General features: G+C 47.4%; 2 protein-coding genes, 1 long non-coding RNA gene and 1 other non-coding gene across 11 annotated transcripts; 2 read left to right on the plus strand and 2 right to left on the minus strand.

The window, feature by feature from the left end:
• Nucleotides 1-3,929: 3,929 nt before the first annotated feature.
• Nucleotides 3,930-4,002, minus strand: TRNAG-UCC (transfer RNA glycine (anticodon UCC)). Its single transcript has one exon. It is a non-coding gene; the product is annotated as a tRNA-Gly (tRNA).
• A 1,452-nt stretch (nucleotides 4,003-5,454) lies between these two features.
• On the plus strand, nucleotides 5,455-27,017 carry NPC1L1 (NPC1 like intracellular cholesterol transporter 1). Of its 2 annotated transcripts, XM_081535253.1 has the most exons (19): nucleotides 5,455-5,508; nucleotides 6,481-8,012; nucleotides 10,543-10,643; nucleotides 11,053-11,225; nucleotides 11,468-11,596; nucleotides 12,009-12,191; nucleotides 13,296-13,410; nucleotides 13,541-13,668; nucleotides 14,129-14,266; nucleotides 14,549-14,638; nucleotides 20,823-21,013; nucleotides 21,180-21,304; nucleotides 21,899-22,025; nucleotides 22,196-22,251; nucleotides 23,183-23,333; nucleotides 23,514-23,745; nucleotides 23,881-23,994; nucleotides 24,072-24,234; nucleotides 26,478-27,017. In XM_081535253.1, the coding sequence occupies exons 1-19, from the start codon at nucleotides 5,455-5,457 to the stop codon at nucleotides 26,675-26,677; spliced, it is 4,002 nt and encodes a 1,333-aa protein (XP_081391379.1). In that variant the 3' UTR covers nucleotides 26,678-27,017. The 2 variants fall into 2 exon arrangements, with proteins under 2 accessions (XP_081391379.1, XP_081391380.1); XM_081535254.1 differs by lacking the exon at nucleotides 14,549-14,638 and having other exon boundaries at nucleotides 20,871-21,013.
• Nucleotides 19,059-31,944, minus strand: LOC145523975 (uncharacterized). 2 transcript variants are annotated; one of them, XR_014067002.1, is made up of 4 exons: nucleotides 31,785-31,944; nucleotides 24,099-24,252; nucleotides 23,595-23,750; nucleotides 19,059-21,738 (listed from the first exon to the last, which is right to left on the minus strand). It is a non-coding gene; the product is annotated as an uncharacterized LOC145523975 (long non-coding RNA). The 2 variants fall into 2 exon arrangements; XR_014067001.1 differs by having other exon boundaries at nucleotides 24,099-24,260.
• Nucleotides 31,945-32,287: 343 nt separating this feature from the next.
• On the plus strand, nucleotides 32,288-104,345 carry NUDCD3 (NudC domain containing 3). Of its 6 annotated transcripts, XM_081535259.1 has the most exons (9): nucleotides 33,064-33,603; nucleotides 34,051-34,080; nucleotides 35,247-35,308; nucleotides 35,441-35,565; nucleotides 37,805-38,115; nucleotides 80,064-80,196; nucleotides 89,792-89,935; nucleotides 99,414-99,602; nucleotides 102,567-104,345. In XM_081535259.1, exons 5-9 carry the CDS (start codon nucleotides 37,826-37,828, stop codon nucleotides 102,675-102,677), a joined length of 867 nt encoding a protein of 288 aa, XP_081391385.1. In that variant the 5' UTR covers nucleotides 33,064-33,603; nucleotides 34,051-34,080; nucleotides 35,247-35,308; nucleotides 35,441-35,565; nucleotides 37,805-37,825; the 3' UTR covers nucleotides 102,678-104,345. The 6 variants fall into 6 exon arrangements, with proteins under 6 accessions (XP_081391381.1, XP_081391382.1, XP_081391385.1 ...); XM_081535261.1 differs by lacking the exon at nucleotides 34,051-34,080 and having other exon boundaries at nucleotides 33,064-33,632; XM_081535255.1 differs by lacking the exons at nucleotides 33,064-33,603; nucleotides 34,051-34,080; nucleotides 35,247-35,308; nucleotides 35,441-35,565 and adding an exon at nucleotides 32,288-32,517.
• The last annotated feature ends 36,157 nt before the right edge of the window (nucleotides 104,346-140,502 follow it).

Below are 140,502 nucleotides of genomic sequence, written 5' to 3' on the forward strand. Positions count from 1 at the left end.
TTGGGTATGACACTAGCAGCACACTTAGCAAAAGGAAAAGTAAACAAATTTGACTTCATGAAAATTAACTTTTTGCATCAAAAGTCACTGTCTTTGAATCAGTTCTATTGAGATGGATGAAACTGGAGCCCATTATACAGAGTGAAGTAAGCCAGAAAGAAAAACACCAATACAGTATACTAATGCATATATATGGAATTTGAAAGATGGTAACGATAACCCTATATGTGAGACAGAAAAAGAGACACAGATACATCGAACAGTCTTATGGACTCTGTGGGAGAAGGTGAGGGTGGGACGATCTGAGAGAATAGCATTGAAACATGTATATTATCATATGTGAAACAAACCGCCAGTCCAGGTTCGATGCATGAGACAAGGTGCTCAGGGCTGGTGCAATGGAATGACCCAGAAGTGTGGGATGGGGAGGGAGGTGGGAGGGGGGTTCAGGATGGGGAACACATGTAAACCCATGGCTGATTCATGTCAATGTATGGCAAAAACCACTACAATATTGTAAAGTAATTAGCCCCCAACTAAAATAAATAAATTAAAAAAAAAAGTCACTGTCAACTAGTAAAAATACAACCCACAGAATGGGAGAAAACATTTGCAAGTGATATATCTGACAAAAGATTAATATGCAGACTATAGAAAGAACTCTTAAAACTCAACATCAAAAAACAAAACAAAAAAACAACCTATTTAAAAAATTGGTGAAGGACTTGAATAGACGTTTCTCCAAAGAAAATATATGAATGATTAATTAGCATATGAAAAGACGCTCGTTAGCGAATTGAAAATCAAAACTACAATGGGATACCACCTCACACCTATTAGGATGAGTACTATCAAAAAACCAGAAAATCACAGGTGTTGGCAAAGAAATGGAGAAATTAGAACACTTGTGCACTGTTGGTGGTAACATAAAATGGTATAGCTGCTGTGGAAAAAGGTAAGGTGGTTCCTCAAAAAATTAAAAACAGAACTGCCATATGGTCCCATAATTCCACGCCTAGGTATATTCTCCAAAGAATTGAAGCAGAGTCTGGAAGAGATATTGTACATCTGTGTTCATAGTAGCATTATTCACAATAGTCCGAAAGTGGAAGCAAGCGTCCTTTGACGAATGGATGGATAAGCAAAATATGGGTGTATACGTACAATGACTGTTATTCAGTCTTAATAAAGAAGGAAATTTTGCAATATGTTACAAGATATATGAATCTTGAGGACATTATGTTAAGTAAAATGGATCAGTAACAAAAAGACAAACACTGTATGATTCTACTTATATAAGGTAGGTAGAGTAGTCAAATTTATAGAGGCAGAAAGAATGGTGGTTGCCAGAGGCTGGGAGGAGGGGAAGGTTGGGTGCCAATGTTTCATGTTATCGAAGTTCAGTTTTACAGGGTGAAATGAGTTAAGAGGATAAATGATGTTGATGGTAGCACTTATTTATATTTAATGTATTTAATACCTCTGAACTGCACACTTAAAAATGGTTAGATGGTAAATTTTGTTACGTGTATTTTATGAACATAAGAAAGGTATACGCACTACTTGGCCATGAAAAAGAAGGAAATCATGCCATTAGCAGCAACATGGATGCAACTAGAGATTATCATACAAAGTGAAGAAAAATATCATATGATATCACTTAAATGTGGAATCTAAAATAATGGCACACACAAACGTATGTACAAAATAGAAATAGATTCACAGACATAGAGAACAGACTTGTGATTGTCAAGTGTGAGAGGGCAGGGAGAGGGATGGACTGGGAGTTTGGGGTTAGTAGATGCAGACTATGACATTTAGAATGGATAAACAACAAGATTCTAATGTATAGCACAGGGAACTATATCTAATCTCCTGTGATAAACCATAATGGAAAAGAATATATATATGTGTGTTTAACTGAGTCACTTTGCTATACAGCAGAGATTGTCAACAACATTGCAAATCAACTATACTTCAGTAAGAAAAATGTATGAGCAAAGAGCTGTGGTTTTCAGCAGTTTGGATTTGGGGAGAGGGAAGGATGAATAGGTGGAGCACACCAAGGGGATTTTTAGGCCAAGACACTATTCTGTATAATATTATGATGGTGGATACATGTCATTATACATTTGTCAAATCCCATAGAATGTGCAACACCAAGAAGGAAATCGAATGTGAACTATGGACTTCAGTGAATAATAATGTCAATATTAGCTCATTGATCGCAACAAATGTGCCATATATTAATGCCAGATGTTGATAATAGATGAAACTTTTGAAGGGATAAAGGGGCATCTGGGAACTGTATACCTTCTGCTCAGTTAAAAACTTTTTTTTTTAAAATGACCAGTTGATTTACAAGGCTCTGTTTGCTCGGTTTTTCTGTAAACATAAGACTGCTCAAAAATTAATTTTTTTTTTTAAAGAAGTCTTCACATTGGGCAGAACAGGATCATGGGACCACTGCTGGTTGTAAAGGAGGCTGGGAGAGCAGGGAAGAGCATCTTTCACCTGGACTATAAACACAGTCCTTCACCAAATAGAATCAGGATCTGATGGCAAAGATAAAGCTCCACCAGCTGACCAGGCTTGAAATCTTAACCTGCAGGCTGGTTACCCCCCAGGAGCCAGAAATTACCAGAGGCTGTTCACATCCCTGCTAGTCAGAGCATAGCACACGTACCTAGCCAGGTGCCACGGCCTGGACCAGTGACCAGCAGAGCATCGCAGTCATACCCTGACCTCTCAGCCCAGACTGAAGAGCCTCTGTAGGCTCCTGGGGTGCAGAGAGGCCAGTCAGGGGGGGGAGCTGAGTCTGTCAGGCATCCCTGACCATGGGAGGGCCCTCCTCGCCACCTCCTGAGCTTAGGGATGGTGTTCAGTTCCAATTCTCTCTCTGCTACTGCTCAGACATATTCAATCACATTAGTAATAAAGGAAAATTGAAAATGAGGCATCTTTTTACAGTTATTAAGTTTGTAAATCTTGATAACAGATCGAACACACCGTGAAGATGAGGCTAATGATTTGGCATTTTTGATTTTTGCTGGTGTCAGTGAGAAGAGTCACAGCCCTTGGAAAATTCATGGATGTCTACCATCACCAGACACCAATCAGCACCAATCAGCACTGATCAGTAATTATCAAGATAATTACTCAATATATCCTAGATTAGATTAGCCCAAGGAGAGAGCTGATGGACTGTGTGCACTTAGGGTTGTAAACCTGATACTCTTTAACACTCCAATCTCATCTCTAGAATCCTGGATTAAGGAAAGTAAACATGAAATAGAGGAAACAGAGTTAGGCAAGAAGATAGTAACCAAAAACTTGTTTATTGGAAGCAGCCTGACCTTTGGCACTAGGGAAGCAGACGATCCATCACTTTGTGGGACACAGCCCAGTGACACATGTGCTAGTCAGAGAGTAAAGGAAGCGTTGAGTCTGTGTTAGAAGTCAGGAGATAAAGTGGGATACAGGAGTGTACAGAAACTGTGCTCACAACTGAAGTCTATGCCCCGGGGCGTGAGCTCAGAGACCCCACGTGCACAGGGTGCCAGGTGGTGAGTCTGTGGCTGAGCGTTTTCCTCTGTAACACAGAATTGGGTGGTACTGCCATCACGCTGTGTGTGTCTCAGAGAAGACCCCAGACACCATCCATCTGGGCTCCGTCTCTATGGGCTTCCCCTGGGAACAAACTAGATCAAGGTGGTGTGCCTAGGGGCTCCACACATGGCAGGGGTGCCTGAGACTGAATCTGCAGGGAGCGTCCTCAACCAGCAACCAAAGAAAATGATGGACAAGCCCACACCCTCTGGGGCAGGCTCCCCACTATTTCCTGGCGGATCTCTGTGGGCATACAGATGCCCACATGGGAGCCAACTCTTTTTTGTTTTTTTATTGTGCAGCACAGCGTGTGAGCTTAGTTCCCTGACTAGGGATTGAACCTATGCCCCCTGCAATGGATGTGCAGAGTCTTAACCACTGGACCACCAGGGAAGTCCTAAGAGCCCACTCTTCATTGCACTCTGGTCGATTCTTTCCATGTCCTGGCTCATCCCTGCTGTCTGGTACTGCCCTCTGGGATCACATTCCAAATCAACTATTCACACTGGAATCCCTGTCTCAGCATCTGCTTCTAGGGGAAGACATCTAGGAAAGAGAACAGAGCCCATAGCTGTGGGCTAGAGTCCTCAGCATCTGCCAGTCAGGGTGTGTGGGGACAGGGCCAGGAAGATGCTGGAAGGAGGTCATTGAACACAGGCAGGCCCTGGGCCATTGACTGTCCTCTCCACTGTGGCTGATTCCAGGTTTAGAGATCTGTCTGTCCCTGCCCCGGCATTCCCCTTTTGCGTCTGGTTCCCTTCCTCTTGACTTCTGTCTTCCCCTGTATGTGTTGAGTCAGCCCGGGGTCCATGAAACAAACACAAGACAAGGGAGATAGGAGGTTCCTTCCTGCAACTGCCTCTGGCAGGTGGCCACAGGGGAGATAGTCCCCATAGGCTGACCTTATCAGCTCAGCCTTGGCATGCGGGCCAAGGTCTGGCCCATTCTGGTGATAGGGAGCCCAAGGAAGCCTTCAGAGATCCCTATCTGGAGGGAGCAAGGGGTGAGTGCAGAGTACCTGGGCCCATGGGGTGTGGGGCTGCTCGCCTGGGTCTCCCAGCAACACTCAGCCCCCTCCACAGTGGGTGGGGACAGCCTCAGGCAAGGGACATAAGGGAGGGGGCCAGGGCTGAAGAGAGAGGCTGTGGCTCTCAGTCCCAGGGTCTCTGTGCGCTGTCAGATGCCAGTGAGCTGGGCTGTCCCCTTCACCCGGAGGAGGAGACTACTATCTCTGCGTCACTCCACCCCCCACTGTCCCCTCTGTTATCGGATTGTTAATATTAATTAACAACAGTTGCTAAGGATGACAGTGCAAGGGTGTGCCCCAGCCAGAGCTGGCCTGGACCCAAGAGGGCACTGGGGAGCGTAGGGGTCTGAGGCTTGGGATCTGGGGTGGGGGGAGGGCAGTAGAGTTTCGGGGGGCGAGAGTCCAGACCCACCTGAGTGCCTCACGTCTCCTGGGCCTGGTAGCTCCTGTAGCCAAGGCTGTGTGGGAAACTCTCGGCAGGTCGCTGGCTAGCCCAGCCCTCCGGCCTTGGTCACTTTGGGAAGTGGGTGAAGGGGAGACCCTGAGAGGCTCATCTGAGAGGGTGGGACCAAAGGTGGGAGGGACAAGTGATCCATCGATCATTAACTAGCTGAGAGCCCTGGGAGACACAGGGCTCAGCCCCATTGGTCCCCAACCCAGTCAGGTGATGCTGTCACCAGTAGGGAAGCTGCCCTGTAGTCCGTCCCCAGTTTCAGTATATGTACGGCTGAAGTGGGCTCTGGCATTGTCAGGAGCCAGCCCTTGGCTGTCCCCAAGGCCTGGCCTCACTTACCCTCTGACCCCTGTCCAGTGCCAGGATGGTGGAGACTGGCCTGAAGGGCTGGTTGCTCTGGGCCCTGCTCCTACACTCGGTGAGTCCACTCCCTGTGTCCAGTCCAGGCAAGGGCTGCTTGGCAACTGTGAGAGAGGGCCAGGGGTCTGCAGATGGGGGCTATTTCTACATAGATGAGGGATTCCAGGCTCTCTAGAGAAGGGGTGGAGGTAGGGTGTCCTGGGCTGCTCAAGTCTCCAGATCATGGGGTCAGATGGACACAAACATGGGGGATGGGGCAGCTGGCTTGGGTGTGACCAAGTTCTTCCCATCCCTGGTCCGCTGTGGGTGTCCTTGCCTAAGGTGGCTGGTGGGAGGTTAAAGGAAGATCCAGTCCCAGAGTGCTGATGAGGTGGGCTCAAGGGGAGAATCACCCACAGAGGATTTGGCATCCAGGGAGGAGGTCTGAGGTTCTTGCCTCTCAAGTTTCCTGCTCATTTCCATGTCTGAGGAGGTGGGTGAAGGTTTTCAGCCCCTGGAAGGTAAAGGCAGGGGAAGCTCTGCTCAGAATCTCCAAGAGGGGCCCTGGCCTCTGGGTGTGGCCCACATTTTGGGCATGATGGTGGCTGACTGCTATGGCAATGATGCCCGAGGCACACAGGGCCTGTATCCTCATGGCCCCTGGGAGTCAGCTCCTCGACTGGTCCAGGGGCCACTGTTTCTCAGGAAGACCACACAGGAGTCCAGGGGTCTCCTGGGTGACCCTGTTCTGTCCCAGATATGTCAGGTCACCTCTTTCTTCAGTGACCCTGTCACTCAGGGTCAACCAGGCCTTCACCCATCTGCTCACCATCCTTAGACACCGCCAAGAACCCCAAGTGCTATTTGGGCACCCCATCTCCCCCAGTGCTCCCCTGGATCCCCTGGCATCCTGGAGCTGCCCAACGTCCACCCCTCACCCGCCCTGTTTGGCATCATTCCCCACGCCCTCCCTGGCTACCCATTGCCCCATCAGCTACCCAGAGGTGCTGGCCAGCGCTGGGGTCCGTGGTGACACTGCCCTGTTCCACAGGCTCAGAGTGAGGTGTACACACCCATACACCAGCCTGGCTACTGCGCCTTCTATGACGAGTGCGGGAAGAACCCGGAGCTGTCTGGAAGCCTGGCTTCTCTGTCCAATGTGTCCTGCCTGGACAACTCGCCTGCCCGCCACATCACAGGTGACCACCTGGCCCTCCTACAAAGCATCTGTCCCCGTCTCTACACTGGCCCCACCACCACCTACGCCTGCTGCTCCTCCAAGCAGCTGGTGGCCCTGGACATGAGCCTGCGGGTCACTAAGGCCCTCCTCACCCGCTGTCCTGCTTGCTCTGACAACTTCGTGAGCTTGCATTGCCACAACACCTGCAGCCCCAACCAGAGCCTCTTCATCAACGTGACCCGAGTGGTCATGCAGGGGGACAACCAGTCCCAGGCCGTGGTGGCCTACGAGGCCTTCTACCAGCGCAGCTTCGCCGAGCAGACCTACAACTCCTGCAGCCGTGTGCGCATCCCCGCGGCTGCCACACTGGCCGTGGGCTCCATGTGTGGTGTCTATGGCTCTGCCCTCTGCAATGCCCAGCGCTGGCTCAATTTCCAGGGGGATACGAGCAATGGCCTGGCACCCCTGGACATCACCTTCCACCTGTGGGAGCCTAGCCAGGCCGAGGAGAGCGTGATACAGCCTCTAAATGATGAGGTCGTACCCTGCAACCAGTCCCAGGGGGACGGTGCAGCGGCCTGTTCCTGCCAGGACTGCGCCGCCTCCTGCCCCATGATTGCCCAGCCCCAGGCCCTGGACCCCACCTTCCGTCTGGGCCGGATGGAAGGGAGCCTGGCTCTCATCATCATCCTCTGCTCTCTCTTTGTTTTGCTCACGGCCTTCCTCCTGCGGCCCCGCCTAGCCGAGTGGTGCAGGGGCAAGCGCAAGACGCCCAAACCCAAGGCAAGCATCAGCCTCGCCCACAGGCTCAGCCTCTCCACCCACACCGTCCTCAGCCACTGCTTCCAGTGCTGGGGCACTTGGGTGGCCTCATGGCCACTGACCATCCTGGCAGTGTCCGTGGTCGTGGTGGTGGCCATGGCAGGGGGCCTGGCTTTTATAGAACTGACCACGGACCCCGTGGAGCTGTGGTCGGCCCCCAACAGCCTAGCCCGACGGGAGAAGGCATTCCATGACAAGTATTTCGGCCCCTTCTTTCGAACTAGCCAGGTGTTCATGACGGCACCTCATCGGCCCAGCTACAGGTATGACTCCCTGCTGCTGGGGCCCAAGAACTTCAGCGGGATCCTGTCCTCGGATCTGCTGCTGGAGGTGCTGGAATTGCAGGAGAGGCTGCGGCATCTGCAGGTGTGGTCGCCAGAGGAGCAACGGAACGTCTCCCTGCGGGACACCTGCTACGCACCCCTCAACCCACATAATGCCAGTCTGTCCGACTGCTGCATCAACAGCCTCCTGCAGTACTTCCAGAACAACCGCACTCAGCTGCTGCTCACAGCCAACCAGACGCTGTCAGGGCAGACTGCCCAGGTGGACTGGAGGGACCACTTCCTCTACTGCGCCAAGTGAGTCCTCGTGGGACCAGGTTCTGGGGTTGGCGTGGGCCTCCTGGGGCCCAGGCTGGGTACACATTTTGTACCTGGTCAAGGTGCTCTGTGTCTCGGTCACATGGGCTGTGATGTGCTGTGTCTCTCCAAGTTCCTTCTTGGGCTCCCCATCCTCAGTGGAGTGTACACTTGCCGTAGCTGATTCACACTTGACCATCCTGGCCTCCACGCGGTCTTTCTGTAGCGCTCCTGATGTAGCTGGACTCATCCTTGCACGTTCTTGGTTTAGGGGTCACAGAGCAATCTGAAGGCCCTGCTCACTGGTGTGATTTGTAGTTTCCTTTTTTTGCTTCTGTGCTGGGCCTGGGTGCAGGCCAGCAGGGCCATGGGCAGCCCATGAGGTGCCCCAGGCCTAGGAAGGGGCCTGGGCCAGGTGCCCTGCCCAGGCTGCAGTCACTCCCCTTCAAGCTGTTTGGGCTTGGTCCCCAGCTACGTCCACTTGGCTGTGGTGCAAACAGGAAGCCAGTGAAGCTTATGGGTCTTGGGACCAAGAGTGGAGGTTTGAGAGCTACCAAGCCTGGAAGGGAGCAGGCTGGCCAGCAGCACTGAGTCCCCTGGGGTTGGAATGGGCAGAGGTTTTCAAATGCTTGGTCTCAGGGTCCCTTCACTCTTGACAAAAGACTGAGGACCCCAGAGAGCTGGGGTGTGGGTAGAGGTTATGTTCACTGACATTTACCACATGAGAAAGTAAAACTGAGAAATGACAAAATAGTTAATTAATTCTGTAACAATAGCTATAATAAGCCCATTATATGCTGACACAAATAACATTTTTTATTTATTTATATTTTTAAAGGAAATTATTAATTTTTTTTTTTTCTGTGCTGGGTCCTTTTTGCAGCACACAGGCTCTTTGTTGTGGTGCTCAAGCTTCTCATTGCGGTGGTTTGTCTTGTTGTGGAGCACAGGCTCAAAGGCACGCAGACTTCAGTAGTTGTGGTTCATGGGCTCATTAGTTGTGGTGCATGCATGGGCCCAGCCGTTCTACAGCATGTTGGATCCTCATGGACCAGGGATCGAACCTGCGTCCCTCACACCAGCAGGCAGGCTCTCAACCACTGGACCACCAGGGAAGTCCCATAACATATTTTTATGAAAATAATCATATTTTCTGTACTGAAAATATCAGGAGTGATCATAGTAACATTGTTTTGCATCTTTGCAAATTTCTTTGGGGACTGGCTTAGCAGAAGACACTGGATTCTGGCATCTGGTTCTGCATTTGGCCTGTTGGTTAAAGCGCAGCGAGAATGCTTGGCCGCACATCCATCCATGTAGCCAGAGGAGGGAAGTGTGTTGTCAAAGCCTTTCCAGAGAACTGTGGGTTTTCTTCACCACTTCATCAAAACTCAGAAAGTGATGTTTTCTTAAATGTTAGCTGCAATATGAAACTAAAGCCATGTCAATGAACTGTCTGTATGCCACAGACTTGAGATCAAAGAAGGGTGAAAACAGAGAATAGCATCTTAGTGTTATTATGGAAATAGTTTTGACTTTGTAGACCTTGAAAGGTTTCCAGGGCTCCTGAGACCCTGGGTCACCCTGAATACCTCTGGATTAGAAAGTCAGGGCTCCCACCCCTCAGGCGAGCCAAGTGTGGGCTGCTTTCCAGAGTCTGTACCTCAGCCCCAGGGCTGGCCCTCGGAACTGGCAGGTCAGGGGAGGATGCTCTGACTCCGGGTTTCCAGTCCTTTGTTGTTGTTCAGTGGCTCAGTCGTGTCTGACTCTTTGAGACCTGATGGACTGCAGCACTCCAGGCTTTCCCGTCCTTCAATATCTCCTGGAGTTGCTCAAACTCTTGTCCATTGAGTTGATGATGCCATCCAACCATCTCATCCATTCCAGTCCTTGAGTTGCCTTTATTTTGATTTTGGATGCTCACAACAACTCTTGGGTGGCCTGATTATCCCCATTTCAGAGACAGTGAAACTGAGGCTCAGAGGGGTATGGTCAACTGCTCAAGGTCACACAGCAACCGGCACTCCCAGCCAGCTGGTGACTCACAGATGCGCTCAGAATGAGTACTTTGTCCAGACACCTGTGACCCGTTTACAGAAAGGCCTCCGTGGAGGGCATGGAGACCTGCCCACAGTTATAGGGCCGGAACATTGAATGAGGAAAGAAGGAGTTCCCACCTCAGGGCCTGCAGAGGAGAACGCTGAGGGCAGTGTGAGGCCTGCATGTCTCTGTTGGTGGTTAGGACTCAGGGAGGGGCTTATACCGGAATCTGGCCGCCACTCCAGGGGAGTGTGTGTGATACTCACCCCCCTGCCAATCTGGAAGGAGATGATGGTGGAGCCAGGAGCATGAGGCTGGTGTGAAGGGAGAGAGAACTCGAGGTCCTGCTCAGGTAGCTCCAGTGCACTCTGGATTGGACCAGGAAATGTTCTGATCGGGGGTCAGGTGATGGTGCTGGGGGTCTGGGGTAAGGCACAGGGGCCATGGTGATCGGAGTGGGGTCAGGAAAGGTCCTTTCCTCTCCCACCAGTGCCCCCCTCACCTACAAAGATGGCACGGCCCTGGCCCTGAGCTGCATGGCTGACTATGGGGCGCCCATCTTCCCCTTCCTCGCTGTGGGGGGCTACAAAGGTAAGCTCTGACCTCCCCAGGAGGCCAGTGAGTGGACATATGGGGCAGGAGTCATGGACAGAAAGATGGGGGTGGCCATGGGGGCTTCCTGCTGCCTGGGAGTGGCCAGGCTGGTGGGGGGCTCATGGGGACAGCAGACCTGCCCATCCTGCATCCTTTCTCTGTCACTTACTGCATCTTCCGCCAACCCTGCTCAGGTTCTCTGGTTCTGTGCCTGGGACCACAGGTTTTGCCTTTGACTGAGAGAGGGAAGTGGGATGTAGAATTAGACAATGACTTGCATGAGGAGGGTGGGGGAGGAGAGGCAGGGGTGTGGCTGCAGTTGGGGAAGGGGAAGCAGGGGTGAGGCTGGAGTAGGGGGAGGAAAGCAGAGGTGTGGTTGGAGGTAGCCGAGCATTTCTCCTTCCAGGAGAGGACTATTCTGAGGCAGAGGCCCTGATCATGACCTTCTCCCTCAACAATTACCCTCCTGGGGACCCCAAGCTGGCCCAGGCTAAGCTCTGGGAGGGGGCCTTCTTGGAGGAGATGCGAGCCTTTCAGCGTCGGACGGCTGGTGTATTCCAGGTCACATTCATGGCGGAGGTAGGGGCTGCAGGGTCTCTGGCTCTGGGGCAGACAGTTCAGGTGGTTTTAGTGGGGTCCTGTATCCCCATCCTGCCCTCACCCCTCCTGAGTGACCCTGAGCTAATGGGTGCCTGCCCAGGAGGATGGGGTGATGCTACAGCTGTTGTTGCAGCCATGTCAGAGCTCACAGGGGCTCGCATACACGGTGCCCTCTGGCTGAGCTCTTGGGTCAGTGGGTCTTGTTGGGTGTGTGTCCACAGCGTTCCCTGGAGGATGAGATCAACAGCACCACGGCCGAGGACCTGCCCATCTTTGCTGTTAGCTACCTTGTCATCTTCCTGTACATCTCCCTGGCCCTGGGCAGCTACTCCAGCTGGCGTCGGGTACCGGTAAGAAGTGAGAGGGGAGCTGTGAGGGTGAGCTGGCCCACCATCAGAGTGCCTAGAACCTTCCCAACCTACTTTCTAGAGCACTTCGAAACAGCAAAGTGGACATACCCAGGGTGGCTCCTCCAAGGGGTGATGCTTCTTGAAGTGTTCTGTTTTGAAAGGCCATGCGAGTTTTCACGCTGCTCATGTCAACCCTCTCTTGACTTGTGCAAATGCAAAGTTGGTATTTACATTGTCTTACAATGCATGCTCGAGGAAGAAGTGGTCAGGCTCACAAGGCCTGCTCTTGGGAGGACGGCACTGCAGAGTGGCCAACGTGAAGAAGCTCAGAGCATGCAGCTCTCCTCTAAATGGGGTTGGGGGCATATTGGGCAGCCCTGAGGCCAGGAGGCTGAGCCTGGTCCCATTGCAGGTGGACTCCAAGGCCACATTGGGTCTGGGCGGAGTGGCCGTGGTGCTGGGAGCAGTGGTGGCCTCTATGGGCTTCTTCTCCTACCTTGGTGTCCCTTCCTCATTGGTGATCCTTCAAGTGGTGCCCTTCCTGGTGCTTGCCGTGGGGGCTGACAACATCTTCATCTTCGTTCTTGAGTACCAGGTAAGAGGGCAGGAATTCTGCACACACCCAGCTGCCCCTACATGCCCAGTCATGGCCCCATGGGTTGGCAGGGTTTATTTCAGCCTCTTCCTAAGCACTGATGTCCGTGTGTACAATTCCTGTAGAAAACAGTGCTCTGTGTTTATCTTTCACATAAATGCATTCATACCTCACATGTCTCCTGAACTTGCTCTCAGTTAGCCCCACATTGTGTCTGGCAAGAGTGTCACACAGCACATATGTTACTGAGCCCAGGCTCATACTGCTCACTGCATGACAGGCCAATAAATCGAGAGATGAGGTGCTGGGGAAAGGAATAGTGACTTTATTTGAAAAGTCAGCAGACTGAGAAGATGGTGGACTAGTGTCCCAAAGAACCACCTTACCTGAGTTAGAATTTAGACTTCTTTTTTTACTAACAGGGGAAGTGGTATGGCTGGTTGTTGCAAACCTTTTGGTGCCAGAATCTTTTGTTCTTGCAGCTGTCAAAGTAGGTCTTAAACCCCTCCAACAAGGCAAATGTTAGATTCTGTTCTGCAACCTTTTAATCTCTATATGAATGGAAAAGTGTTATACCTTTAAAGGTCAGAGCCTTGGCAATGGGCTATCATGTATATTCCAGGCTCTGGGCAACATCCTTTTACAAAAGATCTAGAGACAACAAGAGTAAGCACAGGCAACAGAGCACAAAGGTTAGAAGTCCAATATGGAGTCATGTTTGTTCTTCTCTGTTCTTCATAGAGCCTCTGTCTTTGTAGTGCTAGGTAGCATTCCACGGAAAGATAAGTAGAGTCTTTAGCCTCTCTTGTTAGTGAACATTCAGGGTTCCAGTGATGAGTCAGAGGAAGGATGCTACGGACATCCCAAAATACACCATGCGTTTCTCTGGGCCAGACCCTGAGAAGTGGAAGATGTGCAGGCAGGGCAGAGTGTCAGCAGGGTCTGCTCCCACTGGGGAAGGTGTGGGCAGTTCCTCGGGCCTGGCTGTATCTCCAGGCAATGCCCATGCCTTGGGGAGTGACGGCATGTGGTAGCTCCCTGCTGGCCTATGAGGGACAAAGCCCTTGGTCAGATCTTGACCCTGTCCCTACCATCCCCATGCAGAGGCTGCCTCGGAGGCCTGGGGAAGAACGGGAGGCCCACATCGGCCGAGCCCTGGGCAGAGTGGCCCCCAGCATGCTTCTCTGCAGCCTCTCTGAGGCCATCTGCTTCTTCTTAGGTGAGCCTGAGCAACCCCTCCCCATCAGGCACTGGGAGTTCTTGGAGGCTGGCAGCCCCCTTTCCTTCTATTCCCATCTGAGCAGGTGCTAGGCCCTGAGATTCACTCTTGACCCCCCTCCATCCCCCAGGAGCCCTGACCCCTATGCCAGCTGTACGGACCTTTGCTCTGACCTCCGGCTTTGCAGTGCTTCTTGACTTCCTGCTACAGATGTCAGCCTTCGTCGCCCTGCTCTCCCTCGACAGCAGGAGGCAAGAGGTAGGGGTGTAGGCAAGGCCCAGGGACTCACCCTGGGTCCCCATCTTTGCTGGGGATGGAGTGGCTTTACTTTGCACAGAAGGCGCAGAGCATGGGACTGAGTGTGGGAACAGCGTGCTGGAATATTTAGGCCATGAAGTCCCTGATGTCCCATGGAAAATTAACTTTGTTTTGGTCATTTGGGGGAATATGATCAAACCTGCTAAAAGTATTTGAGGTCATGAAATAAAATATAAATGGGAGACTGACAGGGAGGGAGCTATTGTTTCAGAGACGGTGCAAAGTTCAAAGGTATTTTATCAAGGCAGAAAATGAAGATAAAGAAAAGAGCACACTGGCATGTCCCCACCGTGCGGTGCTGGCACAGTCCACCTGTGGAAGGTGACTCTCCCACTCCACTGGAGGGAGGTGGTCCCCAGGATCTGTTTTGGGGCCACCTTGAGTGCCCTCCTCCTTCTAGGCCTCCCGGCTGGACATCTGCTGTTGCAAGACAGCACGGAAGCTGCCCTCACCGAGCCAGGATGAGGGGCTCCTGCTCCGATTCTTCCGCAAGTTCTACGTCCCATTCCTGTTTCACTGGCTCACCCGCGTGGTCGTGGTGAGTGGGAGGAAGTGGAGGCAGAGGGCCATCATGCCACCCAGGGTTGGGGGGAGCCTGGCAGTGCCTGGAGCGAGAGGGTCTGCTTAGCCTTGACCCTTGCCCGTAGTCATCGGAGGGGTCTGCAGCTTGCCCAGGTCCAGGGCCTAAAGCTGGCGCAGGGGGGTGGGGAGCTGAGATTCAAGTTGGCCCCACTCCAGAATGTTTCCTAAAAGACCCCGTCCGGACCCAGCCTGGGGAGCTGCTGGGCAGGAGGGCTTCACTTGACACTTCCCTTCCCAGGTGCTGCTCTTCCTGGCCCTGTTTGGACTGAGTCTCTATTTCATGTGCTACATCAATGTGGGGCTGGACCAGCAGCTGGCTCTGCCCAAGGTGGGTGCCCTCCCTTCCCTCTCCTCAGTCCCCAAGGCTGTGAGGACAGTCAGCAGCACAGAGTGGATGGGTTGGCCTGAACCAGGGGTGTGGTAGGGGTGGGGGACCGTTCATCATCCGGAATTGGGAAGAGAAGCTGCATTCTGCATGGAAAGTGTCGGAGTTCGGCTCCAGCCCCAGGCCACCAGAGGGAGACGAGCAGGCATCTGAGGGACTGGCCGTGGGAGCCGATTGTCCGGGCAGAATGACCAACACCTCAGTGAATGCCTGTCTAGTGCCAGGCATTCTGTGTCCTCAGGCCTGGGCTCTGCGGCAACAAATATCTCTGGACTGTCCTCGGAAAGACAGGGAGGGTTAGGGGCCCTGGGGAAGAAAAGAGCTCGATGGGCTTGAGGGTTCTGGATGGAAGAGAGGCTTGAGGGGTGTCTGAGCATGAGTGGGATTTGCAGAGGAAGGAGGTAAGGGTCACAGCACCCTCCCATGGGAGATTGGGGAGCACCAAGGCTCATTTCCTATGTGCAGGGGTGACTGTAGATGTGGGGAGGAGAGGCAATAAGGGCAAGAGCTGGAGGCACTGGAGATGAGGGGTGGGGGATGGTGCTGACCAGGACCAGTAAGCATATGAGGTTGATAGGAATCATACATCGAAGGGGCCAGGGACCTGAGGTTTGTCTGGACATGCAACCAGAGGTGAGCTGGTGCCTGGGGGAAGCAGGTCTGCATACCTGGGCTCTAGGGGAGAGAGAACATCATGAGGGCTTGGACATCCAGGGCCATTGTAAGGGTGGTGATGGGGGTCTGGGCACAGGGAGGAGTCTTGGAACCAGTGGTCTGGTAGCCATCTGCTGGTGGTGCTGGTCTTGGAAGCAAGATGAGGAGGGAGGAGAGCAGACAGGCAGGGCGGCACCTTCGAGCCACCATAGGGAGTGAGAAGAGGCTGCAAAGCCAGCAAGGGTCCAGAATGACTGCCGCTCATGGTGGCCCTGGGGACTGCTCACACAGCTGAAGAGAAGAGGGTTCCCAGTGACCCCAGAGTGGGTATCAGCGGCCTGGTAGGCCAAACCAGTGAGAAGGAAGGTGGTACTGGGCTGTAAGACCAGCTGAGGGTTTTTTTTTTTCTTGGCTATGTTGGTTCTTAGTTGGGGTGTTTGGAACCTTTTAGTCATGGCATGTGGAATCTTTAGTTGCGGCGTGTGGGATCTAGTTTCCTGACCAGAGATCAAACACAGGCCTTGTGCACTGGGAGCGGGGAGTCTTAGCCCCTGGACCACCAGGGAAGTCCCCTAGCTGAGGTTTTGTTTATGCTCTTTGTTTATTTTTCTTTGGGAGAGATTTGTTTCCTATGACTATATAAAATGCATTTCTTTCAACTTTTTCTGGTAAAATATAGCATAAAATTTGCCATTTTAACCAATTTTTAAGTGGCATTAAGGACGTTGTACAATCCTCACCACCATCCATCTCCATAGCTCTTTCATCCTGCAAAGCTGAGACTCTGTCCCTACTAAATGCTGACTCCCCATCCCTCCTCCCCCAGTCCCTGGCACCCCCCTCATTCTCCTTTGTGTCTCTGCAATTGTCTATTCCAGGTCCCTTACATATGTGGAATCATACATTTGTCCTTTTTTGATGGGCTTATTTCATTTAGCATGACACCCTCAAAGTTTGGCCATGTTGTAACATGTATCAGAATTTCCTTCCTTTTTAAGGCTGAATGATATTCCTGTAGGTATGAATGCATATATATCACATTTTGCTTAACCATTTTTCTATTGATGGATATGGGTTGCTTCCATGTTTCGGCTGTTGTGAAATAAGGCTGCTATGCACATGGGTTTACAAATATCTCTTTAAAACTCTGTTTTCAATTATTTTGGGTTTATACCCAGAAGTGAAATTGTTAAATCATATGGAAATTCTATTTTTAACTTTTTGAGGAACCTTCATACTGATTTCTTTTTTTTTTTTAATACTGATTTCTATATAGCTGTACCATTTTTCATTCCTACCAACAGCACAGGGTTACAATTTCTCCATATCCTCACCAACATTTATTTTCTGGGTTTTGTTTGTTTGTTTTTTGACAACAGCCATCATAATAGATATGAGGTGGTGTCTCATTGTGGTTTTGATTTGTGTTTCCCTAATGATTAGTGATGTTAAGCATTTACTTATTGGCCATTTGTATATTTCCTTTGGAGAAATGTCTATTTTTGAATTGGGCTGGATTTTGTTGTTGTTAAGTTTAAAGAGTTCTTTAGATATCTTGGATAATTAATCCCTTATCAGATATGTGGGATTAATATCTGATTAATTAATATCAGATATGTGATTTGTGAATATTTTCTGCATTTCTGTTGGTTGTTTTTTTACTCTATTGGTAGTATTTTTTGATGCACTTAAGTTTTTAATCTTCATGAAGTCTAATTTGCCTATTTTTGTTGTTGTTGTTAACTGTGCCTTTGGTGTCATATTCAAGATAAATCATTGCTGGGATGTATAATTTCTACAACTTTGTGAATTTTTCAATTTTCCTTCTGTTAATGATTTCTAACCGTGCAGTCATGGTCAAGGAGTATGCATAATATGACATCTATGTTTGTAAATGTTGAGATTTAATATGTGGCTAACTACCTAGTTTATCTTGCAGAATGTTCCATGTGTATTTGAGAAGAATATGTATTTTGTTGTTGTTGGGCAGAGTTTCTGTATAGGCTTGCTAGATTTAGTTGGTTTAGTGTTGTTTAAGTCCTCCATTTCCTTACTTATCTTCTGTCTGAGTGTCCTACCCATTACTGACAGTGGAGTATTGAACTCATTGTAGAACTTTCTATTTCTCCCTTTAGTTCTGTCAAATTTCGCTTCATAGATTTTGATGGTCATTCATTAGGTATGGAACTGTTCATACACACTTACCCTTGCTGTACTGAATCATTTAATAATATATAATGTTCTTCTTTGTCTTTTGTAAACTTTTTTGATTTAAAGCCTATTTTACTTGGTTGTAGGATAGCCTACTATTGCATGAAATATCTTTGCAATCTTTGCAAACTGTCTGCTATTTGCATAGAATATCTTTTTCTATACTTTCACTTTCAACCTGTAGGTGTCTCTGGATCTCAACTGACTCTTACAGACATCATATTGTTGGATCTTATTTCTCTAACCCATTCTGTCAACTTCTGACTTCTTATTGTAGACAGTAGTCTATTTACAAGTAAAGTAATTACTGATGAGGAGAGACTTGTTATTGTGCTATTTGTTTTCTATGTACTTTATAGCTTTTTTGTTTCTCATTTCCTGCATTGCCATCTTCTTTTGTGTTTAGTTGATACTGAACTGTTTAAATTCTTTTTTCATTTCCTTTTGGATATGTTATATGACTATTTCCTTTGTGATTACCAGGGAAACTACATTAAATATCCTACAATGTGTTGAATTTATCCTAGGTTAACATGGATTGCATACAAAAAATCTGTTCCTATACTGCTCCTTTCCATTTCCTTTCAGTTATTGCTATCATAAAAATTATATCTTTATACATTGTGTATTAAAAACATAGAATAATACTTTTTTATATATTAATCTCTTAAGATATGTAGAAATAAAAAATGGAATTACAAATAAAAGTTATAATAAAACTAGCTTTTATAATTTCCCATGTATTTACTTTTACTGGTGATCTTTATTTAATTACATGACTTTGAGTTATACTTTAGCATCATTTCACTTCAACTTGAAGGACTCACTTTATATCTTCTTGCAGGACAGGTCTTGTGGCAACAGACTTCTTCTGTAGTTATTCATATGGGAATGCTTTAATTTTTTCCCTCATTTTTGAAGGACAGTTTTGCCAAAAATAGGGCTCCTGGTTGAGAGTTTTTTTCCACTTAAGTACTTTAAATATACAAATCCACTGCCTTCTGGCCTCCAAGTTTTCTGACAGGAACTATGCTTATAATCTTTATATATAATAAGCTTCTTCTTTCTTGTTGCTTTCAGAATTCTCTTTTTGTTTTTATTGTTGAACACTTGAATTGTAATGTGCCTTGGTTCTGGGTCTCTTTGAGTTTTCCTACTTAGAGTTTGCTAAGGTTCTATGGATTTTTAAACTCATATCTTTTATCAAATTTATGAAATGTTGGCTATTGTTTCTTCGAATAATCTCTTTTCCTCTTTCTCTCTTTTCTTTCTGGGATTCTTATGATGTGTGTGCTGGTCTGCTTGATGATGCCACACAATCCCTTAGTCTCTGTTCATTTTCCTTATTTTTTCTTTCTGTTTTTCATTTGATAATTTCAATTGTCCTGTCTTCATGTGTGGCCATTCTTCTTCTGACTGCTCAAATATGTTTTTGAATCCCTCTAGTTATTTCTTTATTTATTGTACATTTCAGCTCCAGAACTTCTTTTTGGTTCTGTTTTGTATTTTCTCTTTATTGATCATTCCATTGTGTGTGTGTTGTGTGTGTTTTGGCTGTGCTGGGTCTTCATTGTGGTGTACAGGCTTAGTTGCCCCAAGGCATGTGGAATCTTAGTTCCCTGACCAGGGACTGAACCTGTGTCCCCTGCATTGGAAGGCAGATTCTTAACCACTGAATCACCAAGGAAATCCTTCCGTTTTGTTCGTACATTGTTTTCTTGACTGTGTCCAGAAAACAATGTTATTTTGGCTCTTTGAGCATCTCTAAGATAGTCATTTTAAAGTCTCTATCTCATATATCCATTGTTTGGTCTTTCTCAAGGATAGTGTTGATTAATTTTTGTCCCCAGGTATGGGCCATATCTTTCTGAGTCATTGCATGCTTTATGATTTTGTTGTTGTTTTTGAAAAATGGACATTTGAGTCCTCAATAACTCCAGAAATCAGATTCTCTCCCTTCCCCAGAATTTGCTTATTTATTCATTTATTTAAAAAATTTAATTGTTGGAGAAGGAAATGGCAACCCACTCCAGTATTCTTGCCTGGAAAAGTCCATGGACAGAGGAGCCTGGTGGGCTGCAGTTCACGGGGTTACATGACTGAGCATGCGTGCATGAGGGTGGAGGGAGATGGGTTGGTAGCAATAAACTGGTAGAACCAAAAAAAAAAATTGAATTGTTGCGGATGTCTCTGTCCTGGAGATCAGCTTGAGATGTAAAGTCTTTACAGATCTTTTCTGAGACTTTGCTTTTCCCTGGGCATGTGCAGTGACTATCTACTTTCCCTTGTATTTGTGGTTGCTTTTCAGTGTCATGGTTTTTAAATGTCTGGCTCTCAAAAGGAGAACAAGGGAAATATGAAGGGTGAGGACAAATTTAGCACTTGCACTTTAAATATCTTGGCAGTCACTTCAGTTTGAGGTGAAGGTTCTAATGGCACCTGACTTTGTGTCTTCTCTATTGAGATTAGAAGCTGCAATGAGTGATGAGAACACAGATCTTTGATATTTAAGAGATGGGTATGCAAGCTGTGTGCAGACTGTTCCTGGAACGCATTCATGGCTGCCTGCCACAGGTCCAGGAGGATAAACGATGACTAGCTAGTACCATGCTAAGAGCTGAAGTAGATCAAATTAACCACAATCTACCATCCAGGCCTTTCTCTGGAAGCTTGAAGCCCTCAATAGACCCCAGAGTACCAAAACAGTTACATCAGGTAGATTCTGCCAGTGCAGTTATTGTTCTGATGGGGAGGTGGAATCCTGGTACTTTGTACTTCATCATCATTCCTGATGTCACTTTGAAGTTTTATGTTGCAAGAGAAGGGAACGAGCCATGAAGATGCCTGGCTTACAGCCTTGAGAGTGTGCACAAGGGTGTGCATCCATGTGGGCTGTGGTCACAGGCTAACTTGCTAGACTGTGGCTGTGCCAAACAGGGGATTATAGGAAGGGGTAAAATTATGCGTATGTGTTTGTATGTGTGTGTCAGAGAGTGTGTTCATGCAGGGGGGTATGTGATGCCCTGTGCTTGTACCTCCGTGAGTGTGTTCTGTGTAGGTCCCTGTGATTATACGTAGATAGGTGTACCTTGGAGTGTTTGTGTGCCTCTGTGGGTATACTTACGACCATGTACCTCTGTAGTGGAAATGTACACGTGACTCTGTGAGCCTGTACCTCTGTGTGTATCGCTGTGTGTGTATCTCTTGAACATATGCTGGAGGTGCGTCTGGCCATGGCCTCACTGACTGTCTTCCATTGCAGGACTCATACCTGATCGACTATTTCCTCTTTATGAACCGCTATTTTGAGGTGGGGGCCCCGGTCTATTTTGTCACTACTGAGGGCTACAACTTCTCCAGTGAGGAAGGTATGAATGCCATCTGCTCCAGTGCAGGCTGCAACAACTTCTCCTTAACCCAGAAGATCCAGTACGCCACCGAGTTCCCTGATGTGTGAGTGTCCCAGCCCACCTCTGTGTGTCTCTCTCCCTCCTGCCCTGCTGCCCACCTGCTGCCATGCACCTGGGGGGAGCCAGCATGGAGGCTGGACTATAGGAAGGACCCACCACAGCCTGCCTATCCGGTCCTGTCCCCTGACTTCCTCTCCCCTGACATTCAGGTCTTACCTGGCCATCCCTGCTTCCTCCTGGGTGGATGACTTCATTGACTGGCTGACTTCATCTTCTTGCTGCCGCCTTTATATCTCTGGCCCCAATAAAGATGAGTTCTGCCCCTCGACTGTCAGTGAGTATGGGGCCTCTGGGAGTTCAGGGCCCACCATAGCTTGGGGAAATTGAGACTAGAGAAAGGACAGGACCAGTGGAAGATCTCTTAACCCTTTCTAACCTCCTACAGGGTCAGTTTGGGACAGGGGCCCTGTCTAGGAGCACAGGTTGGGGGGGGCTGCACCTATATATATAGATGTCCAGCTGGCTTGCCAGGCAATCGCACCCTCCTGGCCCTGCTGAGTTGTGCCCACGCCCACCGAGCAGGCTGATGCTCAAGTGCCATGGGAGTGGAGTGAGAGTTGAGGTTGGTGTATGACCCTGCCTCAGCAGCTGTGCTTGTAGGTGGAGCGAGGAGGCCCCGTGGAGGCTGTTTCTCTGCCCCAAACTTTGCTTCCTCCCCTGCTTGAAGATACCAGCAGTTTCCATATGTGAGAGGGGCACTCCTCCCATCTGTAGAGACAAACACATATCCCTCCAGAGTAACCATGCTTGTTAACAGCAGTGGGAGTGCGTGGGGATCCTGATGGGAAAGGAGCACAAGATGGGGCAGGGCAGGGTCTGCCTGGCCTTGGGGGGTGCTGCTGCCTAGAGCCCCCTGCTCTCTTTGTAGACTCCCTGGCCTGCTTGAAGACCTGTGTGAGTCCCACAGCGGGCTCTGCCCGGCCATCAGTGGAGCAGTTCCACAAATATCTTCCCTGGTTTCTGAGTGACGAGCCCAACATCAAATGTCCCAAAGGGTAGGCGGTGGGTGGTGGTGGTGGGGGGCACTGAGGAGGACAGCTGTGTGGGTGCCCACGGCGGGGTCACAGGGAGCAGGAGGCAGTGCGGGGCCTCTGGGGGTAGCCATAGGCCAAGCTCACGGAGGGGACAAATCCTTGGCTAATCTGTTCTGGTCCTCCTCCTGCAGTGGCCTGGCAGCATACAGCACCTCAGTGAATATGAGCTCAGATGGCCAGATTTTAGGTAAGCCTGGACTCGACTGGAGGGGAAGACCAGAGTCAGCTGCCCCGGGGGCCCCACGAGTCCCAGGAGACAGATTCTCCATCATCAACCTTCCCTCCTTCCTTCTTCCTGGGGGACTTCTAACTGCCCTGGTCCTGTCCTCAGAAGTCATGTCACCCAGTTCCACGTCCTCGGACTCCACCCCGTGTCTGCCTGCTTCCTTCTCCCCATCCCCTAAATTCATAGTCAGTGTGACATTCATGGAATTCTCAGTGGCTGATGCTGCACTTGGGAGCCACCTACTTCCTCTTCTCTCAGGCACAAGTCACACCCAGATGTGGGCAGTGGGCAGCTGGTTCAATGAATGACTATTCTACTTACCCAGGGGGTCCCCCAACCCACAGCTCTGTTAAGTCAACTGTTGCATTTTTTGTCTCTTTTTCTGGTCCTTTCTTATAGGAAAATGTGCATTGGAAAAATAATGAAATTAATGTTAAGAATCCAATGCATGTTTTGAAACCATACAGAGCCGTGTTTGGGTTCATCCAGGAGATCTCTTTAAAAAAAAATTATTTATATATTTGGCTGCATTGGGTCTTAGTTATGACGTGCGGGCTCTTAGTTGTGGCATGTGGGATCTAGTTCCCCAGTTAGGAATCGAACCCAGGCCCCCTGCATTGGGAGCCTGGAGTCTTAGCCACTGGACAACCATTGAAGTCCCTCAGGAGATCTCTTTAAGCTCCATCCATCAGAGGCAGGGCCAGGACTTGAGTCTGGCACAGATGTAGGACCAGCTACAGAGCTTGTATGGCTGGGGGAAAACCGAAATGCAGGGCCCTTTGCTCAACATGTATTACGAGTTCCCAAATGGTGGCAGCAGAGCCCTGAACTCAGCTGGGCACTGCCTCTTGGGGGTTTTGAGGGCATCTGACACAGGCTCTGGCTTTCACAGCCTCGCGGTTCATGGCCTACAATAAGCCGCTGAAGAACTCTCAGGATTTCACGGAGGCTCTGCGGGCAACTCGGGCGCTGGCAGCCAACATCACCACTGACCTGCGGAAGGTGCCAGGCACCGACCCAGATTTTGAGGTCTTCCCTTACTCGTGAGTAAGGTCTTCCCTTACTCCAGAGGAGGGTGCGGGCGAGGGTGCTAGGTTGGCAAGGGTGGCTGCAAGGTGGGGGTGGGCTCCAGCAGGGAGGCTTCAGCTGCACCTGGGCCCAGTGTTCATCCCGAAGTGGGCATGGGAGGCCACGGAGCGGTGACTGTGCTCTGTGCCTCACAGGGTCACCAACGTGTTCTATGAGCAGTACCTGACCATAGTCCCCGAGGGGCTCTTTATGCTCACCATCTGCCTGGTGCCCACCTTTGTCGTCTGCTGCTTCCTGCTGGGCATGGACATCCGCTCCGGTCTCCTCAACCTCTTTTCAATCATCATGATCCTGGTGGACACTGTGGGCTTCATGACGCTCTGGGATATCAGCTACAATGCTGTGTCCCTCATCAACCTGGTCACGGTAACCTGCCAGCCAGAGTGTCGGGGCTCTAGAGTGAGAAACGAGGCTCCCAGTTCTTTCTAGAGTCTAGGTGCTGCCTGCTGGCCTGGGTGGAGACCCCTGCCCCGGTGGCTGAAGCCCCTTCTTTTCCCTCAGGCTGTGGGCATCTCTGTGGAGTTCGTGTCCCACATCACCCGCTCCTTTGCCATCAGCACCAAGCCCACCCGGCTGGAGAGGGCTAAGGAGGCCACCATCTCCATGGGCAGTGCGGTGAGTAGATGGGCTGCCTTGCCTGGTCCTTGGCCAGCCACCCCGTGCCCAGTCTGACACCTGCTTGTGACCCCCAGGTGTTTGCAGGAGTGGCCATGACTAACCTGCCCGGCATCCTCATCCTGGGCCTGGCCAAGGCACAGCTCATCCAGATCTTCTTCTTCCGTCTCAACCTCCTCATCACAGTGCTGGGCCTGCTGCATGGCCTGGTCTTCCTCCCCGTCATCCTCAGCTACCTGGGTGAGTGCCAGGCCCCTCCTGCAAGACTCCAAGCCACAAGGAAAATGCCAGGAATACTCACAGCCCCCCCTCACCTGGGACATGCACTGCCCCAAATTGTGGGCCTACAGTTCTTCCTGGTTTGGAAGCTACAGTTTTTCGTTTAATATATGAAAACATCTTTTTTGGGTCAGATGTGTGTTTCAAACACGTTCAGTGGCCATATGGTTCTCTGCTGCATGCCGTTGAACTTTTGATCATGACCTTGAGCAAAAAATATATTTTAACATTGAGAGGTAATATATACAGGTATGGACATGGACATGCAGAGTAGAACAGGCCTTTCACAAAATAACACTGCCTAAGAGGCCTCAGGTATTTTCTGTTCTATTCTATCATTGATTTTTAAAAAAAATTCTAGTGTTATCTGAGAAATTGATTTCATGACTCATTCATGGGTGACAACTTGCAGTTGAAAAACATATCCTTTTGTATGGATTGGCCACAGTCCATTTAGCCAGCTCTCAGTTGCTGGACATTAGACTGTTTCTGGCAACACCGACTTGATGGACATGACTTTGAGCAAGCTCTGGGAGTTGTGATGGACAGGGAAGCCTGGCATGCTGCAGTCCATGTGGTCGCAAAGAGTCGGACACGACTGAGCAAATGAACTAGAACTAGAACTAGACTATTTCTGACTTTGCATGTTATTGCCAATGTTGCAATGACTATCCTTGTGGCTGAATCTTTGACCTCATTCTCCAATATATCCTAGAGAAAGTTCAGTCCATGAATACTGATTGTTCATTCCAACTGTTACACCCTCCAAGAAGTTTTACCATTTAAACTCCTACTAGCAACAGGTACATTTCTGTTTTCTCACTGTAGAGCATTCAATTCAGTTAAGTTTAGTTGCTCAGTCATGTCTGATTCTTTGCGACCCCATGGACTGCAGCATGCCAGGCTTCCCTGTCTATCACCAACACCTGGAGCTTACTGTAGAACATAGTTTTTCTTTTTTTAAAGAATTATTTATTTATTGGCTGCTTTGGGTCTTTGTTGCTGTGTGGGCTTTCTCTAGGTGCAGTGAGCAGGGGTTACTCTTTAGTTGTGGTACGTGGGCTTCTCTTTGTGGTGGCTTCTCTTGTTGCGGAGCACAGGCTCTAGAGTACATGGGCTTCAGTGGTTGTGGTGCATCAGCTTAGTGACCCCAAGACATGTGGGATTTTAGTTCCTGGACCAGGGGTCAAACCTGTGTCCCCAGCATTCTCAGGCTGACTCCCAACCAGTGGACCACTAGAAAAGTCCCTATTGAGCACAATTATTTACACACCCCATCCCTCCACAGAGATTTAAATGGGACCCCAGGATGAAGCGTTCCCCCATAGGGTGGGCAAGCTGAGAGCAGTTCAATTTTGCACTGTTCCCTGACACCAGGAATAATAATAATGATAATCTTAGATGGAACTTTTATATTAATAGAAGGGTGTGTTTGTGTGCTAATAAATATATATTAATCCTCTTATCATCCCTGGAGGTAGGTGGTGTTTTCATCCCCATTTCACAGATGAGGAACCTGAGACCCTTCCACCCTAGTAATAGAGGTGGTCACATGCAGTGTATTTGGAGGCCGCACAGCACCGGCGCCCCTACGCAAGGCGCCCCTACGCAAGGCACCCCAGTCTTGTGGAAACTTCCTGATCCCCTTTGGAAGAGGAGAGTGTAGTTGTTGGGGACCTCCTCAGAGGTTACCTGGCTGGGGAGCCACAGGTCCCACAGGTCATGGCCACCCCTTGGAGATTCTGACTGGCCTGCCTCCTGCAGAGTGGGTGGGATCCTGACAGAGAGGCAAGTGGCAGGCACAGGGGTCCTGGGTCCCTTCTCTGACCTGAGTCTGAAGACAGTGAGAAATGGCTTCTCTCAGCAAGGAATGCTTGCACAGCGTGTCCAAGGAAGAGAGGAGGGGGAGGGAGTCACTGCCTCTGGGTGGCTTGGGGCTTCCCCTGCTAGACCTTTGGATGGCAGGGACCTCCACTGGAAGGCAGGGGGGACCAGGGGCTGGGCGTGGGTGGCAACTGATGGTTATCAGCTTTTGGGGGGTATGGTGAAGTGAGGGCTGAGGTAAAGGGAAGTGATGGAGATAGAGGCTTAGGACTTAGCTCTCCCTCTCTGGAACTTCCTTTTGAGGCTGCAACACATGCCTGCATCCCACACCCAGCACACCGCCTCCCTGACTGTGGTGATCTGTGTCTGTCCCTCCGCAGGGCCTGATGTCAACCCGGCTCTGGTGCAGCAGCAGAAGCAGGAGGAGGAGGCAGCTGTGGCCAAGGAGACCTCTTGCTCAAAGCACCCTGCCCCAATGAGCACTGATGACGGTGTCTATATCAACTACAGCTTTGAACATCCTGCCAAGAGTGCAGGAGGCCTCGAGAGCTCTCCATCAGAGAACAGGCAGAAGTTCTGATGGGGCCAGAGCCCCTGTCCAAGCTCATCGGCCATGACCTGAGGGGCCAAAAAGGCTCCTCCTGGGGGTCCTTTGACCTATCCTTCCCCCAGGCCCTGAGAGAGGCTGTCTCCACAGAACTGCCCACCATCGGTCACCCTCTGGCCACCAGATCTCACCCATAAGGACACTGATTGTGATGGAGGTGGCATGTGATGGCTTGGGTGTGACCTGGTCCAAATCCATCTCTTAAATTTGGCATGTGTCCTCCTCATGCAAGTTTTAAAACTTTAGTTCCATATATGTGAACAACATATTCGTTCACATTTAAAATTTTCCTTAATTGATACCATACGTGACCTATCCTTTTGCAATGAGGTTTTATTTTTATGCAGCATACATTTTTTCAATTTATTCATGTTGATACATGGAGATCTAGTCCAATCATTTTAACTGCGACACAGCTTTCCATTGTGTGAACGAACAGGATGCTTTTAATCCATTTCCCTGCTAGTGGGCAATCACATTGTCCCCAATTATTTTTCTGCCGTAAGTTCACAGTCACTTATGTGGAATTTCAGAACCCCCAGAACTCTGAAAACCTAGTGTGTTTGTCTTTTTCTTTTGTAAGTTTGGGACAAACTCATTTAGTAGCAGAGACTGATCAGACACGATGTATCTATCTAAACTCTTCATAAATAAGCTTCTCTGGTGGCTCAGATGGTAAAGAATTTGCCTGCAATACAGGAGATTCAGGTTCTATCCTTGGGATGGGAAGATCCCCTGAAGAAGGAAATGGCAACACACTCCAGTATTCCTGCCTGGAGAATTCCATGGACAGAGGAGCCTGGCGGGCTATAGTCCATGGGGTTGCAGAGTCAGACACAACTGAGTGACTAACACTTCTCTCTCTCTCTTTTTTTCATAAATAGGATACTTACACTCTTCAACCAACTTGATGTGAATAGTCATATATTTCAGCACATTAACAAGTTTGATCTCATGTTGCTACCCCAGATCCTGATGAGGTCTAATATCTAATGTACTGTAAGCATCAAATTACCTTTCTAAAATAATGTTCTAAATTCTGAAATTCAGCTCACATATGGGATTTCAGGTATGGAACCATGGACTATGTGATGAGCAGGTGTTTACACGTCTCCTGTCTATGTGTGGGGAGCTACCATCGCTGTAGCACTGAATGGATACAGACTAGTGCCTTCCAGGGCATCTGCCCTATTCACACCTCCACCAGCAGGGGATAAGGGTGCCTCTCTCCCTGCACCAATACCAACACAACGCTCCACTTGTTTCTGGGAGGGAGGGGAGTGGGGTTATGGATTGTTATCCCTTTTTAAAAAATACTTTTTTAAAAGAAAAAATTTTTATTTTAGAGTAGTTTTACAGAAAAATCACAAAGATAATACAGAGAGTTCCTGTATGCCCCCCGCCCGCCCCCCAAAATTTACTCAAGTAATACATTAGTGTGATACACTTGTCAGTGTACCATGAATGAACCAGTGTGATAATTACTACTAACCAAAATCCATATTTTGTTTGGATTTCCATAATTTTACGCAGGGTCCTTTTTCTGAGCCAGGATCCTGTCCAGGACACTCCACAACACTCAGTTGTTATGTCTACTTAGGCTCCTTTTGTTTGTGACAGTGTGTCAGGCTCTCCTTTTCTTTGCTTTTGGTGACCTGGACAGTTTAAGACTGGTCAGGTATTTTAAAGAATGTCCTTCAAATGGGACTTGTCTAGTGTTTCTTCCAATTAGACAAAGGTGATGGGTTTTTTGGAGGGAGACCATGAGGCAGAGAGCCAGTCTCAGCCATCGTGTCAAGGGTGCCTGCAGTCACCATAACTTGTCGCTGTCACGCTGACCCTGACCACCTGGCTGAGGTTGTGTCGGCCAGGGGTCTCCTCTGTACACTTATCTTGCACCTGTTTGCATGCTGCACTCTTTGGAGCGAAGTTGCTATGCACAGCCCACACTTAAGGGTGAGTGGTTATGCTCTACTTCCTGGAGGGTGGAGTGTTTATATAAATTATTTGGAACTCTTCTGAACAGGAAAATTGAGTGTTCTCCTCCATTTATTATTTATTCAGTATGCTATCTTTATCAGTATGGAACCAAGGATGCTAATTTTGTACTTTGGGTTTTAATATAGTGACTATTTGCTCCACATTTGGCCATTGGGAACTCTTCCAGTTGGCTCCTAGGTCCCTTTGTCATATTCCCTTCACTATTGGTTTTTTCCCCCCTTTGTGAGCACTTCTGTACTTCCTGGCATTATAAGATGGTACAGGCTCAACTTGTATATTTCTGTCCCAGTCCTAGAGTCAGCCATTTCTCTCAGGAGTTCCAGCCCGTCATCTGGAGATAGGATTAGAAATCAGGATGTGGGTGTTCAGTGTGTGTTGCTGCTGGGGCTTTGTTGCTTCTGATCCTCTTAGCTGAGAGAGCAAGGGCATACATATGTGAATACTGATCTGTATATGTACACATTTCTAGAAATATTTCTGTGAAAACCATCTGTATCTACACTAAGCTAAACAGGAGTTTATGCTGATGCCTCCAGTTCTAACCCATAACCACATGAATCATTCTAGACTCCTTTCTTGCTTCTCTGTAGCCTCTCATGCCACTAATGAGAAGTCGGGCTCCACCACCCTCACCATTTACTTAGTTGTTGATTACCTTTATATATATGTAGAAGTCTCAGAAATGATAACCTACACTCCTGTGGAAAACAATTTTAGAATTTAGTGTTTACATGCAATTCCTTTTGCCTTTAGTCTTACAGACACCATTCATTTCCAAAGTTACTTGGGTTAGCATCTTTCAGATGGGGTCAGTATCCCTTTCAGAGAAGCGGCTTCATACATTAAAAAAATATTTATTTATTTATTTTTGGCTGAGGTAGGTCTTTGTTTCTGCCTTCAGGCTTTCTCTAGTTGTGGAGATTGGGGGCTACTCTAGGTGTGGTGCATGGGCTTCTCATTGCAGTGGCTTCGGTTGTTGTCGAGCACAGGTTCTAGGTGCGTGGGTTCAGTAGTTGTGGGGCACAGGTTTAGTTGTTCTGCAGTGTGTGGAATATTCCCGGACCAGGGATTGAACTCATTTCTCCTGCATTGGCAGGCGGATTCTTAACCCCTGGACCACCAGGGAAGCCCTTATACATTTTTAATATATTTAAGACTCTTGCATCATATTCTTTATTCCATTCTGATTTTACAAAATCATGTGTGTAAAGTTTGTTGAGGGTATTCACGAGGACACGATTCCTGGTTGACCATCTAGCTGGACCCAGGCAATGGGAGACCCCTCACCCCTTCCCCTGTCCTATGGGTTAGAACTGGTATGCTCTGCCTACCATTTCCACAGCGAGAGTTGTTTTCAACAACATCTTCCTCTCAACACCTTGAGAGAGGAAGGTGTTTTTGAGGCCATCTGGACAGTGTAGGTGATTGAACCCAGTTAAGGTGTCTATATAAACTTTTACGATTCTGGCAAAGTGGATGTGAAAATCTACTGGTCTTGTGGCTGCCCAGGACAAGTCTTGTAACTTTCCCTGCTTATTAAACTTCCTACCTACCAGTCTGAAGTGGTCTGCCTCTTTCTTCCATCTCTCCTTGCTCTGTGTATACAGAGACTAGATTGTGAGCAAAGATCCACTCAAAGTATTAGGACAGACCAATGGATATTAATGTGACAAAGTAGGAGATGTTTATTGATACAGTTTCAGATTTCATAGTGCAATTAACCTTTAAGAAACTACAATTTGTTGAATGTTGGTGTAGTTCCCAAGAATAATACTCATATTTATTTTAAAAGGTAATTAAACTGCTATAAGACTGGGTTTCTCATACTTCAATCAAAACACCATACTGCAATGCAGTGAACGCAGCAGATGTGAGAATCTGGTTGCCTTAAATTCAATTAAGCTAGATAGTAAAGAGATTTGCAAAAATTTAAAAGGATGCTTTGTTTCTCATAAACTTGTACTGCTCTGAAGAACATTATTTCTTTACAAAAATATGTTAACCTGTTTTTTACAGTTATTGAAATGCATAAATAAATATTTAAACGTTTTCTGTTTTTATTTCCAATACGGTAACTATCAATAAGCATAATACACATAAAATTTATGGAAGACTCCAAAGAGTCTTTGATATATTTTAAGAATGAAAATGGGTCTTTTTTTTTTTTTTTCTCCTTTTGGCCATGGCCACACTTGTGGGATCTTAGTTCCTGGACCAGGGAATGTTCCTGGACCAGGGAATGAACCTGGGCACTCTGATGTGAGAGTGCAGAGTCCTAACCACTGGACCCTCAGGGAATCCCCTGTAAATAGGTCCTAAGTCCAAAAAGTTTCAGAACCATTGCTCTAGAGCAATTTATCTGAGTTTGACTTTGTTTACAATTCATTAGAGTCCATACACTATGAAGACACATGTTAACTTGTAGATTTCAGGCCAGCAGAGATGCAAATCATTTCATATCCACTAGGCTGGGAAGGATTGGGGGCAGGAGGAGAAGGGGACGACAGAGGATGAGATGGTTGGATGGCATCACCGACTCGATGGACATGGGTTTGGGTAAACTCCGGGAGTTGGTGATGGACAGGGAGGCCTGGCGTGCTGCGATTCATGGGGTCGCAAAGAGTCGGACACGACTGAGTGACTGAACTGAACTGAGGAAAGATAATCTACATCATTTTATAGGACACCAGCCAGCTTTGTATCCAATCTAGCCTTCTTACTCTGTTTTCTGAAAGAGTTGTAAATACCCAGTTTCTGGAAAAGCTTCTCCAAACTAGCTTTATCATATCATTGGTTACTGTTAATTAAAATGGATAAATCTCTGACGTGTTCATTATATATTTGAGTAAGTGTTATGTTTTGAGTTTCAGATTACGCTTTGACAGACCCTTAGAACACATATACATGCTGTGTGTGTGTGTATATATATATATGTATATATATATACTATGCGTACACATGTATATTATATACTACACACACATATATATATACGTGTATGTATATTTCACAGGATGGCACACCAGATTCTCTCTTCTGCATCTAGCTCTTTCCATTTAATACTGGTACATGCACTCACTTGACATTCTTGTCTTCTTTTATTTATGCACATCACCTTGCATTTCACCCACGACTACGTTAGTAACGGGAAACACACCAACAGACAGGTCCCATTTTCCTCTTTGGACTCGCTAGCAAAAGCTTCTCGCTGTCCCGCCTTGTTTCTGGACATCCAGTCTGGAACACAGCCCACAAACCACGTGACAATAGCGTGGCTCACGTAACAGTTGTTGCCCACGCTACAACTCTTCCGCCAGTTTCCAACATGGCCACTAGGCGCCCTCAAGGCCGCAGGCCCGGGCCCTCTTGCGCTTCGGGGCCCACTTCTGCTCGTCAGCGAGACCGCCCGAGAAGCCCGGGGGCAGTAGGGGCGGTGCCTGGCTCCAGTCGGCTCCAGCGCAGTCCAGCCCAGCTCCACCGCGGGGGCGAACGAGCGCGGACCGGAAGTTTGCCGGGCGCGCTAGCGGCCGGGGCCGTTACTGCAGAGCACCGGAAGTGGCCATAGGCCGGCGTCCGGGCCGCGCCCGCAGTGAGTGAGCTTTCCTCCGGCCGGCGACGCCATGGAGCCCGGGGCGGCCGAGCTGTACGATCAGGCCCTGCTGGGCATCTTGCAGCACGTGGGCAACGTTCAGGACTTTCTGCGTGTGCTCTTCGGCTTCCTCTACCGCAAAACGGACTTCTACCGCCTGCTGCGCCACCCGTCGGACCGCATGGGCTTTCCCCCGGGGGCCGCGCAGGCGCTGGTGCTGCAGGTAACGCGCGGCGGGCGGGAGACTCGGGGTGAGGTGGGGGAAGACAGTGGGAGCCCCGACCCCCGTGAGCCCGCACCCGTAGTCCCCGACCCTCTGGGAGCTTAGGCTCTTGCGAGCCCGCCGCTTCCTCCGCTGCCGACCTCAGTTCATCCTTTGGCGCTTTCCCCGACCTGCCCCTTGCGGCCGCGGCTTCTGCCGAGATGCTGGTCTGTTATCAGTTTACTCCTGTGCGAGAGGCGCCGGCTCTAGGGCAGCCTGGTCCGATAGGGTGCATTGGGATATCAGAAGCTCAGGGCCCCGGTCAGTTCCAGCAGCGCGTAATCCTTCGAGTGACAGGGCTGGCCAGTCAGAGAATGAAAACAGTGAAGGCTAGACTGGGGAAGGGGCGGCGGCTGCACGGACGCCTGCACACCCCAGAACTACGACTACTGGACGAGGGGGAGGCTGTGTGATGGGTGTGGTTCTCTTATTTTAAGTGTGACTTTTCACGTCAAAGAGAGTCATAGCATAATAGTACTTAATAAGTTTACATATGAACATATATCTGTGCATCCCAAGTTAAGCTTATGATGGAGGCCATCATTCACTGAAGTTGACGGGGTATTTGAAATGTAATAAGCAAGAGTTCACACTCTCAGCCGCCGCAGGCATAGGAGATACACTGCTTATGCCGATGGTTAAAGAATGGTTTCTCTGCTTGGGACACTTACGCTATATTTAGAGAGATGAAATACAGTAACAGGGATCTTTGCCGTTACCTGACAGAGCCATTGGAAGGAAAGGAATAGAAATAATCTTTTGGAAATGAAGACAAGTTTTGTAGAGGAGGTGGAATTTTGATGGGATCGAAAGAGGATACTCAGTCAGGCATTGAGCCAGGAACCTGAGAAGGTAGAAATACTGGCGATACCTCCCACTGTCGTCTAGCACTTTACAGTTTATGAAGTGATTTCAAAGGTTCATCTTGTGAAGTCTTGCTACTCGCTTCATGTTGGTCCGATATTACTTTCCTAAGTGCCTGCATGAAGAAACAAAAACTTAGAATGTTTGAATAACTACCAGAGATAATATGGTCAAATGAGTGAGGTTGGTATTCAGTTTGAAAACTTAAGGCTGTTCCTCATCCTTGTAGTGGTTAAGTACCACCCAGGTGATCAGAGAGCTGTGTGTCAGAGATGGTTTTTAGCAAGTCCTTTGGCAAATTAATAATTTCACGGAAGCCTGTAAAGTAGATAAGGTTGAGTTTTATGTGGCAAATGAGGGTGCCAGTTCACCAGATCAGGTGGTTTGACCAAACTCATCATAGAGCTAGGGCTCAAAACTTCATTTTTCCGATTCCACATCTTTCTGTTCTATTGTTTAACCAGTCCATTGTAGAGTAGCAACACTTTTGTCTAGGATGATCTTTTGCAGTAAAAAGAAAGGAACATTTACTGAGCACCAAGTATGTACTAGTTGTTATGTAATTTTTGTTCTAGGTTGTCATTTGTTCCTAACAACCTGAAAAGGTTGCTGTTTCTCCTTGTTTTACAGGTGAACTGACAGAGGTAATTCATGAATCTGGTAACTATGTAATTCACATACTATGTTTTCAACACTCAAAGGTTAAGACTTGGTGAACAGTTTAATAAAGTGGAAATGGGGAACAAGGCAGAGAGAGGGGTGGGATGGGTCAGAGGTGACCCAGGGTTTCAGATCAGGGCACTGTAATAACGGTAACACATTCACTGAACTGTCACCTGAGTTTAGGGGAAGAAGCTTAGTTTTAGACAAGTTGAATTGGAGACTGCAGACAGAAGTCTCTGTCCATAGGCTGTTGAACTGTGGGACTGAACCTCCTGGGAGGTAGAAGAATCTGAGTGGTTTGAAGGAGAGGAGCTGAAGGTGGAGGAGCAGGGCAGAGAGAAGGTGTCTTTGGAGGGAAGGACCCCAGAGAAGGAATTGGAGAAACAAGAGGCTGTGGGAGTGGGAGGGGGACAGAGGGAAGTGGGCAGGGCAGTAAGTTCCATGGAAACCAAGAGGGAAAATTTCTAGCAGGTAGTTAAGAGGAGTGTAGTGTGTTTTTTTGTTTTTTTTTTTTATAAATTTATTTATTTTGAGTGTAGTGTTTTTTGAAAGTAGTTCTCAATTGTCAGCATTGCCCAAGGAACTTTAAAAGAGGAGATATCCCCTGGTTATTTTGGTTGAGTAGATCAGGGTAAATCCTGGGGAGCTGTTCTTTTATTCACAGAGGCATTGGGCAGTGGGGTGCTTGGGGGTCTCTTCAGAACTCGGGCGAAGAGAGTTTGGATGGGAGTATTGTAGTCCTCCATTCTGGAACTCCTATTTTCCCCTGATATTTTGGGGTATGGGATGTTGGTGTGGTTTAAACATTCTTCAGCTTTTCCTCCCAGTTCTAAGGGCTTGCACAGCCTGGGTATACAGTTTGAAGGACCTTCAGCAGGAAAGATGCATGTGGAAATTGTATTCCATTCCCTTATTTATTAGTATATTTTAAGAAAACAGTAATTTAGACTGACATTTTGTTCATTTCAGTTGAACCTGTGTTTATTCTGGAGTTCAGTTTGGGAAGCCTGCTTAAAAGCCCCCCCCTCTCCCCCCACCATGGAGTCAGGAAAGCTAGCTCTGTTTGCTCCTCCCTGAGCTTGTTGGGAAGTCTTGGGAGAATCACTCTCCTCTTTGTCAGTTGAGAAGGTTGATTGGCGGTCAGGGACACGTCTTTCTTCCAGCTCCGCAGTCCAGGATTCTGAAATGAGTGCTGAGGTCAGCGGCGAGGTGAGAGGTGAAGCAGGTGAGGCGGGGGTGCTGAGCAAGCAGGGGTGGTGGGGGCCACAGTGTGGTCAGGAGTATGAGGCCTGGGGTCCAAGGGAGGTCCCCAGTGTTCGGAGAGAGCCTTTGCTGTTACTTCTTTTCTGGAGTTCAGACGAAGATGTGGTGTGTCAGGAAGATGAACGGCTCTGAGGGCAGTGGTTCTGGTGTCCGGTGTCATCGACATGGGTGTGAGAGGAGTGAGTCGGGGGCTCAGGTTCTCTGGAGAAGCAGAGATAGGTACTGTTTCTAGTTTGTAACCTTAGAATTTCCCTTGTCCTCCTCTGCCTACCTTTCCTTTCAGTGTTTAGTGTGCTTCTTGTATAATTTTTTACTTTCTTCTTTTGTTGGCAGGATCTTGGGCAAGTTACCCTCTGAGCTTAGTTTTCCCTTATCTTTGAAATCTCAGTGCTATTTTCCTAACAGCATTTTCCTCAGGGTTGTGAGAGAATGTTTATAAAAACACTGACATTGTAACTTCTCTTGTTCTGTCTTCTTGCCCAGTGCACACAGCAGTTATTTAGTCCCTGTCTGCATTCTAACCCTTAGGAAACTGACTCCTACACACTTGAAAACATTTTAATTTTGTTAAGACTACTTTTTAGAGTAGTTTTAGGTTCAGAACAAAATTGAGGGGAAAGTACAGAGATTTCCTGTTTACCCCCTGCCACCCTCACCCCTACAGCTTCCCCTGTTGTCAATATCCCCCACAAAAGTGGTGCATTTCTTACAATGGATGGACCTGCATTGACATATAGTCACCCAAACCCAGACTTTACTTTGGAGATCATTCTTAATGTTGTTCACTTTATGGGGTTTGGACAAATGTATGATGACATGCAATGGCACCCCACTCCAGTACTCTTGCCTGGAGAATCCCATGGATGGAGGAACCTGGTAGGCTACAGTCTATGGGGTCGCTGGGAGTTGGACACGACTGAGCGACTTCACTTTCACTTTTCACTTTCATGCATTGGAGAAGGAAATGGCAACCCACTCCAGTGTTCTTGCCTGGAGAATCCCAGGGACGGCGGAGCCCGGTGGGCTGCCGTCTATGGGGTCGCACAGAGTCGGACACGACTGAAGCGACTTAGCAGCAGCAGCAGCAGCAGCAGCATGATGACATGTATCCCTCATTATGACATCACACAGAGTATTTTCACTGCCCTAAAAAAATCCTGTGTAGTCTTACCTGTTCATTCCTTTCTCCCCTCAACCTCTGGCGACCTCTGGCCTTTTTATTGTCTCTAAAGTTTTGCCTTTTCCACAGTGTCATATAGTTGAAATCACACATTGTGTGCTGCTGCTAAGTCGCTTCAGTTGTGTCCAACTCTGTGCGACCCCATAGACGGCAGCCCACCAGGCTCCCCCGTCCCTGGGATTCTCCAGGCAAGAACACTGGAGTGGGTTGCCATTGCCTTTTCCGCACACATTGTGTAGCCTTTTCATATTGGCTTCTTTTACTAATATGCATTTAAATAACCTCCATGTCTCTTCATGGCTGATAGCTCATTTCTTTTTATGGCAGAATAATATTCCATTGTCTGGATGTACCAGTTTGTCTCTGGAAGAGGTACCTTTCATTCAAGGTCTGATTCAGACCCCCTTCTTCTAAGAGATGTCCTTAGCTCTCTTTCGCCAGAATGCTCATTTGCACGCACGTTCTGATGGCATCACATGTATTTATCACAGCCTCTCCTGTCAGACTTATCACTTCTGGGTCTGTCTTGGCCACACTTCAGGGTTATGTGCACACTTGAATAGTGCATGCAAAATGCCATTTTCCTGTGCACTTTTTGGATGGAGAGTTGCAGCACTTTTTTGGGTGTGACTGTGTCCCAGGAAAGATTAATGACTGATCCACACACCAGAAAATTTCTTCAAGGGTGGGAGCTGTTGTTGGATTTTTGGTGCTCCTGGCAAGTTGTAGGCACATTGTGAATGTCTTTTGAATTCCCAGGGTAAGACCTGTACTGTCCCTCTTCCCATGCAGTGTAGGAAGATAGCAGCAGTCCAGCGAGTTGGCCTATATTATGGATTGAAATTCAACTAATTCCGCATCTTCCCTTTTTGTATCTGAGTTGTTGATGCCTTTATAGCTCTCAGCACCAGGACAGTGGGTTCTTTGCATTTTGTACAAGACTCTCTGGGGCTGTAGAAGTAATGACAGATGAGACCATTTAGTTACGCATCCTTTTGACGTAAATGTTGGGCTCATAGGCATGTAAATACTGTGAGCCTTGGCTTGTAAAAGTTTCACTTTTTCGTTGATTTTGGAACTCCCCTGTTAAAGATTGTTTTCATAGTGGCTTTTGGTGAAGCTGAAGTGCATTTCCATTTTGCCAGTGGGAACATTTTCTTATCTATTGCTTTTTCATTCTTTTTTTTTTTTTTTTTACCAGATTTTGCTGTATTTCTACAGAATGTGTGATACAGTACTGGCAGATGAACTCAACACTGAATTGCTGTTTGATTTTAGGTATTCAAAACCTTTGACCACATGGCCCGTCAGGATGATGAAAAGAGGAGAAAAGAGCTGGAGGAGAAAATCAGGAGGAAGGAAGAAGAGGAGGCCATGGCGGTGGCAGCTGCCACAGCGGAGCAGGAGCCAGTCCCAGCCCCGGTTCAGGAGGTGGAGGTAGACTCCACCACAGACTCAGGTGGGCCTCAGGAGCCCCCAGGCCCACAGGGCACCCTGCAGGAAGTGGCTCCCGGCTCTGGGGAGGCAGAGCCACCAGGAGCAGATGCTGGCGCTGCTGAAGTCCCCAGGGAACCACCAGCGCTTCCCAAGTAAGAATTTCTACTCGGCTGCTTCTTTTCTTTTTCTTTCCCCCCATCATGGCTTATTATGAGATATTGGATATAGTTCTTTGTGCCATACAGTAGAATCTTGTTGCTTATCTGTTTTATACATAGTAGTATGTGTCTGACAATTTAAACTTATAACTTATCTTCCCTTTTCTCTTTGTTAACTGTAAGTTTGTTTTCTGTGTCTGTGGGTCTGCTTCTGCTCTGTTTATAAGTTCATTTGTATTTTTTTAGATTTCACATATGAGTGATATCATATGATATTTGTTTGTTTTCTGTCTGGCTTACTTCACTTGGTATGATAATTCCTGAGTCTATCCATGTTGCTGCAGATGGCATTATTTCCTTCTTTTTTTTTTTAATAGCCCAATAGCATTCCATTTTGTGTGTGTGTATATGTGTGTGTATCACATCTTCTTTATCCACTCATCTGTTGACACTTGGATTGCTATCATGTATTGGCTCTTATAAACTGGGATGCATATGTCTTTTCAAATTAGAATTTTCTCTAGATATATGCTCTGGATATAGGAGTGGCATTGCTGAATTTTGTAGTAACTCTATTTTTAGTTTTTTACGGAACCTCCATGGTGGCTGTACCAATTCACATTTTCACCAACAGTGTAGGAGGCTGACCTTTTCTCTACATCCTGTCCAGCATTTATTATTATTTGTATTTATTTTTAGTGATGGCCATTCTGACCATGTGAGGTGATACCTCATTGTAGTTTTGATGTGCATTTGTCTAATAGTGATTTGATTATTTCATGTGCCTATTGGCCATCTGTATGTCTTCTTTGGAGAAATGTCTGTTTAGGTCTCCTGCCCATTTTTTGTTTGGGTTGTTTGTTTTTTTGTTATTGAGTTGTATATTATTTGTATATTTTGAAAGCTATAGGTCAACTAGTTCAGTCTTCTTCCTTTTTCTCTCTGTAAGGTAAGGTAATAATCTACCCATAGTCATACAGCCAGTTAAGAGCTTGAGCCACAGTGAGAGCACTGGGCTCATAGAGTTATGCTTTCCCATGAGACCTGCTTATCCGTGTGAAGTTTCTCCTCAGAGTCTTGATTCTGTTCTTCCCCTGCAGAAGTAACTGCTGAGACGCAGGCCTACGATCCTCTTGGTCTAATGGACGCGTGAAGAGGTTGTCCGATACGGAGGACTGTGGACCCAGAGTTCCCCCCATAGCCTGCCATTTAGTAAATGTATTACCTTGGGCAAGCAGGGTCACTTTTCTGTGTCTCAGTTTTTGCCTTTGCAACGCAAAGGTGGTAATTACAACACCTGCCTCACTGGCTGTCGTGACTATTGAATGAACCAAGGATCATACAGCTACTGAGTGGTAGGGCTTCAGTCAGGCCCTGTGTTGATAACTGTCTTCACTTTTCAGAGGTTCTGCTTCCTGGTGCTTCCCTGCCCCCGTTTGGGTGAGAAGAGCTGATACCTCCTTGTGTATGAGCTGAGGCAGTGTCTGAAAGAGCACGCTGCTCCTGGCCTGTTTCTGTTTTTAGGCAAATCTGCTTTCTTTCCTCTTTAATAGGACTGCTCCCTGCCCTCTCCTGGGCTGCCTCTCCTGCCTTAACTTAACTTCCCTTCTGTTCTTCCCTCTCCTCACACTCTGCCTCTGACCTGTTCTGGGGAAAATGAATTTTGTGGAGACAGGTTGGGGCAAGACAGCAGAGTCTGAAAGTCTGTGAGGTCGATTGCATGGAGGATCACTGCCCATAACCACCATGTGTTCAAGGGGGTTTAACTGTATGTGTGAGAAAAGCCTGGAAGGAAATACAGTATGAGTGGAATTGTGAGTGGTTTTCATTGCCTTTGTTCTTCCTTACTATATTTTCTAGTTTTTCTACAATGAGTTGTATACTTTGTTTTATTAATTTTTTGCATTCTTTTTATAATATCTAAAAACTCTATTAAAAGAGGGGGTTTGTTTTTGATTCATGAGTAATAGATTAGAATAGCTGCCTTGTTGTTTTGCAAAGACCCTATTCTTAGACCAATGAGTTGTGTTCTGGGTTAGTATCAGTGTTAGTTTTGTGAATCCTACCCTGGTGTAAGTATAGACTGAAGACTTGGGTGTGTTCCAGAAAACCTTAGACTGGTGCTACAGGCTCAGTGGTTCCAGGGACTGAACCTTCTTGGCCTTCAGGTACTTGCTGATTTCCTATGAATAAAATAAGAAATTGTGGTCCAGATCTCTGGCTTGATCTGAAAGGCACTGCTGGGACAGATCTGAAATGGAACATGAAAGCCATCCTTGTCCCCCAAGTCCCTCAAGTCAGTGCCCAGAATCACTTATCCTGTGAACTGTAGATCTGGAAAGTGAAAGAAAGAAAGTGAAAGTCGCTCAGTGGTGTCTGATTCTTTGTGACCCCATGAGCCTGCCAGGCTCCTCTGTCCATGGAATTCTCCCGGCCAGAATACTGAGTGGGTAGCCGTTCCCTTCTCCAGGGGATCTTCTCAACCCAGAGACTGAACCCAGGTCTCCCACATTGCATGCGGGCAGATTCTTTACCGTCTAAGCCATCAAGGAAGCCCCTGTAGATCCGGAGATTCTGTTAATTAAATAATCTAAGACAGTTACTCTTCAGGTAGCCACACAGAAGCACTGCCTTTCCTGGGCACCGTGTCCAAAAACCAGTTACCTAGAGTCTGATTTCCAGTTTGAGATGACTGATTTCTGATTCCTCCTGCTTGCTACCCATTTGCTGGTGGTTCTGCCCAATATTGGGTAGTGGTGATGGCAACTTCTCTCAGTCTAAAGGCAAATCATTCTTTGGAGTCAACTCCTTGTCCCCAACCTAGGCCCTGCCAACCATGGGTTAAAGTTTTTGCAGAGTACATTTTCGCTTATACATAAAGCAAGGTACATATTTTTTTTTTTTTTTTTTTTGCAAGGTACATATTTTAACACGTAAATCCACATGCCACCTTGGTGCTTAAGGTGCCCAGTTTTATTCCTTAGAGAAGAGAGCATTTGGGCACACAGATTTCCTTGTCCATACAAGATAGCTTTGAGAACATGCTTGCTTTCTGCAGAGGAGCTTCCCAGTATATGAGTTGTCTGAAGTGAAGATACTGTAAAAAGTGCTGCTTAGAGTCCCAGTGTTTCTATTGTACTTGACCCAGTGAACTGTGCTCAAAGGACTTTCCCGCTGGGAAACTTTCAGAAATGCTGATGACGTTATTGTTGCTGTGGGAGGAGAGAGGGATGCAAAACCAGTAGCATCAACATCTTAATTGCTACATCGGACACCTCTCAGAAAGGCTGGTGGTGTTTGCCTCTTTGGTCCCATCTCTGTGTCGGGTCCCACTTCGGTGGCTCTAGGTTCTGCAGTTTCGCTCTGAATCTGCAGGTGTCGCTGTGGGCAAACCAGTGATAACTGCACTTGCTGGTGCTGGAGTGCTGACAAAGATGTCCGAAAGGCTGTGCTGCCTCTGGCTTTTGCCTTTATAAAATCATGAACAGAATTTTCTTAAAAAGAAGGAAAGAAAGCATTATTGGCCCTTCCACAATACAACCTTGAACTGCGCAGGTTCACCGATACATGGATTTTTTTCAGTAGCAAATACTACAGTACTACAGAATTCCTGAGTCCCTCCCGAGCTACCCATCTTCCTACACAGGGAAGCAGACAGAAGAGCCTCATGAGAAGGGGATGTCATGGAACTACTTGATGTGTTGACCTTGTCTGGTAAAGTCCTGGTAAAAAAAGGGTATGTTAGAAAGCTGCTCAGTGCTTCTCTTATTTTGGGTGGCATGGCCATTTTGTTCAGTTATTCCAGGGATCCAGATGCTTCTTGGGAAGGGGATGGTATAATTTGGAAAAGAAGTTTCAGATTTCCAATAGTATCCTCAGCATATGTTTCATCTTCATCATGCCTGGTGTATTTGCCCCAAGCACAGCACGTTCTTCAGTGCTTTTGTCTACTCAGCAAGGTCTTCCAGCACTTCTCTCCTGCTGCCTGCCACAGGTAACTGTGTCTCTTTGAGTGTGTATTTCATCTTACCATTTGTTTATGACTAGTTCACACATCTTTCAGCGTTGGACAGAGACTTACTCAGCCTGTCTCAGGGCCTAGCTCCATGTTAGGTGAGTGTCTGATGCTGAGTTCATTCTTTAGTGCCTCTCCTTTGGTTCTGCTCACCCACGTTCTGTGACATCTCTGCCTTAGATGTCCCTTGCATGGGCTGTCACAAGAGCAGAAAGGTGAAGTTTTCTGCCAGGGCATCCTGTCTGCGTGCAGTCACGCTGCCTGAGAGCTGGCTTCCTGGGTTTGTCTCTAAACAGGGTCCTTCCTTTGTTGGTCCCTGCTTTTTCAGGTGCCCATTGCAGGAGGCCCTTTGATAGAGTCACGTGGACATACCGGAATGCCACCCCAAGTACCCACCCTGTCGGCTTATGGTGAAGATTGACTGAGGTCAGTGTGTAAGACCTGATGAGCAGGAGTCCTGCACATAGTAAGCCCTCAAGTAGGTACTGTTCTCAGTATTGCTTTTCTTTTTTTTTTTTACTTCTTTTTTTTTTTTCGGTATTGCTTTTCTTTACTTAAACAAGAACAGACTGTTTTTTTTTCTTCATTATAATCAATGTAGTGTAGGCTATTTGGGGAACAAAGATAAGTGTGTAAAGACAAGAAAACATCCTACCATTTCCCCTTAATTTTATGGGATATTTCTATAATTTTTTCTATGCATATAGAAAACACACACATAGTATGCTTATAATATAGTTGTCTTAACACTTGGCTTCTGTTTTGCTGAACATTGTATGCTGAGCACTTCCTGCTTCCCTTCTGCTGATTTTTATTTCATGTTGTGTGTGGTGTTGAGTGTCATGTGTCCAAGAGGTTCTTTTGCTCAGATGAAGGTGTTGGCTGTAAACATGCATTTTGAGAATAGTAAATGGAAAGCCAGATGTCCAGGGATGTCTGCCTGCTTTCCCCATAGACGTAGCTCTCAGACCTCACTGGGGCTGTGCTGGGCCTGCCTGCCTCAGGGTCTGTTTTCGGTCTCATCCAGTATAGAAGCTGCCCTCCCACCCAGCGGTTCACCCTGAAACTGCCCCTTCTCTAAGGAACCTCAGGTGTAAGAGAGCTCAAGGATTTGATTTAAATTACAAGTCAGGAAAATATGATATAGGTTGTTTGCTAGAAGTATTTTTTTTTCTCTAGAAACATTATATTCCAGTTTTGATTTTGGGATTCATTTCTAGCTTCTAGGCTTCATTTAGAAGAGGTTAGCCTGTATATCGGGCTTCCCTCGTAGCTCAGTTGGGAAAGAATCTGCCTGCAATGCAGGAGACCTGGGTTTGATTCCTGGGTTGGGAAGATCCCCTGGAGAAAAAAATGGCAGCCGACTCCAGTATTCTTGCCTGGAAAATCTCATGGACAGAGGAGCCTGATGGGCCACAGTCCATGGGATTGCAAGAGTCGGATACGACTCAGCGACTAAACCAACACCACCATCAGCCTGTATCTCTTATAGCAGTGACTTGAGTTTATTGGATAATGAAGCCGTATCATAAAAATGACCTGGTGTCCTAGCCTGTGAGAAGGGAGCATGAGTGTGTGGGGAAGGAGGGGGCTGGTGAGACTCCTCCAGGGAGCTCTTCCCCCCAGGAATGTGTACTTCCAGATGCCAGAGCCTGACGTTCTTCCTTTCCACCGACGGGAATGGAGAGAACAGTGTGAAGTGCTTTGCTTGAAACCATAGTTAGACGGGAAGGCCAGGGTCAAGGGGAATTGAAGCAGTACCCAGTGAGCTTTGGGGCCCAGACGTGGGGATGTTCTCTTTGTTGTGTTAAGAAAACAGCTATTACCAGAACTGTCTGAGAGATACTTTTCAAAAGTAACACAGTCGGTTTCTATTTGAGTATTTTTTGGTAGCACTAAAGTATAACTTTTTATGCTTGCTTTTTTTTTTTCTGTTGAAAAAAAAGTATATGCACCTTGTGAAAAACATAATAAGTTGAATTTAAGTACAAAGGGGAGAAGATGGAAGAATGTAATGGATCTGCGTGTACTCATTGCCAACCCTGGCACCCGGCCATTTCTCCCCTTCCTGTGTTATTTAGAAGTAAGTGTTACCTCATCATTTCATCCGTAAATGTTTTCAACCAGTGTTTAAACTCCCAGTTTTTTCATAATGTCATAATTTAAAAAAAAGTATAAATCTATAAATTAAAGGCGCCAATCACATATTGCTTATAGTTGACCCTCTGCTTTTATATTCTCAAAATTTATTTGTTTTAAAAAAAAAAAATCAGGTTGTTGATATGCTGAGTTTCCCACTCCCTGATTATTATGTAGTAGAGTAAATTAGCAGTTGGATTTAGGGTGAACACTTTTGAAAGTTATATGACTGTGTACTGACAATGAATTCTCCCTAAAGGCAGCCATTGTCCATACTTCTGTAAAAACTTTTTGAATTTATTTTTAATTGGAGGATAATTAAATAACCAATGCTTTTGGTTTCTGCCGTACAGTATCAACAAGAATCAGCCATAGGTATACCCCTCCTTCCTGCCTTCCACCCCGTCCCACTCCTCTAGGTTGTCACAGAGCATCGGGTTGGGGTCCCTGCATCATACAGCAAATTCCCACTGGCTATCTACTTTACATATGGTAATCTTTATGTTGCAGCGCTACTGTCTTAATTTGTCCAGTCCTCTCCTTCCCCCGCTGTGTGCATAAGTCTCTTCTCTCTGTCTGTGTCTGTTGCTGCCGTACAAATAGGTTCATCAGTACCATCTTTCTAGATTCCATATACATACATTTACATATGATATTTGTTTTTCTTTTTCTGACTTACTTCATCCTGTATTACAGACTCTAAGTTCACCCATCTCACTAGATGTAAAATTTTTCTGTTTTATAAACTTTTTATTTTTCATATTCATTTATGTTTTCCCTGTTATATATGATATGCTGTGTGGACTTTTAATTACATCCCTAAGCAGCTGACAAGCAGGTGACAAGAACTGGGTCTTCCTGTTGGCAAGTGCCCTTTTTCCTGATATGCATTGTCACTGTCCTCATAACTATGGGACTTTCAGATGCCGATTCCTGGACCCACCCCTCGAGATCGAATTTAACCGGCCTGGGTGCCACCATGTGTCAGAATTTTCAGAAGCATTCTGGGTGAGTCTGCCTGTAGCTAAGGGTCACACTTGACTACAGTCTTTCAACTGCCTCAAAGTATTCTACCCCGTGGCGTAGTGTCATTATTTAGTGAATCTCCACAGGGAGTGTAATTAGGTTGTTTCCAGTCTACCACCGTCACAAATGATACTGCAGTGAATGTGCTGTACCTGCACATGTTTTTTGGAACATGTGTATGAATATCTGTTGGATGAATTCCCGGAACAGGAATTACTGGGTCAGAGGGTATGAAGTGTGTAATTTTGATGGATATTGCTAGAGTGGTCTCAGAGAGGTTGTAACAGTTTGTTCTGTCTCTGCGAGAATGTCTGATGGTGGGTACCTGACCTACCCCAGGTGCCAACCAGCAGCCCTAACATGTTTCTTGGCTGCTTTTACCTTTGCTCCGTTGGCTTTGTTTGAAATGTGTTTTTTCCTTTACTGTTCCATTTGTTCATAAACACTAAGCCATTTGTTCTATTTGTTTGTTAGTACCAAGCTGTTTTATTTATCATGACTTTATTGTGACACATTTTAATACTTGGTTTAATACCTTGCCCACAGACTTCCCTGGAAAATTTTTCCATGTGAAAAATTCTGTTGAAATTTTCATTGATAATACATTAAATATGTGTTTGGAATTAGAAATGACGGCTTTACCTTATTGAGTCTTTCTGTCTAAGAGCTGGGTATATTTTGTTTATTCACGTCTTGTTTTATGTTCTTTAGAATTTTAATGTTTTTATTCAATAAGTCCTGTGCACCAATACTGAATTCTCTCACTGTTTTGTAATGGTGTCTCAATTGATTTTCTTGGATTATCTAAGAATATAAACTCTTTCATTTTATTATAGTGTTTTAATGACAACTGTGTTTAGTAGTACATTATATACATTTTAAATATTTTTGTAAATTCATTTTTTTCCTCTCCCTTAAAATTTGTTCCTCTGAGCACCTGGAAGGGTGGAGCTGACATTTGCTCGAGGGGACGGGGTAGAGGATGGCTAGTTCTGAGGGTGACAGGTTAGGCTTTGGCTGCAGTCATGATGATGTAGGTGAAGTCTGAGGATGCTGGTGATCTCAGGTCTGGAACTCAGGGTGGGACGTAGGTGGGACTGGAGTTGGGAGTTTGAAAAGCATCAGTATATGAATGGGTCTGAAGCCGCTGACTGGATGAGATCACAGACTGGATGAGGCCGTGAGTGTAGATGGAGAAGAGGTCCAAGGATTGAGAGCTGAGGCATTGTACATGAGGTGAGGGGGCGTCTGCTTCAGGGTCAGGAGAGTGGGGTGTGTGATCAGGGGGTGCAGGCCAGAGCAGGGCAACCACGAGGGTGGGAGGCCAGTGGTGACTCGTGCTGCACCCTCACATGTCACATTCGCTGCTGCTCCACCCTCTGCTTGCTCTCTGCTCCAGCCTGCGCATCCTTGGCCTGCTCTCGTCAGTCGTCACTCCTTTCCTTCAGGACACACTCCTGACCTCTCCCCTAGTCTGTTTCTGTGGTTGGCTCTCCTTGTGGCAAGCACTTCTCTGGCCTCTGGCTCAGACCCTCGTCTCTGGCCCCTGGTGGCGGCTCCCATGCGTGTCCCATGTAAACTGCCTTTTTTGTACCTTTAGCCCCCTGTGTTAGTTTTCTCACCAGGGAAACCAGGAGGAGGGCAGTTGGCAGAAAGTGATGGAGGGACAGAGTCCAGCTTTTCTGTTACTGTGTGCACCTTGGCTCTGTTTATCCTGTCCACCGTGTGTCCAGTGCCTACAACGTCCCTGGCACATAGCTGGCGTTTAGTAACCAGCCTAGTAAATGAGTGATTCATATTAAAAGTCATATTCAAAAGCGATAAACTTTTGAATTTTAACATAATCTAAATAAATTCCATTATCAAGTAACATTTAGATTTTCTTGAATTTTCTTCGAGTTATGAAAATTTTCATAGAGCTTTCACATCTGTCTATGTTCTGTTCATCCCTGTCTTCTTTTATGGCAACTCAGCATTCTGTAAACTCCCTGGTTGAGTCCTGCGTGACCACAGAGCCCCGAGTCCCTGTCTCTGTATGGAGAGGCCAGGCACTTAGCTTTCCTGGTGGTGAAGAACCCTTTGAGGGGCGGGCCCGAGACTGGGAGTCCAGAGCCCTGGTCTGAGCAGGCCTTGGGCTCTGTAGGCTATACTGCAAGGAGACTGAAGCAGGCCCCGGTTTTTTGTCTCTTTCTCTTAAGCCAGGGAACCTGTCCTCCCGTGGGTGAGAGAAATCCTTCTGGGAAGGCCACCGTGTACGACAGGTGGGGGCTCAGCAGTTGGCTGACATAGGGCTCCACCTCCAAGTTCGCTTGGAGAAGCCCTGGAATAGGGCATCTCGGATGACTCAGCTTTTAATCCCGTGTGTCTGGTTGGTTGTGAGCTTGGATTTTGAGTTTCTCTGGAAGGTCAAGTCCCTGTCCTGGTCTTGATGCGGTGGAATGGGGTCAGTTGTTTCTTAGCTCAACAAGGGCCAGCATGTGCTTTTGCATATAACTCTCAAGGTCTATTTATTTTGTGGTCTTTAAAAAAGACTTTGTTTTAGATGATTAAGACCTGCCAAAAAAAGAAAAGTTGAAAAAACCATGCAAAGGATCCCATAGATCCTTCTCTCAGCATGCCAGATGTTTGTACCTCCTGTAAGCAGTGGCTGCTGTGAGCACATCTGAAGACCTTGTTCCAGTTTCACCCGTTGTTCCACTGGGGTCCTTTCTCCCTGGCCAGCATTGCATTTGTTGTCGTCACTGCATTAGGGGCACGTCTCCTCAGTCGCTGCTCTCTGGCACAGTTTCTTAGTCTTGTCCCTCGTGACCTTGACGCTGTTAAAGAGTACTGACTTCTTTTTTTTGCTTGGTAGAATGTCTCTCTGTTTTTTGTCTAATGTTTTGTTTTGACCAGCTAAGGCTGTGTCAGTGACTCCTTTTTTTCTGCACTGAAGAGTTACTATTTTCCCCTTTGTAATTAATAAGTGTCTTGTGCAAGAGATACTTTGAGACTCTGTAAATATCTTTGTTTCTTCTCATACATTGCCCACTAATCTTAGCAACCATTGATTATTCTCTCCTGAAACAGTTACTGCTGTGGTGTCTGCCAAATTGCGATTTCCCGTTTATATCCTTCTTTCCACATTTATTAGTTGGGATTATATTGCTAGGAATGGCTTTTCTTCCTCTTCCACTCACTCATTCATTCATGCACTTATTTCTGTGTGTTGGAGTGCCTTACGGATGTTGACTCTGTAGTTACGACCCCCATGTCTTCTGTTGTTGCTCAGGAAGCCCGTCAGATGGACTTACCCTTTTGACATGTTCACATCATTTTCTGAGTACTTCTCTACATGCTTGCACCGCAAGATGTTCCATGTCATCCTGTTATGAAGTTGGCTTTTTCTCCAAGAGGCCTTGGGGTTTGTTTTTTGCGTTTTTTTTTTCTTTGCTGTGCTACATGTGGGAACTTAGTTCCCCAACCAGGAATTGAACCGTCTCTCCCTACATTAGAACGTGGAGTCTTAACTACTGGACCACCAGGGAAGTCCTGGGCCTCGGGTTTTGATTGGAGAATGGTCTGAAATTGAGGATCTGGGCACCAGGTGTATTGTCCCTGCTGGTGTCCTGGCTACTAGGCCTGGTTTATGCCCGTTTCCCGGTTTCTTTACCTCTGAAACTATCCTGCCCAACTTTTCACTTCCAGTGTTCTTCCCTGCCCTCCCTTAAAAAAAACTCATGGTATGGATTAAGAGTGTGCATCTTGAGAGTCAGAAACTCTGTATTCAGGTGCCAGCTCAGACCTTGTTAAAAGCTGTCTGGCCTTCGGGCCTTAGTTTTCCCATATGTCAGGTAGGGTGATGATTCTCAGCTTAAACGGTTGTTGGGAGGGTGAAGAGAGACAATAAAATGAGAGTGTTAGTTCAGACGGAGGGCTCAGTTGGATTCTTTCACCCAGTAAGTGTTTATGGAATGAATACATGTGTAGGTTTGTTTCAGGATCTGGGGCACATGGAGTTCAGCAGCGCCAGGCCCGGTGGGGCCTCTGGCCGGCTGGTGCAGGGGCAGCGCCTTCGACGCCTCCTCCTTCCCGAGCTGCTCTGAGCAGGAGGGAGGCAGGAGGGAGGAGTGGGCGCTTTGCTGCCCCCAGCTAAATGAGCAGTCCTGGTTCTGTCAGTACGTGCTGCTTCCAACAGCAAGCCCCACGCTGGGCTGTGGGTGGCATTGTCATGTGTGGAGTTGGAAGGAGCTACTCCCCTCCTTCGGCGTAACCTTTCTGTCTTCCTCGGCTGGTTCTTCCGTGGGGTCGAGTGTGACTCACGCTAAGTGCAGCGTGGGGGCCGGTGAGGGGGACGGAGTCAGTGCCCCTCAGGTTTCCATGAGCCCTCCGGTGCCTAGACAGACTCTTTTCTGTGGGGCAGATCAGCAGGAAGTACCAGTTGCCCCTGCCCCTGCAAAGCCCTGGGCCTTGGGCAGCCACTCCACCCCGGCCAGCGTCCCCGGGCAGGCAGGCTCGCTCCCTGGGAGCTTTCTGTTCTGCTGCTGCCAAGTGTCACAGTAAGTGGGTAGGTAGGACTAGCTGTGACCTAAAAACACTTGAGCGTTTTCTGGGCGTCCCTGGGGAAAGCTGAATAAAGTAGGAGGAATGTCATTTCAAATGCTCGTGTTCTCCCAGGAGAACAAACTTCCAGGTCTTTTCTGGCCTCTTGTTTCTGAAGGCAGTGCTGCTGACTCTGCGACCCTGGTGCCCACAGGCTGGCCCTGTGATCTTGGTACCTGCGGGGTGACCCCAGGACCCCAGTGCCTGCATGTGGCCTCCACGACGCTTGTGCCCATGTGCTTGGCAGAATGGGTGCTGCACAGAGCGATGTCATGACGACCAGTTTCTTAACTTGCTTTGTGGGACCGCCCACCCCAGCCCACTCTGTTGGGTCCTGAATAAGAGAACAGAAAGAAGTCTGTTCTCCATCCCAAGAAAAACAAGTCCCCAACTCTCCAAAGAGCAAAAGCAGCAAAACACATGGGAGTACCTCCCAGAGCTCAGGGTCGGGAAGGATGGGGATGGTTGCCACACAGCGACCATCGGGTGCGGTCCCTGTCCTCCAGCAGGTTGGCAGTGCCCTCTTCACAACCAGAGTAGATCTCACTTTAACAGCAGTGTTCAGGTTTCTGCCAAGGATGCTGGGGAGAGCCCTGCCGATGGTGGCCCAGGGGCTGGAGTCTCACTTGGCCTGGTTGGCAGTTTCAGTTGGCTGCAGGGTAGAGGCTGTGCCCCGGGTCCAGTGGTCATTTCTTTACAGACTGCCTCCATGTGCTGATCTCTCTCCCACCTTGTGGTCTTGTGGCCGAGGACCTTTGATTTTGCTGCTGCAGTGTTTACTTAGATCTGCCTCCCTTTATCTCTCTGGCCCTGATGCTCATGCTTAGTTGCTGAGTCGTGTCTGACTCTTTGTGATCCCATGGACTGTAGCTGGCCAGGCTTCTCTGTCCATGGGATTCTCTAGGCAAGAATACTGGAGTGGGTTGCCATGCTCTTCTCCAGGGGATGTTCCCAATCCAGGGATTGAACCCTGGTGTCCAGCATTGTAGGCAGATTCTTTACTGTTTGAGCCACCAGGGAAGCCCCCCTCTAGCACTAGAACTTCTTTTTTCCTTAAAACTATTTTTTTACTGATGTTTTGAAAAATGCTATATGCAGATATTTAAAGAGATTGTAGCAGCAGAAAAGGGAGCCATGGAACATCAGTCCTCCTCTCATCATGACCCCGCCTCCTGTTCTTTCCACAGAGAGGTGTCTCTCCCCCCACTCCAACTCCAGTCATGAGCCAGTCACCACAGAGGAAGTCTGTGAGGATCTGTGAATGTTTATTTATGCCTCTCCCCTACTTTTTAAAAAACAGACTATTTTTTAGCGGAGTTTTAGGTTCACAGCGAAGTGAGCAGAGTACAGAGTTCCCACGCACCCCTGCTCCCACAGGCACAGCCTCCCCCATGTCACCATCCTGCCTTTCAGATTGAATTTTTGCAGGGATGATAGCATGCTGTGTATACTGCTCATCCCTTGCTTTTTTCACACAGTGACTCTTAGAAATGTGTCCTCACCGGCCTCATCGGTGCTGCGTGTTCTTTGGAGCGGCCACCTGGCGTGTTCCGCTGTGTAAACTGTGCTTAGTGACTCTGTCTGCTCTGTCAGCCTCGTTTCTCATGGAATTAGAGAACGGTGACCAAACAGACTGTGAGATTCTGAAAGTCCTCAGAATGTCTTCAGAAGTAATACATATTCATTGAGGAAAATCAGACAGCTCAAAAACCTAGGAGTAGGGTTGTCCGTTTTCATAAGGCTTTTGGTCCACAGAATTAAAAAAGACAGATTTTGGTGTCTGTAGAGGTATGTGTTTCTGTGACCGGTGTGTTCTTGGGACGTCCGTGTATCATTGGTCTGTGCCATGTCACTGTCATCTGGAGCTCGGTCTGGAATAGAGAAACATGTGATTTAACCTAGCATTTAGTCCGTGGGGCCTTTTCCTTTCTAGATGCCCTTCCCCTTGAGGGACTGTTATAGAAGCACTGAGTTCTCATTTATTTCATCCAGAAAATATGTTTCTTTGAAATTTTTCATTAATTTTTATTTACACAGATAACTGAAGAGTACACTCAGAAACATAGATAAATCTCAGGCCCCATTTGACCACCCCGATTGCAGTGTGCGCCCAGAGACTACTACTTTCCTGGAGTTCACCTTTTGTGTTTCCTTTTTCTTTTAATTTCAGTGATCACCAGTTTTAGTTTCTCAGATGGCTGATGGATTTTCTAGAGTGCAGTATCCCTGCCATTGCTTGGAAGGGTGATCGTATCTGTTGTGGGGTCCTGGTGCCCTGTTCCCTCTGGGGCTCACAGCAACACTTCTTTCCCTGTAGAATTTGGTGGCCCCCATCTTGGGAACCCTGGCTTGTCTCAGGGCTTGGTGGTTCCTGATTTTGTGTTCCTTTTTGTGGTCCAGACTCCAGTTACCCTGTCTGTGAAGTCTGTCATTGATTCGCAGCTGGTCTCTAGCAATGTTTAGCAGGGCACGGGTGGCCTCGGCTGTACTGTGCCAGTTGCTCTTCTGCAGGAATGGAGTGCCATTTCCTACGTGTCCCCAGACGTGTCCCCACACTCTCTGGGTTTGGTGCCACTTGGTTCATATTTTGCGTGTGCTGGGAAGAGGGCAGGAGGTGAACCTGTAGTCCTTCTGTTATCCTGCCTTCAGCACACTGGCTCTTCTTATTTAAATGGACAAGACCAGAGCTGGGTCCATCTCAGCATCTTTGACCCCTCCATGCAGACTGGGGCTTGAAGCCTCCTACTCGGTTCATTGCCTTTCTCCATCCTCTTTAGTCTCATGCACACTCAGGCAGGTGTGTAAGATACTTCCCTGAAACTGGTGGCGTCTCTCTCTTCCCACCTAAGGCTTCTGGTCACTTAGCCCAGCTCGTTGACTCACTGCTTTCTCTCCATTCCCTTTGTCCTGCAAACCTCACACTCTGCACCGTTTTACTTCAGACTTCTCCCCAGGGAGCCGTCTCCTGCTCTCCCCGCCTGTCTCCATCCCCCGGCTCATTCCCTGCTCATTCCCTGATCCCAGCAGAATGTTCCCCTTCACTCCCCTCTATGCGCTGGCTCCTTTTCTGTCCTCCTCCCTCTCTGACCGTGCCACTGGTTCTGGGTTCAGCCTGCCTGAGGTCAGTCACGTATCGTTTTCTGAATCTCAGATTTGGTCTGTGTGCATAAGTACTACTTAGGCTTGAGGGGTACACCCTGCAGCTAATTATCTGAAGCAGGTTGTAAGTGAGAAACTGGAAAGGTCATCTGTCTGAACTGCCCCCTCCACATGCCCAAGATGCCCCCCTGGGTTTCGGGGAGACATGTGCGCTTGGGCATCAGCACCAGCTGGCTCAGCAAGGTGCCCTGTCAGTGCAGGGCTTGCCCCTGGCTCTGCTGAGGGGGCAAGGCCACCCCTGCTGAGGGCCACATGGCCCCATCATCCTCCCGCCGTCCCTAGTCACTGGATCACCTGGCTCCAGACTTGGAAGACCCCTGGAATACTTGGTAAATTTAGCCACATCCTGCTTAGTCGTGGTTCTTGCAGGCCTGACGGTGGTCTGTTCAGCCACCAGCTGGAAACCTGGTTAGCTGTAAGTGATGAGGTTGAGCTGGAACCCACCAGACACCCCAGGCCTGTGTCTTGTGCGTCTCACAGTTGAGGCTGCTGCCCCCGTGAAACTTTCACTTTGATCCACAGGCAACTTCTGGCCGACTTGAATTCAGAATCTCCTAGGGAAGGGAGTTTGCGAAGATGGGTGCCCTTAGGCAGAGTGACACACCACACACATCTGTTATGGGTGCAGTTTTCAACTATAGTCTGATGTATTTTTACAAGCGAGCATTGCCATGAATCACCACCCAGAACAAGATATTCCCAAATGAGAAATAACCGGAAACTTGCCCACGTGCTCCCTCCACCCCCTCCCTTACAGTTGCTAGTGTGTCCGTGGTTTTGTTAGATCAGCCACGGACACTCCCCTGTGGAAGGCTGAGCTGTCTGCATTCCTACTGCAAGTGTCTACGAGCCTGTCCCCACAGCTCGGCCAGCGGAGGGTGTGCTGAGCTTTTGAATTTTTTACTCTTTGAAAGATGAGATACGTTCATATTTTTAATGTTTATTTCTTTTATCATGTGTAAAGCTTTGCATACTGTCACTCAGCTAAGGCTAATTGTATATCTTTTTTCTGAGACTACTCTGTCTTTTGCTCATTTTTCTGTAGGGTTTGTTATTTTTTCACTTTGACTTTAAGAGCTTGCTCTCTATTTTGGGGAAATTAGGCTTTTATCTGTAATATATTATAAATATTTTCCTCCAGTTTGTGTCTTGACTTTGCTTATGCTAGGTTTTGCTCCAAGCAAAAGCACTTTTTAATATTCATAATGTTTGTGTTATAAAATTTATCAATTTTGGGGGGAGAGTTCTGGATTTTGAATTAGAAAGTTTTTCCTGTGCTCAGTTCAGGAAGGACTTCAGCCATTTTCCTCAAGTACATGTATGCGTTTTTTCTATAGTTCTGTGAAAATAACCTTTGTGTGGTCTCATTTTTTTATATTTATAAAAAAAGAGATCCATTTGCTCTTTCTGTATGTGTGAGATGTGGATCCAGTGTTACCATTTCCGAAATGTCTGTTCAGGTGTCCTTATGACATCTGTGATACACTGCAGGGACCGCGTTTTGCAAGAGGACTCTGACAGGTCTGAGCCCCTGGGTGGGAGCCTTTGGCCACACATTGTCCAGGAGTGTCCTGTGGTCTGAAAGACACCTTTCGAGCAGCGCTCCTGCTGGGGAAAAGCTCCCTCACATCCCTGTTCTAGAGAGTCTCTGAGGCACTGCTTAGCAGTTATTCCCCAAAAGTGTCTGAGTGGACTCGACCTCTGAGCCTGGGTCAGGACAAGGTGGCAGCAGAGCGTGGACAGTGCCTGTGGACAAGTCACAGTTCTGTCCTGGGTAAATGAGGGGATTGTGCTGGATCAGCTCTGAGGTCCCTTCAGCCCTCTGTCCTGCATGTGCACAGAGCAGTTGTCCTGCATGGAGCTGCAGTGTCCCGAGTGTGGCCTGAGCCCTGTGCACACTGTTCTTCTTGGGCACAGAGGCTGCCAGGTGGCTTTGTCTGTGGGGATAAGCTATGTGGCTTGGTGAGGATGGTTTTGGGATGATTCAAGCACATTAGATTTATTATGCACTTTGTTTCTAACCTAATGCCGATGATGATGTGATTGGAGATACTGGTCCATGGCCAGGAGGTTGGGGATCCCTGCTTTAGATCCTGTTTTGCTTTTCTATAAGTTTATATCAAGAGGTGATTCTCCAAAGAGTTGCTAAGCGTTCATTTATTTAAAAAGTGAAAACTCGGTTTCCTTCTAAACTTCTTAACCTTGCCAGATCATGCTCCCTTTTTATAAGAAATATTTTGTATCATTGCACTTTACTGTCCTAGGTAAAGTTTACCAGTGCAGGTACTTAAGTCTACCAGTGCAAGTCACTTAAGTGCTGTGCTAGTCAAGCATTTTCAAAGAGGTGACTAACTTTTAGTAGAGCCCAGAATCAAACAGATTCATGCACGGTTGTATGCCTGGAAAATGCACAGTGTGATGAGACAGGCAAAAGATTGTTAGGGTTTTTTTTTCTAAAATTAAGCTCCATTTCAGGCTCAGATTAGTTGTAAATAGGCTGCCTGAAGTCTAGAGGGAAGTGTGGGGGCTTGAGGGGCAGAGGACAGTGTGTTGGCCCAGAGTCACCTGCTTCCTCCAGGCCCCCAGCACTTCATGGCCTCTGTCCCTTTGGTAGCGATCAGCCAGGTAGGACTTCACTGTTTTTATGCACGTTTGAACAGGGGGAATGAGCTGCTTTCAGGTTTCTTTATTCCACGAGAAGTTAAGCTTGTACACACATACACACACACACACACACATTTATATGTTTTTAAATATTTATTTATTTGGTGGCTTTGGGTTTTAGTTGCAGCACTTGGTATCTTCGTGGCATCGTGCGGGAATCTCTTGTTGTGGCACATGGGCTGCAGAGCTCACAGTAGTTGCAGTGTGAGCTTAGTTGCTCTGCGGCATGTGGGATATTAATTCCCTAGTTCAGTTCAGTTCAGTCGCTCAGTTGTGTCTGACTTCTTGTGACCCCATGGACTGCAGCACGCCAGGCCTCCCTGTCCATCACCAACTCCCGGAGCCTACTCAAACTCATGTCCATTGTGTCAGTGATGCCATCCAACCACTCATCCTCTGTTGTCCCCTCCTCCTCCCACCTGCAATCTTTCCCAGCATCAGGGTCTTTTCCAGTGAGTCAGTTCTTTGCATTAGGTGGCCAAAGTATTGGAGTTTAAGATTCAACATCAGTTCTTCCAGTGAATATTCAGGACTGATTTCCTTTAGGATTGACTGGTTTGATCTCCTTGCAGTCCAAGGGACTCTCGAGTCTTCTCCAATACCACAGTTCAAAAGCATCAATTCTTTGTCTTTCAACTTTCGTTATAGTCCAACTCTCACATCCATACATGACTATTCGAAAAACCATCGCTTTGACTAGACGGACCCAGCCTGGGATCAAACCTGAGTTCTCTGCATTGCAAGGCAGATTCTTAACCACTGGACCACCATGGAAGTCCCAAATTTATATACTGATCAAGTTTTTATACTTATTGTCATCTTGGAGACATGATTGTTAGAGGATTTTGGCATATGAATTGCATGTGTTTTGATTTATTTATAGGTTATTATATAATGGACATGTTAACACACTGAAGGGTTGCATTTGTTCAGTAGCTGTGACTAAAACCCTGGAAATTAGTTTCTGTTGAAATTTTAGGGCAATTTGTGAACTGTTGTTTGTAAGCAAAATGTATCCATTTCTTTTACTGTTACTTGAAATATTCTCAAGGATCTAGAGGTAACACACATTTCTCTTTGTCTTTCCTTCTCTCCCAGGGGGTGTGTGTCTGGCTTTATTTTTACAATGCTACAGATAGTCTCCTAGGGAGGCCACCTGTTCTTGGGCATCTGCCTGTACAGCTGACTGGTCTGAGCACTGATGTTGTTTGCTGTAGAAGTTGTCCTGTCATCACCTGTTCATCGCAAATGTGGACAGCTTCCACGTGGTCACAAGTTTGGGCCAGCTGCTGAGGAGGGTGGCAGTGTCCCCAGGGACTGCCGTGTCACACCTGTCTGGCCTTGGCTCCCAGGCTTCCCTTTTCCTCAGTTTCCTCAGTTTTGGCCACTGGGACTGAAGGCATGGCTGCACTCCATTCATAGCATGTCCCAGCCTGCACTCAACAGCTGTGGGTGTGGGATCCTGACCCTCAGCAATGGGGGTGGGTCGTCCTCTGCCCTTCCAGTCTCTCAAATGTGAGAATCCATCAGTCCAGTGGTAGGAAACTCTGGTTATTTGAAGTTTCTCTTCTTTTTGCAGGCCACCCCGATGTTAGAGGAAGTGTCTCTTTATGGGCCTGCCCTTCTACCCTCTCATCCCACATGTGTGTTGTGTCTCGTGTGTCCCGTGCCAGACCCTGCCGTTGGAGCCGGAGGGACAGGAGGTGCTTGCGGGCTCATGGTGTGGGGATGGCAGCAGACAGCTGTAGTCCAGTGTGATGAGTGTCAGGAAGAGGTCAGAAAACCCACTTAGACATCTGAAATGCTTCCTGGAGAAGGTGTGCTGGACAGGGCCCCAGGAGCTAGGAGTGGGGGCTTCCTGGTATTCCAGCCCATGTCGTGGCAGGAGGCAGGCAGGTGAAGGCCCTGCATGTGCTCAGGAACTCGTAAGATGGGCAGTGTTGTGGCCAGGCTAGTCCTTGGGTCTGCTGTCTAGGGCCACCTCGAATTGGTGGGTGTGGAAATGAATCATCATGCAGTTCAGACAGGCTTTAACAGAGACTTCAGATTTTTTCAAGAAAGCCAAAATCTCTTACTGCAAATTTTGTGAAAAGCATAACAGTCACTTCTTCATGTGGAGTGTCTTGGGGTATTTGTGATGGAAAAACCCAAACAAACATTTTGGGCAACTCAGTGTGTTACCAAGTAAACCCCAATTAAATTAAAAAAAAAAATCTTGTTAAAAACAGATATATCATTGCATTGTTCATGGCTTCCTTTCCTTCTCTCATTAAACTCAGTTATAGAAAGTTGTCCTGGAGAATTATCTACAGGTTTCATGTATTCTGAGCTCAATTAATATCCAGATATTTAATGTTTGTATTGCATTTAGGAAGGGCATTTTCTTTGCCACTCTGTGTTACAGCTTGTGGCAGTTAGGAAAGCAGTTACTCTGCAATGGAAGTACAGAGTCTTAACTGCTGGACTGCCAGGAAAGTCCCTGGAGCGTAAGTTTTATCATTTTTTTGTTAAATTTATTCCTAAGCATTTTATTCTTTTTGGTGCTGTTGTGAGTGGAATTATCTTAATTTCTTTTTCATATTGTTCACTGCTACTGTTATGAAATACAATTGATTTTTTCATATTGATTTTGTAACCCACAACTTTGTTTAACTTGTAATTTTTAGTGAATTCTTAAGTATCTATCTATTATCTGTCTGTCTACAAGATCATGTCATCAGCAAACAGAGATATTTTCACTTCTTCCTTCCATTCTGGGTGCATTTTATTTATTTTCTTGCCCAATTGCCCTGGCTAGCACCTTCAGTATTACATTGATTAGAGTAGTAAGAGTGGACATCCTTTCTTGTTCCTAGACGTGGGGAAAAGCATTCAGACTTTTACCATTAAATGTGATGTGAACTGTGGACCTTAGTCTTCCTTTACTCTTACGTTTTGGTTGAGAACACCTGCTAGTAACTTCCTGAGAAAGTGTCCATGAGGGAATGTGTTTGAGATTTCACCAGCCTTCCTAATTTTCCTGGGATTAAGGGGTTCTTGGGATAAGGGGCTTTTGTTTTATGGGCAGAGGATTGCCCATGACTGAGTGGGTTCCCAGGATGTAAGAATCCAGTGCTGAAGCCAACAAAGTCCTGGGCAAACCGGGGCAAGCTGGTCACTCTCCCAAATGCCTGAACATGTCTGTGTTGCCTTTACACTGGATTGGTGGTCCGGCTCTATGCTGAGTGTTAGGCTGGCAGTGTGCCCTGCATTCCCTTGTTTTCTTCCGGGTCACAGTGCACTCCTGAGAGTCAGAGGGCATACTGATTCTTGCTCTTACTGAGAAGCTTACTCTTCCCTGTGTTCCTGCTGTTCCAAAAGTGTGTTCTTCTTCTCTGGGTTTGGCTCTAGTTCAGTTCAGTGTGCTTTGCGCCTGGTGGGCCTGTCAGACTGTAGATTGATATTCTTCATCTCTACAAAATGTCTTTAGATTCTTTCTGGTTATCTTCTCCCCTTTATTTTCTTTATTCTTCATCTAATTTTTCTGTTATTAGGAAATTGGATCTCTTGTTTCAGTACTCTTTTTTTTTTTTTTGGCTACAGGCACACCCTACAGATACTGCAGGTTTGGTTCTAAGCCACTGCAATAATGCAAATGTCATAATAAAGTGATATGAATGTTTTTGTTTCCTAGTGCATATAAAAGTTTACACTATAAGCCTGTTAGGTGTGCAATAGCATTATATATCAAAAAATAATCAGTTCAGTTCAGTTGAGTTGCTTAGTCGTGTCTGACTCTTTGCGACCCCATGAATCGCAGCACGCCAGGCCTCCCTGTCCATCACCAACTCCCGGAGTCTACCCAAACCCATGTCCATCGAGTCAGTGATGCCATCCAGCCATCTTATCCTCTGTCGTCTCCTTCTTCTCTTGCCCCCAATCCTTCCCAGCATTAGGGTCTTTTCCAATGAGTCAGCTCTTCACATGAGGTGGCCAAAGTATTGGAGTTTCAGCTTCAACATCAGTCCTTCCAATGAACACCCAGGACTGATCTCCTTTAGGATGGACTGGTTGGATCTTCTTGCAGCCCAAGGGACTCTCAAGAGTCTTCTCCAACACCACAGTTCAAAAACATCAATTCTTCGGTGCTCAGCTTTCTTCACCATCCAACTCTCACATCCATACATGACTACTGGAAAAACCATAGCCTTGACTAGATGGAATTTTGTTGGCAGAGTAATGTCTCTGCTTTTCAGTATGCTATCTAGGTTGGTCTTAACCTTCCTTCCAAGGAGTAAGCGTCTTTTAATTTCATGGCTGCAGTCACCATCAGCAGTGATTTTGGAGCCCCAAAAAATAAAGTCTGACACTGTTTCGACTGTTTCCCCATCTATTTCCCATGAAGTATGGGACCAGATGCCATGATCTTAGTTTTCTGAATGTTGAGCTTTAAGCCAACTTTTTCACTCTCCTCTTTCACTTTCATCAACAGGCTCTTTAGTTCTTCTTCGCTTTCTTCCATAAGGGTGGTGTCATCTGCATATCTGAGGTTATTGATACTTCTCCTGGCTGTCTTGATTCCAGCTTGTGTTTCTTCCAGCCCAGCGTTTCTCATGATGTACTCTGCATATAAGTTAAATAAGCAGGGTGACAATATACAGCCTTGACGTACTCCTTTTACTATTTGAAACCAGTCTGTTGTTCCATGTCCAATTTTAACTCTTGCTTCCTAACCTGCATACAAGTTTCTCAAGAGACAGGTCAGATGCTCTGGTATTCCCATCTCTTTCAGAATTTTCCACAGTTTATTGTGATCCACACAGTCAAAGGCTTTGGCATAGTCAGTAAAGCAGAAATAGATGTTCTTCTGGAACTCTCTTGCTTTTTTGATGATCCACTGGATGTTGGCAGTTTGATCTCTGGTTCCTCTGCCTTTTCTAAAACCAGCTTGAACAACTGGAAGTTCATGGTTCATGTATTGTTGAAGCCTGGCTTGGAGAATTTTGAGCATTACTTTACTAGTGTGTGAAATGAGTGCAATTGTGCGGTAGTTTGAGCATTTTTTGGCATTGCCTTTCTTTGGGATTGGAACGAAAACTGACCTTTTCCAGTCCTGTGGCCACTGCTGAGTTTTCCAGATTTGCTGGCATATTGAGTGCAGCACTTTCACAGCATCATCTTTGAGGATTTGAAATAGCTCAACTGGAATTCCATCACCTCCACTAGCTTTGTTCGTAGTGATGCTTTCTAAGGCCCACTTGACTTCACATTCCAGGATGTCTGGCTCTAGGTGAGTGATCACACCATCGTGATTATCTGGGTCGTGAAGATCTTTTTTGTACAGGTCTTCTGTGTATTCTTGCCACCTCTTCTTAATATCTTCTGCTTCTGTTAGGTCCATACCATTTCTGTCCTTTATTGAGCCCATCTTTGCATGAAATGTTTCCTTGGTATCTCTAATTTTCTTGAAGAGATCTCTAGTCTTTCCCATTCTGTTGTTTTCCTCTATTTCTTTGCATTGATCGCTGAGGAAGGCTTTCTTATCTCTCCTTGCTATTCTTTGGAACTCTGCATTCAGATGGGAATATCTTTCCTTTTCTCCTTTGCTTTTCACTTCTCTTCTTTTCACAGCTATTTGTAAGGCCTCCTCAGACAGCCATTTTGCTTTTTTGCATTTCTTTTCCATGGGGATTTTCTTGATCCCTGTCTCCTGTACAATGTCATGAACCTCTATCGATAGTTCATCAGGCACTCTGTCTATCAGATCTAGTGCTTTAAATCTATTTGTCACTTCCAGTGTATAATCAGAAGGGATTTGATTTAGGTCATACCTGAATGGTCTAGTGGTTTTCCCTATTTTCTTCAATTTAAGTCTGAATTTGGCAATAAGGAGTTCATGATCTGAGCCACAGTCCGCTCCTGGTCTTGTTTTCGCTGACTGTATAGAGCTTCTTCATCTTTGGCTGCAAAGAATATAATCCATCTGATTTCTGTGTTGGCCATCTGGTAATGTCCATGTGTAGAGTCTTCTCTTGTGTTATTGGAAGAGGGTATTTTCTATGACCCGTGCGTTCTTTTGGCAAAACTCTATTAGCCTTTGCCCTGCTTCATTCTGTACTCCAAGGCCAAATTTGCCTTGTTACACCAGGTATTTCCTGACTTCCTACTTTTGCATTCCAGTCCCCTATAATGAAAAGGACATGTTTTTTGGGTGTTAGTTCTAATAGGTCTTGTAGGTCTTCATAGAACTGTTCAAGTTCAGCTTCTTCAGCGTTACTGGTCGGGGCATAGACTTGGATTACCCTGATATTAAATGGTTTGCCTTGGAAATGAACAGAGATCATTCTGTTGTTTTTGAGATTGCATCCAGGTACTGCATTTCGGACTCTTTTGTTGACCATGATGGCTACTCCTTTTCTTAGGGATTCCTGCCCACAGTAGTAGATATAATGGTCATCTGAGTTAAATTCACCCATTTCAGTCCATTTTAGTTCTCTGATTCCTAGAATGTCGATGTTTACTCTTGCCATCTCCTGTTTGACCTCTTCCAGTTTGCCTTAATTAAATAATTTCTTTTTGCTAAAAAATGCTAACCCTTACCTGGTAGTGTAAGGTTGTCATGAAGCTTCAGTTTGTTTTTTTAAAAAAGAAAGCAGTATTTGCAAAACACAGTAAAAATGTGATAATGCCTGTGTATTCAGTCTATGACTGTTTTTCTGGGAAACTCATGCACGATATCCTCATCTGCATCCTCCAGTCCTTTTGTATTGAGTTAGTTTTTACTTTGCTATCGTTATTCATTTCCACAAGCTCTTTCTTTGTTTTCTGAAAGGGGTTGTTGCCAGCCTTTAACATAATAGTCTGTTCTTCAGAGCTGCAGTATCATCTCACTCTTGTGAGGGGATGGACACATATATGAAGATGGAGGGTGTGTGTGTGTGTGTGTCTGGCTGACACATATATGAAGATGGAGGGTGTGTGTGTGTGTGTGTGTGTGTGTGTGTGTTTGTGTGTGTGTGTGTGTCTGGCTGACACATATATGAAGATGGAGGGTGTGTGTGTGTGTGTCTGGCTATCTTCAGTTCCCTGTGGAGTAAACCTTGAGGTTTTGGAGAGTAGGTAGGGGTGGTTGCTTGCTTTGTGGAATAGGGTAGGGGGCTGATTTTTCCTAGACAGATTCATTATCCTGTCCTTAGTAATTAGCCCCACTTCTCTACTTCCTAAAGTAACTGTGTCCCCACCTCAGGAGCCTTTGGGGGTTCGGTGGTTACAGGAGGATGTGTTTGGTTTCAGGTGTGAGGTGACTGTGGGGACCTGTGAGTGGAAGTGGTTAGCCGACAGGAGCGTGTCAGTCTGAAGTTTAGGGAGGGGAGCAAAAGTTGGAGCCACTCATCATCCTAGAAGTGGTGGTTGTAATCGTGGGAATGAAGTTTTGTCTCTGAAAGGAGTGAGAAGGACTGTGGCCAGTGAGAGATTGGGGAAAGCGTTCTGAAGCTCTGGGGATGGTTGAAGAAGAATCAGTGAAGAGGGGTAGGATGGATCGAGGGGGATCTGAAAGCAAGAGGGTTTAGGAAGAACTCGTTGACCTGAGCCGGGACAGTGGGCAGAGCTATCGGGGTAGGGGTGAGGTGGGTCTCAGTGGACTGAAGGTGAGTTCAGGGAGTTGAACTCACCCATTGAACCATGTGGCCACATTTGGGATGGCAGAACTTGGTAGATCAGCAGATCCTTTGTTCATGTGCTCTTTGCTTACTGTTTTGACATGGAAGATGATTGGTTTATGTTACAATGTGTTTGACTTACAATATTGTGTTAGTTGCCACTGTACAACATAGTGATTCAGTATTTTTATAGATTATAGCCTGCCAGGCTTTTCTGTCCATGGGGATTCTCCAGACAAGAATACTGGAGTGGGTTGCCATGCTCTCCTCCAGGGGATCTTCCCAACCCAGGGATTGAACTCAGGTCTCTCGCATTGCAGGCAGATTATTTACCGTCTGAGCCACCAGGAACCCAAGAATACTGGAGTGGGTAGCCCATCTCTTTTCTAGGGGAACTTTCTGACCCAGAAATCAAACTCGGGTCTCCTGTGTTTCAAGTGGATTCTTTACAGCTGAGCTACAAGAGAAGCCCCTGACAGGTGTGAGGTGGTATCATTGGTTTTTATTTGCATTTCTTGACTCGAGACAACCTTACTCTTTACATTTAAAGACAGATTTTGAAGCCCAGCATCTTGACGAACATTAACCCTAACATCCCGGTATTAACTCGAGGCACGCCTGGGATGTGATGGGGCCTGTGTGTGAGGGTGGCTGGTGACACCAGACACGTGGTGAAACTTGAGTCCCAGCCCCTTCTTTCTTGGGCCTGACCACGGACAGTGATGGCCTGTCTTGGTGGGCTGTGTGTGAGTCTGGTCTCGAGGATGGCAGGATGCCCATTGGGAACCATGTTCTGGTGTCCAAGGACAGGTTCTCCTGCTCCTCCATCCCTTGGGAGGTGAGGGTGTGACTGCAGAGTCAGTGTCGGCTCCCTTGTCAGGGCCTTGACCTGTGCACCCTCGGGTCCCCTGCCAGGGCCTGTCTTCGAGGAAGGCAGAGTGTGCCTTTCGTGAAAGGAGGAGTGGTTTTCCATCAGTAGCCTGAGGAGACATGCCATATTTGAAAGACTGCCTGTCAGAGGTGCCTTTCTGATGCTGGTTTTGTTTGTGACTCTTCCAATAGTAAAGAAAGATCTTTCTCTGTAAACCTCTACGTAGAACTCTCCAGTCTGCATTGCCAGAAACCGGGCTGTGTTCCTCAGGCATTGTTAGTCCAGTGAGGTAATTACATTCGATACAGTATCTAGTTCTGCTACTTTAAAGGGTAAAAGTATGGGAGTTGCAAATATATACAGTAGTCTAAGAGGCTCCTCCAAAGCATTTTTTTCGGGAAGCAGTAAAATTAACAGTGCTGTGTGGGGACAGGTAGCGGGAGCCAAACAGCAAAATAGCTCAGCGAGGCTGAGTGGCATTGTGCTACTGCTCACGACCCTGGGGCTACGGGAGCACCTGGCCAGCCCATGGCCTGGATCTTGTTCAGTCATCCATTCAGCCCCCCTCAAAGCAGCACTGGGTGGAGGGTCTCAGCTCGTATATATGCAAGAGGAGGGGGCTGTTAGGGAGGATTGAGTCTCTGACACAGAACTTTATAAATAGTAGGAGTGTTTCTCCAGCCTGTCTTCATTCTGTTCGCAGCTAAAATTCCCTGGCAGCCTGTAACTAATGAGAACGGAAAGTACTATTTGCAGAGACAGAAATCCAGCAGGCATTAGTGTTCCCATGGTATGTTGTTGCTTTGGCTGAACTCTTGGGCCGCCATCTCTTCCATGTTGAGCTGTTGTCAGGTTGTGAAAACAGCTACACTCTGACCAAGACCCTGGATGTGTGTGGAGAAGTGTGTTTTGTCAGTGTGAGAGCCTGACCACACACTCTGAGAGCTTAGGGTCGTGTGGGTGGGCAGGTGGAAAGCACCCAGAGGTCATAGTTAGTGTGTGTTTGGACCTGAATTGTGCAATCTCATGTGTGTAAATTGGGGATAAGGACCAACACAACTTGTGGATGGATTCTGGGGGTCAGCTACTGCCAGTCTGTTAGCTCACAGGCCCATGCTGTTTCCTCAGTGAGGGGTTATGCTTCCCATTGCACCAGTGAGCCCACCGAGACTTGGAGAACTGGGCCAGCTTGTCCATGGTTCCATTGCTGATCGGTGGCCCAGCAGGGACCTTGACTCCAGAGTCTGTGTCCTTGAGCACTAAATTATTCTGCTTTTTTTAAAAAAATCTGAATTCCTTCGAAGATGTTCCCTGCTGTGACTGAATCAGACATGTGAACCCCTTTGCCTGGTCTTCCACTTTCTCTCTAGGGTCAGGTGCTCATTGCTTCTCAGTGTTACATAAGCTCAGAGCTGCCAATTCTGGTCCTCACACTGTGAGTACCATCGATGCTGTGTCAGAGTCTGGAATGCACCTTCTACTGTGCACATGTGTGTGTACACACACATACCCCAACAACCCTCCTCCCTTCCAAAACAAGACAGACAGAAACACCAGGCACAGTTAGTGGGGAGACTCTGCCAGACTCCCAGGGAGATGGAGTGGGAGGTCAGCAGGTTGAAAAGGGTAGGCAGCCCTGTCAGGGGGATTCCTATACTGGTGTGCTGGTGTTCTTGTGGTCCTGTGGGAGGTCAGAGGAGAGAGGGCTTGTCTGTACCTGGGGGCTTAGATGACCTGGTGAAGGACCCTGAATGTCATGCTGAAGAAGTGGGTCTATCTTGTGGGAAATCGCCAGTGATTTCTAACTCAAGAGTTTGGTACTGTGGCTTGTTTGCAAGTTAACAGGGAGCCGACACAGCTGGGGGTGCAAACAGGATACCTCACTGGCAGTGTTTCCAGAGGTGTGTGTGTAAGATGCAGGGTTAGTGCTGTGACCCTTGGAGCTTATAGGGAGGCCAGGGCAGAGGAAAGGTTGGCCAGTGGAGACCAGGTGGTGATGGCTGTGATGGTGGAGGAGAAGAGTGGGGGACTGGGTGGTGATGAGTGTGATGATGGAGGAGAGAGAAGGGGGGCCCAGGTCTCGGGCAGAAAGTTGATGTCAGATACTGTAGGGGGAATGCAGGCTCTGAAACTACAGAAGCCCTGCTTGGCTGTGACACTTGAAAGTTGCTGGGCTTGCCAGAGTTTCACAGTGGGGTGCTCTGGAGGATTAGATGGAGAGGAAGTGACTTCCTGAAGGGAATGCTGGTTGGGAATGGGGGTTTTTAAGTCCTTGTTTGTTTTTAAAGTCTGCTGAGGGGTGAGGTGCAATGGCACCCCACTCCAGTACTCTTGCCTGGAAAATCCCATGGACGGAGGAGCCTGGTAGGCTACAGTCCATGGGGTCGCTAAGAGTTGGACACGACTGAGCGACTTCACTTTCACTTTTCCCTTTCATGCACTGGAGAAGGAAATGGCAACCCACTCCAGTATTCTTGCCTGGAGAATCCCAGGGACGGCGGAGCGTGGTGGGCTGCCTGCCGTCTGTGGGGTCGCACAGAGTCGGACACGACTGAAGCGACATAGCAGCAGAGGGGTGAGGTGGGTAGCAGTAGATGAGAAGAGCTGGAGGATGTGAGAGACAGTATATCCATGGGAAGAGTCAAGCAGGAGGCAGCCAGGGGGCCTGGCAACGTTGACCTTGGCAGTAGGAAGCAAGCGCAACATCCCAGGTCCCTAGGGCTCAGCATTTCTAGTTAACATCGAAATTCTGTGTTCCATAGCATTGTTAGGAGTGGAACTTTGCTATGTCAAATGAATGCTTCACTTTGTGTGTGTGTGTGAGTCACTCATTCATGTCCAACTCTTTGTGACCCCAGGGACTGTAGCCCACAAGGCTCTTCTGTCCATGGCGATTCTCCAGGCAAGACTAGTGGAGTGAGTTCCATTCCCTTCTCCAGGGAGTCTTCCCGAGCCAGGGATCGAACCCAGGTCTCCCACAGTGTGGGCAGATTCTTTACTGTCTGAGCCACCAGGGAAGCCCATTAACTAGCACCTTAGTTCACTGGAGTTGTTCTCTTTGCAATGTATATTCGTGCCACACCAGCGTGAAGGTCTTCGGTGTTGGTACACCTCTTCCTGGCCTGGCAGAGGGTGGAGAGGGTGTGGAAGGAGTCAAGATGGTGATTGGGCGAGAAAAGGGCTAATTCCCCTGCCTTGAGTTTCTCTGTTTGGGTTTACAGTCAAAGCGGTGGATGAGAGCCAGGCAGTAGGAACCTGAGGTGAGAATGGAGGAGACAGGCCGGTTCTATCTCAGAAACTTGGAGAGAGAGAGGATAGAAATGGCTGCATGGGGCCTGGGCCTGCGGCTGCCCCCATGCTGGTTACCCAGCCTTATGCTAAGCCCTGTCTCAGGTCATCAGCCTGCAGTTTGTGATCGATTTTCACTTATTAGAATTTAGTGGATTCAGTTCAGTGCAGTCACTCAGTAGTGTCTGACTCTTTGTGACCCCATGGACTGCAGCATGCCAGGCTTCCCTGTCCATCACCAACTCTCGGAGCCTGCTCAAACTCATGTCCATTGAGTCAGTGATGCCATCCAACCATCTCATCCTCTGTCGTCCCCTTCTCCTCCTGCCTTCAGTCTTTCCCAGCATCAGGGTCTTTTCCAATGCATCAGTTCTTCGCATCAGGTGGCCAAAGTATTGGAGTTTCAGCTTCAGCATCAGTCCTTCCAGTGAATATTCAGGACTGATTTCCTTTAGGATTGACTGTTTTGATCTCCTTGCAGTCCAAGGGACTCTTGACTTCCAGGTGCGAGTTTTTGCCTGCTGAAAAGGCATTCTAGAGTTTACTGAGAGGAAGCTGGCGCACACGCAGAAGGCTAACGTGAGGCTGACTTGCAACAGGACAACTTCAGGTCAGGCCTGAGGCTGCTTCAGTGGACAACCCTCCCCACCCCTGATGGCCCTGGGTCTTCACAGCTGAGGAGATGGACTCCCTCTCTGCTTAGAGTGCCAGGGCCTTCTTCTCAGATGCAAAGTGAAGCTCAGACATTGGTAACTTGAAGCTTTTTGGATGGATTTAAAAGAAACATGGTGAGAATGTCTTCTTTAAGATTATGATGAATGTATTTTATAAGTTCTGTGGTTTACATTTAATGTGTTCAGAGCTTGTCCAGCTGTATAGCAGACCCCATGTTAGGTGTGGTTTTTCTTCTGGAAGATCGTGGTTTCATGTGGGACCCTGTGACAGCTGTGCATTTTGCTGCCCAAGTGTAAGTGTGAGATGAGCAGATAACACCACGCCTGCTCTGTGTGTGTCTGCAGTGTTGTCTGTGTCCTGGTGTTGAGTGTGAAGGGGGAGATTCACACCTCTTATCATCAGGGATGAAGCTTGGTCCTGGTAAGGGCTTGGTGGGGACAGGAAAGGACGGATGAGCAGGCTGAGGAAAATGGGCGGGTGAGGTGAGGCATGCCTCCAGTGTGGTTGGGTCACCCAGTCCCCGACTCTCAGCCCCTAGGTTCTGAGTATCTGGGCTCTGCCAGCCCTCCAGGTGCTCACCCTCCTGCTACTCCCACCGCCCCTTTAGGCTCCCATGCCACCTACTGGCTGGTGCCCTCAGCACCCTCTCCTCCAACCTCTTCTTGTCCCTGCTGACCCCCCACCAGCTTCCTTTCCCACACTGGGAGTGTCCTGCCATCTGATCACTTCCACATGGCGCCTTGCAGGGACCTTTTAAAGCAATCAAACGATATCACTCCTGGTTCCAACCCTGTGGTGACCACCTATCATTTTTTGATTAAATTCCAAACCCTGGTTTTGAAAGCCCAGGTTTTGCCGGACATGACTGCTTCTTGTCTTTGACAAAACAGTGACTGTGTTTATAGAATTGATGATCCAGGTGAGTAATGATGTTGATGATGGTGACACTTACTCTGGGCCAGGCTCTGCTCTCAACGCTTTGCATGTTTTGACTCATTTAATCCTCACATCTCTGAGATTGGTACTGATGCGTCCCCATTTTACTGGTGAGAAACTTGAGGCATCAGTCCAGGGTCACATGGCAAGTCGCTGGCAGAGCTAGCTTCAGGCTGGGCGCCTGCCTCCCCCGTTTGCTGGAGTCATAGGCACCCTTCTGCCTGCCAAGCCTCTGAGTGACTCCCTTGACCAGAGATGTGGCTCTGTGACCTTTCTGAGCAGCCCGTCCTGTCGTTTTAGCAGATCTCAGTGGAGGCCCTGGAGGCTCTGTAGGGGCCATCCAGTCACATTTATTAACTCGGTGCACCACTGGCCCTCATGGTCTGAGCCCCACTCAAGTGGGCCTTGCCCTTGATGCCCCCTCTCAGGCCTCAGTACCCAGAATGGCGTAGGCGTAGTGGTGCTTAGCTGGTACTTCAGCAGCAAGTGTGTGGATGCTGCAGTCACAGGGGTTTGGCTTTGGCACTGCTGGTGGCCAGGCCTGGACGGAGCTGAATGTGGGGGCCTGAGGAGAGGGTGGCACAGGGAGGCCAGTGCCGGGCAGATACCAGGCAGCGGGGCTGGGGGTCAGGCAGGGTGTGCCGAGAACTTGGGCTATTTGATGTGGGTGACCCTTTTACTCGGGACGGGGCAGGTTGATGCTGTCGCTGTGGGGCTTGTTTCCCAGCAGATTGCATAGCTCTTCTGCTGGAATTCCTCCCAGCAGTTGTTGCATGCAAGAAAACAAAGGACCATCTTTCTGAGTCTAGATTGGAGTAATTCAGGCTAAAATCCCTTAGGTCCTTTGTTGCCAAGCTGCAGTTCAAGTTAGGAAGCCAGCTCAACGGTGCCCTCCACGGATTAACTGTTGTGCAGACACACCTTGCTATTTGTGGATCCCTGGCATTGTCGCCCCCCCTCAAAACATCAGGAGCAGTAAATAACCACCCTCCAGATAAAGCAAATGGGAAAACATTGCCAGAATTTGCTATATCAAGTGCGATGAACAATGGCAGTCGGCAGGGAAATTATGCAGAGGGAAAAAGCCCTTTTATTTCCTTTTCAGAATCGGTGGGACTGGAGAAGTTCGGGAGATAGGGAGGAAAAGGAGTTGGGGGGACAAGAGTAAATACAGTAATCTTGAATTGAAGATGATGCCAAGCCTCATTGCTTGGGCTTTGGTTCAGCATCACGGGCAGGAAATGTTAGCGAATATCTATTATTAACAACCCTGCATCATAGAGAGCTGCTGCACATGGAGTACCGGGTGGGGTCTTGTGAATATTGTTTGATGTAAGTCTTTCAGCAGCCCTGAGAGTAAGCAGGTGAGGAAATCCAGGCTTTAAAGGGGTTGAGACATGTGATCAGATAACACCCTTGCCCCAGTGAAAGTCAGGATTCAAACTTTGGGGGGGCTTGAGTCTCAGGGCCTGAGTTCGTGGCTGTAGAGTGAGCCTAAGAGTGGAGTTGCCCATCTGCCCCTAAAGTGAGCTGGACTTGTCTTTTGAAGGTTTTTCTGTTTTTGGTCCCACCACTACCACCCCTTCACTAGTTAGTGTTCTCTTTCTGTTCCAGAAAGGAACAGAATGCCACCTTGCTTGTTGTTGTCATGTTTCTTTAGTCACTTTCAGCCTAGGACAGTTTCTCCGTCTTTTTGGTTTTTGTGACCGTCAAACTTGTGAAGACAGACATCAGGTGTGTTGTAGGCACTCAGTTTGGGTTGCTCTGGTCTTGTCTCATGATCCAACTGGGATATGGATTTTGGGATGAAGACCGCAGAGGTGATGTGTCCCTCCCCTCACATCCTATGAGTGTCTGTGATACAAACTGGACTTAAAGCTGTGATGTTAGCTTGGTCACCTGGTTAAGGATAAGTCTGCAGGTGTCTTCACCTAATGTCACTGCTGTTCCCTTTCTGTTCTCTGGTCACTGAGTCCATCTCCACCTCCTAGGAGGGTAGAGGAGTTGCTGAGAATTTGTTAAATTCTCAACATAGATTAAAACCACATTATTAATTGATGAATGTTTGGGGGGAGATGTTGTGTTCTGTTTGGGGGGAGGTTATGCAAATATCCCATTTCCCCTTAAAAATCTCACCCAGTATTTTTGGCATCATCAGTGAATCTTGCTTACAGCAATTATCACTGTGATAGTAACACTGATTTTATATTTCCCTCATTCCTTCTGTTTATTAATTAGTTGTTTGTTTATTCAGTCATTCATTCGTATCAGAGTGACTCACGGGTATCACTTTATTCTGTGCCTTATAGTCCAACACTGTGTTGTATATTCAGCCACTCAGGTCAGCTCCAGTTCTGCCCCATTGGCAGCTCTCTGGTTGGCTTCTTTGTCCTCTTGACGTTCTGCATCCTGTGGCTTTTTGATCACTTCCTTACTTTCTGGCATTGCCTGGTTCCAGCCTCATCTCGTCGTATTTTCTTTTCCACCCATTCTCCAAGGAGCCTGATTGCTTTGTTTACAGGCAATATTTAGAAACCATACGTGGCAGTGAATGAGCTCACTACTTTTGGGAACCCCTGCCGCTGGGGCCCCCTACCACTGCCCTGTCAGTATATGTGCTTATTATCTTTTTTTCTGAAAATACATTGAAATCTTTGTACCTTTCTCTGAGAGGGAGAACAGGGCTCCTGTCACCTATAACCTGCGATGGAATAAGCCAGTCCTTCTAGTAGGTGAATTCTGTGTCCCAGCTTGGATGCGTTCTGGAAGACGTGTTCCTGCTTTTGTGGTTGACTGGTTGACTGTGAGCTTCTCTCTCTGTCTTGTGTTGATGGATATATCCATCCCCCAACACAAGCACCACTCAGTCGTCATCCTTTGTCTTTAAACTGTGTTTCCAGTTGTTCAGCCTCATACACTGGACCACTGATTGAACCTGCAGTCATGTTTACCCCCACTGGACATTAGATAAATCTCTGATACAATGTCCTGCCTACTCTGTGACCCCCTTTCTACCCCAGGGCCCTCCTTCTAGCCCCGTGACCCTCTCTTAACTCCATGACCTCTCCTGGTCGTGGTGCAGCTCCTTTCCTACATGTGTGATGGGTTCTCTTGGGCAGCAGCATGCAGACTCTCTTCTGGTTGTGTTCTGTTCCGCTCGCAGATTTTATGACCCTCGCTCTGAGAAGTGCTGTTGTAGGGTGTGCACTCTCCAGAGGTGTATGGAAGGTTATGTTCCTGTCACCCTGCTCTCTCATTATCTCAGTGGTTTACTTTTATTTTTTGGTCAGTCGACGGGTGAGTCCATCATTCTGCTCACGATTGTGGTTACTCGCAGGCCATGTCATCTGGTGTTCAGTGGCAGTTCAGGTTCCTCCTCTCTGAATGTCTTCTTGATAGCCCTTGCCGACTTTTCCTGTTTTGGTTACTGATTTGTAGAAATTGTTTATATATTTCAGTTCTTTGTTGGTTATGTGTCATAGGTCTTCTTCCTCACTCTGGTCTACCTTTTAATTGTATTTAAAAACATTTTTATTTATTTATTTATTTGTTTTTGGTTGCTGTGAGAAGGCTTTCTCTAGTTATGGCGAGTGGGGGCTACTCTTGGTTGCGGTGCTCGGGCTTCTTATTGTGGTGGCTTCTCTTGTTGCAGAGCACAGGCTCTAGAGTGTGGCCTCAGTAGTTGTGGTGTGTGGGCCTAGTTACCCCAAGGCATGTGGAATCTTTCTGGACCAGGGATTGAACCTGTGTCCCCTGCATCGGCCAGTGGTTTCTTAACCTCTGGACCACCAGGGAAGTCCTTAACTTTGTGTGTTTTGGGGGCCTTCTGATCCATAAGTATTACATTTAATTTAGATGTAAATTTTCTTTACATCTAATATATTTTCTTGTTAATACTTTTCTACTTGGATGTGGTAAAACTATTTCCTACAAAACGTTTAAAGTGTTAAGTGTGCTTTTCACTTCTAGGTTTAGTTTTGTGCATTGGCACCCTTTGTCAGACAGCCATTCTTCCTCACCCATGTGCCACCCAAGTGCACGAGGGAGGCACTGGTTCTGGTTGGGGTGGTCTCCCTGCTCACCATTTGCTCCCTGAGTGCCAGGGCCACAGTTGACATCTGCAGGGGCTGTGTCCGTCCCCCGCTCCCCGCCCCGGTTTGTGCTCTTCAGAATCATCTTGATGATTCTTGATATCCCTTTTGGTCTCTATTTAATTCCCCTACCTCTGTTTTTTCTGAGCCTCATCCTCATCCCTCTAAGGTCTGGACTAGAGAGGTGGAGGCCCGAAGCCTGAGTGTACCCACCTCACTTGGTGGGTGAGATTGTCTAGTCAGGGGGACAGTCAGGAAGGTGATCAGAGAAGAGGACAGCAGACAGCTTCCAGAATGAAAGACCATTTGCTCTCTTCCTTGGGACAGGGGCAGGGATGGGGTGTTGGGAGGGTTTATGGGAGGGAAACACTAGATAAAATCCCACAAAACGTGTGTGTTGCCATGCGCACTGTGTGCATACACTTCCACGTGATTGTCACCCGAGAATCCTGGGAGGTGACAGGATGAAGAGCCTGCAGCCCAGAGTGGGTGTGAGTGGTCTAGCTCATGATCCTGAACCCCTGGCTCGTGTGCTGTCCACGGGACTAGGGGAAGCCCCGTCTGGCCACGTGTCCCAGTGATGAGAGTCCTTTCATTTCAGATGCTTTCTTATTGATTAAAATTGTTGCCTTTTAAAAGTTTTCTTGAAACATGGCTTTTCAAAAATAACAAAAACAAAAAGCCCAAATGAACCAAACCTCATTAAAAACTAACCCCCAAATTCCAGAATTGCATAAACTAATTTAAAGGGCCAGCTGGTAAATATTTCAGGCTTTGCAGGTCATTCATTCTGGAGCCCAAAGCAGCCAGAGATGCTTTGTAAATGGATTACTGTAGCTTGTTCCTGTGAAACTTTATTTACCAAACAGGTGCTGGACTGTCATTTACCAACCCCTGACCTGTCGCGTCTCAGACAGTGTCTTAGTAAAACACTTTGAGAATAGAAAAAAATAAAATTTATGTTAGCCTTCTTAGTATTAATGATAGGATGTTTCTGACATGTGACTGTGTTGCTGGTTGCATCCCTGATGATACGCAACTCCTGAAATTTGGGTATTGTTTTCCTCTGGTCCCATTACACACATACCTCATTTTATCTCACTTTGCTTTATTGTGCTTCACAGATACTGTGTTGCATACCAGTTGAAGGTCTGTGGCAATCCTGTGTCAAGCAGGTCTCTCAGCCCCATTTTCCCAGCAGCATTTGCTCACTTCTTGTCTGGCTCACTTCTTGTCTCTGTGTCACAATTTGGCTAATATTTCAAGGCTTTTCATTATTATTATGTATGTTATAAGTATAAATCTTTAATGGAAGAGGAGTTGCTTCTTGTGGATGTGCAAAGAAAGTGATTTCTTGAAATGGAATCTACTGGTGATGATGCTGTGAAGATTATTGGTGAAAGGACAGCAGAGCGTTGAAATACTACATAAACTTAACAGCAGGATTTGAGAGGATTGACTCCAATTTTGAAAGAAGATCTCCTGTGGGTAAAATGCTGTTGAATAGTATTGTCTGCTCGAGAAATCCTTCATGAAAGGAGGAGTCAACCTGTGTGGCAGACTTCATTGTTGCCTCCTTTCAGGACATCGCCACAGCCACCCCATCCTTCAGCAGCTATCACCCTGATCAGTCCATAGCCACCACATCAAGGCAAGACCCTCCACCAGCAAAAAGATTGACTCACTAAAAGCTCAGATGATAGTCAGCATTATTTAGCAATAAAGTAATTTTAATTAAAGTATGTACATTGTCTTTTTAGACACAATGCTGTTGCACACTTAACACAGAATAGTTGTATGGTAGAGTGTAAACGACACATAATTTCTGCATGCACTAGGAAACCAGAAAATTCTTCTGACTCACTTTATTGGGTTGTGTGGTGGTCTGGGACAGAACCCACCATATCTCTGAGATACACTTGTATCCCTCAGTTGGGAAGTATGTTGGGACTTGAAATGGTAAAGCTGGTCATAAGTGTCCTGATTTTGGATGACTAGGAATAGAAAATTGATTTAAAAGACTAAGAATTCAGTATATTTATGGAGTAAATTATCTTTTTGTTTTAAAATGTGTATTTCACATTTATACACTTGTGAAAAAAAACTGGGACGTCTCTTTCCCTTGTTAAGGTAATTAACATGATTTAAGAAAATGTCTCACTATAACCAACTTATATCTTTTGTTAATTAGAAGAGTTTGTAGTAAATATTGATTATGTTTTTGTTGGCTGACCATCTGATACAGATTGTCAAAGACGTTCCCTAAATTTGCATTAACACCTGTCAAGTGATTCATCGGCATATCATGAGACTCCAAGCACCTTGCCTCATTTATTTTAGGTAAATATAGAATCAGCTTGCATTTTTAACAGTACTGCAAAATTAATTTTAAAATGTTAAAAGCACATTTTCAAAATATACTTGTTGTAAGGATTTTTTTTTATTAAACTGAGCCTTCCTTAAGGTGGTGAGTGGGCGCTAAGGACCAGAAGGTATCCCAGAGGAGCTGGGCTGGTGCACGCAGTGACTGCAGGCGAGTCCTCTTCCTGGCTAGCCCCTGTGTTCCTCAGCTGGACTTTCTGTTTAGTCAAGCTCCTCGTCCAAGTGGTCAAGAGAAGAAAAGACTACACAAGGAAGCCAGGTTGAATGAATGCAAAGGGCATGATAACTCCAAAAACTAGAGATTAAAATATTAGAGTATTCCTGTTAGAAAATAGATGCGATGCCCTTCAGACTTCAGGGAGGGAAGGAGCTGTGAGATTGTTTGATGATAATGATGGTGCTTGAGTTAATCAGACATCTGGAAGGAAGTAGGAAGACAACTTATCAGCCAGGAGAAGGCGTTTGTATACTCGGAAACCAACAAAGAATTTTATCAAAAATTTATGGAGAACTTCTTTAAACCAGGGAAAGCACAAACAAAAGTCATGGCAGGAATTTTGCAGAAATGAGTCGCATATGGCCAGTTAATGTTACATGCAGGGAAATGTGAATCAAGACCGATCGGAAACACTATTTTTTGTATATGTTTACTTGATAAAACTTGAGAAAGTGTTCCAGTGTTGAATAGGACCCTGTGCACACCACTGTTGAGTGAGAATTGGGGCAGCCCTTGGAAACGAGTTTCCCACTATCTCTTAATGGTGAGATGCTTTCTTTTTTACCCTTGATCCAGCAGATCCAGTCCTGGGTGAATAGCCAAGACAGATCCTTCAGGTTTGGTGACACAAAAAGGAGAGGATAGCATACTGAATGTCCATGAGGTTCCCCCACTTTCTCATTAACAATATGTCAGAATTCATGTTTCCTTTCTCTCCCTAATCCCTTCTTTTTTTTTGATGTGACAGAGCCCAGAAATCACAAACTTTCTTTCACCCATGCATACTTCAGTGAAAAAGAAAAATGAACTAAATGAATCTCACAGCTTACAAATTTATGATTCCCTATAATCATCTAATGTCCAGACTGCCTTCACTTTTCCCTCATTGTCTCAAAATGTCTTTTTACAGTGGGTTTTTTCAAAATAGCAGTCCAGCAGGTCCAGACATTACATTTGGTTGCTGTATCTTCTAAGTCTCTTAATTTAGAATAATTCCTCTTCTGTTTTTTTCATTTTATGATGCCCTTTGTAACCATTTGTTTGTAAAGAAACTTAGAATTTTGTCTATTGTAATTTCCCAGATGCGGGACTTGGCTGGTTTTATGTTGGTGGTTTTGATGGATACGTTCTCTGCCGCTTTGCTCCCTGTAGTCTGGTGATTAGACTTGTGGTGTGGAGCGGATTTAAGGCTTGGCATTAGGGCAGGACTACCACAGAGGTGAGGCTCTCTCAGGAGGTGCCTGGTATCTTGCTGTTGTGGCAAAGCAAGATTTTCCGGTCCTTCTGTGAGCAGACTCCCATCCACCTCTCACCTAGCGCTCAGCATCCGTCAAGGAATGCTGCCCAGACCCAACGTTTCCGTTGTAGGTTACACAGTAGTGATTATATCATTCTGTTATACCTTTATTTATTGTTTTTGGCTGCACGGGCTCTTCTCTAGTGGCAGCGAGTGGAGGCTACTCTCTAGTTATGTTGTGCAGGCTTCTCATTGTGGTGGCTTCTCTCATTGCGGAGCACGAGCTCCAGGTGTGGGATGTGGTAGAATCCGTGAGAAGAGCTGGGAATCGATGAGAGATGGAGCTGCTCTGTAAAGGGAGAGGATGAACTACTGTCTGCTAATGTACATATACATGTACTGTCTGCACCATGTACACCCCCTCACACAGGCTTGCACGCACGCACACACAGCACAAACATGCTCACACCACATGTTCACATCACACACGCACACAAGGGAAAACGTGCATGTGGAAGTGCTCACACACTGTGTACTCCACACACATATGTATACACCACACACATGCTCACAGGACGTACTGAGTCACATGTACACACGCACACCACATGACTCACGCATAAGCCCTGGCCACTCCCCCAGGTACTACATGGACAGTGGCATCTACAGGTGGGTGGGGAGCTGTCACACCTGTGTCCCACTGAACACCCAGGAGAGGTGACCTTTGCCTTAGAGCATGAGGGGCAGGTGTGAGTGAGTGGAGGCAGGATGTGCCAGGGTGGAAGCAGCTCTTTTCTGGCTCCGGGAACCTGGTGAGTGCTGGCCAGCACCTGTCTCCATGTAGTGGGGAATCCACACCCCCCCATCCCAACCCTGGGAACCTGGAAAGGGGCTTGAGATTGCCCACTGCTGAATTATAACCTGTTCCCTATATGGGCTCCAGTCTCCTGCACAAGAGCCTTTATTTGGGGGCTTTTTACCCACCACTTCTCCCTCTCGCCACTGGCTGTTCTAATTCCCACACTGCCACCCCCACGGTTCAGGGGCTTGGAGGGAGGGTTCGGGGAGGCGGCCTGAGTTCCTTTCCCATCTGTGCAGGTGACGCTGGCTGTGGGTGCCTGCCCGCCCAGCAGAGCCTCTTCCTTGGAGAGGGCTTTTTCTTTAACATGGTCACAACCCTGTTATCTGGGCTGATCCGGCTCATCAGGCGTGGGTGCTGCAGTGAGGCCTGCTCCCTGTCTGCACCCTGCCTGCTGACTCACGCTCCTCCTCCCACCCTTCCCACTCCCCCCGCCCCCTTCCCCCTCCCACCCGCATGCTGGCCAGCAGCTGCAGGGGTGTGGCTGCAGGCTGGTCCGGGAGGAAAGGGTGAGGGCTGGGGCCCAGAGCACCTGCACATGACAGGAGACATATTTTTTGCACACTGTCGGCTGGAAGTAATCAACTTTATTTAAAGAGAATGTGGATTTAAAGTGTTAAAAACACCCAACAGCTGCTGATCTGTGCTGGGGAGAAGCTGTGGGTCCATGCGGGGGGAAGGGAGGGGCACGGGCCTGCTGAGCTGCCCACCCTGTGATGCTGCCTGGCCAGCACCCTCCACAAACACCAGCTCCACATCGCTCGCCTCTGCCACGTGGCTGTCTTCTCCCCAAGGTTCTTCACGTTGTCCCTCTCTGCATGTGTCTTTGTGTCCAGAGCCCCTGCCCTTTAAGGACACAGTCGCATTGGGTCAGGGCCTACCCTAATGACCTCATTCTAACTGGATTACATCTGTATAGACCATGTCTCCGCATGAGGTGCCAAGGGTTAGGACTTCAACACATTCATTTTGGGGGACACAGTTCAGCCCGTAGCAGCCACCAGTTTACCAGCCCAGAGAGCCTGGGCTGTGACAGAGGCCCAGCCTCAGATTTAAGGTGTGGAAGGCATACCCACAGGAGGTGAACGTGTTCTTGGCTTAAAACATTCACCTGAAAAGTGTGTTCCTCATAACCACCGCTTGCAGCCCCTCCTGACCAGAGGTGAGAGGCTGATGGGGTACAGCCCTTGACCCTCTTGTGTGTTTTCCTCTGCAGACATGTAGGTGTGCACGGTGAGTGTGGCAGCCCACCCATCAGCCTCTCCCTCAGGTGCATCAGCGGGGCTCCGCACGTGCAGGAGAAGGGGGCTGCATGGACCTGTTGTTGGGATGGGCATGTTCATAGGTGTTGTCTCCTCCTCGACTAGGTTTCTGTCTTTTAATTTAGATCAAAAACTTACTATGATGGACTCTCAACTTATTTTTATGTGGTGTTTTTACTATTATTAACACTTAAATTTTGTGACAAGTGTTTTTTTGTGTTTTATTTTTGACATCAGCTTCTTGGCCATGCCTGTTTGCATCTGTGATGGGTTGGTAATGCATGTACAAGAAGATTCGGCTGACGGGGTTTCTTTCCTAGGCTGTCTCATAAGCACACTGCTCACATCTGAAGAAAGCCTGCAGTTCAGTTCAGTGCAGTGCCTTGGCTTTGATTTATTTACCAGGGGAAGATGGAGGCTGGGGTTGGATTAGAATTGAAGTTGGGTAGCTACAGGCTGAAGTTGTTTTTTGGCTCCCCCCGTTTTTATTTTAAAGATATACCCTGCCAAGCAGTTTATGGGAAACCAGGCACCCACAAACCCCAAGATGTTATTAATGAGGCTCTTTGGCTTGTGGACTGGTCTGGTTTCTAAGCTCTGTGAAGACCAGGAGGCCAGGCTATGCCATGGACTGCAGTGACGGATATTTTTCCTAACCTTGAGCGTGCTGGCACAGGGTCTTCTCCTTGGCTTTTCCCTTTGTTCCTGTGACTTCCCAGGAGGCCCGAATTGGGTGGTTAAAAGGAAATCAGCCAGAGGGAAGGGGAATTTTAGATGCAGAACCAAGCGAGGTTAGGTGAACGTTCTCAGGACCTGGAGACAGTATGTTCCTGGGTACCCTGTGGGCTTCCCGCATGCCTGTGGGCCTGGGCTGTCATCTTACTTCTTGTTCTTTCTCAGGAGACAGGAGCAGTTCCAGAGAAACCCCGACAGCTACAACGGTGCCGTGCGTGAGAACTACACTTGGTCCCAGGACTACACCGACCTAGAGCTCAAGGTGCCGGTGCCCAGGCACGTGGTGAAGGGCAAGCAGGTAACCGCCAGGTTCCTCCAGCTTCATCTGCTCAGCTTCTTTCCTGAAGCAAAGGCTGCTTAGTCACCAGCACAAGACTGCTTCTTGACTTCAGTCACAAGCATGCCAGTCTCCATCCTCTAAACCACGTCAAGTATGAGACCCAACTTAGCCTCCTGTGTGAATAGCACCTGAGCTCTTTTTTTTCTTTTTAATTATAGTATTCTCATATCATTTATTGTCTTTAGTCTCTGCCAAAGCGCTACAGAGTAGGCAAGGCAGGTATTACGCCCATTTCACACTGGAGAAGATGGAGTCCTGAGAGGCGAGGCAAAGCAGAGCCCCACAGGTTCTGTCGTGATAAGTGGACTTCCAGTCTTGTGTTCTGTGGAGCTGTAACATTTATAGCTTGAGTGGATTTCTCCATCTTAATGAGCTTGAGTGAGTGGAAATTTAATCTTTTAGTGAGAGAGAGATGTTTACTTGGGGACCTTGCTGAGAAGAACATTATTATAGCTCGTTGTAAGTAGGCAGGCTTCACATTAAAGAATAAAACTCACATGTGAAATGGGACATTGTTACTATAATCCACAATGTTAAAAAATCCTTATATATGCTAGAAACTGTTTTCTTATTTCATTCGTCATGAGAAACTACAACCTGCAAAGTAAGTGGTTTCTTTCATGTTTTATAGATGAGAAATTGAGGCCGAGAGAAGTTACTCAGTTATCCAAGTTGACATGGAAAAGTCACCATGTGTCTCCTTCACTCTTGCTATGCCAGGAACAGTGAGCACTGTCTGAATGTTTTAAAAGGAGTGAGTGACTGAATGGGTGCCCTGATACAGCCATGGTTTGATTCAGGTGTGTCTGCTTCTAAAGCTCATACTGTTTCCCTGTGTCCCACTCCTCACTTTATAAACAGAAATAACTGCAGCCTTCTTTTAAAGGGATGGTCCCAGAACATGTGAAACGAAAGTTGAGTTTCATGTACGTTTCTGAGAAACGACCACTGTGTGAAGTGGCTCCTGCTGGTCAGGATACATGTCAGATCCAGGCTCTGGGCAGTGAGCAAGCCCTTCCAGACCTTCCCCTTAGCCCACTTCCATCCTGAGGTCCCTCTTGGTCCCTGTGTGGTTACCCAGGCCCTACCTAAAATAGGCCTGCCCTCTGCAGCAGTCTGGGTGGGGCTGGGGAAGTGTCTAGAAGACTGCAACTTCCTACCAGTGTCAGATAAATGCAGTTCACCCTGCAGCACAGAACACAGGAGCAGGACCGGAGCCCCTGGGTCTTCACAGCTCCTTGTGGGTGTGTGTCAGAGCGCCGTGGGGATGGTGTCAGCTGCAGCAGCACTGTCTACCCATCTCTCCCTTTCTCCCCTTCCCACCCCAGCCCAGGAGATCTCACTAGGGTTCAGCAACCTCCTGACCCGATGGACTTTAGGATCCAGGTCATACTGGGTAACTAGGGGTCATCCCCACAGACTCCTACTTTTGATGACCGTGTCCCCTCTGACACGGTAGGTCAGAGCCGGTGCAGACTGACCTTGTCAGGGTGAGTTGCCTAGCATGCTTCAGAGTTTTAGTGGGTCAGGTGTTGATTTTCATTTTGTTTTTTTGGTAGGATACCTTGTATGTAGGCAAATAAATTATGAAAAATGTTGGTTATACACTTAATTACGTGGCTAAAAATGTTAGAGTTTCCTGGTCTAGCATGTCTTCTAACTTCTCCATGAACTTTGGGAACTTTCTCTGGAAGAGCTTTTATTAGGCCCAACCTAAAACTAGTTATTTTTGGGAATTCCCTGGCAATCCAGTGATTAGGACTCCCATGTTTTTAGTGCTGATGACGCAGGTTTGATCCCTGATTGGGGAACTGAGATTCTGCAAGCTGCACTGTGTGGCCTCCCCGCAAAAGGCAAAACGCCACCCCCCAAAACTCCAAACTAGTTATTTTCCCTTTCTTTGACTTAGGAGACCTAGGTCACCTGACAGCTCTTGCTGAGCTTCCCACGGCTACCTGGGAAGCCTACTCATTGAAAACAGCATCTCAGATGTGCTCACTGGTTACTGGGGTGTCAGTCCATGATTCCAACCTCTGCTGCCAGCAGTGTGTTGTGAGGGGCCTGCCGTTCATCCCATTGTGCTAGAGGACGGACCGTCATGCCCCCGTCACATCCTTGCCTCTCACATCCACTTGTCTTGACTTCTGGGATGAGATGGCCTTGCTTTCATCGAGGATGGCCCTGGGTTTTGCTCATTTCTGCATTAGATATTTACTGAGCACGTGATGGTCCCTGAGACTGGTATGAGATGACTGCAGGAGCTGACATGTGGGGCTCAGGTAATGACGGCAGGTGCACCAGCACAGTTGCAGGCTGTGTGGAGCGTAAACAGGCTGTTTAACCTGCGCTGTGCAGCCAGGCACCCCTCGGGCCCTTCCCCCAGCAGCCCTTTGAGGCTTTGTGGTTCACAGGAGGAAACACAGAGAGGGTCAGGGTCTCCAGGCTGGCTTTTTCTGGAGCTCGTGCTCCCTGCACTTGGGGGTGTGAGGATGAACCTGAGTGTTTGTGATGCTGGGACTGGAAGAGGCGCATTCTTTGTAAGGCAATTATTTATCTAGTGTTGGCACATTGTGATACCTGCTGATTTAATTTGCACTAATCTCCTGTGTGGTTGGATTTTCTTTTCTCTTTCAGTAGTATTTTTTCCCCATGACATTAAAAAAAAAAAAAGTGTGATTGATACACAATGTTAGTTTCAGGTGTACAGTATAATGGTTTGATATCTGTGTGTTTTGTGGAATGATCACCACAATGTCTGGTTAACATCCTCACCATATTATAGAACTTTGTGTGTGTGTGTGTGTGTGTGCTGAGAACTTTTAAGATACTCCCCTCAGCAATTTTCAAATTCTGTGTTTTTCTTTTAAAAATTTGTGATCTCTCTAGTTTTTAGTGATCTAAGAGATTTAGTCATGCCTCACTTAAAATTTGGGAGTAAGTTTATTTTGTATCTCTTGGCTTTTGCTGGCCTAAGGGTTTTTTCTGAGTTGCCACTTTCTTTCTGGACTGACTCCTTTCCAGCTGTTCCCTGCAGTACCTGTCACAGCTACCTGTCATAGCTACCTGTCAGCAGTGTTTATTTTTGGTTTTTGTGTGTGGCACCTTTCAGATACCATCATGATGGTAGCTGTGATGGTAGCAGCTCAGGTGATGAAGTCACAGTTGTTCTGGGTTTGTAAGTAGCTCTGTGTGAGGGGGCAGGCATGTTGGGCGTAATGGGTAGATGTGGGAGGCACCGAGTGTTAATGGAGGACAGTCCTGGGCCCCCTCTTCTTCAACTGTAGCTTGATGCTTGAGGCCTCAGAACATTGCCTCTCCTTTACTCCTCGTTGATTTTTTTCTGTGGAAGTGGGTTTGCCTCTCCGGTGTAGTGGGGGACAGCTAAATTCATGTGGGTTATGCTTTATATTCAAGTGTTGTTATTTTACATGCAGCCATTTTTAAATTTTTGTCATTTCTTTTGTTTTGCTGGTGAATCTAAAGGAAAATTTCTCAAAATGAAGCTTTGGTCTCATTCATTTGTGAGATATAGTTAGGTCTTTGCTCTGCACAGGAAAAGCAGCCAAGTTCCCCATTCTTTGCTCAGTGTAGCCATGGAGTCGGGAGAGGGAACTTTGCAGTCAGGACGGAGATCTTTGTGTGATCTCAAAAGTCAGCTGGGGCTGGTTATAAACATGGCCTTTCATTGAATCATAAGATTTTAATGCTGGAAAATTGAACTCGAGAGATTTTTAGTCTAACCTATCACTTGGCACATGAGAAAACTCTCTGGGAGATGTGAACTGCTAAGGCCCCACACTGTCTGGTGAGATGGTGGTGGAGCAGAGAGCAGGACCCAGCTCCCACCCCCTTCTCTGTTTGATCAGTCATCTGAGTGGAAAATATCATGATATTGTTGTGCATAGTCCTGACTGGATGACAGTGAGTGACAAGTGAATTAATTTCCTTTGCAATATTCTCTTTCCTCTCGAAGATGGTGCGTGGTCTTTACTGACTAATGAGGTCCTGCAGGCTGGTGGGCTCATGGCCATGCTGCATGTCATCTCTAGCCTTACCATAGGAACCTGCCAGAAGAGCCCCAAGACCCCTGGGCATGTCTTGTACAGTGATGTTGTGCCCCAGAGCTCGATGCAGCTGTTGGAATTTGTGCTAAAAAGCTCTGCAACACAATGTTCCCTTCTTAGAAGGCATTTAGAAAAAAATGTAGGAAGACTTTTATTATAGGAAACTTCCATAGCAGAAAAGGCTAATGGGTTACATTTATCTATTAAAAAAGTTTTCTTTGCTTGAATGCATAGGACATTTACCTGTTCAAAACAATAAAAATGTACAATGAAGATTTTCTCTCCTGCCTCTGTCTTTTTATCCTATTCCAGCCCCCACCTCAACCTTAGAAATCACATTTCTAGTTTCTGGGATCTTTTGGCAGGTGTTTTCTTTCTTCCTTTCCTTTTTCTTTTTTTTGAAGATTTTTGATGTGGACCATTTTAAAATTTTTTATTGAATTTGTTACAGCGTTGCTTCTGTTTTTATGTTTTGGTTTTTTGGCCACAAGACATGTGGGATCTTGGTTCCTTGACCAGGAATTGAACCTTCCCCCCCTCCACTGGGAGGGGAAACCTTAACCACTGAACCACCAGGGAAGTCCTGCCAGATGTTTTCTATGTGTGTATCTTGTCAAATGTGACTCGATACCATCATGGCCCTGCACATGATACACCCCCATTTTCCACATTGGCCCTACCAGAGCGGCTCTGGTCTCTTATGTTTGCTGCCCTGCTCCCTGCGCCTCGGCTGTGCCTGCCAACCAGCAGGTGGCTGCCCAGGAAAGTCTCAGGGGACCTAGAATTTCTCCTAATGTCCAGCTTCATCCGTCAGGACCCCGAGAGTGTATGTGCCTGAGCCCACTGCCCCTTCCACGCAGGGCTCCAGTCTCTGGTTTTACTCTGGTCAGGCTGTTTTGGTGGTCCTTACTCCACTTTCACAACATCCCTTTGGATCAGGAGTTTCTTGTATAGTTTTTTGTTTTTCTGGTGTTTCTTGCTGTCTTGTTTTATTTTCTTATCAAAAATAGTACACTATCATCATAAACTCAGAATTACCCAGATTCTCACTGGTACTCTGTATTGTCTAGAAATCACTCTCTGCAGACCCATGACTCCCATTTGGACTGATTATTTTCTAGTTCAATATTATATAGCTTGCATCCTAGGACTTCTTTTCACCTCACTTCTAGATTAAATTCACTGTGTTTTAGCTCCTTTCTGGGCCTTCCTCCTTACCCCCCCCTTTATTTTTATTGAGATATAATTGGCATATATCATTGTAGTAGGTTCAGGTGTGCAGCATAATTATTTGAAATGTGTATGTGTATATATATACATATATGTAGCAAAATAACTTCCACCATAAGTTTAGTTAACATTACCACCACACATAGTCACAGTTTTTTTCTTGTGATGAGAACTTTTAGTTTTCCTCTCTTAGCAGCTTTTAATACAAGTATTGTGAATTATAGTCACCGTGCTATACTTTAGATTCCCAGAACTTACTCATTTTATAAGTAGAAGTTTGTACTGTTTGACCCTCCCTCACCCAGGATCTTCCTCTGTTTTAGTTTCATCCTCATTTTGTTATGTTATAGCCTCAAATAACTTTCTCAGAATGATGGTGTGGTAATAAATACAGTGCTCCTGAATGTCTTCAGTTCAGTCGCTCAGTCGTGTCTGACTCTTTGTGACCCCCATGGACTGCGGCACGCCAGGTTTCCCTGTCCATCATCAACTCCCGGAGCTTACTCAAACTCATGTCCATCGAGTCGGTGATGCCATCCAACCATCTCATCCTCTGTCGTCCCCTTCTTCTCCCGCCTTCAATCTTTCCCAGCATCAGGATCTTTTCCAGGTGAGTCAATTCTTTGCATCAGGTGGCCAAAGTATTTGAGTTTCAGCTGCAGCATTAGTCCTTCCAATGAATATTCAGGACTGATTTCCTTTAGGATTGACTGGTTTGATCTCCTTGCAGTGCAAGGGACTCTCAAGAGTCTTCTCCAACACCACAGTTCAAAAGCATCAATTCTTTGGCGCTCAGCTTTCTTTATGGTTCAATTCTCACATCCATACATGACTACTGGAAAAACCATAGCTTTGACTAGATGGACCTCTGTTGGCAAAGTAATGTCTCTGCTTTTTAATATGCTGTCTAGGTTGGTCATAGCTTTTCTTCCAAGGAGCAAACCTCTTTTAATTTCATGGCTGCAGTCACCATATGCAGTGATTTTGGAGCCCCCCAAAATAGTCTCTCACTGTTTGCATTGTTTCCCCATCTATTTGCCATGAAGTGATAGGACCGGTTGCCATGATCTTAGTTTTCTGAATGCTGAAACATTTCTGAATGTTTTAAGCCAACTTTTTCACTCTCCTCTTTCATCTTAATCAAGAAGCTCTTTAGTTCTTCGCTTTCTGTCATAAGTGTGGTGACATCTGCATATCTGAGGTTATTGATATTTCTCCCAGCAATCTTGATTCCAGCTTGTGCTTCATCCAGCCCGGCATTTCGCATGATGTACTCTGCATATAAGTTAAATAAGCAGGGTGACAGTATAAAGCCTTGACGTACTCCTTTTCCTATTTGGAACCAGTCTGTTCCATGTCCAGTTCTAATGGTTGCTTCTTGACCTGCATACAGATTTCTCAGAAGGCAGGTCAGGTGCTCTGATATTCCCATCCTTTGAAGAATTTTCCACTCAAAGGCTTTGGTGTAGTCAATAAAGCAGAAGAAATGCAGTTATTTTAACCTTTCACTTATTTTGTGATTTGAGTTTATATGGAATTCTAACTTTAAAAAATACTTTCTTAGGAGTTCCCTGGTCACCTAGGATTCTGGGCTTTTGCTGCTGTGGCCCAGGTTCAGTCCTTGGGAGGAGAACTGAGATCCAGCAAGCTGCATTGTATGGCAAAAACAAATAAGCGGACTCCCCCAACATGATTGTAGGTGTCATTCTTTTGTTTTCTTACATCCACTGTTACTGATTCCAGTAATCTCTTCCATTCTGGTTCTTTGTGCGTTAACTTTTCCCCTGTTATTTAGAACTTTTTGGAACTTATTCTAAATACTCAGTGGTATGAATTGTCATCTTTCATTCCTTCTGTTCAGCCCTCAGTGGGTTCTTTCAAACTAAAGGCGTGTTTTACTTAAGCACTGGTCGTCGTCTTGTCATAGTTTCTGGGATGCCAAGCTAACTGCCTGGATTGGTTCCTTACTCTACCTTGAGTTTTTTTATTTTATCTTCCAGCCTTTCTATTGAAAATTTTATTTTCACTGTATTTTTTTCTAAGTGTCTTTTGTTTGTTTTGTCTAGTTCTGTTTTCATGTTTTATTCTGGTTCTGCAGATGCAGTATCTTCTCAGGTCTCTCAGAATATAAATTGGACATATTTTAAAATTGAGTTTTTTCTTAGGTAGCTCCATAATCTTTACCTTTTTTTTTGTTGTTAGCCTAAGTCTGTCTTTTGGGGATGCTGCTTTTTCTCATAGGAGACAATCCTTATTTCCCTATTAGTTTTTTTATTTAAAAAATATATCTTCCTCATTCTTTTGAGTGTGGAAGGATGTTGATGGTTTTCTCCTTTACAGTCTGAGGTCTGCTCCTCCCATCACTGCTCACAGCTGAGGGGTTGACTGGTAGTTGGCTTTGCCTTATGGTGTACTGGGCCAGTGTCCACCCAGTCCCCTCAACTGCTGGCCAGGTTTTCTGGAGCAGGGCCGCCTGTTGCTCAGTGGCACACAAGTGGGTTCCAGTCTCTCCTGATAGGGCTTTGCTGTCCCGGCTGCCCTGTGGACTGACTCACCTGCTCTGCCTCCACGCTCCGTACTTTCTGACTGCCAGCTGGAGGCCCCACGCAGATGTGCTTGTCCCTGTTCTGTGGTGTCTGTCCCCACGCACTTCTCCTTCTCCATAGAGCTGTCAAAAGCTTGTCTGTCCCGGCCTCTCCCTACTTACCTTGTGTTGCCTGGGGTTTTTCTGTTTGTGTTTTGTTCCTGTCATCTCTGTGGGTCAGAAGATGACCGCCTGTTCTCAGAGTGACACCTTGGACTGGAGCTCTTGGAAGCATCTCCCGCCTAGTTTCCCCTTGGGTCCTGGGTGCATCCTCTTTGTACAAGAGACAAGTGTTGTGGAAGCTCACCCAGATTTAGAAATTATCCTGTTAGGTAAAGCTGGCTGGAGAATTTTATTTGTTAAAGTGAGCTTGTTCCTGGGAGGCCAGCTGATGGAGCCTTGGTCCACTCTGCCAGGTGTTCGCCACATATCTGATGAGTTCATGGTCAGGGACACAATTTGGTCAGCGATTGTCTGGATCCATCTAGGAGTAAGCTGGGCTGCTGTTGGGCAGCTGGGAGTGAAGTGAGTTGTGCCTGTGCCTTAGCAGAATCAGTCAAGAAAGTGGTAATTCTCCTAGAAGTTGAGTATAAGTGGAGCTGGGGCTCACAGGACCCCGCTGGGGCCTGCCTGTGGGCATGGTGTGTGCAGACATCGTTTTCCTTTCCATCACTCACTTATGGTTATTTAAAATTCAGGTAGGTTATAGTATCAGATTCCATCAACGTGTGTGTAATTTCTAGTTCGAAAATTCTGTGACACTGAGGGAATCTTTTCAAGTGCTTTATAAGCATTTAATAAACACTTACCAAGTGACATGGGAGGGCCACCTCCAAACTGTTTTGACCCCTTGACTGACCCCACACTCCGCTGAGAAAGGTCTAAGTTAGCCAGCCTCTGTTTATGTAATGAATACATTGTGTAAATATTATTATAAAAAGATTTTTGCATTGTAAAACAGAATTTAGAATTTTAAAGAGAAGGTGGTGGTGGTGGTGGGGGAAACCCCTGGAGTTCTGTTTTCTTTCCTTGGACTGTTTACTGATCTGAATGTACTTGGGATGCTGCTTGCCAGGGTCCACACATGAAGCAAAGCCCCTAGTCCAGCAGCTCCAGCACAGGTGTGAAGACAGATGTGAGAGCAGGGATCCAGTGAATGAGGATATGGGAGAACAGAGACAAAATGTAAAACCAGAGGACCTGGCCTCACCCTCCTGGGTGAAGGCCGAGCTGTGGCCACAGCAGGCACAGCAGCTCCTGGAGGGAAGAGGAGCTGGCTGCTCTGGCCCCTGGGCATGTCCTCTGGGGTGGGACTGCTGCTTACCCCAGACAGCAAGGTGGGCATGGGGAGAGTAGCCCCCTGCCACACCAGCCCTGCTTGCCTTCTGTCCAGGGAGTTGGTCTCCCCTAACTGGAGAAGAGATTCTGCTCCAACAAGGCACCCCCTGTTACTGTGAGGCATATCGAAACTGTAAGTGCTATCTCTTGAAGGAGATGACAACACAGTCTCCTTCACGTGTGAATTGGTTGGTATTATTTTCTTGGTTCAGTGGACCTGGTGATGCTTGGCATGGTCTTGCATCCTGTTCTCCTGTCATGTGCGGCCAGGCGTCTTGGAAACCACTGTCCCCTCCTGTCTTGGAGCACAAGGTGATTCTCTTTCACTCTGTTCCAGGTCTCGGTGACCCTCAGCAGCAGCTCCATTCGGGTGGCTGTGCTGGAGGAAAATAGGGAGCGTGTCCTCATGGAAGGGAAGTTCACCCACAAGATCAACACCGAGAGCTCCCTCTGGAGCCTTGAACCCGGGAAGTGCGTCTTGGTAAGTGTGGGCTGTGAGGCAGTGAGCGTGTTGATTCCTGCCAGCGGGGGAGTTGCCTCATTGTTTCCCACGTAGCTCAGAAGGCACCTTTTTGGGTCTCTGCTGACTCGCTGCTGCATCTGCAGCCTTGGCCCCTGGGGGTCCCAGTGCTTGGCTCCTTGAGTCCCTGTCAGTGAGAAACTCAGGGGCCCTTGAGTGCAGTCTGTCCTCCTGCCCACACACAGACCACACACAGTGACCACGGAGGTGGTCCTGGTGGGGCACCATCCCCAGAGTGCAGCTGTGCTTACATTGGATGTGTCTCCTCAGTCTCAGAGGCCTCTCTCTCCAGGGATTCAGTTACATCTAAAAGGCAAAACCAAATAAGTTAAAAATTAAAAGGCAGATCATTTTCATGAATGCCAGTCTGGAGGATGCAGAGTTAATAAACTCAAACAGCCTTGTTTGATAAAGGGGGTCTCAACTGGCTAAGCCATCCGAGGGTGTGGGATCCAAAGGAACGAGAATGTGTTCCAGTTACTTGATTCTTCCTTTGTAAGAGCCTTGCACTGTTCAGTGGGCAGCACTCAGGGAAGCTTCCTCCAGCGAAGGGAGACTGTATATTTGGGTTCATTCTTTTCCCTCCTCCTGGGGTGCTTAACCTGGGGCGTGGTGAAAGGGGTAAAGATGAAAAGAAAAATATTAAGTCTTCGGACAAAGAAAAGCCTCAGAATTTTATATAGAAATGTTCTTTATGTACAGTTGCATCAAGATCTGTTTGTCTCTGGAAGTAGGTGCCCATGGGCCTGCCTGTTTGGTCCTAACCAACAAGGTCCATGGGGTTCTGTTTGGCTTCTCTCGGCTTGCAGACACACATGCCAGATGGAACAGAGGGGATCCCATCAGTGCTGGGTTGGCTGGAGGTCTTGGCGTGCTCGGGACCCGTGAGCACACACTGGCCCCTCTGCGTAACGGGGACACTGGTGGCAGAGTGCTGGCCAGCTCTGCCAGAGTCATGTTTAGACCTTGCTCTGTTGCACGTCCCCTCTCCTCCCAGGGTTTCTCCTACTCTCCATGAGCGTGTGACAGTTGTGATGATTTCCCCCTCATCGCCCTGGGATTCAGTCCCTCATCCCTTCACCCCCGTGCCTCCCCACTTGCAGTGCTGTTCCCCAAACTATGGCCCGTGTTCTTATCACCAGATCCTCCATTTGCAGAATGCCTTCATGGTCATGGTTTCATCTGTACTTCGCATGGTTGCAGGAGGTGGAAAGCCAGGGTTTCATTATCCCCCTGCCTACCAAGGTCATGCCAGTTGCGAGTGGGAGCCAGCAGCTGGCAGGCTACCCTCTGCAGGTGCTGCCGTGATGGCTCAAGTGGTCCCAGAAATGTGGACTCGTTTGGGTGCCCTGTTGTCCACGGGCACTAGGCCTCACATCACCTCTGTGGGGTTGATGGACCATCCAGAGCAGTCCCAGCAGGCAGCTGCTCTGCTGGTCTCTGTCTGAGGGTCACTTCTGCTATCTTCAGCCCTGTAAACCTGAGTCCATGCCTGGGACGGAAAGACTGACCTCGTTGCTGGACCCTGAAGATTCACAGCCTCTGTTAACAGCCCACATGTCTGTCAGGGTTGTAATCAGGATACCGAGGATTCCCTTTACTTGACATTACTTCTGTGCAAATGAGGTTGTTACCAGGTAGCTCACTCTTTAGGGTGTTTGTCAAGAGAGGTGACACTGACTTCTTCATGCCTGTTGCAGAGCCGTGTCATTTTGTGTGTTTTGTACAACTTACATCTGAACACGGATGTGGCTTGTGGCCAGGGCATTAACTCCTTGTAATTCAGGCCTCCATATATTGAGTACAGGCACTCTGGCCTGGCTCTCTGAGGTGCCTGGCAATGCTGTTTCATCTCTGCAACCCTGTTTTACAAACCAGGATGCTGACAGAGAGGGTAAATGGCTTGCTCAGGGTGGAGCCAGACCCCAGACCCAGAGGCCTCCTGCTCCCTCCTTCTCTGACTTTCAACCGAAAGGTACCCTGGAGGGGGCAGGCAGGGGAGGAGAGCTGGCAGCAGTGTGGTGGTGTTTGTGAGAGGCTGCGCTGGGCCAGCAGGGAGACTGAGGTGTCGCCGTCTCTGCCAACCTTGCTGAGGTGGCCTGGGTGGCCAGTCATGTGCCTAGGCCCCGTGGTCATCCCAGGTCCTCCTCTGGTCCAGGAGGAGGTTTGTGCCCTGGCCACCTTTTAGTTTCCAGTTTGCTTTTGCCAAGCACCTGCTGCTCAAGGAGTTATAAAGGAGCAGCACTGGCTGTGGACCGAGGGACACCTGTTGCTGCCCGTAAGCGTGGCTCAGTTCTGCTCCTCCTCACCACGCGGGGTCCACGTAGAAACCTCCGGGGATTGCAGGTGCTGCGCTGGTTCTTGTCCCGGGTTCCTTTGAGTGGCTTTCGTCATCCGTGGATGGTGTCATGTTTCTAATGCTGCTTCACCACTTGTAGAAGGGAAAGGGGACTTGTTTAGAGCATCATATCCTCCTCTGGAGCTTTCTCGACAGCACAGCCCCCTGCTCACCTGGCGTGCACCTTCTCCTGAGATGCGGGGCTCTGCCTGTCTCCGCCTTCCTTCTGACCATTGGTACAGCCAATGCCTGTGTGTTGTGGAGACACTGTTACTTGTGGAGCTGGAGGTTTGGTGTGTTTTCAGTGTAGTTATTTATTTTATTGATGATGCTGAGTGCTGTGTGTCTGAGATGATACTGTAGTGCAGTGAGCACGCTGCTTGGACATGTGAAGACCCTGGTGCATCTGCTGTGAAGAACCAGTGCCACTCCCTTGAGCCTCTGGAGGAAGCAGCGAGGCTGCCACAGTCACCAGGCCTGCTCTCTGCCTCAGTCCCACTAGCCACCTGAGCCCCATGGTACCTCTGTTCCTTGGTCTTAGAGTGAGGCTCAGAGCTTTGTGTGCTTATCACTGAGTGCCAGACCCTGTGCTAGGCACTGGGGCGATTGAGGGAAATCAAGGGCCTACCTCCTAAAGTCTGAGTGGACTGGGAAGGACCCCAGATTTCCTCGTCAAACCCCAGAACCTGCAGATAGGGCCTTATTTGGAGGAAGCGTCTTTGCAGATGACGAGATGATCCTGAATTATCCAGGTGGGTCCTAAATCCAGTGACAAGTGTCCTTAGAAGAAGAAAAGACAGATGCACAGAGTGACATGACAGCCAGGCAAGGTCCTCTAGAAGCTCCAGAGGGAGTGCAGGCCTGCAGCGCTTTGATGTCGGCCTTCCAGCCTCCCAGACAGAGAGGATAGATGGCTTGTTGCAAGCCCACCATATGTGGGCTTTGTTACGGCTGCCGTGGGACACTAGCACAGACTGTGTCACAAGGCACGGTTTCTGTGGGGGCCGCTTGGGACAAGAGGGGTCCCTCCAGGGATGCCTGTCACCTCTCCAGAGCCCATGGCCTGAGTCCTCACCTCCCAGGCAGGCTGATGGAGACATGCCCCTTGATTCCCAGCCACCACTCCCTCCTCGCCTGAGCCGGGATCTGCATCAGACACGCCCGAGCAGCCTTTCAGAGCAGGCAGGGGTGGCAGCTAAAACCGGATGACAGTTCTTGCCTCCCTCCCTCCCACACTTGAGAATGTTAAACGAGGCTGCTTGATTCTCAAGCAAGCTCCTTTCTTGGTTACGGAGACGTGAAACCAGGGCCTCCCCCCATGCCTTGTTCTGTCCCAGAACCTGCGCCGGCTCACTGCCCTGGTTTCTCCCCGCAGGTGGGGCTAATGGCCGAGCTCTGGGCATCTGCAGGCCACGGCCTTGTGCCTGCGATGCTCCGTGTCTCTGATTCGTAGCCATTTGTGAGGCGAAGCCCGTTCACATGCTGACATGACCCACACTTGAGTCATTTAAAGTCAGTGCAGAAGCTGCAGTGTTTGCAGACCTTTGTCCACTTGCCTTAAAGCTCACACTGCTATGTGTCTGGTGCCTGAGCCTGGGAGTGTTTTAATGCATGCTGCACCCCCATATTTAGATGATTTCTTTAAATTACACTTCTCAGAAGTGGAGTTACAGGCTGACTGTCGTCCTTGGCCATTGCCATGGCTCTCCCCAGAAGGATGTCAGATTTCTGTGACGTCACCAGGCCCTTTTATGCCCCAGCGCTGGGCTTGTTAATTTTAACTTGTCTTTGCTGACTTATCTGCATTTCTTCCCTTTGTTCCTTTTCATTTTTCTAGGGAGGATATGTGTTTCTCTGTGAAGTGGTTCACCATCTTTGTTTTGTCATGGGTGGCCACCTGCCCCTTTCCTGACCCTGAGGGACCACTGTTCAGCTTAAAATACAGGTTAAGTTATGTTAGTATTTTGGCAAGAGCCCAAGCCTGGAAATTAGTCCAGGGAGTGAAATGCAAGTTCTTGGCTTTCAGTACCCATGTCTCCCGGGACCTGAAGTGTTTCTCAGGCTGGTCACATTTTTGGCATCATTGCCAATCCCCAGGTCCCAGCCAGGAAGAGCTGAGGCCTGGTGTTGAGAACTAGGTGGCCTAAGGCATCATGTTCCAGCAGTGTTCTGGAGAAGTTGCCCAGTGAACAGGAGGGATATGCCAAGCCGAACCAGAGGACCATGCTCCCAGTGGACAGAGCAGGTACCCCCTCCATCCGACGTGGGAGGAGAGAGTAGAGGAAGCTCGGCAGTATGTAGTCACTGCCTCCCAGCCACTCCCCCATCATAGCCAGCTTCTGTCTGGCCCTCAGCGCTTTAATGTTAAAGCTTAAAAAGTTTGTTAACATCAAAGACTGGGAGAGTCCCCACAACAGTACTGCCTCTGGCCAAGCCCTGAGAGGTCAGTGGTCTGGCTGGGGATCACGTCCTTCCCGCAGGAATGCCTGGAGCGGAGCAGCCCCCCTGCTGTCTCTCCCTGTCCTCTGTCCTGGTTTCAAGGCAACCCCCTGAAACATCACCTGCAACTTTCACGCACATCTCTTTGGCCCAAACTTGATCCCACGTACGGGCAGCTGCAGGGAGCTGTCTTCCTTGCCGGGCACACTGCCTCCCTGAATAGAAACAGCGTTCTGTGAGGAGGGGAGGGGAGGGAGATGAGTGTTGGTGAGTCATCAGCACAGATTGGGGTGCTGAGGTAAGCTGATCCACGTGGAGTTGGAAGTTTCTGCAAGGACATTTTGGGAAAACTGTTCAGTCAGCACTCTGGGGGTTCCCCTGAGAAACTGATTCTCGATCCGGGACCAGTTTCTACAAGGAGCCTGGAGGAAGGCGAGGGATGAGGATGAGTTATCAGGTCATAGAGGCCACCCGTGACCAGCCAGACTGGGGCACTCCAAGTGCTGCATGGTCAGGGACTGGAGCGAGTGAGAGCTGTTGAGATGCTGGACATCCAGGAGCTGGTGCTGAGAAAAGGCCCCTGCTGGCCTTGCGTAGCTTCTGTTTGGGCTGGAAGCGTTGTCTCCCTGCCATTGGAGGGGGAGAGGGGGTCAGGGAGGAACACCCAGGTGCTGTGCCTGCAGGTGGGACACAGAATCATCACCTGTGCAGGGTTCTACTGGCGGCACGGCCCTGAGTTTAATCAGGAGGAAGCACCAGACAAACCCCAGATGAAGAATGGATTTTAACAGCAAAAGACAGCAGCAGCAGAATGTTTTAGGTTAAAGGGGACAGGCCCACTCAGATGTAGTCGGGACTCTGGACTGGATCCTGTGCTGGAGGGAAGGGGAGCTGAACTCTACTGGGTTGTCCAGAAAGTTCAGGTTTTCCCTTAAGATGTTACAGAAAAATCCAAATGAACTTTTTGGCCAAGCCAGTAGTGAAGAACTTTCATATCTTAAGGTAAAGGGCCAAGATTCTAGAACAAGTGTCATGTAATTTACCACATATTATAATATAAACTTACACAGAGTGAAAATGTGTGTGCAGACGCACGCATGTTATAAAAGGGGTATGTGTTAATAGTGGGTGAATCTAGGAAAAGGGTGTGTGGCTATTCTTTGTACTTGAACAATTCTAGTAACTTGTGAGATTGAAATTATTCCAGATAAAATGTTTTAAGAAATGCGATGGCATATAAGTCCATGAAAAGATGCTCAGCATTGTTAGTTGTTAAGGAAATGCCAATTAAAACCACGGTGACATGTCACTTCATACTTAGTTGATTGGCTCCTGAAAAGAAGCGACAGTAGCAGATGCTGGCAAGACTGTGGAGCCCCTGGAGCTCCCCTGCACTATGGATGGGAAGGCCATAAAGTTACACGTACACTTACCGTAGGACCCAGCAGCCCCACTGCTGGGTGTCTGCGAAGGGAAAGGGAGACACACGTTCACACACAGTCCTGCAGGCAGCCTGGCAAGTGACTGCCGAACCCTGGAAACGCCCACCTGGCTGCCCACAGGTGTGTCAGCCCACCGTGTCAAGGGGTTCTCCCTCCATGCGTGCACAGTGCGGCTGAACGCCAGACCACTGTGGTAAGAGCAGACCAAGACACAGACCAACAAGACGGCAAAACAAGTGTCGAGCTGAGGGGATCACCTACCAAGGGGACCAGGAACTTTAGGGTGTGGCTTGATAGTGGTGGCTACATGGCTGCATTTGTCAAAACTCATAGGACGGACATGCTCTCACAAGTGAGTTTTACTTTGTGCCAGCTTACGCCTCCACAAACTCAAGTAAAAAAATATAACTGTTAAAAAATCAGAACCAAATGTTAAACCATCAGACTACTTTATCAAAGATACTATTTTTAGACCTGAATCCTTGAGCCCCACTCCAAGAACATTTTCCCCATGTCTTCTTGGTGCTATGTTTCATACTGTTCAAACTGGAAAAGGAATCAAGTTCTGACCCACTAGCACAGGAATGTGAGGACATCGCATTGAGTGAAGGAAGCCAGGCATGGGACACATAGCCTTTGGGTCCATTTCTCGGAAGTGTCCAGAAAAGGCAAATAAATGATTTGTTGTCAGAGCTGGAGGAGGGCAAGCCTCTGGGCAGAGTGGGGAGTGACTGCTTATGGGTACAGGTTCTCTTTTTGTGATGACGAGAATGTTCTGGAACTAGACACAGCCTCTGTGAATGTGCAGCATGCATTGAATTGTTCACCTTAAAATGGCTAATTCTGCGTTGATGTGAATTTCACCTTAAAGGTGAGGCTAGGCTCATCTTAATGCCTGTTGGGTGTGCAGAGTGCCCATGCAGACGTGTTCTGTGGAGGCAGGAGAAACAGGTAGTGAGGCCCACCAAGCTCCTCGTCAGGATCAGGCCTGTGGTGCCCCCGAGCCGTGTTAGGCCTGGGTGTGCGTGGACCTGACTGGGACACCCCACGTGTGGTTTGTATGAGAAGGACCAGCAGCAGAGCACTGGGGTGGGGTTCAGGCTGCGCCCCAACAGTGCTGTCGAGGGTTGTTGGCTCGAGCGTAGCTCTGCTCTGCCTGTGGCATTGGGCCATCCAGGTGAGGCGCTGACTTCCAGGAAGAGAAAACAGTATGTATTTTACAGGGCTTGTATTAATACTGATGATACACGTTAAGAGAGATGTGATCTCATTATCGTTAAGAGAGATGTGATCTCATTATCACTGCTGAGATCAGTGATCACTAACAAAGACACGAATAAAATAAATCTGAAGGGTTTGTTCTCTTTGGAGATTTATATTCTGTAAGTACAGTCGTCTCTCAGTATCCTCAGGGGGTTGGTTGCAGGACCCCCTGAGGATACCCACATCCAAGGATGCTCTCGTCACTTATATAGATGGTGTTGTGTCAGCACATAACCTACACACATCCTCTCTTATACTTCATTGTGTGTACTTAATACAATGCAAATGCTATGTAAACAGTTGTTGCTGAAGGAGACAAGTTCAAGTCTTGCTTTTGGGAACTTTCTGGAAATTTCTTTCCCAAATATTTGTGATCTGAAGTTGGTTGAGTCAGTGGATAGAGGGCTGACTGTTCCTCAGAAGCTCTCCTGGAATAGTATGAAGAGAGTGGATTTCCCCCTCAGAAGCCTTTCACTGCTCTGGCCCAGAGATCTGCAATTTCATGAAGACAGGGCTCAGAGCTTGGCACTGGGGTCTTGGAGGGCCAGGTCAGGTCCACGCATGCAAGCAGGAGAGTAAGTTGGCAAAAAGCTGCCTGAGCAGCTGGGCAGAGCATCTGGACACAGAGACTTCACTCTGGAAACTGTGGTGTTGGCAGGGTAGAGGTCATTCATCTGATCAGGAGGGCAGGACCCCTGCCACCTCACCCCTGCCATCTGCACGGCCATGTCCACCCATGATGGTCAGAAGTGGGGCAGCCTTGGGTATTGGGCTGAGATACTGATGTTGATGCCGTGCTCGTGGTTTTCTGGAGCTGTCTCCACTGCGTGACCTGCCCTGTCAGCGCCTACACCTCAGCCGCTCTCAGCGCCTGGGGCTGAGCTCTGCTGGACCTGGGCTCCGTAGGGGCTCTTGGTGCATCAGGGCAGAGGGCTGGAGCTGGCAGCACTGCCCCCCGCAGCGCTTGTGCCGTGGGGCGGACTGACTTACGAACTGTGAGCACGCAGTATCTTCACAGGTGTCACTTGTCAGGATTGCCCACTAGCCAGTCACACTGTCCTTATGGCACTCCTCTGAGTAAGAGCTGCCCTTGCTGTGAGCTCGTCATCTCTATCACTTCTGCACCCCTTTGGGCGTGACTGGGGGTTTCATGCTGTCCGAGAGTGGACAGCGTGAGGTAGGGTCACAGCTCACCTGTCAATTCTTGGTCAGCTGGTAGTTTCCCCAGAACCCAGGTGCTGGGTATAGGAAGGGGTGTGGCCTGGGCCCTCCCTGTGTGGTCCCTGGGATGCGTGTACTTGGCTTCACCTTTAGGCCAAGCCCTGCTATTCCGCCATACTTGTCTCTGAGTTCTCATGCCTCCTACTCTTCTCCTCCTCCCTGGGCTACACGATAAGGCTGGGCAGGAAGTGAGTCACAGTCAGTGGCCGCCCTGGCCAGGCCAGGGAGGACAGTGGGACAAAGAAGCCTGGGAATCTGGTTGTGGGGGAGTCTGTCAGGCTGAATGCTTGGTCCCTTGGGTTCCAAGTCCCCCCAGCAGGCAGGAGATTGGCTGCTGCACTTGGAAGCAGGAAAGGTCATTGTGGGGGTGGTGAGCTAGTGGGGGCTCAACAGGTAGATGGTGAAAGAAGTTCCTGTTTGGGCTCAAGCTTCCCTTGGCAGCTTGGGAGGCTGTGGCAAGGGCCAGTTACCGTGGGTGGTGCAGCTCAGAGCAGCTGGAAACGTCCCCTCTGATGAGCAGGCTGGGCTTCTGGTGGCTGAGCAGGTGGGGTTGCTGAGCAGGTGGGGTTGCTGATGCCTGTGAGAGGGTCACTTTTTCTGAGAGGACCTGGGGACAAGGACCATAGGCACCACTCAGTCCTAGTTCTGGAGAGTGGAACCCCCAGTGTCCCCACATTCCCCGGGTCCCCAGTACCGCCTCCCCAGTCCTGACCCTGTCTCTGCCCTCGTGTACCAGGTGAGCCTGAACAAGGTGGGTGAGTACTGGTGGAGCGCCATCCTGGAGGGCGAGGAGCAGATCGACATCGACAAGATCAACAAGGAGCGCTCCATGGCCACGGTGGACGAGGAGGAGCATGCCGTCCTGGACAGGCTCACCTTCGACTACCACCAGAAGCTGCAGGGCAAGCCGCAGAGCCACGAGCTGGTACGGGCACGCACCCTTCCTGGGCCTTCGTGGGGCTTGAGCTGGGGTGGATGGGGCATGCTGCTGCCTGTGTACTGCCTCCTGGGTCCCAAAACGGCAGCCCGGGCCTGGTCACTGCCTGGGATGGGGCTCCGGTTCCGTACCTGGGCCGAGAGCCCAGGTGGCAGGGCTGAGAGGTGCCTCTCCAGAGGGTCCTGTTAATGCCACATGTTCCCAGCTCACACCCTGGGGCATCCCTCCCCTCAGCCCCTCCAAGACCCTCAGTACAGGAGGAACAGCCTGGCCCAGCCCTGCCTCAGGTCCAGTGTAGGTTTGACCACAAAGGACCAGTGGGAAGAAAATTCTTCCAAGTCACTTTTGAAGTCAGAGGCCTGAAAAGTGTGGCCAGCCGGCAGCCACAGAAGGGCAGGAAGACATCAGTGACTGGAGAGGAGGCTCATCCGGAGCCTGTGGTGGCAGAGAGGAGGATTAGACACGTGCTGTCTTTCTCCTGTTTGATACTCCCAAGAGTGGCTGTTTAGAGAAGAGAGTTCCTTTCTCAGTGTCGCAAGTGAACCGCACAGGGATTTGAGAGGAGGGGTGAGATGTAGAGGTCACAGCACGTGTTCAAGGTCCCATAGCTGGTCTGGCAGCAGGGTGGGATTTGAACCCTGAGCTGGTGTCAGGCTTGTCTGTCTTCCCTCCCTGAGTCTCTGAATCATCTCTTGATCTGGTTCACCAACCTTACTTGGGCTTATGGGGCTGGAGGCCAGGACTACGGTTGACCATTGGCTCCCAGGCACCTGGTGGTCTCATCTATGGAAAGTGGCCTCGGGCTGTAATCCCCGAGCTGGCCTGACACAGGACATGGAGTGCAACCACCTCTGTGCACATTTAGGTGGCGGTTTTATCCAGTTAATGCTGCATTTGCCTGCAGCCACCAGATGAAAGAGTAGTCTGAACACAGACCTGACAGGAGAGGGCCCTGGGCAGCTGTTGAAAGTTTGGATGTCCAGCCCCAGAGTGGGCAGGCACTTGGCCGTGAGGTCTAAATAAGAAGCAAGAGGTCCCTGCTGATGAGCTCAGGGCTGGGATCCACGGATCCAAGAAGCATCTGAAGAAGAAACCTGAAGACACTGGTCTGATGGAAAGACTTTCGTGGTTTGAGTTGGAAGTAGTTCTGGCAGGAGTTGCCATGGGCCCGGGAGTGCTGACCGTGATGGCGTGAGGGCCTGGCTGAGTGCGATGCCCTGTGGAGACCTTCAGTGGACACACGGGAGCCCTTGGATGGTGGTGCAGGCAGTTGGACTCAGAGGTGACCGCTCGTCCAGCTGACCTGCTCCTGGATGGCTCGGCGCCTCAGGGCTGTGTTAGGAGAGGCAGGGGCACCAGCATTGCTGTCTGGGACTCCTCTGGGGCCAGCAGGGATTGGGAACGAATGTCTGCATACGGGGCCTGGCCTCGCAGGCTCCCCCCTGGACTGTCCTCGGCACATGGGGCCTTGAGGGATGCACAGTATGGGGCGCAGGTTCAGAACCGAGAGAAAAGCGTGGAAGCATGAGGAACCAGCAGAGCTGGCGTGGCCTGGTGGTGAGGCAGCTGGCCTCTGGTGTTGAAGCCCTGCACAGTCACCGTGGTCCCCGGAGGAAAGCATCCCGAGGAGAGGAGAGTCAGCACGGCTGCTGGTGGCTTTGGATGAGGGTGATGGGAGGAGAGGCGGCTTAAGAAAGTAGGAGGTGGCGGTGAGGGGCCTGGGGTGGGTCCAGCGTGGGGAGCGGGCTGAGGACCCTGTGGGGCTGGGGCAAGAGGGCCCATCAGACTGCCCATGATGAGGCTGGGGCACAGGGACATCACCGTGGGTTGAGCTCAGAGAGTGTCAGAGCTCACTGGAGAGGCAGGGTGCTCAGATGAAGGGCGTGGAGTGAGAGACTTGAGAAGGAGGAGGCTCAGAGGGGCTGGTGGGCACGAGCTGGAGGAGGAGGGACGGGATGCAGGTCACCCTGTGACTGCTGGCACCCAGAGTCACGCAGGTGGGTGGGGCCTGGACCTCTCTGGTCCCTTCTCCTCGGGGCGGCCTGCGGGCAGCAGTGCTGGCTGTGCCAGGTGCTCTTTCTAAGGTCCTTGGTGTGTGTCAAGTGTACCAAGTCGAGAGTAATACGTACTGTGTCTTTGACGTGTTTGCTGCTGCACCACTTGGGTGTAATAACAGGGCAGAGAAGACTCCGTCAGGAGCCCTGCAGTCTTGTCAGACACCAGGAGTTTCCCCTCAGCTCAGTCTGTCGGCCTAGAGGTTAAGAGGTGGGCAGGGCTTTCTGGCCCTGTGGCCATGAGTCCCTTCATCTCTCCTGGTCAGAAGGAAGGGGAGAGGGTTTCCAGCCCAGTGTGTTTGCAGGGAGGACATAAAGGGCAGATGTGGGGACCTGGGGGGACAGGGAGCCTGTAGTGCAGTGAGGGGCCTCCCTCATGGCGCAGCCTCCTACTGCCACCCTTGAAGGCTGGTGGTCCAGACTGAGATGATTGATCCCACCTTTGATAACAGCTTTGGCCCCTGCCCCCAGTGGCTATGGGATCGGTGATTGGTGGGTGCACAGTCAGACATTCTTAGGTCTTTCCCTTTGAGTCACAACCTAGGTCATTCCCAGACTATCTGAGAGCACAGGCCTGGAGACCACCAACCTTGTCCCTATTAAAGGAGAGTAGAGACCCTCTCTTTACAGCTCAGTCAGCTCTGTGGGCTGTGGCCCTCAGGCCATTTGGAGCTTGGACAGATACTTCTGATGAGAAGGGACAGCATCCGAATCAGGAAGATGGCTGGTGTTGTGCTGGAGACAGGATGGGGTGGAACCCGAATGTGGGGAGCACAGGCTTGCGGAGGGTCTGCTGTCACCCCAGGCAGGTCCTCTTCCAGAGAAAGCAGAGCAGAGTTTTGCTCTGGGACGTGCAGGCCTGGTGACTACAGTTAACTTCTCTATTTTCTGTTTGTAGAAAGTCCATGAGATGCTGAAGAAGGGGTGGGATGCTGAAGGCTCTCCCTTCCGAGGCCAGCGATTTGACCCGGCCATGTTCAACATCTCCCCGGGGGCTGTGCAGTTTTAATGACCAGTGGAGAGGACGCCCTCGCCGGCAGGGAAGCGGGGTCTCGGCTGTGTCCCTCAGCTCCCTCCTGCCGGGGACTTGCTGTCTAGTTCACCTTTGCCATCCTTTCTTTCAAGGGTGAACCCGGCCTCCACCCTGGCCCTGCGTCTCCAGACTGTTTCAGAGCAGGGCGGGGCTGTGCGGCCCGTGCTGAGGGGGTGTGGGGGAGCAGGGGGTGTCTCAGCGCGCGCAGCTCTGGGCCCTGCCGGCGCCACTCGCTGCTCCCTCCCTCCCTCCACTCGCTGCTCTGCTCATGTGCTCTCTGCTTGCTGTTCTCGTGTGCACTTGGGGTGGGCGTGGGTGCCCCTCAGCCGTGGAAGCGCAGGCAGGGATGTGCAGACTGAGGGCCGGGCTCAGGGCCAGTTTGGGGAAACTGCCGCCTTGCCCTCTTGCTGGGTGTGTTCTTGTGTAGTCTTGCCCATCTGCTTGTATGTGTCCACTGCCTTCCTCAGCTTCGTCGAGGAGCCACGGAAACCAGGGTGCTGGCCTCTGGTTCTGGATGCTGGAAGAGTCTCTGGTGGCCTCAGGCGTGGCACAGTAGGATCTCTGTCTTCTGATTGGCCTTTTCTGCTGTCCCCTGGCCTAGCACTTTCCCCTTGGGGAACTGGTTCTTGTCAGAGCGAGCTGAGCCAAGCACCCTCAGGAGACCCCCTGGTGTGTCACTGCTCGCTGCAGCCCCCGGTCCTTTCTTGGCTGAAGCCAGACTGTGCTGCCCAGAGCTTGTGGCCCTGCTCCCGCGACTCTCCTAGGACCCAGAGCCCTTGCCCTTCGCCAGGACCGCGCGGCTGCCCTTTTGGTCTGTTACCTTGCAGGCCTCTGCACCCTGGAACCTGCCCTCAAGAGCTCTGTGTGCTGGACTGGGGGAGGAGGAGCCCTGGGGGTGGGGACGTTCCTTCTAGAAACTTCCCTCTTCAGCTGCGTGGGTGGGAGCTGGTTCATTGCAGTGTGTGGGGGCAGGTTTCTGGCTCACAGGGCCCTGTAGACACATCCCTGGGAAGCAGTTGCTTGCTCCGATGCCATCACGGGAGGTGTGTACACCTGGTGACTGGTGGGAGCACCACCAAGGGGGCACGGAGCACCGTTGCTGGCTGTCGTCACCAAGCGTGGTCATGGAGCTGCTGAGGCCCTCCTTCAGCATCCTCCGGATCTCACCTGTCCCACATAGTGAGAGGTCTCAGTGGTCTGTGTGAGAACTGTTCTGGCACCATTGCCTGGCACCATGCCTCTGTCTCCTCCCCTCCGCCACCCCTAGGGAGTCCTCTGCCGTCACCAGGTGGGGTATGAGGCCTGCACCTTGGCTGTTTGGGAGCTGTGGACTCCATGGTCATTTGTCTTCCTTTTGCCCGATTTTATTTTCAAGTGTTTGTGTTTCTCCACTGGGGGTAACAGCAGCTTGCCGACATCTGGGAGTGGCGGGCTGGGGGGCTTGCCATCTTGTGGGCAGCCTGCGCCCCTCGCTGCTGTCCTGGGCCCTGGAGCCTGTGCACTCTGCCTGTTTTCTCTCTTCAGACACGGCAGGAGCAGTTTGGCCACTGAGCTCCATCAGCTGAGGTCCAAGGAAAATGGGGTGCCCGCCTGTGAAATCACCCTGTCTCTGGTGTTGGTTTGCAATAAATCTGTATTTAAGCACTTCTGGGTCTGTGTGTGATATTTTCTGCCAAGACGGTTTTCACTATGTGGTCATTACCCGAATTCTAGCCATCAGGCCCATGTATACAGCAAACACCAAAATGGGAATTCCTAAATAGCTCCCAAAGCTGTTTCTCATCCAGCCTGCATCCTGGCAAGACTTCACACAGCTTTCAGAAACATAATAAGCTTTCAATCAGAAAAAAAGATTGTAGCTCTAGAGCTCACATCCCTTTCCAAGCAGGATTCGGAAGACTTCAGCCAGAGGGTCCTTGGTGCCCCATTTACCTGCAGTGGCCCCGGAATGCTGGGCTCATGCTTGTGCCTGCACCCCTCAGGCACGTCCTGTGCCTTAGTCACATCGCAGGCTCTCCATTGTGGGCTCCCCCAACCCCCATTCCAGGGGCTGTGCTCAGTGGGCAGAAGTTGGTGGGTATTTCTTGAATGAATGAAGAATGTAGACAGTCCCAACAGTGAAATTACCAAGCAAACTCCCAGGGCAGAAATAATCTGCCAGGAAGGACAGCGCCGTCTTCAACAGTTTGCCTCCAAAGTTTGCAGGAGGGAGAAGTCAGGAGCATTTTGTGTGCAAATGTGTCCAGGAGGTGGCAGCTGCCTTTTAGAGACCTGACCACTCAGAGTACAGTCTGGGGAACAGACCCAAACCCACCTCCAATCTGCTCCCCAGGCAGCCAGCTGGCAGCAAGCTCAACCCAGGGTGGACAAGTTGTTTCCGTGAATAAAGAGTGGAGTGTGGGTGTGGAAGCAGTCCTCGGTAAGTACTCTCTCCCTCTTGGACAGAGGGCAGGCTCCAGAGCAGAGCTCCCTGCCCCGAACAGTGGTGCACACATGGGACTGGTCCCCCGTGGCCTGGGAATCAGGTTGTCCAAGCCTGGCTGCTCGCAGGCACACCTCTGCTGGACACGAGGTTGGCGTGCTGTTGCTTGGCTCGCTGATGCCCCCTGGACATGGTTAAGGATCCCAAGGCCTCTCCTTCAGGTCCCTATCACAACTTCAGGGGCGAGGAAAAAGTAATAGTCTGCGATTTCAGGCTCAACTCACCCGTCAGCTTGTCCACACGAGCTTGGTTTTATCTGTTCTGTCTACATCCTTGGTTTTATTCTTTATAACTCAAGGTTGGGTCACTGGCCTGCTTTCAAAGGGAAGAAAGGAGCATCAGATGCCAAGTGGGGCGTTAGATCTCCCTGCCCCTGGAGCCCTGAGCTGCACGCCACTCCCTGCTTTCCCAGCCGTGTTCTGTGAAATCTGGCATCTGCTGCCATTGGCATGGGGAGGGGAGGGCTGGAATCACACCTTCCAGCCCCCGCTGGGAGAGTCTGGCTACTACGACTCAGACTTGGTGGTGCTAAGAGGGGTCAACCTGGTGGAGCAGGTGACAGCACCTGTTTATGGGGCACCTGTGGGCCTGAGGTGGTCATCCTCCCACAGAGCAGGCCAAGGCCTGTCCTTTTCTGGAGGAGGCCTTTGCAAGAGAGGTGTCTGGACCCGAGGGTGAGTCAGGGCTTCTCCAGGGAGCTCAGGCCAGACCTTCCATCACCTCTGTCCTGGTTCCTCCTGGGAGGGATCCTAGGCTTTTGGCCAGAGCTGACTGGGGCATTAGGAACATTTTGGCTCAAACTCCCGGTGTACAATGGCCACAGGGGAAGTGTCGCCAATGAGGCGTGAGCTGGGCCCCACTCCTGCCCCCATTCCCAGTGGAACCCCCTGCCGCTGCTCTCGCATCTCCCCAGAGATGGTCTGGCTCTGCATATAGGTGCTGAAGGGGGGCAAAGCACCCCCCCCAGCACCATTCACCCACTGAAACCCTGACAGCCCAGGCATTCTGAGAGAGGCCCCAGAAGGCACTTCAGAGGCCACAGTGGAGCGATGTTGGGGGGCCGGTTCGCAGAGGTCCCTCCTGCAGGGATGGCGAGCCTGCTGCCTGAGGGACAGGGTCATTGGGAAGCTGCTTAGGTTATGACCTTGCAGGGACCAGCGTCAGGAACATCATGTTAGGGTTAGAGTGTTCTCTGGTGGGCCCGGACTGCAGAGGTGTGGCATAGGGAGTCAGCAGCCCCCAAAGAGGGTGTGTCTGGCCTACAGAGTGCCCACAGAGGATTTGGGGTTAACAGAGGCCAGGGTGAGGATGCAGAGCGGGGCCTCTGGTGGAGAAGGTGCCAGCATTCTCAATGGCCACCCATCAGGGGCGGGCTGGTGCAGAGGACCCAGGGGCAGGAGACCACAGGCCAGGGTGCAAGGTGCCAGCTGAGGGCAGAGGACTGTAAAGGGAAGCGGAGACGGGCAGGAAGGAGGGGAGAGGAGGGCCCTGCCGAGCCCCACACAAGCTGTGTTCTTAAACAGCCCCGTCCGTTGAGCACAGAGCATCCACAGGAGCCACCCTGAGTGTGTGGGGTTTGCGCCAGCTCCTTCCAGGGGTGTCAGCACACACATCAGTGGTTCATACCAGCATCAGTACCAGCACCTGGGAGGACTTAAGATGTGACCTACAGGGCCAGAAACTAGGTGGGAATCCAGATGCTTCCCAGAGTCTGAGCAGTGCTGTCCACCCACCCTGGCAGAGTACCCTGGATCCAACTGTTGGGTTAGCAGTGTGGGGCCCACTGACAACGTGTTGGCCCTCGCGTGCCTTCAGGAGAGGGCTGGCGGTGCTTGCTAGAGAGGGAGGATGCATTCTTGTGTTCCAGATTCCTTCTACCTCATTTCAAGACACTCAGGGTGCAAGAAGGAGGAAGGAAGGAAAAAGGGAGAGCAAGCAGCAGGCAGGTGGGGAGTTTGTGCCCCCTCCCAGTCTCTGGACCACTTTCCTGTCAAGAGGTTGGATACAGGGTTCCTCGGGACACCATTAGAGGCTTCCTCTAGTGGAGAGGGTAGCAGGGCTCACCCCTCCCCATAGGAACTCTGATTCCACTGGCCTGTTCCACCTGCTGTGACACCTCCCCTGAGGTTCCTGCCCAACCCGACTACCCCAGGGGCTACAGTGCACCCATGCTCTGTCTCTGAGTGCATCAACCAGTGACAGGAGAGGGTTCTTGTGTTCAAATCCTTGGTTAGGGGGAAGCAGGTGGTGTTTCTGGAACATTCTATTGCATTCCGTTGGACTGGACACCATCAGAACATCCTGGGTACCCCCTGGGACTCTGTAGATCAGCGTCTCCCAGTGCCAGTCACAAGAGTACATCCCATGTTTATGTAACAAGCGACAAGGTCTCTGGGACCCCCAACTCCCTGGGTTAGTGGCTCACATGAAGCCCAGAGATCTGGGGCAGGCCAGGGTGTGGGCAGGCACCCCACACACCCCAGGGCCTGGGGCCAGGGATGGGGCAGTGAGGGCCCAATGAGTTCAGGTTTTGAAAGCCTGTGCCAGGTGTGCAGGGTGGCAGGTCCTGAAAAGGCACCTGTTGACCCCTCCAGTGGCATCGTGACCCCAAGCTTGCCCCCGTCTCACCATCGCCTTCACACCTGGAGAGGTGGGTGCACTTGTGAGTCTACCCAACCAGTCCCTGGTCTCTGCTCCCCTCCCCGCTCCGGTCCCCCCCTCCCCTCTGCTTTCATACTTCTCTCCCTTCCCCTTCCCACTCCCCACCTCCACTTTTCTCTCCCCTCTTCTCCTCTCCCTGCTGCTTTCATCTCCCCCTCTGTTCCCATCCTTTCTCTCCTCCCTCCACTCTTCTCCCCACCTCCTCAGGCCTTCCTCTCCTGACCTCAAGGCAGGAAGATGACCACACCTTTTAACATGTTTATTGTGGTACCATATGCATGATATAGAATTTAGCGTCTTACCCGTGTTGAAGCATGCAGTTCAGTGGCATTAAGTGCATTCACATGGGTCTGCAGTCATCACCACTGTCCACGTCCAGAACTTCTTGATCTTCCCAAAGCAAAATTCCATATTGGTTAAAATTTTAAAAAATTCGTTGCAGGTATTGGAGGTGAGATTTAACAGAAGTCTCAGTTTCTGGGCTCTGTTGACGGCTTGGGAACCCAGGCAGGTGGCATCTGGGCAGCTGTGGCCATAGCAGGTGGGCGGAGCCAGCTACTGCAAGCCCCTGCGCTCCGCACTGCCCACCGACGCCCCCTCAGGCATTGGAAGTCAGGGCAGGAGAGTTCACATCAGAGTGCTGTAATGGCGGGAAGACATGACCAGCCATTGCTTCCTATGAAGGTGGTGAGGGCCTGTGGGCCAAAAAATGCAGGCAAGCTCTCCAAGCTGGAAAAGGCCAGGAAAAGGATTCTCTCCCAGAGCCTCGAAAAGAACACAGCGCTGCCAACATTGCTTCTCGCCCCACGAGACCCATCTGGGGCTTCTGACTTCCAGTGCTTTGAGAAAATAGCAATGCTTTTTTATTTTTTAAGTTATTTATTTTTGACTGCACTGTCTTTGTTGCTGCCTGTGGGCTTTTTCTAGTTGTGGTGAGCAGGGGCTACTCTCTAGTTGGAGTGCACGAGCTTCCTGTGATGGCTTCTCATTTCAGAGCACAGGATCTAGGGTGCACAGGCTTCAATAGTCGTGCCTCACAGGCTCAACTGCCCTAGTTCCTAGACTAGGGATTGAACCCATGTACCCTGCATTGGCAACAAATTCTTAACTACTGGAGCACCAGGGAAGTCCCAAATGTGTTCTTTTAAGCTACTAAATTTGTGGTAACTTGTTAAAAGCAGCAGTAGGAAATCAACATGCGTGACAGACACTGTCAATATTTTATTATGTAACTGGTCTAATAGGTGGGTGCTGGTTTCTCATTGTGATTTAATTTGTGTTTTTCCAATGGCTAACTGTGGTAAACATCTTTTCATGTGCCTTTTGCCATCCATATATCTTTTTTGGTGAAATGTCTGTCAAATGTTTTGCTTGTTTCCTAATTGGACTAATTGTTTTTAAAAGTTTTAAATTTTTAAAATATATTCTAGATTAAAGTCCATTGTCAGATATGTAATTTGCAAATATTTTCTCCCTGTCTGTGATTAAATCTTTTTAATCTTTTAGCACAGACTTTCTCAGAGCTAAAGTTTTTTAATGTTGGCAAGGTCCAATTTATTGAAATTTTTTTATAATTCATGCTTTCAGTATCATTCTGTTTTGAGCTAAGGTCCTTGTAGACAGTGTATAGTTGGGTCATGGTTTTTAAATCCATTCTACCAGTCTCTGTCTTTTAATTGGTGTATTTAGACCATGTATATTTAGAGTAATTATTGGTATATTAGGCTTTTGTCATTTTAATGTTTCTTTTCTGTTTTTGTCCCTTTGTTTCTCCTTCCTCTGTTTCTTTTTCATTGGCTTTCTTTTCATTTCTTGAACCTTTTTAAATAAGTCTACTCTGATTTATTTGTAACAATTTTTGGTATATTGCCTTGTATAGTTTTATTTAGTGATGGCCCTAGATATCTCATACATATATATAACTGGTCACAGTTCAGTGGTGACATTTTCTCACTTTGAGTGAGTCCAGCCATTTTACTTTTGTTAATGTCTCTTTATTCTTCTAAGTTTTAAAATACATTTGTCTTCAGTATTTCGTCTACATTGAGAAACCACATCAGATGGTATTAAGATTTTTACTTTAGCCATGACATGTTATTAAAGAAATTCATGAAGTGGAGTAGTCTATTGTGTTTATTTATTTTTTGGCCATCTCACATGGCTTGTAGGATCTTAGTTCCCTAGCCAGGGCTCAAAACCAGCCCCTGGCAGTGGAAACGCAGAGTTCTAACCACTGGGTCACCAGGGATTCCCTGTTTTCTTTGTATTTGTCCTCTCCATTGTTCTTTTCTTGAAAAAGGTCCTTGCCTTCTTTTGTCATTATATTTGGAGAGCTTCCTTTAGCCATTCTTTAAAGTTAGGTCTGATAGCAACAAATTCTCTTAGTTTTTCTTCATCTTGGAATACTTTTATTTCCCCTGCATTCCTGAAGGGTAATTTCACTGGATTTTGCAGTTGACTATTCTCTTTTTTTCAGCACATGAAAAAAAATATGCTATTGTGCCACTCACTTCTGAGCCACCAGGGTTTCAGGTGAGAAATCTGCTGTCATTTGAATGATATTCCTCTATTAGAAATGTATTGTTTCTGACTATTTTGAAGATTTCTTCTTCTTTGTTTTCAGAAGTTTAGTCATGATGTCTTGGTGTGCATCTCTTTAGCTTTTTCCTATTTGGGGTTTGCTCAACTTCCTGAATCTGTACATATATGTCTTTTCTAAAAATTGGGATTTTAAAAAAGACACCATTTATTAAATTACTTTTTCAGCCCCACATTCTTTCTTCCTGCTGTCTAAGATAATAAGAATGATACAGTATGAATGTTGAATCTTGTGTTCTTGTTCCATAGATCTGTTCATTTTATTTTTCAGTCTATTTTCCACCTGTTGTTCAGAATGAGTAAATTCTATTGATCTTTCTTTAAGTTTACTGATTCTATCCTCTGTTATCTCCAGTCTCCTGGAGAGTTTATTCAGCAAAGTTTTTAATTTGATTAGTGCATTTTTCAGTTCTATAATTTTAACTTTATAGAAAATATTAATTTTTTTAAATAAAAAATTTTTTTTCTTACCCCTAACCCCACCTCTGTCAACCACCAATCTGTTCTCTGTATCCTTGGGCTTTTTTTTTTTTAAGTTCCACTTATAAGAGATCAGTTCAGTTCAGTCGCTCAGTCGTGTCCGACTCTTTGCGACCCCATGAATTGCAGCACACCAGGCCTCTCTGTCCATCACCGACTCCCAGAGTCCACCCAAACCCATGTCCATCGAGTCGGTTATGCCATCCAACCATCTCATCCTCTGTCGTCCCCTTCTCCTTCCGCCCCCAATCCTACCCAGCATTAGGGTCTTTTCCAATGAGTCAACCCTTCGCATGAGGTGGCCAAAGTATTGGAGTTTCAGCTTCAACATCCGACCTTCCAATGAACACCCAGGATTGATCTCTTTTAGGATGGATTGATTGGATCTCCTTGCAGTCCAAGGGACTCTCAAGAGTCTTCTCCAACACCACAGTTCAAAAGCATCAATTCTTCGGCGCTCAGCTTTCTTCACCGTCCAACTCTCACATCCATACATGACCACTGGAAAAACCATAGCCTTGACTAGACGTACTTTTGTTGGCAAAGTAATGTCTCTGCTTTTAAATATGCTATCTAGGTTGGCCATAACCTTCCTTCTAAGGAGTAAGCATCTTTTAATTTCATGGCTGCAATCACCATCAGCAGTGATTTTGGAGCCCCAAAAAATAAAGTCTGACACTGTTTCCCCATCTTATTTCCCATGAAGTGATGGGACCAGATGCCATGATCTTAGTTTTCTGAACATTGAGCTTTAAGCCAACTTTTTCACTCTCCTCTTTCACCTTCATTAAGAGGCTCTTTAGTTCTTCTTCATTTTCTGCCATTGGGTGGTGTCATCCGCATATCTGAAGTTATTGATATTTCTCCCCGCAATCTTGATTCCAGCTTGTGTTTCTTCCAGCCCAGCGTTTCTCATGATGTCCTCTGCATATAAGTTAAATAAGCAGGGTGACAATATACAGCCTTGACGTACTCCTTTTCCTATTTGGAACCAGTCTGTTGTTCCATGTCTAGTTCTAACTGTTGCTTCCTGACCTGCATACAGGTTTCTCAAGAGACAGGTCAGATGGTCTCTTTCAGAATTTTCCACAGTTTATTGTGATCCACACAGTCAAAGGCTTTGGCATAGTCAAAAAAGCAGAAATAGATGTTTTTCTGGAACTCTTGCTTTTTCACTGATCCAGCGGATATTGGCAATTTGATCTCTGGTTCCTCTGCCTTTTCTAAAACCAGCTTGAACATCTGGAAGTTCATGGTTCATGTATTGCTGAAGCCTGGCTTGGAGAATTTTGAGCATTACTTTACTAGCATGTGAGATGAGTGCAATTGTGCGGTAGTTTGAGCATTCTTTGGCATTGCCTTTCTTTGGTATTGGAACGAAGACTGACCTCTTCCAGTTCTGTGGCCACTGCTGAGTTTTCCAAATTTGCTGGCATATCGAGTGCAGCACTTTCACAGCATCACCTTTGAGGATTTGAAATAGCTCAACTGGAATTCCATCACCTCCACTAGCTTTGTTCGTAGTGATGCTTTCTAAGGCCCACTTGACTTCAGATTCCAGGATGTCTGGCTCTAGGTGAGTGATCACACCATCGTGATTATCTGGGTCATGAAGATCTTTTTTGTACAGTTCTGTATTCTTGCCACCTCTTCTTAATATCTTCTGCTTCTGTTAGGTCCATACCATTTCTGTCCTTTATAGAGCCTATCTTTGCATGAAATGTTCCTTTGGTATCTCTAATTTTCTTGTAGAGATCTCTAGTCTTTCCCAATCTGTTGTTTTCCTCTATTTCTTTGCACTGATCACTGAGGAAGGCTTTCTTATCTCTCCTTGCTATTCTTTGGAACTCTGCATTCAGATGGGAACATTTTTCCTTTTCTCCTTTGCTTTTCACTTCTCTTCTCTTCCCAGCTATCTGTAAGGCCTCCTCAGACAGCCATTTTGCTTTTTTGCATTTCTTTTCCATGGGGATTTTCTTGATCCCTGTCTCCTGTACAATGTCTTGAACCTCTGTCCATAGTTCATCAGGCACTCTGTCTATCAGGTCTAGTCCCTTAAATCTATTTGTCACTTCCACTGTATACTCATAGGGGATTTGATCTAGGTCATACCTGAATGGTCTAGTGGTTTTCCCTACTTTCTTCAATTTAAGTCTGAATTTGGCAATAAGCAGTTCATGATCCGAGCCACAGTCTGCTCCCAGTCTTGTTTTTGCTGACTGTATAGAGCTTCTCCATCTTTTGCTGCAAAGAATATAATCAATCTGATTTCGGTGTTGACCATCTCGTGATGTCCACGTGTAGAGTCTTCTCTTGTGTTGTTGGAAGAGGGTGTTTGCTATTACCAGTGCGTTCTCGTGGCAAAACTCTTTTAGCCTTTGCCCTGCTTCATTCTGTATTATATGGTATTTATCTTTCTCTCTCTGACTTATTTCACTTAGTATAATGCTCTTGAGGTCCATCCATGTTTTCAACAAATGGCAGTATTTCTTTCTTTTTTGTAACTGAATAATATTCTGTCAGATGTATATATCACAGTTTCTTTATCCATTCATCTATCAGTGGACACTTAGGTTGTTTTTATGTCTTGGCTACTGTAAATAATTCTGCCGTGAACATGAGGGAACATATATCTGTTTGAAGACTGTAAACAATGGAGAAAGAGTTCTTAAAACAGCCACCCTCAGGCAAAGCAAGAAGTAATAGACCCAGGTGCTCCGCCTTTCTATGAAGAAACCTGTTAGCTAATCATCATGACTGAGGCCTAAGGGGCAGGTTTCTAATTAGATATGCATTTAGGGGCTAACTGTCATCTTTTCCAGAGACCTTGGAGGGTGGGTGTTATCTTTGTACTTACCCCCTGCGATGCTACAGCAGCCCTGTCTTCTGGTGATGTTTACCTGTATTAGTGCCCTTGTTTTTATGTTTGGTGCCCGTTTTTCTGTGACTGACCCACCCAGGAAGCACCTCTTGATCACCCGGTTCTGATGATCAGGGGGGCTTTTATTCCTGGGTCCCACAGATTGCGGCAGTTGGAGAGATGGCTCTTGTGAGGCTGCTACTCCGAGGACACTACACAGACTGTGAACTGAGGCAGATCCTCCAGTCTTGCTGTGAAAAAGGCTTCTTTGCTTATCTTAGAACATCAGCTTGAGGGGCAAACTTCAGGTTTGGCACACATTTAGTGGCTTATAGAGCTGCTCTCAAGGAATGTAGGCTGTTGTCACCATCTTGACACTCTCCATCTGGCTTGCTTCAGCTCACTGGAGTCACCAAGAAAAGAGTTACACTCATCAGGAGCCCTGATTTTTGTGGCTGTGGCCCAGGGGATAACTCCAGATCACCTAACTCTAGTGGCCAGTGGGGCTTACCCTTGCAGTTCCACAGGACTGTGTGTATTTGTGTATTTTAAAAGCTGTTACCTGAGGGTCTGGCTTCCAGCCAGCATGAAGCTAGGTTCAGAGATCTTCTTCTTTGGGACACTAATTTGTCTTGGCACATTCTCAACTACTGGGAGCTATTAAAAATGTAATAGGCTGTTTGGACAAGCACAAAACTTGAGAGACAACAAAAAGTTGGGGCAGGGTTGAACAAGATTTCTCTTCTATACAAGGTAGCTCTTTTCAAGACTAGGAGAAATGGTTGTTTTATCTATTGGATAGAAGCTTACACGTAGAGTCAAGCAAAATGAAGCAACAGAGAAATAGTTTTCAAATGAAAGAAGAAGGCGAAAACCTCAGAAAAAAGGCTTTAATTAAATAATTAAATAGTATTTTAATTATTTACCTGATAATTTACCTGATAAGAGAGGTTCCCTGGTGGCTCAGACGGTAAAGCGTCTGCCTACAATGTGGGAGACCTGGGTTCAATCCCTGGGTCGGGAAGATCTCCTGGAGACGGAAATGGCAACCCACTCCAGTATTCTTGCCTGGAGAATCCCATGGACGGAGGAGCCTGGTGGGCTACAGTCCATGGGGTCGCAAAGACTTGGACACAACTGAACGACTTCACTTACCTGATAAAGAGTTCAAAGTAATTGTCGTAAAGATGATCACTGAACTGGGGAGAAGAATGGATGGACACAGTGAGAACTTCAACAAAGAGATGGAAAATATAAGAAAGTACCAAATAGAAATAACAGAGCTGAAGCATACAATAACTGAACTGAAAAGGTACATCAGAAGTGTTCAACAGCAGACTATATGAAGCAGAAAAAAAAAAAGAATCAACTTGAGGACAATGCAGAATAGCAAAAAGAAAAAAGAATGAAAAGACGGAAGACAACATCAAATGAACTAACATTCACGTTATAGGAGTCCCACAGGTGAAGAGAGAGAGAGAAAAGGGCAGAAATCTTATTTGGAGAACTAATGACTGAAAACTTCCCTAACTTGGGGAAGGAAACAAGCATCCAGATCCAAGAAGCCCAGAGACGACCAAAAAAGAGGACTCCAAAGAGATCCACAGCAAGGCACATGATAATTAAAGTGTCAAAAGTTAAAGACAAGGAGAGAATTTTAAAAGCAGCAAGAGAAAAACTGCTTAGTATATACAAGGAAACTCCTATAAGACCATCATTAGATTTTTTTCAGCATATACTTTGAGGCCAGAAGGGAGTGGCATGATATATTCAAAGTGATGAAAGGAAAAAAACCTCCAACCAGGAATACTTTACCCATCAAAGTTATCATTCAGAATTGAAGGAGAAATGAAGAGTTTTATGGACAAACAAAGCTAAAGGAGTTCATTACCACTAAACAAGAAAGTTTAGAGGACCTTATTTAGGCTGAAAGAAAGGCTGCTAAGTAGTAAAAGGACACATATGAAAGTATAAATCTCATTGGTAAGGGTAAATAGTAGTGGTTTAATTACTTATAAAGCTAGTACGATGATTAAAAGACAAAAGTAGTAAAAATGAGTTTAGTAATTAGCTAATGGGTACGTTGAAAGTGAAAGTGAAAGTTGCTCAGTTGTGTCGGAATCTTTGCGACCCCATGGACTATACAGTCCGTGGAATTCTCCAGGCCAGAATACTGGAGTGGGTAGCCTTTTCCTTCTCCAGGGGATATTCCCAACCCAGGGATCAAACCCAGGTCTCCCACATTGCAGGCAGATTCTTTTCCAGCTGAGCCACAAGGTAAAGTGTGACATCAAAAACATTAAGCCAAGGGTGACAAAGTGCAAAAATGTTGAGTTTTAGAACGGGCTCAAACATAAGTTGTTAATCCACTTGAACAGACTGTTAAGGATATAAGTTGTTATATGTAAGCCACATGGTAACCAGAAAGCAAAAACTTACAGTAAATACACCAGATAAAGAGAAAGGAATATAAGCATACTACTTAAGAAATAAAGTCACAAAAGAGGGCAAGAGAAGAAAGGAGCGGAGAGGAACCACAAAAACAGCCAGAAAACAACAAAATGACAATAAGCACATGTTTGTCAATCAAAAGTGTAAATGGGCTAAATTCTCCAAAGACATAGAGTGGGTGAAAAGACAAATGAGCAACAACAAAAACCAATACCCGTTTATCGGCTTCCTACAAGAGACTCACTTTAAATGTAAAGACACACAGACTGAAAGTGAAGAGATGTGAAAAAGATATTTCCATTCAAGTAGAAACCAAAAGAAAATTGGAATAGCTATACTTATGTCAGACAAAAGAGACATTAAAGCAAAGGCTGTAATGATAGACAAACAAAGGTGTTATGTAATGATAAAAGAGTCAGTCCAACAAAAGGATATAACAATTGTGTATGCACTGAACATAGGAGCACCTGAATATGTAAAGTAAATATTAACAGGCCTAAAAGGAGGAATAGACAGCAACACAATAGTACTAGGGGATTTTAATACCCAACTTACTTCCAGACGGAAAAATCAGTAAGGGAACACTGGTTTTAAGCAACATGTTCAGCAGATGGACTTAACAGATATTTTTAGAACAATCCATCCAAAAGCAACAGAATACACGTTCTTAAGTGCACATGGAACATTTTCCAAGATAGCTTGTATGTTAGACTATAAAATAAGACTTAATCAGTGTAAGAGGATTGAAATCATATCAAGCACCTTTTTTAAGCACAGTGGTATGAAACTAGAAATTAATTACATGAAGAAAACTGGAAAATTCATAAATATGTGGAGATTAAACAGCATGTTACTGAACAACCAATAGATTGAAGAAGAAATTAAAAAAATACCTTGAGACAAACGAAAATAAAAATGTATGACTAGCATACCAAAGTTAATGGGATACAGCAAAAGCAGTTCTAAGAGGGAAGTGTTTCTTTTAATATGTTTAATTGAACAAATATTTACTAAGCGCCTCCTTTGTGCCAGGCACTGTGTTAGGCACCCTCACTGTGGAGTGTCCCCACAGCATTGTAATCTGCTGAGAAATGAAACCAAGATACAGAAAATTGTCACAACCCTACAAACTAGGGGCGGGTGGAAGTGGGCAGAGTGAATGCAGGCGATTCCTGTGCCAAAAACACACCCACCAGAAACTTGTTTTCTTTCTTGGGACAAATCTCTACTAAGTGGTTGTTTTGAAACATCTCCATGTATACTGAGAGGGAAGTTGCTGTCACCACATCCCCACGCACTGGTGCCTGATGGACATTCGAATACTCTGAACACTACTCAAAAAAAGGAAGTGGCAAAGGAAGGTATTCATATTTGGATTAGAAGAGACTTTTCTTCAGTTCATATGGTTTGCAACAATCCTTAAGAAAGATATAAACATCCCTGCCTTGACAGCATAAATGTTTAAAGTAGACCTAGTTTTGGATTCCTGAGTCAGAATCGTTCAGTTATCTACAACCTCATAAGGCCAGAGAAGCGAAGGGAGATTTCTATTCTGAGGAGGAGAGAGTGGACACCACCTCTGGTTTGGAAACCCGACACACTGCACCTGCATTTACAGAAGCAATGCAAATGAGAGGACATCCTGGTGCTACTACTAGAGACACCCTCTCTCCCATACACACTGGGGACTCAGCAGCGGCCCTAGTTGCTGGCACCCCGCTTGGAGAGGCCCTGGTGGAAGTCTTGCAGGGCATAGATCTTCCCATCCAGCACCTCCCAGAAGCTCTTCAGCTCCACCTTCAGGTGGTGGTGGTGGTACTTGGCTCTCCTCAATGTCTATCTTCAGAGAACACTCCTTGTCTTCCGGGTTCCTACTGTCTCTCTCTGCTGCCTGTAACTTCTCAGAGATGTGTTCACACTCTGACATGAGTGGAGGTGTGATTTCACTTTGTTTTCAGAGGCCTTTCATCTTCATCTCTTTTTCTTGGACGCCAGATCCTCAACTCTTCTCTTCAACTGGACATTCTTCTTCTTCTCTCTGTTTATCGCCTTGCACTGCTGTTCCAGCTCATCAGATCTTGTTCGGAGCCAGTCGTTCTCATTGAGAACTGCCTCTTCTATTGCTCCAGGCTGGCTGCCAACACTTGTAGTGCTGTGATCAGCTGAGCATCACTAGGAGGGACGTTTATAGCAAGAAATAGCTATCTCAAGGGGAAAAAAATCGTCTTGAACAACCTAACTTTACACCTCAAGGAACAACAAAAAGAAAAAGAAATCCCCAAGCTTGTAGAAGGAAGGCTCAGAGTTGAAATGAGTGAAACAGAGGTTAGAAAGACAATAGAAAAGATCAATGAAACTAAGATCTGGTTCTTTGAAAAGGTAAACAGAATTTACCAACATTTAGCTAGACTTACCAAGAAAAACAGAGAATATATAAATAAGATCAGAATTTCATGAAAAAGGAGGTACCACAGAAATACAGAAGATCATAAGAGACTGCTATGAGCAATTATACACCAACAAATTGGACAACCTAGAAAAAATCAATAAATTCCTAACAACATATGACCTGTGCTATGCTGTGCTTAGTCGCTCAGTTATGTCCAGCTTTTTGTGACCCCATGGACTGTAGCCCGCCAGGCTCCTCTGTCCATGGGGATTCTCCAGGCAAGAATACTGGAGTGGATTGCCATGTCCTCCTCCAGGGGATTTTCCCAACCCAGGGATTGAACCCAGGTCTCCCACATTGCAGGCAGATTCTCTACTGTCTGAGTCACCAGGGAAGCCCATACCAGGACTTAGTCATGATGAAATATTAATAGGGGATCTGAACAGACTGATTACCAGTAAGGAGATTGAGTCCATAATCAAAAATCTCCCAACAAACAAGTCCAGACCGGATGGCTTCACTGGTGAATTTTACCAAACATTCAAAGAATTGATACCAAACCTCCTAAAACTCTTCCAAATAACAGAATAGGAGAGAACTCTCCCAAACTCCTGGGCTAGCAATATCCTAATACCAGAACCAGACAGGGATACCACAAGAAAATTATAGGCCAGTATCCCTGATGAATATAGATGCAAAAATTCTTTACAAAATATGAACAAATTGAATTCAACAATTCATTAGAAGAGTTCTACACTATGGGCATGTGGGGTTTGTTCCAGGGATGCAAGGATGGTTCAACATCTACAAATCTGTCACTGTAATACATGTGAAAGAACAAAACGAAGGATAAAAACCATATGATCATCTCGATAGATTCAGAAAAAAACATTTGACAAGATTCAACATCCATTTATGATAAAAAACTCAACAATTGTGGGTATAATTTTTACTTTATAGAAAATACTTTTCTTTATAGAAAAATTTTTATTAAGAAACTTACAAAACTTCTTTGAGATTTTTCCATTTCTTTGTTTCTTGAAGAAAACTTGTAACTGCTTATTGAAGCATTTTCATGATGGCTACTCTAAAATTCTTGCCTGATAATTCTAACTGCCAATTTAGCTTGGCATTGGCATTAGTTGATTGTCTTTTCTCATTCAAATTGTGGTTTTCCTGGTTCTTGGTATGATGAAGGATTATTTTTTTTTTTTATTATATCCTAGATATTTTGGTTATTATGTTGAGTCTTGATGTTATTTAACTCCTCTATTTAGCAGGTAGTCACCCTTCTCAGGTTTAATGTATACTTTCAGGCTTACTTTTATAGATTGTGGCAACAGTGTTTACCACATGTACAGATGTGAGAGTTGGACTATAAAGAAAGCTGAGCCCCAAAGCACTTATGCCTTTGAACTGTGGTATTGGAGAGAACTCTTGAACTGCAAGGAGATCAAACCAGTCAATCCTAAAGGAAATCCATCCTGAATATTCATTGGAAGGACTGATGCTGAAGCTGAAACTCCAATACTTTGGCCACCTGATGCGAAGAACTGACTCATTGGAAAAGACCCTGATGCTGGGAAAGATTGAAGGCAGGAGGAGAAGGGGACAACAGAGGATGAGATGGTTGGATAGCATCACTGACTCGATGGACATGTGTTTGAGTAAGCTCCGGGAGTTGGTAATGGACAGGGAAGCCTGACATGCTGCAGTCCATGGGGTCACAAAGAGTCGGACACGACTGAGTGACTGAACTGAACTGAACAGTGTTTAGTTTTCAGAGTTCTTGCATGGTGGCACAGCCTGTGAGGCCAGGCACACTTCTACTGGGCCTGGGGCTCTGCATGGCACTGGATGGAGGTGGGAAGACGCAGGGCTCCATGATGCTGCTGCCTTGACATCTGACGGGAGAGCACACACAGGGCAACAGCTCTGCTGGGCCTCCCCTCTCCCATCCTTTAGCCTGAGAGTAGCTTTTCCTGTTGTTTGTCTGTTTTGTCGATGTCTGCTGTCAATCCAGATTGCAAGTCCCTGTGCTTAGCCCTGGGCATGTATGAGAGATAAAAAGAAACCCAGGGACACACAGCATGTGTTGTTCTCAAGTCCCGTGACCCCAGGCTGCCTGCCTTCTCCTTTCCAGCTTTCAGGGTCCTTTTATGGGTGTCTTCTGGATTATGTCCAGGCAGGAGGAGCTGGAAAAGGGAGTCCACACCATCCATCCTGTTCTAGAACTGAAAGTCCAGTTCCGGGAGGTTTTACCATCACAATATTTTTTCTCTAAAACAAGGAGCCATGATGACTCCTAAATGACAGCTTGGCAGATGGCAGCCCACACAAACAGCACTAGGGCTTTAGGCTGCCGGAAGGTTCCGATCATTGTGGGGGGTGGGCAGAGAGAAGGCAAGCAGAGAGGAGCTGGGAGCGGGAGGCGAGGAAGTGGTCCAGAGCATCCTACAGCTGCCCAGCCCACTGTGATGCTGGCCCCACAGATCCCCTGGCTGATGAGGCACAAAGTGCAGCACAACATGGAAAGTATCAGTGATCTGGGATGTGGAGACAGAGGGATGAGGAAAAGAAAAAGGGAGGCAGTGAGTGAGGAGAGGAGGACAGGTCACTCTGGGAGCCTCAGCACCTATCCAGCATTTCCTCACGGACCAAGGGACTGACATTCCTCTCTGGGGGCTATCACGATCCTCCCCTCTACCTCCCAGAGCTCAGGGACCCCTACAAGTGAGAAGTGGAGGCAGAGCCAGGCATGGGGCCAGGACGAGTGTCTGGGGAGGCGGGGTCCTCAGGTGGTGCAGGAGGAGGCCACTTTTCTGAGCCATTCCAGTCCCAGGGATAAAAATACCAGTTTGCAAAAATCAGCTGCTAATCTTGTTGCTAGGTAGAGTTCAACCCCAGAATTGCCATTCTGTGCTAAGTTTGGCTGAACAGCTTTTTCTGGGAATTAAGAGTCTCAGACTCAGGCCCAGGTCTTAGAGGAGGCATAGGGAGACAGGTGCTTTGCTTGTAGACTTGTGAGGGGACAGATAGGCAAACAGGGTGCTTGTCACACCCGAACTGTGGTGGTGTGGTGGCCCTGTGGAAAAGGTCTCCACTCTACAGATTCCGTGAGGAGGCAGCACTTTGGAGCCCAGGGGTCCCACGAGGGAGAGGCTAGGGGCTGGCTGGGTGGGCTGGGGGCAGGGGATACCACAGTGAACTCCTTTGGGCCAAGCTCCCAATGCCAGAGGGACAAGGCAGACAGTGGTCTGGACACCATTGAGGACCCTTCTGTGGGAAAGTGCTTCCACCCTCAGCCAGTCACCATGGTCTCTGCCCAGGGCCTGACCTGATGACCATTGTGAATGGGGCGGGGGTGGTGGGGGGAAAGGAGATGCTGCCTAAAACCCTGCCCGTCCAGCTGGGGAGGTGGGACCCGGGGGGCCAGAAGCCCCAGGGGACTGTGAGCCCTGGAGGGGCAGGGGAGAGCATTAGCAGCCAGGCGGAGGGGTTGAGGCTGAGGTGCTCCACACGGAAAGGCCTGGAACTGCTGACAGGGCCGCAGTGGCAGGAGGCATCCTAATGACTGTAATTAAAATGCCAAGGCAGCTCTGTAGCGGCCAGGTGGTTCCTGAATCCTGCTGAAGAGCCGCAAGTGCCTGACACCAGGGGCAGCGGGCCAGCCAGGCCCCTCGGGCCTTCAGGCCAGGAGAGGGGAGGGCTGTGCCCTCCTGGCAGTGTACCCTCTGGTCCTTCTCCTTCCCAGCTTTGGAGACTTCACAGGGAGAATCAGAGGACCTTCTTCTCAATCCTGTCTTTTGCACTCAGAGTCCCACACTCTGCTTCCCCTGGGCCCCGGCCCTGTTGGGAGGCAGGAAAGTCAAGAGAGGGCTTAGGGCCCCCAAGGCCTGCTTGAGGGACCCCAAACTTCCCAGGCAGAGGCCCATGGGGGCCATACAGCAATGGCACCAACCAGACTGGTTCCAGGCCTCCTGCTCCCAACCTAGAGCCTTGGTCATGCTGAGGGGGCTGGGAGTGGCCCAGGGAGCCATCCATGGGCTTTCGACCACAGTCCTCACCTCTTGCCTGCTGCCTTCTGCTTTCTAGCCCAGGTTGTCAACAGCCTTTGCTTAGGAAGGCTGCCAAGGCTACATCTCCAAAGTCCCTGGGAGAATGCTGACAGCCCTACCCCAAGCCCCTGCCCTTCCAAGTGCAGGAAAGCAGTGGGTTTCCTGAGACCCCCATGCCCAGGAGCCATGAGAGAACTTCCCATCCCCTCAATCCACAAAAGGGCCCACAAAGCAGCCTTGTGCAAAGGGCCAGTGCAAATCGGGGCTCCTGAGGGCTCAAATCCCAGGTGGAACCTGGGCTAGCCCTGCAGCAGGAAGACCCCCAGACACCTTGCCAGGTTCGTCCATGCCAGAGGACAGGTCGAGTCCCAGCCCCTCCCCGCACAGAGGGAACTCAGGGCAGAGCTCGATCTTGGCCTCACCCACGGATCCACTGGGACCACTCGTGCTCCTGCCTGTCCTTCTGTGCTTCTTCCACTCCCTGGAAGAGAGAGACGGCACAGGAGCTGCTGTCTGTGTGCTCTTTCCATCTTGTTGATTTGCCAGGATTAAAAGCCCACTGCAGTCGTATTTGGGGTTGGGACCAAAGTGGAAAAAAGTTGGTGAAAGAAGACCCTTTCCTCCTAAACTGTGACACTGCAGAGGAGAACGAATCCTGGGTCTGGGCTGCGAGTTTGATTTAGAACACAGACCTGGCAGTCCTGGAGCCTGGCTGGCGGCCATCAGAGGCCACAGGAGGGCAGCATGCTTGCTCTCCTAGAAGCAGGAGGCGGGGCTGCCAGGCCTGTCCCCCTCCTACGGGCCACCAGCTGTTCTTTTTGTTTGTTTGTTTTAATAACAGCTTTATTGAGGTCTAATTCACATAGCATAAAATTCACCCTTTTAAAGTGTACAATTCGTGGTTGTTAATGTATTCACAGTTATGCAACCATCACCACTATCTAAATGTAGAATATTTTCATCATCCCCCAAAGAAACCTCATACCCATTAGCAGTCACTCCTTATTCCACCCAACCACCCCCATCCCCAGGCCTCATCAACCACTAATCTGTCTGTATGAATTTGCCTGTGTCATAAGATAATGTCGGACCCCTACCTCACACCGTACACAAAAATTAACTCAGAATGGATCAACCACCCAAATATAAGAGCTAAAAGCACAACACTCTTAGAAGAAAACAAATCTTTGAACTTCAGATTTTATATTGGCTTCTTAAGTATTACACCAAAAAGCACCAGCAACAAAAGAAAACTAGATAAAGTAGACCTAAATAAAATTAAAAATTTTCGGGCATCAAAAGACATTATCAAGAAAGTGAAAATACAACATACAGAGTAGAAGAAAATAAGTGTTATATCCAAAATGTAGAAAGAACTCCTACAACTCAATGAGAAAAAGACAAACCAATTAAAATATGGGGAAAGGATCTCAACAGACATTTCTTCAAAGTGCATAAACAAATAACCAATAAGCAGATGAAAAGATCTTCCACATCATTAGTCAATAGAGAAATGCAAAAACCACAGTGAGGTACATTTCATCTGTACTAGGATAGTTACAATTTTTTTGGAAAGCAAGTAAGTGTTGGTGAGGATGTGGAGCAGTTGGAACCCTTGCATATTGTTGGTGGGAATGAAAAATGGTGCAGCTGCTATAGCAAGCAGTTTGGTGGTTCCTCAGAGAGACAAACATAGAAGTACCATATGATCTAGCAATTCCACTCCTAGATAAATGCCCAAATGAATTGAAAACAGGTTCAAACAGATAGTTGTGCACCCATGTTGATTGCCTCATTATTCACAATAGCCAAAAGGTAGAAACAACTGACCACCTGCCAATGCAGGAGAGGCAAGAGACTTGGGTTTAATCCCTGGGTCTTGAAGATCCCTTGGAGAAGGGCACAGCAACCCACTCCAGTATTCCTGCCTGGAGAATCCCACGGACAGCGGTGTCTGGCAGGCTGCAATCCATAGAATGGCAAAGAGTCGGACACGACTGAAGCAACTTAGCACACACAGAAACAACTGAAATGTCCATCCACTGATGAATGGATAAGTAAAATGTATCAATAGTATATCCAGATAGCAAAATATAGTTCGTCCACAAAAACGAATGACTTTCTGATATAGTAGTTCACCCTTACTCATAGTTTCACTTTCCAAAGTTTCAGTTACCATGGTCAACTGTAATCCAAAAATATGAAATGGGAAATTTTAGAAATAGACAATTCCTAAGTCTTAAATTTCTACCATTCTGAGTAGTGTGTTGAAATCTCACACCATTCTGTCCGAGATCCCCAGTCATCAACATTGTCAGCTCATGACATTCAGCCACTGACATCATCATGGCTCCATGTTCCAGGATCACCCTAAGCAGATAATCTTCCTTCTGACACATCATCAGAGGGTCAATAGTAGTCTGATGCTACATCGCAACGCCTACTTCATTCACACTACTTCATTTCATCTTGTAGGCATTTTGTCATTTCACGTCATCACAAGAAAAGTAAATATAATACAATAATATATTTTGAGAAAGAGATCACATTCACATAATTCTTTTATGCAGTATAAAATTGGCTCCCCCGGAGGCTCAGTGGTAAAGAATTTGCCTGCCAATGCAGGAGACGCAGGAGACGTGGGTTCGATCCCTGGGTAGGGCAGATCCCCTGGAGGAGGAAATGGCAACCCACTCCAGTATTCTTGCCTGGAAAATCCCACGGGCAGAGGAGTGTGGTGGGCTACAGTCCACAGAGTCACAAAGAGTTGGACACAACTGAGCACACACAGCATACGTTGTTGTATTTATTTTATTATGATAGTTAATCTCTTATTATGCTTAATTTATAAATTAAACTATGCCTGTATAGAAACATGATATACATAGTGCTCAGTACTATCTGTAGTTTGAGGCATCTACTGGGGAGCTTGGAATGTTTGGATGAAGAGAGATTACTGTACAGGCTACATTGTGGACAAACCTTGCAAACATGCTAAGGGAAATAAGCCAGATGCAAAAAATGACAAATTGTGTATGATCCCATTTATCTGAAATATCTAGGATAGGCAAATTCATAGAGATGGAAAGTAGATTAGAGGTTACCAGTCTCTGGAGGGTGGTAGGATGGGGAGTTATTACTGAATGACCACAGAGTTTCTGTTTGGAGTGATGAAAAATTTGGAAAGACACAATAGTAGTGATGATTGCACAGCAATGTACTTAAACATTGCTGAACTGTGCACTTAATATAGTTGAGATGGTAACTTTTATAATATATATATTTTACTACAATAAAAAACAATTTAAAATTTTTTGTGTGTATTTCAGTTCCAGGCGATAGACTGGTTGCCTGGACAGTTGATTTACCTCCTAAGTCTCAGTTTCCACATTTGTAAAATGAAGACAGACAGAGTACCTATCCTATGAGGTTGCTATAAAAATCAAATGGCATAATACATGTAAGTACTTAGCATCAAGTCTGGCACACGATGAGGGCTCCTTAGAGGGGAGCAGTCATCATTATTTACTCTGTGTGTGTGTGTGAGAGAGAGAGAGACCTGTCCAGTTTGATGTCTTCCCTTCCTCGAGTTTCTACTTCCAGCTATGGTGGAGGAATTGGCTAGACCACTGTGAACAATTAGAAAATCCAGATGAAAAAATTGGTTTGAAGGCCTCTGAGAGCTGCAGACAACCATGAATTGAGGAGCCAAGTTTCCCAAGAAAAGAGAACTGGAGAGATGTGAGCTGACATTCTGCACCACTTACATCTTCAGATGTGAACCAATTTTTGGCTTAGAGAAGCTACAAATCTGAGCATAGGGCTACTATTGCTAAAAGGCACAGAAGCAAGCATAATTTTCTACACGTACATGGAGAAGAGGAGACATTTTTAATTATAGTGCCAATAAATTAGCCAGGACTGAAGAGGCTGGAAGCTCCAAACTCAGATATGGCCCCTAAAGCATTTGCCTGTATATTAAATGCATGGTGAGAGGCTAAGAACCGAGGAGTGGAATTTTAAATAATCTCATGGTTATGAAGAGACAAAAATCAGAACTTAGGATCTGAGTCAGGGCCTAGGGAAGGCTATACCCTGGAAATGGGCATGAACCAAAGACAGAAGGAGACAGAAGGACTGAAATCCTGCCTCTCGTTTGGACTAAAGTAGTCTGCCTACACACTAGCTACCCCCAGAGGGCAAGATGAACCCTCTCTGGAGAAATGTAGAAGAATCCAGAAACCTCAGTTAGTTGTCATGGACAGTGTCCAGCATTCAGTGATAAATTATCGACATACCAAGAAACTCTTAGATGACACAGATTTTGGAGTTATCGGACAGGCTTTAAAATAACTGTTATTGATATATTTTTTTAAATAAATTTATTTATTTTAGTTGGGGGCTAATTACTTTACAATATTGTAGTGATTTTTGCCATACATTGACATGAATCAGCCATGGGTTTACATGTGTTCCCCATCCTGAACCCCCCTCCCACTTCCCTCCCCATCCCATCCCTCTGGGTCATCCCATTGCCCCAGCCCTGAGCATTTGTCTCATGCATCAAACCTGGAATGGTGTTCTGTTTCACATATGATAATATACATGTTTCAATGCTATTCTCTCAGATCGTCCCACCCTCACCTTCTCCCTCAGAGTCCATAAGACTGTTCTATGCATCTGGGTCTCTTATGCTTATCTTGATATTTTAAAGAAAGAAGATGATGAGATAAAGAATTTTATTAGAGAAATACACATTCTAGAGCTGAAAACATAATAATTGATATTTAGAATAAGTCAGTGGGTTTATGATGGGACACAAGAGAATAAAGGACTCATGAAAGTTGATTGACAGGGTTAGTAGAAGCCAAGACAGTAGAAAATATCAAGGCTGATGCACAAAGGTGGAAAAAAAGAAAATATGGAGCATGCTGAAAAGTTCTAAAATGTGTACACTGGAGTCCTAGGAAGAGAAAGAAGCAAAGAAATATTAGCGGACATAATGGCAGATGGTTTTAAAAATAAATGAATGCTATCAGCCCACAGATTCAAGATACTCAATGAACCCACAAGCAGGATAAATACAAAGATAATCTTAAAAGGAGTCAGACTAAAAATAAATAACTACAATGTAACTTCAAAGGAGTGACAATCAGTCATAGCAGAGCTTTCAACACAAATGAATAATCAGAAGGCAGTAAAATAACATTTTTAAGTGCTGGCAAAAATAAACACCAACCTAGAATACCATAGAATTTGGTAGCAAAAATCTTCAGAAGTGAGGGTGAAATGAAGACATCTCACGAAAAATAAAAAAAATTAAAAAATGAAAATCTTCATTGGTAGAATGTGTGTGCATGCTAAGTCGCTTCAGTCATGCTCCACTCTGTGCAACCCCATGGACTGTAGTCCACCAGGCTCCTCTGTACATGGGATTCTCCAAGCAAGAATACTGGAGTGGGTTGCCATGCCCTCCTCCAGGGGATCTTCCCAATCCAGGGATCGAATCCGAGTCTCTTATGTCTCCTGCATTGGCAGGTGAGTTCTTTACCACTAGCGCGACCTGGGAAGCCCACATTAAATGTAAAGGGATGAATTATTCCAAGATAAAGACGAATATAGACTGGATCAAAATAAACTGTATGGTGATACAAGAGGCATATCTTAAATATAAGGATGCAGAGAGTCTGACAATTAAGGGATGGGAAAATATAGACCGTGTGTGTTTCAGGTCCCTAAGACTACTCTCAGGCTTGGTGGTTCACCAGAAAGACTGAAAGGACTCAGAGGAGCTGTTATATTCAGAATCACTTTTTTTAAAAGCAGAAGGAAATAGATTACAATCAGCAAAGGGGAAAGGTGCACGAATGAAATCTAGGGGAAACCAGGCACTAGCTTCCAGGAGTATCCCTCCCAATGTGTGTGTGTGCGTGCGCGTGTGTGTGCTAAACTGCTTCAGTTGTGTCTGACTCTTTGTAACCCTATGGACCATAGCCCTCCAGGCTCCTCTGTCCATAGGATTTTCCGGGCAAGAATACTGGAATGGGTTGCCATGCCTTCCTCCAGGGACTGAACCCACATCTCTTATGTCTCCTGCATTGGCAGGCAGATTCTTTACCACTGGCATAACCTGGGAAACCGCCCTCCCGCCACCCCCAATGAAGCTGCTTAATTTTCCTGATAACAAAGTGTGATAATACCCATGTGTGCTGTTGTGTGCTTAGTTGCTCAGTCATGTCTGACTCTGCACCTCCATGGAGCAGGGTCTTGCCAGGCTCCTCTGTCCATGGGGATTCTCCAGGCAAGAAAACTGGAGTGGGTTGCCATGCCCTGCTCCAGGGGATCTTCCCAACCCAAGTATCGAACCCAGGCCTCCTGCATTATAGGAGGATTTTTTACTGTCTGAACCACCAGGGAAGCCTGATAACACACATGAAGCATTGCCAACTAAGGAGTTCACCCGAGCCTTGATGTCAAGGGTTTATATTGGGAATTGGCTGCACTGTCTAATCACCAGCCTTAGTTGCTCAGTCTGCAGCCCCTAGAGATAAAGCCAATACAGGGTAGCCCAGGGCCTCAGGCTACAGAAACAGATATTCACCACAAGTCACGTTAGCATAGCTGTGTGATTGTATAGGTCAGCTAGGGCTGCCATAACAAAATTCCACAGACTGGGTAGCTTAAACAACAGAAATTTATTTTCTCACAGTTCTGGAGACTGGAACATCAAGATGTCAGTGTTGATTTCTCTGAGACCTCTCTCCATGGCTTGCAGAGGGCCACCTTCTCCGTGTGTCTGCCCACGACTTTTCCTCTGCATCCGTAGTATCTCTCTGTGTGTCCTCATCCCCTTATGATGACATTAGAAAAATTGTATTAGGGCCCACCCAAATGACCTCATTTTAGCTATTTATCTTTAAAGACCCTCTCTCCAAATACAGTCACATTCTGAAGTACTGAGGACTAGAGTTTCAACATCTAGATTTGTAGCGGACACAGTTAAATTCATAACCCTGGTCAAACTGATAGAGCATGGCCCAAGATCTCAGGAATATCAAAACATAATTTTTAGCAAGGATATTCCAAGAGCTCAGAAGTTATTTCACAGAAGCCAGCCAAGGATCAGGCCTCTCTTGGAATGTGCAGGATTTGGGCAAACCAAGTCTGGTGTGTTAACCCTTTATTCCATACCATGTAGGCACTAACCAAAAAAAAAGCTAATGTAATTATATTATCATTAGATTAAAAAAAAACACTTAGAAAATAAAGGCAACTGGAGATAGATATAATAATTTAAAAGTGTACTTGCCAGAAATACACAAAAATTAGAAATTTTGTATAAACCTAGTAAGCTCAAAACATATAAAGTAAAAATTGACAATACTAAAAGGAGAAGTTTAAAAATTGGCAGAGTGAAGACTTTAACCCACCGCCCTTAATTTATGAGAACAAGAAGACAAAAATCTCAGTAAGGACAAGATCTGAATAACATGATTAACAAACTTGATATCTTTGATGTATATGGAACATTACAAAAATTGATCATATGGTTGAACTATAAGTTTCAACACGTATTAAGAGACTTAGGTTATTCAGATCACGTCTTAGGAGTGGTTGGTAACTTGTATTCTGCTAAAAACTATCTACAAAAGCATTCTTAGTGATGCAATATTGAAAACATTCCCCCTGAGATTGGGAATGAAACAGGATATCTATAATCACCCTACTGTTCAGCATTGTATTGAAGGGCTTCAGTCAGTCAATTCAGTTGCTCAGTTCAGGTCCGACTCTTTGCAACCCCATGGACTACAGCACACCAGGCTTCTCTGTCCATCACCAACTCCTGGAGCTTACTCAAACTCATGTCCATCGAGTCAGTGATGCCATCCAACCATTTCATCTGTCATCCCCTTCTCCTCCTGCCTTCAATCTTTCCCAGCATCAGGGTCTTTTCCAATGAGTCAGTTCTTCGCATCAGGTGGCCAAAATATTGAAGAGTTTATCCAGTTCTAAAGGCAAGTAGAAAAAGACCCAAAGTTTGAAAATGAAGAAATAAAATGATCATTACTTAGAGATGACATTATTGTGTAAGTAAAATGTCCAAAAGAATTTCAGGCAACTTACTAGAATTAATATGTGAAATTAGCAAGGTTGCTGGCTATAATGTCAATATTTTAAAATTTGTATTTATATGTATCAAAAATAATTAAAATATTTTAAGAATTATCACTTTTGATAGGATTAAAAACACCAAATACTTAGTAATAAAACTAACAAAAGACATGCAAAACATTTACATAGGAAATTAAGAGCTTTATTAAAGTACACTTAAATAAATGGAAGGACCTGTATAATATTTGTGGATTGGAAGATGATACAGAAATAATTTCAACTCTCTGCAATCTGAGCTGTGTGTTTAATGCACATTACCTCCCCCAAATATCAGAAGTTATGTGTTTGTGAAATTGACAAGCTGACCCTAAAATCTACCTGAAATTTCAATGGACTAAGAAAGGTAAGATGAACTGAAGGAGGAGGAACAGAGAAACAACAGACACAAGGCTGTAGGACTTGGACCAGCAGCAGCATCACTCACTGCAAAGCTTCAGTAAATATCCAGGGTGGCCTTAGTCAAGGATAGACAGACCAATGGAACTGAACTGAGTCCAGAAACAGGCCCACACATGTATGACAAAATAACTACTTGCTTATAAATTAGAGGAAGAAGAGTTTTTTCCAAAATTACTGCTGGGTGGATTGACTATACATATGGAAAAATACTTTTGATGCTTACTTTATACTACACACACACAAATACACACACGTGCGCATAGGCACATATCTCTAATTCACAAGGATTGTAGAACTAATTCATAGGGATAAACAATAAAGCTGTAAGAAAAAAAACATAGGAGAATATCTTTATGACCTTGAGAATAGGCAATAATCTCTTAAATAGGATGTAAAAAGCACAATGCCATTGAGAGGAAAAAATTGATACATTTAATCACATTGAAATTAAGAACTTATACTGGTCAAAATACACTATTAATGATGTGCACAGACTTCCCTGCTTGTCCAGCCTGCCAATGCAGAGGACATGAGTTTGATCCCTCGTCTGGAAAGATTCCACTTGCCATGGGGCCACTAACTTGTACACCACAACTACTGAGTCTGCACCCTGGAGCCCACAAGCCGTAACTACTGGAGCCCACAAACCGTAACTGCTGAAGCCTGTGTGCCCCTAGAGCAGACGCTCCACAAGAGAAGCCACCACAGTGAGAAGCCTGTGCATAGCAACTAGAGAAAACCTGTGTGCAGCAATGAAAACTGAACATGGCCCAAAATAAATAAGTTAATTAATTAAAAAATAATGTTCAAGAAGGTGAAAAGGCAAGCCACAGAGTGACAAAAGATACTTCCAGTGCATGTATCTGACAAAGGATCCTGATCCAGAATATACAAAGAATTTCTACAAGTCAATAAGAAAAACACAGACAACTAACAGAAAAATGGGGGAAAATATGAACTGCACTTCACAAAAAGAGATATCCAAAGATTCCTAAAACAGAAGATTATCAGGGACATGAAAGTTAGGATCACAGTGTAATACACACCCACCTGGATGGCCCAAAGTTTTACCAGTTTATACTCCCTAGACTATGGAACAGCTCAAATTCACAGTGTTGGTAGGAATGTAACTTGACAAAAACCACTGTGGGGAACCTTTATAGACTGTAAGTTGTCCTCTCTGGGATTCCAGTCTGGTCTGTCACCCACAGCCTGAAAACAGTTATCTCATACATTTTGTCCAGTTTTATGATTATCTGAGGACAGGTTACTCTAGTTCCAGTTCATCCATAATATTTAGACATGGAAGTCACAAGTAAGCTTCTTTTTTTAAAAAAATTATTTTTATTTATTTATTTAGGCTCTGCTGGGTCTTTGTTGCAACATCTGGGCTTCTCTAAAGTTATCGTTCATGGGCTCTAGAGTGCATGGGCTCAGTAGTTGCGGTGAGGGTGTTTAGTTGCAGTTTGTGGGATCTTAGCTTCCTGACCAGGGGTCAAATACAAGTCCCCTGCATGGAGCGTGGAGTCTTAACCACCAGCCCACCAGGAAAGTCCTGAAAGCAAACTTCTTGGTGGAGAAGGTGACGCTTGTTTCCACCCCTGCCCCCACCACCCGTGACACTTTTCTGCCTGGACACTTCTCAGGCCTGGCTTCCAGAATGTCTCCTCTCTGGCTCTCTCACCCTCGGTTTGCTCCTTATTTTTAGTTTTTTGGCTACGATATACGGCTTGTGGGATCTGGGATCTTAGTTTCCTGACCAGAGATCGAACTCAGGTCTTGGCATTGAACGTGTGGAGTCCTAACCACTGGACCGCCAGTGAACTCCTGGCTTTCTCCCTCTGATCTCTTTCAGCGCCCCTTCCTCAGACCCTCCCCTTCCTGCAGGCTTCCCCTGGAGACCTACAAATGGCCCTTTATTCTCTTCCAGGTGACATTCACTATGGCTCCCACCCGCCTCCATCACATGATTCCCTGGTCTGAATCTTCAGTTCCCATTTTTGCTCTGGCCTGAGGGCCTATCTTCACCTGACGCAGCAGGTGGTGGTGCCAGGAGGCTCTTTCTCAACACCGAGAAGTGGAACTTACTACCCATACCTCAAACCTGTTCCTCTCTTGTGTCTTCCCCCCACCCTGCTCCCCTCAGCAGGAGTGGTCATGCAGCATTTCCCCATCCCCCAACTTCTCCATTTCAGTGGCCACCAAATCATAATTCCAAATGGATACCTTCTGTGCTCAACTGCTTCAGTCATGTCCGACTCTTTGCGACTCCGTGGACTGTAGCCCGCCAGGCTCCTCTGTCCATGGGATTCTCCAGGCAAGAATACTGGAGTGGGTTGCTGTGCCTTCCTGCAAGGGATCTTCCCGACCCAGGGATTGAACCTGTGTCTCCTGCATCGGCAGGCGGATTCTTTACCCACTGAGTCACCAGGGAACCTTCTAGCCCCCGGCCAATGACAGTAGCTATTACTAGTCTTGTTAATATTAACACCATGAAGAAGGTCAAATGTGCAGTTTCCAGGGTGTGGCCTTCAACAGTTTCTCTTGGGAGGTGAGGGGAAAGTGAGGAGGTTTCAGCAGACCCTGGTTCCTAGATGAGGACGAGCATCTGCATGGCCCCCCGCAGAACCCTAGGCAGGAAGACCTGGACACCAGTCACTGTGACAGAGACCCAGTCACGTGGGAGGGAGCTGCTGAGGTGTGAAGGGAGCCTGCCTGGGGCCTGGCTGCCATTGGGTGGCTGTTTTAGAGCCTGCCCAAGCTGCTGCTCAGCAGGCCTGGCAGCCAGTCTGCTGAGACCCCAACTGAATGGAGAGGGCCCCTGTAGTCACCTCCCTGAAGGAGAGGGACCTCCTCCCTCTGTGACTGTCCTGTATGTGTCTGTGTTAGTCGCTCAGTCATGTCTGACTCTTTGCAACCCTCTGGACTGTAGCTCTCCAGGCTCCTCTGTCCATGGGATTCTCCAGGCAAGAATACTGGAGTGGGTAACCATTCCCTTTTCCAGGGAATCTTCCCGACCCAGGGATGGAACCTGGTCTCCCGCATTGCAGGCAGATTCTTTACCATCTGAGCCACCAGGGAAGCCCATGACTGTCCTGTGTGAGAGCCCCCAAACTGTTGTGGCCTGCTAGCCTGGGGGTGCGGTGCAGAGGGGTGAAAGACTGGGGAGAGTGGCAGGAGGGCTGTATCCATCGTGTGAAGCTTCTCCTGATCCACTAGGAAGGCCAGATGCAGGCAGCAGCTGGCAGAGGCCAAGCACCTTGGGCTGGGATCGGGGCAAGAGCGAGGCCACTCCATTCTGTGGGCCTCAGGATCCATCCACCACTTCGCTTCCACCCACTGCCCTCAGGGCCTCTGGGTGGAGGAGAGCCCAGACACCTGGGAGACCCTCATGGGATGACTGCAAGAGGGGGAGGCCCTGCACCCGGGCACCTCAGAGCAGGGCCCAGGGGAGTCCTGGCAGGATGAGGGATCATGTTCCATCCACCACTTCGCTTCCACCCACTGCCCTCAGGGCCTCTGGGTGGAGGAGAGCCCAGACACCTGGGAGACCCTCATGGGATGACTGCAAGAGGGGGAGGCCCTGCACCCGGGCACCTCAGAGCAGGGCCCAGGGGAGTCCTGGCAGGATGAGGGATCATGTTCCGAGAGGGAGAGTTAAAAATGCTACCTCCCCTCTGCTCCCTGAGACCCAGGCCTTGTTCCCACAGTTAGGAAGGAGGACCCGGCTAGCTCAGAGGTAGGTATTGCATCCCTGGGGCCAAGACCTGTGATCTTACAGCTCTGTTTTCATCATTGGGCTGCTTTCAGGTGGCATCACACAACCAGCTGGATCACCTGCTCTCAGGCCTGGGGAGGGCTCCCCCCACAACTCTCCTACCCCTAATCCACTGGGCCCCACCACTATTGGCCTCACGGCTCAGAACCCTGTGTCCTCGTTAGCAAAGTGGTGACCACGTGCCCACATATGGAAGGCTCCGGCTAGACTAGCACTTGAGTTACTCTGCCTGGCCGTGGCCTGACACCTGTAAGGGTGCGCGTGCCTGCAGTGTCCCGTAATTACGGTGGCTGTGTGCAAACTGCATTATATTTGGCTCCCCCCACGCACGAGGCTCTTGTCTCCACGGAGCTCTCCCTCCCTATGTGTCACGTGGCCTGGTATCTCCATCCCTTCCTCTGCAGATCTGCCAGGCCAGTCCCAGAGGGGGGCGATTTGGGCTGTTTCCAGTTTTCTGGTTTATAAATAACACCGCTGTGCATGTCTTTATTACAAATCCTTCTTTCCTCTGAAACCCTGAATAACTAAGCCCCACGAGGCACTGGTGCCCAGCTAGTACATCCTTCCAAACCCTCCTTGCTTCCTGGCACATCCCATCTGCGCTGAATAGACCCTTGCTATGGACACTGGCCTGGCAAGTGCTCAAAAGGGCACCAGGGGCAGGAATGCAGCCTCTTCCAGGTTCATGGGTGTAAACAAACCAAACAAAAAGTAAAGGAAGAGCACCCAGTATTTCCTAATGTTTTATTCCTTTAAATTTGCAATGAACTCTTCTGTGCAACTGGACAGAGGAGATCAGGTGCGATGGGCCCTGGTCATTCTCTAGTCATGGCTATTGCTTTTGTTTGCTTATCCTTTTTTTTTCTCTTCATATTTTCGTTGGCTTTTTTGTAGTACAAATATAATATGTGAAAATATTCTTGTGCAAAGTTCACCATAGTTTTTGCATTTCTTCTATGGTATTTTACTCTTTTTTTGAGTCTCCATGAGTCATTTATATTTTCCTAGAAAATTTTCCATTTCAACTATGTTTTTCCATTTATTGGTAAAATGCTGTGCATAGTGTTCTTTTGTGATCTTTATCTCTTCGTTTCATTTTTGTCTTCCTTTTCAACTTTTTTTGGACTTATTTTTGCTATTGGCCAAACTTGTCAAAAGTCTGTCTGTTTTACTATGAAAAATTTTTCAAATTTTTGGTATTACTTGTTAGTTGAACTTAGCTTGGCTGTTTTTTATTTCACTAATTTCTCTTTGGTTTTATCACACTCCTCCCTTTACCTTTCTCGGGGTTGTTATTCTTTGCCAACATCTTCAGCTGTAAATCTTGGTTTATTCTCAATTTCACTCGTTTTCTAGTAAATCAAGCTGGCTTGTTTCCTATGAGCACTGCTTGGCCGCACCCTACAACCTATGAGGCACGCTGGTTCACTTGTGTCCGTTTATGTTTCATTTTTGTAGTTTCTATAGTTTCTAGTTTAAATTTATTGCCGAGTGGATTTATTTGGCTTCCTTTAGTTATTTATTTTTTAATATCATTGCACTGTTGCCGCTGATGCCTGCTTTTGTCATATTTTTTGGGAACCCACTCTGTTTTCTGATCCTTGGCCAAACACTCAGACTGTTCCATGTGACTGAGAAGAACGTTCTCCACAAATGATGCCAACATTTTGTGTAATTTTAAAGTTAGGGTTACTTTACATACATAATGATATGTCACTGGCATGTAAATTACATTCACATAAAAATGCACTGATTTTAAGAATATGGTTTGTGTATAGTATATGTTTTTGACAAATGTATACCCTTGTGTTGTTGTTGTTGTTTAGTCACTAAGTCGTGTCCAACTCTTTTGCGACCCCATGGACTGTAACCCGCCAGGCTCTTCTGTCCAGGGGATTTCCCAAGCAAGAGTACTGGAGTGGGTTGCCATCTCCTTCTCCAGGAGCTATTCCTGACCCAGGAATCAAACTTGTGTCTCCTGCATTGGCAGGTAGATTCTTTACCACTAGCGCCATCTGGGAAGCCTACCCTTGTGTAATCACAAAGAAACAGAGACCATTTCTACCACCCCAGAATCTTCCCTCAGCCTGCTGGGAGCTGGTCTCAGCATTCCCTGAGCCTCTGCTGCGCAGCCGCTTTTCTGATTTCTATAACCATGGGTTAGTTCTAGAATTCTGTAGAAATGGTATCTTGCAGCATGTGTTCTTTGTGTCTGGTGTCTGGCTTCTTTTATTCATCTTTAGTTCTGAGAGATTTGCTCATGTTGTCAAGTGTATCTGTAGTGATTCTTATTTACATACACTGATTTGTTTACCTGCTCTCCTGTGTATGGACATTTACGTTGCTTCCAGTTTGAGCTGCTATGAATAGAGTTGCTATAAATATTGCTGTACAAATGTCTTTTTTTTCTTTTGATATACATTTTTTTCTTTTGGGTAAATACCTAAGAGAGGAATTAGTGGGTCATAGGGAAGGTATTTGGTTAGCTTTATAAGAAACTGCCAAACAGCCCTTGAAAGTGGCTGTCCCTAATTCTGTACATTTTCTTTTAGAGTATTTTGCATCTGTTAAAAACAGTAAATCCTAACAGCTATTAGATATTAGCTCCTGTCACAAAGCATAGACTCTCAGTTGGGATCAGAATTAGACCCTTGAGCTGGCATGTACTCAGGACCCTGCTCTTTCTATAGCAGTGGGCTCTGCAGACATTGACTCTTTAGGACTGATACCCAGAGAACTGGTGGACCATGTCACAGGCCAGGTGGCAGAGAATTCTGCTTGTGCCCAGGATGCATTCTCCCCTCTACTTTAGTGATGGATCTCCATATTTTAGCTGGGTCAAGACCTTTTCCCCAGGATCTTTTGCAGCTAAGTGAAGTGATGGAGAGATTCTGAACAATGGGCCATTAGGGGGAGGGTGATGTGACCAAAAACTGATGAGGGCCCTCAGACCATCCTCCCTTTTGCTATCTGGCCACTAGGAACACGGATGTGATGCTAGCATCACCATCACCACCATTATTACCACCATCGTTATTACTCTCTTTAAAACTTGACATTCAAAAATCAAGGTCATGGCATCCAGTCCCATCACTTCATAGCAAGTAGATGGGGAAAAAGTGGAAACAGTGACAGATTTTATTTTCTTGGATGTTGGCTCCAAAATCACTGCAGACAGTGACTGCAGCCGCAAAATTGAAAACACTTGCTTCTTGGAAGAAAAGATATGACAAACCTAGATAACATATTAAAAAGCAGAGACATCACTTTGCCAACAAAGATCTGTATAGTCAAAGCTATGGTTTTTCTTGTAGTCATGTACCGATGTGAGAGCTGGACCATAAAAAAGGCTGAGGGTCGAAGAATTGATGCTTTTGAATTCTGGTGCTGAAGAAGACCCTTGAGAGTTCCTTGGACAGCAAAGAGATCAAACCAGTCAATCCTAAAGGAAATCAACTCTGAACATCCATTGGAAAGACTGATGCCAAAGTTGAAGCTCCAATACTTTGGCCACCTGATGCGCAGAACCAACTCATTGGAAAAGACTCTGATGCTGGGAAAGATAGAGGGCAAGAAGAGAAGGGGGCAACAGAGGGTGAGATGGTTGGATGACATCACCGACTCAATGGACATGAGTTTGAGCAAACTCCAGGAAATAGTGAAGGACAGGGAAGTCTGGTGTGCTGCAGTTCATGGGGTTACAAAGAGTTGGACGTGACTGAGCGATTCAACAACAACAACCATTATCACTATCACCAACTTCACCACTATCATTGTCATCATCACCACTATCACCACTACCATCACCATCATTACCACTATCATCATTATCATAACCATCACCATCATCACCATCCTGCACCACTACCATCCTCTCCCCACATGCCTGTCACCATGTCCTGCATGGCCTGCTGTGTCAGGGCCAGGTGACTGGAGATTGATGAACTAGGGTCTTCCTGTTCTGGAGTACTGCAACCTGCTCTTCCAGGCAGATGGCTGGGCCTGGGAGAAGTGGCAGCAGTGGCATCCCTCCCATGACAGCAATCCATTGAGGCAAGGGTGATAGGGAAGGCCATGGCTTTCCTGGGAGAAGGAGCCCCATGTGCAGCACTTTTGGCTCTGCAGATGTGATGCTTGTTGCCATGGTGACCGTCCTAACAATAACCTCCCAGAACTGATCTTCCCCACACCCGCCCCAGCTGCCACCTGGGAGGGAGAGCCCTCCTTACTGACGAAAGCCAGCTAGAAAGGATGAGGTGGGAGGTGGAGATGACGTGGGGGTGTGAGTGGAAGAGGGCCCTTCCTGAAGGAGGGGTGGGAGGCCAAAGCCAGATGAGAGAGCTTCTGGGGTCTGATACTCCCGTAATCATCTTGGCTGGCAGCCCTTCTCCCTTCCAGCTTTTCCATTCCGCTGGAGAGGAGCCTTCTGGCTCTGGAGGTAGAGAGTAGGGTTGAAGGGTGGGGCTGTATAGGCAGGGACATCTGGGTCCCTTTGGTAGCTCACTCCTTCTCAACTGTGATGCTCTGATCACCCTGCTATCTCTGCCCCCCTCAGGGTCACTCAATGTCATGCCTTTAATGTCCCAGCCCAGAGGAGGGGCTGCCCTGTTGACCTCCAGTGCTCACAAGAGCTGCATGGGGGCCTCAAATCACACCCTTTTAGTGACTCTGACTTCTCATGTAAACTTGATCTGGGCAGCCTCCCCACCCAGGGGAAAGGACCTCAAAACAGATAGCCAGGGTGCTGTGGTGTCCTTGCCCAGTGTGGCAGGACGTTGTGCATGTGTGTGAGTGTGTGCTGGGTATGTATTGGGTGACTGTGTGTTTATATCTGTGTGTGTGAAAGTAAAAGAGAAAAGTGTCTTAATGGGGAAATAAGGTTTGAGCCTCAGCCACTTCTTGGCTGCGTGATACTAGGCAAGTTACTTCACCTCTCTATCGCTCTGCTGTCCCACCTAGTAGCATGGAAATCATAATAGTATATGCTTCCTAGGACTGGTTGAGAATTAGATGAGATAATACATGTAGAATGCATATATGTAAGTCACTGTCTGCTGTCATCATGATTTTAATGCCACAGTGTCATGGCATGGACTCGCACTGGAAGGAGCGTGTGTGACCCTGGCAGCGTGCAGGGTCTGCTTGTAGCCTGGAGAGAGCCTGATTTACTGAGGGGTGCAATTTTGTTTTGTTTGTTTGCTAATTGTATTCTATTGTGTGGGACTGCCTCCTTCTCCTTCCGGAGCTCAGAGCATTGCAGATGGCCCAGCATGTGTAGGGAGAGGCCCCTGTGGGGCAAACACAACCCCAAGAGCAAGCCTCTGCCAGTCCATGAGGGGCCTCCCGTCCTCCCCAGGCTGCCCCAGGAGAGGTGGGCGCCCGCCCATCAGGAGGCACCTGGGGCGCTCTGGTTCCAGCACTGAGGCCTAGAGGTGGTCTCACCTCTGCCCTGCCCTGCAGAGATCAAGGCCAT

Source organism: Giraffa tippelskirchi, chromosome 10 (assembly GCF_054371585.1).
Source record: "Giraffa tippelskirchi isolate mGirTip1 chromosome 10, T2T-mGirTip1v1.2.pri, whole genome shotgun sequence".
Classification (NCBI taxonomy): Eukaryota; Metazoa; Chordata; class Mammalia; order Artiodactyla; family Giraffidae; genus Giraffa; species Giraffa tippelskirchi.

Bases quoted from the DNA above. Each gene is read 5' to 3' on its own strand.
- NUDCD3 (XM_081535255.1), top strand. From the start codon at position 32,326: ATGGAGCCCGGGGCGGCCGAGCTGTACGATCAGGCCCTGCTGGGCATC. The intron at 80,197-89,791 runs GTAACCGCCAGG...ACTCTGTTCCAG, and splicing joins ACGTGGTGAAGGGCAAGCAG to GTCTCGGTGACCCTCAGCAG. The intron at 99,603-102,566 runs GTACGGGCACGC...TTCTGTTTGTAG, and splicing joins AGCCGCAGAGCCACGAGCTG to AAAGTCCATGAGATGCTGAA.
- NPC1L1 (XM_081535253.1), top strand. From the start codon at position 5,455: ATGGTGGAGACTGGCCTGAAGGGCTGGTTGCTCTGGGCCCTGCTCCTA. The intron at 8,013-10,542 runs GTGAGTCCTCGT...CTCTCCCACCAG, and splicing joins CACTTCCTCTACTGCGCCAA to TGCCCCCCTCACCTACAAAG. The intron at 11,597-12,008 runs GTAAGAAGTGAG...GTCCCATTGCAG, and splicing joins CCAGCTGGCGTCGGGTACCG to GTGGACTCCAAGGCCACATT.